Raw genomic sequence first — 105686 nt, forward strand, 5'->3', positions numbered from 1 at the left:
TGCCAAGGAGGACATTCGACCCGGGCATTTCATTCAATTACGTAGGCTAGAACTTGTCTCCCAGCTCGCCGGAGCTTCTTTCGGAGCCGCTTTAGGAGGTTTTCCGTGTGCCGGCCGGACTGCCAGCTCGGGGAAAGTTGAGACATAAAACTAAATGTTTACTGGCAATGTTTAGCATATTAGCTGTGTCTTTATTTTAAAGTTCATTAGAGAACAGTGCCCCTCTCCAGGACACAAAGTACATCCAGAATGGTACGTTCTCCGAGGTCTTGTCAGATGTTTATTAGGTTTTAAATTAACTCGAATTGTTTTCAGGCGGATCGGATTACATATAATAAGCCCAGGTGCACGTTGCGGAAACACTTGCGATAATTTTTATTAAATTTAACTTAAAACGGAATGTAATCCCCACTGTTCTTGGCCATTTGCCACGCCCCATTCCCGACCTGTGAAATTTCATGAGCCTAATTAAATTATATGATTTTTATCGCATCAAAGATTACCTGCCCCTGGGTCAGGCCACGTTCCGTTCCGTTTCGTTCCGTTCCGTTACGGGCCTCTCCTCTCAAATTACACATTCTCGATGGCAGAACCCGACCCGGATTCCTATTTTGATGCCCACAGGCTTTCGGGGCGGCCACCCTCAAATAGTTTTTCCAGCCTTTAAACATTTTTGTTACAGATTTTTGCGGTCAGCTCCCATATTTACCGCAAAAATCACACACACGAGCCATTTGCAGAATGTTTCCCCACCTCAACATCCAGCACCAAGCCGCCATTCGTCGGGAGACATCCATTAAAAAAAAGGCTAAGCCATAAGCCTGGTTAAGCCTTCGGGCAAGGTAAAGTAAAGCTAATAAAGTGTTAATTAAGCGTTCTAAAATACACCATGCCCCCGCGCGAAAAGGCTTTTCTTTCGCCCTTCCACTCCTCTAGGTTTCCTCGTTTCCTCGTTTCAGAACTTTTTCTTTGCCACAAGGTAAGCCGATGATAGGCGATGGCATAGGCATATCTAAATATTTGCTGCATACCTTGTGGCTGACGCATAAGCCGCCCAACCTCTAACCCCCAACCCCGACCCCAAGCCTAACCCCGTAATACCCATAACACACTCTAGCCTATGTGTGTGTGCGGGTGTGCGAGAACTGAGTGAGGCAAAGACAAAGTTTGGTATCGGGGGCCACTCGGTGTTTGCCCGAAACTTTTCTAACCTCCCCATGCCATGTACTGCTGGTTAGTTGTCCACCCGCCTCCTGCCTCGTCCTGTCCTGGTTGTTCTTTGGGGCGTGCACACACAAACAACGTGGAGAACTGCCCCCTGGCTGTAATTAATGGTAGGTAAACTATTTGATTTCCTTGTTCCCCCTTTTTTTTACCATGCTCTGTGGATGTGGATGTGGATGTGGACGTGGACGTGGATGGAGCAGAGCTAGAGTTTCCGTCTCCTTCCGTTGTGGCCGTTCGTCTGCGGTCGACCCTGCGTAATTTTTTGACTAATGGCATGTTAGATGAGGAAATGTGTTAATGAACACATTTGCATACTTTAGGGCGTTACCGAAGGACAAAATTGAAAAATGACCACGGGACAGGTGGACAAAGACACGAGCAAATGTGCGTATAGTATAAGCCATATGAATGGATGCTATGGATACTCCACGAGCACTGGATAATCATTCCCAATGGAACGGTTTTTGGGCCACAAAATACGAGTATTTACTTCGTTGGACTCTGATTTTCGATTCCCTTTTTGTCCATGGCAACAACTGGAGCATTAAATTGCCAATTGGCCGCTTAAAATGTTTAACCCACATGGATCAGCACGTACCAACGGCAAACTGCATTGATTTGAGCCGTCCAGAGGGGAATGGAATCCATGGCCCCAGAACGTGGAAATCCGCCATGCAAGGGGCTCTAAAAGATTTCTACTGGCTGGTATGTGGCAATTATAATTCGAAATTGTCTAGTAAAAGGTATGGATGGATGGGGCTTTCCCTGAATTTTCAATAGAGTCCCATAGACGTGATATGATCCTTATCTGCCGCACACTCTGCGAGCCGTACACCAGGTCGTCTCATCTCGTATCAGAGCTGAGGCATCTCGCACAGAGGGGCTGAGCCGACGTTCAAGTACGCCGCAAAACTCATTCGAGTTTAATTAACAGTAATTTGTTTGTGCTGCACTAAGTAATCCTTGTGGGGCAACCGGGCTATCTGGCCGGAGCGATCATTAGAGACCCCGCCACACAACCGACACACGCACATGGATGGCGAGGAGACAGACAGAGCCAGAGCCAGTGGCAGAGCCAGGCCCTGGTGCCAGTAGTTGGGTTTTTTCATGACGAACTTAACGATGATATTTATATGTCCATAAAAAGGCGCTATAATAACGTTTAAAGCGAAGCATTGCGAGGCAGGCGAATTTCCCGAAAGGAAAGCACTCGCTGGAGTGCGCCATTAAAAGCGAGGCAAACCGCCGCCACCGCTGCCACCGCCACCGCTACCGCCGCCGACATCGTCATCGTCGTCGTCGTTGTCGTGGGTAAACAAGTGGCCAGGAAACTATGGGTATTGCCACGAGGAGGAACTGCCGACGACGCCAGTTAGACACTCGAGCACATGCACGCCCCTCGACAGGACATTGACTTTTTAGGCGGTTGCAACACATGCAGTACATGGGGCACATGGCAAAACTTTAGAGCTGCGTTTGAGTAATGAGTGAAGAGAGGTGGAAGAGTCGTGCCATGAAGACTTTACCTTTACGTGGCGAAAGCGGCAGTTTGACTGCAAACAAAACTTTTTGACGGCTCTTCTACCATTTTTGTGTATGCCTCGGAGGGAGCCCACACTCGTAATTTCTATAATTTAAAGGCGTCCCGCAGAAGTTCAAGGACATCTCTCTGCTCTGTGTTAGCCAGAGTCCTCCTCTGTCTGTGCGCATGGATGCTTGTATGTATGTATGCTGGTACACTTTTGTGCTCGTCGAGCATTAAATTATTTAATTCAATAGCCCAGCAGCGCACACGCACATGGAAACAGATTCAAAGAGCAGGCCAAAGCCAGAGCCAGAGCCATAGCTAGAGCCATAGTCAAAACCAGAGCCTGCTCACAAAGTCTGGTCTCAAGACCATATGAGGTGGGTGCGGCTGCAGTTCAGAGCGAAGGACGAGAAGGGGCATGAATGAATGGTGCGTCACGCCCTGAGTGTTGTTTGCTTTGCGGTGGGTACATGCACATATGTACATTCATCCAAGTACGGAGTATAACTCATCATCTGGCATGTTTGCCTGTTTGCACGGCACCTGGGGTGGGGGGGAAGGAGACAAAGACAAACTTGAGGTATAATAAGCATGAAATTAAAATGATAAACAAACGCCATGGGAATGGCAATGGCAATGGAAATGGCTTTAAATAATATAAGGCAGATTTATCGCCAAAGCTCTCGTCGCTGCCGACTGTTTCTATGACAGCAATCGGATGATAATATCCAGGCATGGATGCTGGTTACTTTTAAGCCCAACTACGAGAGACGTTCCACTTAATAAGTCCACGAGGAGTTCATTGTTGAAAGCGTGGCCATGTCTGTAGTTCTGCTCTGGACAGAGCGTTGCTTACATTTCTGCCAAGTGTCCAGGTGGCCCCCGTCCTCGTCCTTGTCGCGACTGCGTACGTGACCCGAAGGCAGGTAAACGACTATGACTCCACTCCGGTGGTCCCAGTCCCAGTCTCAGTCCCGGTCCCGGTCCCGGTCCTTCCTCTTCGTCGACCGTCCCACGCCACATGTTAATTGAGTCAAAGTTTCGAGCTTCAAGTTGATTCCGAACGTGTTGATAGCTTAAAGTTTATGGCCCCGACTCCGACTTGTCCTCGACGGTTAGCTTGTTAGTTTTCGGGTTACGTATACGTGATTGCCCGGCATCATTAATTGGACAGCCGGAGCCGTGGTCCTGTAGTCCGATAGTCCCGTAGTCCACGAGTCGGAGCACACTCACGTCGTAAGCGAAACCCCCAAGGTGTTTACAAATAAACCTCTACGAAACTGAAAATACAGTCTCATTAATACAGTCATAAAAGTGTACGACTTTTGCTTATTACGAGCTCCATAAATATTAGCGCAAGACATGTAATTACGGCGGATACGGCGGGGGCAGCATAAAAATTATAATAAACATTGTATAGCATTACATAATTGACAGTTTCGAGTGGGGAGCCCACAGGTGGGTTATCCTCAGAAAAACACACCCCCCAACCACCCCACCACCCGCATACACACAACACTTTGTGCGGCCCCAAGTTCTGTTTATTTTCATGCACGTCCCTCGTCCTGCTCGTCCTGCTCGTCCTGCTCGTCCTGCTCGTCCCGTTCCGTCCCATTACGCGATAACTTGAGGGTGGGGCTTGGTGTCCTGGCACCTTGCCATATCGGCGTCATCATCCTTAACGCCTTCGTCGTCATCGCTTTTAATGTCTGTTGATTTCTTTTTACTGATTTTTAATACCAAACGAACCCCAGCTACTGTGGGCGGAATGTGATGGTGAATGTTGCGGAACGCTAATGAGGGCAGAGTCCTATACCACTGCGAGTATGTGGGTGAACAATGGTCTCAGCCCCGATGGAGCTGCATAGAATGGCGTGGGTATCAATATTGGTATTCCTCGAACTGATTTGCAGCTGCTTTATAAATGGGTCGCAGTGTGGCCGTTTCACACAATCCACAGACAGGTGGTTGCTTGGTCAAGAGGGAATAATATAATGTTTCTGATAGCATTAGATTAAAATAAACATGATTTGACAAGCAGAGTTCGTCCTTATAAGTAGATGATCAAAATGTGCCTGCAAGAGCTCTCGACGAAATTCAAATGCACTTGTTCCACTGTTCTCTATCCTTCCTTCCCAGACCAGACCCCAGACCCTTGTCGTTTCTTTTATGAATGCCGAGGGGTTGCGCATATGCCATCGTGCCATGTGTACATATGTATCTCCCTATAAATCCCTATAGGGACACGAGCATGTATCGTACAAATGTGTATTTTTAGTGCTATCTTGGCAAGTTACAAGTGCGCTATAATTTGCTCAGCTCAACTCAACTCAACTGTTGATGTAGTGCGGTATTGAGCCTTTACGAGTATTATTATTTGCTTTTATTGCGCGGAGAGTTTAATTAATGTTTATGGGTAATTCGGTAACTGGACGGGATTGGGATTGGGATTGGAGTGTCACAGAGATGGAAATAAATGCTTCCAATGTTCTCGCATTATAGTCACATTAGGAGCTTGGGCTTGCCAACTATCAGTATTCTCTGAACAGTGCAAATATTTAAAAGTTTTCCATGTTTTTCACGCTGTCATCGCGGTTGCGACAAGGGGGAAAACATTGTTGGAGGAGCAGCCAACACTCCATGGTCGCCAGAAATTAATTATGACAAACAGCAAGAATTTCGTGCTGCTGTGCTCTTCTCCGAGACGGGGACGTACGGGAACCCCGGGCGCGGCGATTGCGGATTGGGGATAGGGGATAGCGGATTGGAGAACGGAGGTCGTCGAGTCCACAAACCAAACATTTCGCGTGTAATTAGCAAAGTTTTCCGCTCAAAACTTTTGTCCGAATTTTCGCCTGCAGGAATATTTTGCGCATAACAATCCACAAAAAATAAAAGAATGAGCTCCTGATGAGCAAGGCAATCCAAGGCAACCGTGGTGTCAACGCATTCCCTCGTCCATTCCATCTAGTTTTTGTTCGTGAAAATATTGTGTTGTGCACCGACCACAGCCCAGTATTTCCTTCCAGGCGCGGCGCCCGAAAGAGTTTTCCGTTTCGTTCCGTTCCGTTCCGCCACGGTTCATGGTCCACAGTCCACAGTCCAGGGTCTACGGTCCCTGGCCATGGCGGTTGTGTTTTGTTCTACAGTCACTTTGTCATTTACAGGCGACAGGGGACAGCTCCTCAAAATGCATTCTTTAGAAACGGGGCACTGAGCGGATGATGGCATTTTTTTTATAAATTGTTTAAATATTCTCTTGCAGTCGCGTCATAAAAAGGTCTGCTTAAATGAATATAATTAATAAACAGTACATAAGAGCTGTATGCACACATATACACATACAAATACAAAGATATGTAATTAAAAGGACTAGAAGATACTATTTGCGCTTTAATCAACTTGTTTTGAAAACAATAGCCACTGTTCAAGGACCTTCGGAAGGACATTTTGGCATTTCTTTAAGTCCAAGATGTCCAAGAAACAAAACAGCAGGTGGTTGCCCCTATTTTTGTTGTTTGTGATTTCAGCAGTGAAGCCCAGAAGGGCGTCAACTGCAGGAGCAGCCGTCACTTGTTGTTGTGTTGTTTGCTCATTTGGCACAGCAGTTAAATTGTGTTTACACACACCCAAGGTCAATATAATAGCACCAACAATCTGAAAACATGATTTAAAATATTTACAAGCCAGTATGTTTTGTTATGCATATAATTTAAGCAAATCTTAAGCAATCTGGAGGCTTGGTGTTCACTGATAAGGTCTTTATGTTCAGACATGTTGAGTAATCATATTCCGAATTCTGACGATAGCTGTTGCGGGGGCCAGTGAGCAGACACAAGATTAAAATGGAATAAAAAGTCTATAAAAACAAATTTTCGTATACTCTTGTCCCGATATTTAAATTCCTAAAAATATTAAAAATCAACTAATTTAACCAATTGACATATAATTTCATTAACTTCGATCTGAAAACTTATTAAAATAATTTGTATTGTCTTGTTTTCCTTAATTAAGGAAAGATGATTCTTGATAAAAGTTTTTACTCAAATAGCCCAGAATATTTGCTCAATATCAGTTACAGTTATATTTTTTAACCCTTGCAGAGGTTAAATTACAGAGCATTTAATTATTGAATTCAATTAAATTTTAAAGGGACATACACAGCATTTATCAGAAATTCACATCAATATATTGCCTCAACTTTCGCTGAGATCTGAGCTTGAATTAATCGCCGCGAAAACCAGGAACCATTCGAACTTAGCACCAACTATGGGGCTTATCAAGAGCTACTGTATATGGGAAAAATTATTTTGCAAGTCCCTCATTTTTTGACCTTTTCACCACTAGCAATGAGTGCGACTCTTGGAAATGTTCTATTTTCGTCTATCGAGACCGAACGCCAACAACGACGGCGGACACGTCCGTCAATCTAATTTTTCTCTGCAAACGCCACAGTTGTGTACTGTGCTGATTCTGAAAAATTTCAAGTGCAAGCCCCACGAGTCCCTGCATTACTAACAGATTGCATAACTCTGCGAGTGTGCAGGGAATCGACTGGTTAATACCGCAGATATTGTGTACTGATCAGCAGAGCAGCAGAGATCTGATTCCTTCCTGCCATTTATGCCGCTCGGCGGATGATAGCATTTATTATAGTGGAGTTTATTTAAAGAGAAGTTAGCTCTGTGTAATAGGGTGAGCACAAGGAAAGTCCCCGACCCCGTCCTACGAGCTGGGCCCAGACCGCAGCTTAGAGAACTAGCCCCGATTCCCTTTCCTGCTGAAACTGTGATGAAAATAATATTAATCTGGCCGTGCCATTGCACTATTTAATTACTATATTTTTAGATTTTGATTTTATTTCTTTGCTATTATTTTAACCACCGCTGTAATTTTAAATCCGAGTATATATGAGTGTACATATAGCGTATAGAAAAGAGGTCTGGCACACATTGCTCTGAAAACTGCTGCTACTTTTGTATGCTGTTTTTGGTAAGCTATAAATTTAAATATACGTATACATATATTTTCATGACGATCATATTTTTGTGCACCACCAAAAACTGGGAAATTTGTGCAGTTTGCGTCGCATAACTTTGTACGCCACTGCGAATCCACACTAGCCCCTACCCCGCCCCTTTAATGTACCTTCCATATTACATATTGTACATACATATGTACGTATAATCGTTTTCTGCATTCTGTGGCCTAAATATTTCCACTCTGCATATGGATATTGTTGTTATACTAACGACTTGTGGAGGAAAAGGAGACCTGAAGACATACAAGTCGAAAGAACGACACTATGGTGTGGCAAATTAATGGATAAATACATATATATAGATAACTGTATGCCAATTTATTAGATCAGATTTAGAGAAGTGTTACAGAGTCGTTGAAAATATAATCCTGCTCGTATATGTGGAAATAATTAACATGAAAATGATTATAGTAGAACTCCGAAATTCACAAAACTCAAAGTCATGTCAACCCAATTATGTAGCTTCCTACTCGTGTATTCATAAATCTAAATATTCCTGCTAAACGATAATCAATTTGTCTGCTCAAAGTCGGTTGAGCATAAATTTCATTCTCCATTCTCCGCCCTCCGACCACCGCCCACCGCCCTCCCTTTGCTCTAGTGCTCTGCTGCTCTCCTGCTGCTGCTGCCACCAAAGTCCCTGCAAATTATGCCTTGGCATAAACAAACAGAGCTTCTTCTCTTCCCTTGGAGCACATCTTATGTGTGGAAGGTGCACAGAACTGGTAGCATTTTGTGGCGAGTGTACAAAGCAATTGCCATAATTGACACAGTGCCGGGGTAGCCGAAAGAAAAGGGCAATAGGTGGCAGGACTTTGGGCGGGTAGCGTGGGGCGTTGGTTGGTTTAGTTGCACTTTGGCTGAAATGCGGCAAACTTAAACTGTTACTGAAAAGGCATTTAGCATTTTGCGGTCATATTCGTTGCAATGCACCACAAGAGCTGCAGCCGGCACTGCAAAAACCGTTCTAGGACAGGGCCAACATGGGGCAGTAGCAGTAGCTGGAGCAGGAGGAGAAGCAGGCGGTGGAGCAGGAGCCGCAATAAACAATATAGTAGTGTGGCGGTGTGAAAGTGTAGCCCCTGGCAGATCGAGCCAGCCAAAAAGTCAGAAGCAGAGTCAGAGCCAGAGCCAGAACCAGAACCAGAGTCATACAATCTCACATGGTGGAAGATTAGCAGCGTATAAATAATGGCTGGACGCTAGGGAGGGAACTGGAACTGGAACTGGATGGGGCTCGAATGGGGATAGGGATAGGGATACGGGAACGGGAATGCGTGCAGCAAGCGAGTGTGGTAAATATTTGCGGCTGTGGGAGCTATAAATATTTTTCTACCCAGCTACAAGGGTATATTGTACTCTTGCGAATGTAAGCAGGAGAGTAATGCCCTTTCTTCCCCTCACTGCCCAATAAAGTGCCAGTATCAATAGCCGAGTGTCTCGGGTGTGCGCATACTTTTGTGAGCAGGGAATTGGATTATTTTTGGAGTGGCGGGTATCTTGTAGTCGGAATAAAGACTACTTCCGTCTTCTATTTTATCCGTGTAACCCATTGAAATGGGGAGTTCAGGCAGAGCAGAGGGAATCCTAAAATAGGGAATAGCTCGGGCACGGGCTTGGGCTCGGGCTTGGGTTGGGTTGGCTCAAAGGTCAAAAGATCGAATTTAAAACTGCTTGAGGCACGAACAAGTAAACTGTGGCACAGAGAATTTGTTGAATTGATTTGCATTGCTGATTGGTGCTCCGATGCGTCGTCAGGTGTCTATGAGGCACAGTGGTAAATGACATTCATTAGATGCCATTCATTCATCAATGCTGTGTTCTCTTTGCCACAACATTTTTGTCGTCCTAGAAATTGTCTAGAATCTGCAACACCTGCTGTCGACAGTCGACAGCCGACAGTCGACAGCCGACAGTCGACAGCCTACAGCCGCCCCCGGGGGCAACCCACACAAGCAAAGAGAGCAAAAGGTTGAACTGTAGCGTAGCTTTTCCTTGTTGATGTTGCGGGGCTGAGGGCTCCTCTGAAAAATGGTAATTTGTATACATACTCGTATATTTGTTTATATATTTGCATAAAATTGTTACAAATCGCCACGAAATGCGGCCAAGCCGAGGGTCGGTCCCGGCATCGTTTGAAAAGTGTGCCGTGAACGTGTCTTGGTTTTGTGAAAGGCGTTGATTTCCACAGAGAGAGAGTGGGAGAGGGAGCAGAGAGTGGAAAATATGAAGAATTGCCGAGGAATGTAGGTGGAAATTCCCAGCAATCTCGTATCTTACTTGCACAATGGGCTGCTACATGGAGATACGAGTTCCCTTATGCAATGCCATGAAGGTCAACAATCAATTGCAGGACTTTGCCTCCGAGTTCGAGTATGCAACAGAGAGAAGTAGAAGAAGACCGAGGCCGAGGCCGAGGCCAAGCCCGAGACCGAGGCCCACAAACAAAGGAGGCAGCATAACTGGCAACTGATGACAGGATAGCTGCAGCTACGAACGAGGAGGCTCTGGCGGAGGCGGTGGCGGCCAGGAGGAGCTGAAGTGCTGCCAAGTCCAGGGTCAGGACTCAGGACTCAGGACACAGAGCCACGACTCAGGGACTCAGGACTCGGGCCGTGTGTCTTTTCACTGCCTTGCACTGCACTTGACTGAAATGAATTGCCGAGTGAGAAGTGCTCCTGCCCATCTCCCCATCCCCCACTTCCTCCTATTGCTACTGCTCTTCCACCATTTTGCAGGGTATGGCCTGTTAACGATTACGTGATGAATTTGCATTGCAATAACAGGCTCCCCCGCCTCTACCTCCACCTCCACCTCCACCTCAACCTTTCCATTTCCTTCTCCGGCCTTTCTCTCGGTCTCGGGCTCAGGCTCGGACTCGGGCCCCATGTAGAAACAATATGCCAGGCCTGAGCCCGGCACCCTGCTCCTGACTTCTGCCAATCGGGGAATGAAACTTGGAAGCCGTCAACGTCAGTGTTCCTCCATCCGTCCATCCGTCCATCGTTCCTGGCTGCGTTCAAAGTAATTTGACGCCAATTTTATGGCCAAGTCTAGGCAGGAAGCAGGACGCGCAGGACGCAGGACGCAGAACCTTCCTGGCGTTCCTCTTTCCTCTTCTTTTACTATTTGGCGTTTTATTTATTTATGCCATTTGCACTCCCAGGCACTGGAATGAGGCTCTTGGCGGTGTGAAAAATGATTTTATAATACGAAGAACGAGTAGGAGTGCGAGTACGAGTACCAGTACGGCTACGAGTACGTATCAAACCAGAAGAGTGCTCTGGACTGGACGGAGCAGCACGAGCAGGAGCAGAAGCAGGAGCAGGAGCAGCCGCAGGACCCATAAACGGGCTTGTTTGCAATCAAACTGCCAGCAATTACAACTGAGCAAATTGCATATAAAAAATGGTAAGGAGTACACAGCTCGAGGAATAGTACTAGAAGGAACTTGTTGTGCGTGGAATATCGTAGAGGCATGTGGGCCCGTAAAACCGTCTAATTGGATGGCAGAAAGGTGTTAAAGCGCAAATTGAATGATGTTTAACTAGTACCCAGTGGCAGTGGCAGTGGCAGTGTGGCCTCTGCAACATGCAATCACAATAAAGATGTTGGCTGGCATCAAATGAAATATGGCTGCTAGATATGGCTTTTCAATTTAGTTGTTAGTTACCCATCATCCACATCCAATCTACACTACGACCTCACAACTTCCCGCCGTCTCACACACACACACCACCACTCACCACACACACACATACATGATGTATGACAATATTCTATGTGGGATTCATTCGGTAATGCCGATGCCGTGCGCACTGCGTGCGAAAGCAAATAAATCACAGTTAATGCAATTAAAACTAAGCGTTTGTCAATGGAAAAGCATCTCATCCCAGCCCCATGCCCCACCCCGGCCCAATCCCATAACCCCACTCTATAAACCACTTTACGGACTGAAGAGCACTTGAATTATTTACGGCAACTTCAGAGAGAGAGAGAGAGAGAGAGAGTGCCAGGCCATGGTTCGTTCTGGGGATAGGACCACGTCGAATGGCTGCACCTGCTGTCGACTGTTTTGCATTTCCATTTCCAGTCGTTGTCGCATTAGCAATTGTTGTTCCATCGGGTGTCCCAGAGCCAGTGCCAGTGCCAGACCCACGCCCTGGCCCAGTCGCAGTCGCCCTGTGCCCTGTGCCCTGTCCCCTCTCTCAGCTTTGGATGATGCTCTACGACTAGTTGTTCTAGTTGCTGCGCATTTGGTAATCTAAAACGTTGGCTACTAAATCACAAAAAGTGTCAATTGCACTTCAGCTACCATGCACAGCGATTCAAAGACTCACAGACTGCGGCTGGGGCTGGGGCTTTGCCTGGAGGTGGGGCCAATCGACAGCCAGCACTGATTCCCCTTTCTTGTAGCCCATATTCCAGGGCGGGACTCCGGGGTATCCCTGTCCCGCGGCTTCCCCTCTCTCTGGGCTGTTTCTCATTTGCAGCAAATTGATGTCAATAAGCGATAATTGAATTAGCGCTGCAGCTGTCCAGTGTACACTGTGCTACATTGCATTGGCGCTGTTTTTTTGCTTGTTGTATTTGTCACAATCAGCCAAGTCCCCACCGCACTGCACCGCGCCCCACACTCGTATTTCTATATCTTTCAGGTGCGGTAGTTTATCGCCATTTATCCTTTTTTTGCACTGCTCGTAAATGGATTTTGCAATTGTCAATGTTGTGTTTTCCCTTTCCCCTTCTTCTTCTCTTTTCCTTCCTAGTTTTTCTTCGAATCGCTTTGTTCTGTTAATTGTTTGGCCGCCTCTGGATTGTTATTTGCTTCGTTTAACGCCCAGATGGTTCGGCTCCTGGCCCCCTCGTTGGCTCCGTTGACATGATTAGCATTAATTGAACACTGATTTCTTTTAGCAGTTCGACAAGATGTCACTTGCTCCACACTGAATGCACAGTTCTGGAAAAACTTGTCCCTCCGCCCCCCCCCAGCGTCCACTGTCGTGAACAGATTTCGAGTTTAATTTGTGATCAGATTTGTGTTTACTAACTAATTGGGATCACTTAGGGATTTAAGGGCCTCACAATGAGCATCAAATATATGCCAAAAGCGTAGTTTAAAATTGTGCATTTTATTGTTTTATTTCATTGTTCATTGTTCAAAAATTGATTGAAGTTGTTCCACATCCGCATCCACATCTGAGTATGCCTGAACTTTTTCCAACGTATCAATATCAAATCAATTCACCTGCTATGCGATTACCTATTCGATTCCATCATCCCTACTGCACTCTTGTGTGTGGACATTTTATCAGTTTCAGAAGCATAAAGGTCGGGTCGTGTTGGGTTCGGGGTCGGTGTTGGGGTCAGTGTTGGGGTTGGGCCTGGGCTCGGGCCTCCTCCCTTGAATGGCTAAACAAACTGTCTAACAGTCCGAGAGGCAGAGACAGTCATTGAGTGGATCGGGCAGTCCACAGTCCGCAGTCCACAGTCCGCAGTCCACAGTCCTGCCACTGTTTGTATCCGTTCGCATGTGTATGGAAGGGAGTGCTCGAGTATCGTGATGGCTGCCTGCCGCCGCATCCATCCATTTATCCATCCATCCATCGACTGCCAAGTCAGCGGCTATCCGTGCACCTGAGCGGCGAACGAATCCTTTAGCCCGCCGTTCCGTACGTACTCCTTAGCCTTTGAGCGGATGCGCAAACAAATCTGACGTGCCACCAGCAAGCATCGTGGGGCATGGCGTGGAGTCATGGAGTCATGGAGTTACGTGGAAGGCAACAAAAGGCGGAACAACATCGGGGGCCCTGAGAATGCAATACATTCGTGCGGTTTTCCAAACTGACAGATTTTTATATATTCGCCTGTCTTTCGGGGGCGATGGATGCCATTTGTTTTTGCGTAGCTGCAACTGCTGCAACTGCTGCTGTCGAAATTTTGGCTGAACGAACGAACCCGTCTCCGAAGGAGAAGAGATAGAACTACAGCTCTGATTGAGCAATATGAAATGCGAGGGGGCATTGGGGACCTGCAGTTGAAGCGATACATCGGCCATGAATGTTGCATTGTAATTGGCATTGAACATGCACCCGTACAGTGGCAGACACAAGAAGAAGGAGGAGGATGGAGGATGGAGGCTGGAGGATCGAAGGGTCCTTTGAAGTAGACGCTTATCCTTCCGAGCTGCTTTCCATCTGGCATTTTTGTGTCGACTTTGCATTGTTTACGTCTGCCGCTAAAAAATACAAGTCATACATTCTCCGAGCTTTCTTTCGGGGCGCTTTTCCTGGACTGCCGGGCACTTTTTCTTAGATAAATGAACTTCAGTCGACCGGCAAATGGGAACATTCCACTGTCCGTGCATCGAAATCCCGTTCGCCTCCATGCGGCGGCAGTGCTGGGCCCCCATTGGAAATGCATCAAATGTCAAGTGCAGCAATCAAACGAAAAGGAAAAGGAAAAGAGAATAAAGACAGCGTCCAAGGAGGTATTGTAAGAGTTCGAGTACCAGTACTGCTGCCTGCCTGCCTGCCTGCCTCCCTGCGAATGGCTGTAATTATAATTTGAGTGATGCTCAAAGAGTGGGAGGGAGAGAGAGAGGAAATCATTAAAATCCTGATTGGCAAATAAGTCATAAGTCGGAAGGATGGGGAGCTTCCCCTTCCCATTCCCCTTTCCCCCAACCAAACCCCGACCTCGGCCGATTCTCGACCTTTCGAGAGTTTTACATGTCAGCCTGGCTCACTGACAGTCGGCGAAGCGGGCAAGGGAGCGGGTGTGGGCGTGGGAGTGGGTGCCTTCACATGTCACTGACAAATGTCTGTTATGTAAGAGATATGTGCGGCTGATTTATCAGAGCGCACAGAATTCCTGAGGTGTGGGATCCGTTCCCACACCGCACCACCACCCCATCCTCCTGCTGATTCCTTCATGTGAAATATGAGCCCCGACTCCGAAATTGAATTTTAAAATTATCTGCACTCCTCATCCCATATCCCATCCTGCGTGGCACCTTTCCTTCTTACAAGTTCAAAACTTTTTCGTACATATTTTTCTTTGTTTCGGGTTTGCTTTTTTGCCCCCGTTACTCTTAATCAGATGCAAATGAGCGATCCGGAAACGTAGTGCGAAATCGAGTAGGCGAAGGCCAAACTTTGAAGCACTCTTCGTGCTGATGAAAATGATTGAAAAAATTGAATTTCAGTAATCTGCAACTTGAAAGGCATGGAAGATGATGGGAATATGATGAGAACTCATTTCGGATAAATTCCATAGCTCTCATCAGTTGGCCCTGAATAATACATTCTGATTACACATGTGACACCTGAAGGAAATTCAATCAAACTTCCAGACAATCCCCCTATCATTATCCGTTGCCATTGCCATTTCGAATTCCGCAGATTACATTTTCGCACCTTTAAAAGGCCACTGAGATGGAGAATTCCTGCCCAAAAGTAGCTGAGAGAGTGGTGGGGGAGGGGGTGGGGGGTAGAGAGTGTCTCGAGAGATCCACTCGGCAAGTCAATTAGTTTGACAGATTAATGCAAATAAACCTTTCAGGCATCGCCGAAACAAATGAGCCGAAAAGCAAATTCTCCTCTCTGTCCAATTTGGGAACCAGCTGACGATGCTGCGTCGTGTGTGGGCGCTAATTGGGCTAATTAAATGATGGGGGGAAGCGTAGCAGTGCCAGGGCCAGGGCCAGTGCCAGGGCCGCTGCCAGTGGCCTTTTTAAATCGGTTCAAACCGTACATACATATGTACTATATATTCAGATATTCAGCAGGTTCTTGTCCATATCCATCCACCCAAGGACCCAAGCGCTTTACTCATTTCGGAGAACTTAAGAAATTTCATCATCGAAATTGCCAGTTGCACGAAATATTCCGGAAGATGACAAAGTGAAAGTGTACTCGGGTCCGTATAAGGAGAAAAGGAACAATAAAAGCAGTGCAGACCCCGGAACCGAGTGGGGCACACAGACTCGACTCTGAAAATGCCATCATGCTGGCAATGAAATATCTCAAAAATGCCAAAGGAGAAAGGGCACCCAGCCATGTAAAAGCTCTCTCTAGTGCTCCAGTGCTCCAGTGCGTCTACACCCCAGGTCCTTAGCTTCGGCTCCGGCTCCGGCTACGGCTCCGGCTACGGCTCCGGCTACGGCTCCGGCTACGGCTCCGGCTACGGCTACGGCTACTGCTACGGCTCTCGGCCAGATGACGCTCTTTGCATTGTCTCCTTGCCTGCAGAGATGAAAAATGTATATAGATATTAATGCCAGGCGACTTGCTGCATTTCGAACAAATTATAGAGCGGCGGCAGGCTGGCTGCCTATAAGAAATTACCCTAAGGGTAGTGTCATTTGTTGAGGGCGTGGCAGGGATTTATTGGAGCTTCTTCGCCGAAAAGCTAACGACTTCTTGCACTGCCAGCAGCTGAAGCTGAAGCTGCAGCATGCCGCTCCCTGGATAAAGTATGCTTTAAAATGTGTAAATCTGTGTGGTAATATAATCAGGATTCATTGATTAACTTTTCCTATTATCGAATACTCGCATATACGTGAAATCTAATTAGTGCTAACCACAGGAAGAACATCCATAGAATCTTTGCGATTCGCGCACTCACATTTCCTGTTCCGGTCCTGCCTCCCACCACTCTCACTTTCCGCTCTCGTGTTCGTGTCGGTGTCCGTCTCCACGTGTGTGTGTGGATCCTTACCTCTGTCATATCATGTACACATCACATCAATTTGCAAAAATAAATGAAATGGCAGCAGTGAGGAGGAACAGAAGCCACTTAAGCAAGGACTCTGCCACGTCCACGGTTCTAAATGGGCCCCGGAGATGGCGACGGCGACTGGAAGGGGGGGAACCGGAGTGGCAGTGTGCCAGAGTGTGGGGCGAGTGGAGTGTGTTTGCTGGTTTAAGCAGAACTCCTGCCGGAGAGGGAGTGCTACGTGCGCGTTGGATGCGTTTTTGTTTTCGGGCTGTCACTTGCACGACTGTGTGTGCCTGCCACCACGCCCCCTTCTGCCCTACTCCTTCGCGCAAATCAATCTGTGGGCCAACAAATCAGTAAAGGGCCTGGGCAGAGATGCTGCTACGGTTGATTTTTAAAGAGGCAAATGTTTGCCGCTTAATGATGTTTGTTGCCTGTCGCCAAAGTCCCGCGGAGCCCCCGAACGCGTGTAAATTGGAATACGTGTGTTTGCCGTGCCGTGCCGCCCGCCCCCGCCCCCGCCCGTTTGGTGGCTGGCTCCCCGTCGATGAGGCCGTGATGCCGGCATGTAAATTTAAATGTATGTAAATCGCATTCTCCTCGCGCCCCACAGACGAAAGGCTTTACATCCCGCCGAATGACATTTGCATACAAGAACCCTACATATGTCACTCCACCCCAGCCCAGCCCAGCCCAGCCCAGCCCAGCCCAGCCCAGCCCAGCCCGGCCCAGCCTTTCCCTTTCTCTAGACATGGATGCAAGAGGACTCGTACATTGATGTATGTATGTATGTTTGTATGTCATTTGGTATGTAAGACTTAATCCTTTTTGCACGCATTAAGGGCTTGCCAAAAATTTGTTCTTGTTTCAAACAGTAAAATCCCCCGTTTCTCTCCATTTTTCCGTTTGCATTATACAAATTTTATGCGGTTCGCTAGCTTCCTTTTGGGTCCCTAAAATGTGTATTATACATTTGTGGAGATGTTTGGAGAGCCAAAAGATGGAAGCACTTCCGCGTAAAGCTTTTCCTGGTTTTCATTAACAGTCGTTTCGATGCAGGGATCTCCACAATATCCCTCATCTCCAGCCTTCAGTATCTGTGCAAAGAATCCTTTTGGATCGTTTGTGGCTATGTCTTACGGATCAGCTAGGGTATCTGAGGCTTCGGTCTTCTCTATCCTTGATTTATTGTTTTCTTTCTTGTTTTATTTTATTTTGGAGGCGTGGTCCCCGGCCGGCTTCCCTGCGGTTGCTCTCTTCGTCAGACCGAAGCGCCGCTTGACAGTCAGACATCAAAATCAGCTTAGGGAATTTCGCTTAATAGAAATTTACAATATTGTTCTGCTCTCCCACCACTTCTCCGGTCTCCCCACGCTCCCCCCGCTCCTGCTGTCTCCCCTTGGCCAACGTATCTGCTGACGCTTTTGTTGGTCTGAATTTAATTACGGCCTCTGATCCGTCGGCGGCTTAAAGCGTGTAATTAGTGCGACATATAATTGAAAAGGACTCAAATGATACGGTTTGCCCGGATGTTCGGACGGTAGGACGGACTGTCGGACGGTCGTTTGGTCGGATTGTAGGACGGTCGGCTGGCTGGCTGGCTGGCTGGCTGGCTGGCTGGCTGGCTGGCTGTCCAGCCCCCCAGATGTTCGTGTCCAGACCACTGTCAAATATGCCAGTTTTTCCTAGGAAATGACAATCCGAAATGGCCCTGCTTTATACGGGAAAATGTCACCAATAAAAGTTAAATTTTAATGGGTTTCAAACGTATACAAAAAAAAAACAACTTTAATTAGATGAAATTTGTGTATAAATAAACAGATTGAATGGGGGTTAATGTTACAAGTATTTTGCTTAAATTCGATCCTTTAATGGCGACAGGAATCGCTCTCAAAGAACTTCGGAAACATTAGAACAACATTTTGGGACGTACTTCACCTGAACACCACCTTCTGCCTTCTGCCTTTTGCCTTGTCATTGTCTTGCATTTTCCAGAGCCGCGAGGCAATTTGGAATCCTCTTTGGTCGAAACTTTCCTTTCTGCTTGTCAACGGAAGAGGTTGAACAAAAACGGGAAACGCAAGGCAAGGCAAGGAAAGGCAAAGAAAGGAAGGAAAAAAGAAAGGAACTGAACGGAACGGAAAGAAAAAGGAAGGGAAAATGAAACTTCTGAAGCCTGGCGGTACGGTACGTTTTGCACATCAAACAGCGACAGGGACTTGGATGACATGTTGTCAGCCATTTGGGGTACCAATTTGCGAGTGGCCCGAGGCCACGAGGCCGAGACTCCAGTCCCCGCTCCCCGCTCCCCGCTGCCGCACCGTCACTCGGGGCCGGCCAGTGCCCAGCAAGCAGGCGGGACGGATACTTGTAGGATGTGGCATGATGGCGGGTGGTGCACCATTGCGCACAGAATGGCAACTTAATGCGACGGTGCTGCTTTTTGTGGCTCTGATTTCTTTCGTATGCCACAAATCAAAGTTTACAACATTTGCTTCGGTTGTTGGCTGCTGGCTGCTGGCTGATGGCTGTTGCCCATAATTCTCATTGTCTATCTCGTTCTCTCGGTTACCTTTTTGTTTGCCTAAAGTTTATAAAAAAATCTTTCACTACATTAAACTTTGTTCCAGCGATCAAGCAGCAGCAGCAACAATAACAAAGCAATAACAGGCAACAGCTTTTGATTAACTTTCGTGCTTGCCGCGGAAGCTTTCGCTCATTTCCGGTTCCTCCATCCGCCATACCCATCCCCCATCCCCCAGCCCCCAACTCCCAGCAAATATCCCTCGAGTTATGATGCTTAATTATATCAGGACTCGTTGTTGTTCCTGCCCCTCCTGCCCCTTGCTGCTCCTTTTGCTGCTGCTCTCGGGGCGCACGTGCGTTTTAAGTTGCCAGGCGGCGCTCTGATTTATGTTTGGAGAAAACCCCCAACAGGCACGCCCATACATTTCTCCTCCCCGCCCCGCCCTGCCCAGCCCTGCCCGAATCTGCCGGATCTCTGTACCGTGGGATCGGCATGCTCGTATAATGAGCTTCTAGTCCTGCTTCTAGGATTAGCCTCTCCTGCCTGGGTTTTTTTTTATGCTTTCCCAAACACAAAACTAGCCCGCGGACTGACTTAGAACATGTTTTTATAGGGCAGGATGCTTGGGTTCTCTATTGCAGGGATATTGCCTTTGATGGCCGTGGGCTAAACACGGCACAGGATTGAATACCCACGGTGGGCGAGGGAACTTCAAAGCTCGTCTTGTTGCCAAAGCAACGTGTGGCAAAGTGATCGGAAATGCGGAAAAAACTCCACTCCTGATATGATTCCAATAAAGTATTAGTCCTGGAAATAGTTACACATGTGGCATCCCTCGCTCGGATTTTCTTCAATTTAAATTCGATGGCTCCGGGGCATGGCCAACCGTGCATTCTGTATTGTACGCGCTCGTGTTTCTCTCTTTCCTCCTGGTCAATCAACCCCACTCTAAGCCCCCGTAAAGAGGTGGTCCGGTCTGAATGGGGACTCCAGCGTGGCTACTGGCGGTTGACATGATGACGTGTGTAATGAGCAAACAAGCACTGGGAAAAAGTGCACAAATAAATAATAGAACAAATGGCAACAAGACGAAAACAACGCTGACAATTCCTGGCCCAGCATATCCTGCAGCGCAGGGAGGCGAGAGAGACACAGGAGAGAGAAGAGAGAACGGGGGGGAATGTACAATAAAGAACATCAAAAAAATCACTAATGAATCCGGCTAAGGATTCCCAATGCACGTTGCAGTTGCACGCGCAGTTCAAATGAATGAATGAATGAATGGCGAATTGTTTCCAGTTTCCCCCAGTTGTTTTTGTTGTTGCTGCTGTTGTTGCTGTTGCACGAGTATGTGGCTCCTCCGGCAGCAAGGATAGCCGGAAAAAATACTACGCTTTTAATCCCTAATGTCAGTTCACGTTCAATGGAGTCGGAGTCAGAGTCAGAGTCACAGCCAGAGCTGGAGCTCTTCCTGTACTGTCCTGCCGTGTCCTGCCCTGTCCTCTACGCTGCTCCACCCCAGTGCCGCTCTGGCATTGTGGTCCATTTCTTTACAACTCTTTCGCCCCGGCTCTGTTCATATTATTTCTATTTTTTCCATTCCCATTCCCAGTTCTGTTCTGTTCTGTTCGGGTTCTGGTACCGGGGGTTCCGTTCCGTTCCGTTGTTTCCCAGCTCTGCGGATGCACTTCGTCCTGTTTCGTTCTGCAGCCGGAAAAATAACTTCGCAGCAGCAGAAATTTCCCTGTCGGCGTTGTCGGGAGTTGTTTATTTAATTAAAAATGAAAACAATGTATTCCTCTCACCCCATTTCCCATTCGCCCATTCGCCCATCTCTAGCCCCTACCTCCCTCCCGTTCTGGTCGCCCCTTCCGTTGCCGAACAAGAACATTTATTGTTGTTGCTCTTATTGTTTTTAATAATATTTCTATCATATTCGTTTAATATTTAAATATTTCTCCCACTCCTTCTGTCGCTGCTTAAATTTTTTCAAAATTAGTTTCTACTCCCCCTCCCATCCCCCCAACATTATGCAAATTTTTGCGCATTTTGTGCGGTTGGTAAATAATTTTATGATGCCGCTTGGCTAAGAGTGTGCCCCGCCACGCGTTCAAACTAGTGCTTGCTGGGCCTCTGATTTGGGCCTGGGGGTTGCCTCATTTAAATGTTAAAAGGATTCAAGTTTACCCGGAGTGAAAGGGGCTCGGAAGCGGGCACTTCCTCATGGCATTCGGAAGTTGTCATTCGCCCCTTTGTGACTTAATTTTTGAATGAATAATGCCGCACTTGGGAGTCCCGACTAATTGCGAGCCAACGATGGGAGGATGCATGCCCCGGTCAAAGAAACAACCCATTGGATTAGCTGTACCTTAACCCTTTGATGGATTTCGATAGGGCTTAACAATAATCTGTCTGTACGGTCATAGCCTGGCCAAATCGGAAGAATGCTGTTCCTATGATTCTACTTTATAAAAGCCGCCTTTTGATAAGAGGATTAACCCTATTTCTCCTTCACTTATCTCCCAACTCTTTTTGATTAGCCTCAGTTCAAGCAGGTACCAAATTTTTTGGTCGGTCTCTGTATGAACTATGATTTTTCCCATTTTTACCATTTTTACCATTTTTACCATTTCTACCATTGCTCTACAACGTCCTTGTGTGTTGCAGCACTCAACAAACTGAAATCAAATATGACCAAGCCTTTGGCTCTAAACTTGTTAAGACTTACCCGTACACATGTACATATGTACATATACAAGTGCAAATAGAGGAGAACGAAAGAGGGCTTAAGAGTGGAAAGAGGGAAATGGGTTGTAGAGGGAAATAGAGCTTTTTGGAGAATTTTCTCCGTACACTTCATTATCCGGTTCTGTGGAAACAAAACGCATCTGGCAGCTTGAAAATGAAATGCTTTCAAATGAAACGAAAATCATATTAGAAACGCAGGCCGTAGTATACCGGAGTATAAACGCAGATGAAGACGAACGCTCCAAGGGAAAATGGAGCAGCAGCGGGTGGAAAACTCTATGAAGAGCTCATGGAAAATGTAAATAAAATTCCATGGCGAAACATTTTGCAATTACAGGGCACAACTCTCGTCTCGTCTCGTCTCGTCTCGGCCCTGAATCCACTCTCTACCAATCCCTTTCTCCTCGACCTCGACTCCAGTCCACGGCGAGTGCTGGTCATTAAATATTAAGCGAGCGGTAAAGGAAGAGGTTGCTCCCGTTGCTCCTGTTGGGCCCCAGAGCCAGGGGAGGGGCCTGGGGAGCGGCCTGGGGGTTTGTTTGCTCAGGCGAGAGCGAAAGTTCTTCGGCGAAGAATGGCTGGTCTCCGTCTCAGGGCCAGACGGTCGGGAACTGCCGTAATTCCCATTCCGATTCCCGTTCCCATTCCCATTCTGCGTCTCTCGATTTGTGAAAATGTCGCGACATTTGTGCTTCACTCTTCGCTTTCGTTTCCTTCCGCTTTTCCTTCGCTTCCATCCGTGTCTGGCGGCCGGCCGCCCTTTGGCACATCGTTGCAGCAAATTACAGAAATTAAAGCTAACGAAGCGCGAACATTGCCAACAACCCGACAAGATGTACTCCTACTACTCGTACTATATATAGAGCTATATAGAGACCAGAGCCGGAGCAAATCGGGGACAAGGTGTTGGGCCCACTGTGTGATGCGTGGGTAAAGCGTTCTCGCTCCTTTTTTCCCTTGCCTTTTCCTTGATTTTCCCATTGCTTTTCACGCCGTTTTCCGTTCCGTTTCGCTCCTTGCAATTTCTTGTCGCGTGCCGAAAGGATTAAAAGTAAAATTCCCATTTTGCGGCAATTGAATTAGTGCTAAAGGACCTGTGATTCGGGGTGAGCATGGAAATCGGAGGGAAATGCTTGGATGCCCTGATTTCCACCAGTACGAGTATTACAGGCAGGTATTACTCGCACGAGCCACGACATCCAATACCATTCCCGGGGGATAAACTAAAATAAATGCAAACCAAGTAAAACATAAATAATACAACAAGCAGTCGCGCACTCAATTACCAGTGAGGGTCCGTCCGTCCGTCCGTCCGTCCGTGTGGATGGGGGATGGCATCGGCATCGGATATGGTCCACAGGTAGAAAGTCAATTCCACCTGCCCACCTGCCACTCCACTCCTGTCCACCGTGGAGCGGAGGCGTGTGCTGCGTCAGCGGTGGCAGCAACCCCGTGCCTCATTAATACACCGTCGATATGTTGTGTGTGTGGCGGCGGGGCGGCAGAACGTGCGTAGGGGAAGGGGTGGGACGCACCTCAGGAAGGACGCACAGGTGTCAGACGTTCCCGCCACCCTGTAACACAAGACGCTATCGGTCCTTTGTTTTGCTCTGCTCATTCTTCGATTCTCTCCCCACCATTTGGTTCGCTCTCTCTCTCTGTCTCTCTGTCTCTGGCCTGTCAGTGCCGCTGTCTTGGCTCTTTTTGGAGACTTCTCGGGCTGGCTGTAGAGTATGGGGCAGCCTTTGAGGCAGTGCCTTGGTTTGTGCCTCGTTTGCTTTGGCCACTCGCCAGTTTTGGTTTTAGCAGATTCTCTTGCGTGTGCACATCCCCTCCCCGCTCCTGCCCATCCCGAGCGAATTTCTCGATTTGTGTCTTGTCGTCTTTTTGTTGAGCGCCAAAAATAAACACAACGTAAATCGTCCGAAATTGCTTGGGCTACAGCTCGGACGTTTCCAAATCGTTTGGCATATGGTGAGAAATCAGAAAATCAGCCCGATATATATATGCATCCATCTCCAGCAGCCGTCTTCTGCGGTGGCTCATTCTGTTTGTGTGACCCAGAAGATTTCGCCTCATTTCATGTAAACTTCCAAGGTCAAGATTGTGCATGTTTATATCCCCCCCCCTGTGTGGTGGTTGTTTTTATACCCAAATGAGTCAACAATCTATTAGCCAAAACTCTGTTTGATAATAATCATTAATGGATCTTTGTATCTTTGCATTCCACCAAAAGAACCATTCGATCCGTAATGTCTACTAATTAAATTGCGAGCACCTCTGGCATTTAGAGCAAAGCAACAGAGTCCCGAGATGCGGCAGCCGCAGATGCCAAAGTCAAATTTGTTGAAGCAGCTGAAAGCCGCTGAAAAGTCTCCAAGAGATGGCTAACATGTGGCCGACGGTATCGCTGTTGGCCTGGCCCAAAACACTTGACCGACCCGCCACCAGCTGTGGAAAGGAAACGACGTCGACGACGACGACGCCAGCTTCAGCTTCAGCGCCGACGACTACGACAACGTCAACGTTTCGCGCGGGAGCCACTTTAGGGGTTGTTCTCTCCGCTTCGCGTAGCAGTGTTGTCTCTGCCACTTGCCACATGCCACTGCCACTGCCGCCAAGGCAGAGGCAGTGGCACAGGCAGTGGCAGCTCTGCTGGCGCAGCAGCTGACGCCGCCGTTGACGTTGGCGTTGGCGTTGCTGCTGCTACCGTTTTGGCTCTTTGGCTTCTGGCCACCTTCGAGTGTATTTCAGTTTCATTTTGAACGCCGTGCGCTGAGAACGTGGACGTACTGCCGGTCTCGCTCTGTGTCTCTCGGTCTCTTGCCCCTCGGCTCGCCTCGAGTCGTAGCCAAACGCGTGTGAACCAAAAGAAATAATAATACTTTTTTTTGTTTGTTGAATGGTGGCATTAAACGGAACCCAACCAAAGAGCAACGTGAAAGTAAGGAATACGAAACAAAAGGCGATTAAAAAATATAATTTAAATTAGGAACAAAAAAATACAAAATAGAGAGTGACAAAATAAATTATAAAAAATATATAGAAAACAAAAGGTTCAGATTATATATTTAGATATATGTATTTCTGATTAAAAATATAATTTCCAAGGGAAGAAACTATAGTTCTCCACCAAAGACTTTCTCTGACGACAGATGTGCACGAAATTAGCACCAGAATTTGGCCTTGAAAACTGTTTTGGCTTCCGGTCAAGAATAAAAAACGGCGATCCCTCGAATAAGCTCGTAACTTTTACAAGAAAATAATTTTGTTCTCTTTTGATTTATAATCATAATTTCTTGTATGTGGTGGCATGCGGCAGCAACAAGTAAATCATCGATGAAAATACACCTATATTTAAATCTGAAAATGTTGTCATAGGAATAACATTGAGAAATACTCGTATATGAATATTCTTTTCTTTTTTTGTTGTTCGAAAATGAGCGAATGTTTGAAATATGTGTGCTAAAAGCGAAACCGAAAATCTCTCTATACATCCTCTACGAGTATACGATGTATATATGGATACGGATTCGTGGCGTATGCGACGATCTGTGCGATGTGCCGGCTAAACAGAAGTCGCGGGTCTGCTCAGAAATTATATCATAGCCGAATCCACTTTTAAAAATAGCGCGCAATGATTTTTTCTAATTTTTTCGTATAATTCAAGAAAAAATATGTGTCATGCCTGGTAAAAAAAAACATACAAACATATGCACTATATATATATATTTGTATATTCAAACGCAAATCGGGGTTACATGTGTGTATGGCCGCAGATACAGATAATCCCGAACCGAAAAGATCCGTAAGGGAAGGCATATCATGCACCGACTTTTGCTTTCCAGATAGATTTCCTTTAATCAAAAATAAACACATAAATAAATTGTGTAAAACATTGGTCAATATGGATATTATGGTTCCGAAATGCCACACTACCAGCCACCTGCCACCTGCCACCAGCCACCTCCTCGCTGCGGTAGAAAAACGACAAAAAAAAAAACAGAGGCCGGAATCAAACGGAATAACTTTTTCGTTATTGTTCCATCCAAAAACGCCATCCCTGGAGGCCTGCCTGCCTGCTGTTCCTCCCTTCTTTCGGCCAGGAAAGACAACGAAAAAACAATTTGAGGGACGGGAACAGGTTGTGCACATTTTAATTCACGGTTCGATGACCACAACGGAAATTTCTTTAATGACCACATGCGACGACGCGGACAATGACGGTCTCGAATGCTCCCAATGCTCCCAATGGAGGCCGGAGACAACTGCACGTGGGTGCAGATTTTGGTGGCAGGAGGGTAACCCGATGCGTTGCACCACCACCGGCCTAAATGAATTGAACCGGAGGTCCGTGCGGACTGTCCCCGTCGGCCCCCCGACTGTCTGCATCTTCCTCTCACCACCACAGTGTTGCAGGTGTTTCATGCAGAGCATTCTGCGTTTGGAGCTTATTCCAATTATTCGCAATGTTATTCAGAAAGTAAACACTTTTCATGGCATATTATGGCGAGAATTGTTGTATCTAATTATATCGAAATTCAATTCACATCATGATTAGGAATATCGCAATATTTAACAAAGAACAACAGGCTCCTCGTATATCGAAACCCAATTTGCCAATTACCATTCGAAAACATTAACACAAATAATCGCTGGCCGATCGACGTAGATTCAATTAACGGCGAGGTCCGTTAAAAATGAATTGTTAAATCTGTATTTTTGTATTTTTGTGACATTTTAAGCCTTTGGCAGTCAAACAGAAAGAGCAAAAACAAAACTGGGAAAAAAAAGAACCCAATAAATAGAAAATGGAATAATAAATAATGTAATTTATGCAGCATAAAATATTATAAATCCCAAATTATAAATCATACGCAATATATGCAATTGGAACTGCAATCAGAATCAGCGATTCCAGTTTTTTTTTATTTTATTTATTTATGCAAATGAGAATTGTTCCATGTCTCATTGTGTAAGTAAATTAAATTGGAAAACGAAGCCCCAAGCCCCCCTCTAGTGCTAGCATTCACCGAATAACGCCTAGGACTACTTAAAAGTACGAACCTCTGTATTATCAACAGACTAGAGAAAGTATCATGGGAAAGACGCTTCATTTGTTACAATTACAGGGGGGGATACAGGGGTTTCGGGGGATTCCGAGCTACTCGAAAACTCAACTCGACTCCCGCTTCCTGCTGCCTGGAGTTTACTTTCGATGGAGAAGATGGAGAAGGAATTTCTGCCAGTCAGAGACTCTGAGTAAATTGTAGCATACTTTCAGGTGTGCCAGCCACGTCGTTTAGTTTATTTCATTTGTGCAATCAATCAAGCGGATGAGAAGGCCAAAGAGCAAGTCCTGCTCCCTCCTCACCTACGGCCGTGATGTTTAAAGTGAAAGGATGACTGGATGGCTCCATCGCCCATCGCCCATGTCCATCCCCCCCAGCGTCAAAATGAAAATGTCTGCAAAGAGAATATCTGTATGTTTTCCCATTTGATCTCTCTCTTTCTCGTTTTGGGCGGGGGCTCAGGCTCCCACGCGTTCAGCATAGTTTCGTTCTAATTTTCTACGCAACCCAAAGTTGTTTTTTCTTCTCCTCTGCTGGAATCACAAATCAACAGCAAAGAACAACAAAAGCTCAAAGGTTTTTTGCCTCGAACCCATACCCACCCGCCCACCTCCTCCGCTTCGCCACCTGTCGTGACCAAGCCAAAACAGAATACAATTGCCACAACGAAAACGAAAGAGTCGCAAGTGCTACGCTACGCCTTTCGGCGCAAATTTCCCAAGGTCTGGGCAAGAGAGAGAGAGAGGGAGAGGTAGAGAGAGAGAGAGGGAGAATTACCATTAAAAGCGCGCAACTCAATTTTTCGGATCTTCCGCCCAGATCTTCCCCCACACTCGATTTTGACCTCTGTTTCCCCTTTGATTCTTGGGAATCTTCTTCTGGTTCCCAAAGTTGTAATTGAGTTTCTCGTTTCTCCCCCTTTGATTTCTTTTCGAGCTGTGTAAATGGAAAATGAAATATTTTCACTACCGAAATGCATCGTTTCAGTCGTTTCAATTCGCAGAGGATTCTGCTGTAACCTTTGGTAATTCCAATTGGAGTATTTATGTGCCCGTACCAGTAACGAGGACATAACATGTTCATATGTATGTCTGTAGGTACGGGAATGTGATGGCGATAAACAAGCAAATAAAAAAGCAATTAATGCGCTTGTCGCAATCAAAGTGTAGCCGTTTGTAGCCGGCCACAAGTGTATATCTGAATCCCATAGATGAAGCCCATAGATGCGACCGGCAATAGGCAGCGGACAGTCCGCAGTCGGCAGTCGGCAGTCGGCAGTCGGCAGTGGGCTAAACAAAAACAAAATAATATATCAAGCGAACATCAAACATTTACCCAGCGGACAAAATCGTAATAACATTGGAGTAAACCGAATAAAAATATTAATGGGATCTCCATCCGTATCCGCATTCCCATTCGCGGCCCCCAATGGGTGACACAACCACACACCCGCACACCCGTGGACACATTCGTAGGCCTTCCGACCACATAAATATTTGCGGGACGCATTACGGTTAAAGCCATGGACATGTTTACCCGCTGTCCGGTGTCGTCTGTCCCCTGTCCCTTGTCCCCTGTCCACTGTCCGTTGTCCGTCGTCCCCACGGTCCTTTCGATATGTTTGTTTCGGTTTCTATTTTGCATGTCATAAATTGCTGCACAAACAAAGGCAACGGAGAAGGCCACCGAAAGGCCACCACCAAGCACCACCGCAACAGCAACAGAAACAGCAATAGCAACAAAGAAAACCGCATTAAACGATATTTTTCATTTGGGGTTTTCCCCAAGATAAGGGGGCGCTGTCTCCGTGCCCGATTCCATCCATCTCCGGGACCCATATGAGCCATGTGTCATAGACTTCATAATGATGATGTTGACGGAGGGGGAAATAGTTTTTCCTTTAGCTGCTTTTCTTTTCCTTTCCCGCTGCACATCCCACATGGCCACATGCCCACATCCCCACTTCCCCTCTCCTCCACTTCTCCACTTCCCACATACATTCTACATCCTACTCTCTGGCTATTTATTATTTGCCCAATGTCTGGTCTGGAAATTTGTAGTCTGCATCTAGGCGTTGTGCAGCTTGTTTGCCAACTAAACAGTCAGTAGCGGGAGATCGAGGATTGCGAACGGGTGGTGGGGAGGTGGGGCGGTGGGGAGGGTACAAGGAGGACGGACTGGGACTGGGACTGGGACTGGGTCTCGCTAACCGCCTAGCCATGCATCATATTTTCGTTTTGGCATTGTCTGCAGTCTCTTTTCTGGTTGCATATCATTTTGCAAGTGCATTGTTTTCCGAGGGTTTTTTTCCGAGGACAATGAGTGGCGTTGCCCTTGTTTTCGAAACATGGTTTATTATGGCCACATGGCAGATGGTAAATCAAGTTAGACCCGGAAATTGCAATGAGCAGGCGAACCTATACACTTAATCATCATCATCGTCAGACGATATGCCAGTATCAGTGTCTTTTCCAATAGCATCAAATACTATATATTCTCCGAGGTTCCATTTGCAACAGTCCTGCTGTGAGAAAAGGATATGTTTTGCCTCTGAAAACCCTTTGCTGAACGAAACTCGATCGAAATCTGAGTTCTATATATCATATGGGAGGGTCCTTTGGCCGTCTCTCTTGGTGTGTGTTGCCGCTCAAAAGTTGTGATGAATTAGCCAAAAACATGCATTCCGCTGGGGTACCGTTTCGCGTCAGACGACGGGTACACGTTTAATTTATTATTCTACTTTCTAATCAACATTTATGTGTGTGTGTGTGAGCCCAGAGAAGGTCGAGCACACACACACATAAGGCGTTAGTGTAAGCGTAAGTGTTACCCTGTGTGTCCTTATCTGGTGTTACCTTTTTTTCGCTGTTTTTTTCGCCTCTAGCCGCACGCAAGAGTTGGGTTAAGCACACATTCGAGAATTGCGGCACAATAAAAATACTTTGCAAATTAATTAGTGAAATTGTTTTGGGGCCACGTCGAACTTTGTTCGCTGCAACTTTTGTCGACCGCGCTGCTAATTATCAAGAACTCCCTACGCCCCTCCGAGCACCACTCCGCCCCACTCCGGCACGCCCCTTCAATTGCCTATCCACCGAACAAACGAACACACACCGAAGCCGAAAAGAAGCGGAGCGACTCCCGTGCCCCAATGGGGGGAAATTACATTAAAATCCTAAATAATGAAATTGCCAACGCAATAAAATGATTTTATGATTATGGCCCCAGAGTGTGTGACTTACTCCGGCTCCTGGCACCCGGCACCCGTCCCCGTGACATGACTCCGTCCGTCGGCAAACTCGTCGATAAAATTCGAAAGCCAAGAAAATGCGTGCGGCATATTTTAGGGCGGCACTTGCCCCCGTTGCCCCCGCAACCCCCGCAACCCACACAGCCCACGCAGGCCTTTGCATGCGTCTGTCTCCATGTCTGTGTACGCGAGCTGTAAATTAATAATATCAACTTTGGCAGCAAATGTCAAAAGGAGCAGGAACATGCCTCCTTCCCGCAGCACTGTGACATGTGTGGCACTTTCCGCCCATCCATCCTCCTCCCCCATCCATCCTCCGGAATCCAATGGAATGTGCGTGACTCTTGATGACTCCTTAGTGTTTACGGCCTGCCGAATCAAACTTCAATGAATGACATTTGTGTACATGGAGAAGCTTTCTCAGACATGTTCGAGCCCTTGCGAGGAGCGGGGAGGAGGGTCCAGCAGTGTAATGCATAAAACATCTCCAAGTCTAAGGCGAAATCAATTCACACACAGAACGCTTTTCATGGATCCCGTATTCAGAAGTCATAATTTCATATATATTTTGAGCCCAATTGTTAGCCAGTCTGTGGCGAGTTCCTCCTCCAAAAAGAGTGAACCCCAAAGCCATGTTTTCGTTTTCAAATGTTCTACAAAGGGTCGCGAAACAGGGCTTAAAACCCTTGTCAAGAGCGCTTTCCGTGGATTGTTTTATGGGGACAAATTGGAAATTAACCACCACCCATCAGCTACCACCCACCACCGACCACCACAGATGCCGTGCGGAAACGGGAAATGTCGTACATTTATTACTTTTTAAATTTCTTATTAGCAGATTTTTCTGTGGAATGGGCCCTGGGCCTGGGTCTGGGCCTGACAATCAGCATACAATATTTGAATAAATTGAGTTCTGTCATCAATGTCCAGCCAAAACCACAACCACAACACATTTTCCCGCATCTCACACACACACACACGGACACAGAAGAGCTTCCTTCCCGCAAGACAAGCCAGCAATCAGCAGCTCTTATCAGAGAAGAAAACACACAAAAAATATAGCGGGGTGGGGTGGGGTGGTGCGGGTTGGGTTGGGGGATGCAAAATGAAAAGAATAATCATATAAAAACTCAACAACATGCAACCACTATGGGTATAAAGTCGGCAGACCGAGTAGATTGACTGGAAGCGAGCGCTTGCCTGTCGGGCAGCGGCAGCAGGCAGCCCCCAATCCCCAAAAAGCCACTCCAGGGATCGTCCTTGCCCCTTTGGCCAACAGCCACCAGCCAGTAGCAGTGGCACCAACAGTAGCCGTGGCAGCGGCAGCACGGTGGGTTGGGGGGTTGGGGAGGTAAAAAAAAAGTGTTGTGTAAAGTGTTGCACATCAGGCCACAATGGCGCTAAGCCAATAAATTAAATCAAACAAGCGCGATAACCATTTCACTTTTGCCATGTCTGTCCTCTCTCTCTCCCTCTCTCTCTCTCTCTGTCTCTCTCTCTCTCTCTCTGTGGCTCTGGTCTCTGGCCTGGTCTCTCGTCTCTCGTTGAGACCACTAGACACTCACTCGACCAGACCCAACTTTGTTGTGGGATTCGCATACGCAGTTCAGTTCAGTTCCAAAAACGAGCGAAAAAGACCTGAAAAACCGACAAGAACTGAAAAGTTCCAATAGCGTAAACAATATAAAAACTGAAATGCATGAGCTTCTCGGTGCAAAATAAAACAAAAATAGCCATAAATGCATTTAAATAAAAGAGAAAATAAAATACGAACCGAATGGAAGAAAATAAGACAAGATACTCGTACAGCGAGTAAAAACCAAAAAAAAAAGCTGAGTGAAAATTGTTTAAAAGCTTCTGTGACATATTCAGCGAATACATTTTTCCGCATATTCCATTTCCCATTTGCTTCCTGGTTTATTTTTTTGTTTTACTATTATTTTTATTTTTATTTTTTCAGTTAGTCGGTGGGGGGTCCACGCACCGATAAAAAAAGATGATTATTTATTTTTTCCATCACGAGTGTGGAGCGTAACGACGCGTCGCCATTCTGCTGTGGCATCTATGGAAAATTATTAAAAGTTGTTGATTGCTGTTTTGATAATAAGTTTCTGGGGTTTGGGCAGGGGCTGGGGCTGGGGATGGGGATGGGGCTCTTGTGGCTCCTGCTGCTCCAAGGATGATGCTGATGATGTTGTCAGGACATTGCTCCATTAAAGTTCAAACGATTATATCTATATGTTGTTGGCATATAGCACAGACACTCGTACTCGTACCCGTACTGGTACTCGTATGCTGCATGCTTCAGGGAAAAGTTTTTGGCAGGAGGAGTCTTTGAACAAAAACGAAACAAAAGCTCACTGAGGTCACGCTAAAAGCTCAACAAATTTGTAGCCACTCTTCTCGTGACGTTAGAACAAAAAAGAGCAAAAAAAAAAAAGAAAAACATGAAACTACTTAGCGTCGTTGATGAATTGTGACATTTTTATGGGTTTGTCTTTGCACGGCAGCACAGAGAAGAGAAGTGGAAGCGTCCACTCTTGGCTTAGCCTTAACCACCCACCACCCACCACACCACCACCCACCACACCACCACCCACCACACCACCGCACTTCAGTGAAAAGTGTGGCCAGTCATGATATATACTTTTCACTCGCCTCTCACTCCCCCCTCCCGTTTCTCCACCCCCTCTTTAATTGTGAAAGGTCCAACCGCTTTCGACCCTTGAACGCTGAAAGCGACCCGCATATGATGCCACCTGGAAATTATTTAATGCGCCTCTCACGTGTCGACAAGTCGTTGAGAGCCTCCTCCGTACGCATAACCCGGTGAATATTTATCGTTGCAGGTTCAAGTTGTGTATTCGCGATTCATTAACTAAAAGCTGAAAGCTGGCAAAAATTGCTAAACACTGCAGAAGGCCCGGGAAGAGGATTTCCTTTTTCTTCTCGTTTGATTTCCCAAGCCATTGGATTCCACTTTAATGAGTCGTTTACGGGAGAAAGCTGTCGGAGAGAAAGACTTCCCACACAAATATCTTAACTGCCTTTAATTGGCTGTATGAACCGACGAAATTCCCTTTGAAGTAATAACCCGGAATCGCATTCAAGTGCTGGGAATACCGTGGAGAAACGTACCTACGAGTACATTAGTCAAATGCGAACCAAATCTTTTACAACATTCGAATCGATGTAGAGAGGATGCGACTTTCTGGCCAAAGGAAAAACTCGGCAAAAATAAACAGAAAAGCCCATTAAACGATATCTCATCAAGAAAATCGCATTAAATATGTTTCTGCCTAATTTCCCACGATTGTGGGTGCCTGAGGGGGAGGTGTAGGTGGAAGTGGAACCGTTTGTTCCTTCCATCATTTCGTTATATGCATACAAAGGCGATAGCCCCCACAGTAGTCGTATATCTCGTGTACATATGAGCGGAAAAAAAAAACGCATTGGCAGAGCCAAGAAACGAAAAGAAACAGGGATAATTTTTTATGTTGTTTCCGTCGTGGTTTTTTGTCTCTCTCACAGTTGAATGGCCACAAGGCCCATACGAATCGGCCAAAAGACACAGAGATCCCAAAGAACGGCAGAGAAAGGTAGCAAAAACGAGAAATGTCGTAGATGAGATGAGAGATGAGAATAAATGAAGCAACACACATGTGTGTGTGTGTGCGAGAACAGAGAGAGATAAATTACGTGGCAAAAATTAGACAATCGGAAAAGCGGAAGAGCGGAAAAGAAGCTACGAAATATACTCAAAGAATGGGAATCCAAACTTTATTTTCCCCATAAAAAGCAAAGTCCTCTGTGCCTCAGGCATTTGCTAATATATATATGTATATATATGTACATATGTATATATTGTGCTACCTGATGGCACTTGATTTGGCCATCATTTGGGCCGATTCCGGAGCCGAGTCTCACTTTGGCCATATTTTAATTTCGCACGCGCCGGCTGCTTAAGCTGATTAATGGCCTCCGAGCAGAAAAAGCTGCTGTCAATCAAGAATGTCCGCACGGAAACAGATCCTTGAGGTGGCCCCCGAAGGAGCTGCTTATGGCGGCACACGGGATGCCGTGGCAGGGCCATGGACAGATAGTTAGTAAGCTAGACATCGCTGATGGCCCCTCCGCGCAGCCCGCTCTGACAGCCATTTAAACTGAATGGCTTTAAGATGATTATTGAGTTGATTTTCAATAAGAAGGCTCCCTCTTCCTGTCATTTCTGTCAGGCTTGTAGCGCGACCCGGTGAGCAGCTCTCAGTGGGGGTCCATCTTTCATATTCCCGATCCGATACACTTCGATATACAGGTGTTCATATATATATTTTTATTCTGGTGATATACTTTATGGGCTTGGAGATTGATCCATAAAGTATCGTGCATGATGTAGAAAACAAGATCTCATAAGAGCACACACACTCGTACGTTTTATCAAAGAGTAGACGGTGTGGACTCTATGTGGGCGGGTAGACAGAGTGTGTGGAGAGTGCGGCATGCGGCATGCGGCATAGTGGGTGGGTGTGTGGCGTTGCGCTGCTTTTGACGTTGACGTTGACGTTGGCTCGCCAGATATTGGTCAAGTATTATAGACATACATACATACGTACATATGCCAATATCTAGTATGGTATATGGGGAAATATAAATTTGTCTATGCGATGGCATACATAAATATTTTCATGCGGTTTTCAGTGGGGGCCCCCCAGTCACGTTTTCATTGGAAAACAGTATTTTGGCTCAGTATTTGTTAATACTATTCGATGTTTGTTGGTCCCGCCAGCCGCCGCCGCCACACCCGCCGCACCCGCCGCCTCTTCATATACTATACATATACTTGGGGATTTATTTATTTTTCCCGCTTCGTTCGCTTTGGCAGAGAGCAAAAGGCAAGCAAACAGTGGGCATATGGCGGCGGGATGGCCTTCGGGGCTGCCTCAACGCCGTGCCTCATGCACCCACAAATTGGAATCAATATCGGAGCGGCCTCGAAAATACACAAATCGTCGTCGCCATCGCCATTGCCGCTGCCGTTGCCCGTTGCCCGTTGCCGTTTCCCTCCAATCTGCCCAACATCTTCGGCAATAGTCAAGAGTCGGGAGTTTGCTGGACAAACACAAACACAAACACAAACACAAACACCAACGCAAACACGAGAAGCGAAAGAAATTACAAAATATTGTGGAGCATACTTTTAGGAAATTGCGCCGGAAAGAACTAATACAATGTTTGGCCTGATTTTGACCAGTTTTCTCCCTCGCATCGCATCGCATCAATATTGTTGTTATTTGTGTCCGAGCCAAAATCAAATAAACCAAATTGATTGAAAATCTTTGAAAGTTGTTGGCGTCTAACTTTTCAATACCCAAGAGGAACATTAATTGGCTTTTGCATTGGCTTTTTATTTTCAAAAATTGATATTCAATCATCCGACAGAATAACCAAATATACATATTAGCCCTTGTCCTGGTTCTGGTTCTGGTTATGGTTCCGCGAAACTGACAAATTTAATCAGTAATGGAGACATGAGCTGGCTTCAAAAGCGAATTGGTTTCAATTACAATACAAGTCCTTGAGGATGTGTGTGTGTGCAATGCGATGCGATGAGATGTTAAGTAACTCGAACATCACATAAGTAGATATTTTTAATGAAAACTCGAAACATTCGTGCATTTAAGACAGATTTAAGCTAACTTTAAAACGCAACAAAAAGTCGATTCCACAAGTCACATTTATTTCCATTTCCATTTCAATTTCCATAGAAACCTTAGATGATTTTGCTCTTGTTTTATATTAATCTGAAATATTATTCTTCCTCTGGTTTCTTTGCAGACCAAAGTGCTAAATGTTCAATGATTGAAATACGACACCTACAAAATAATAAATCAGAAGGAAAAAAAAGATAGAATACAAGTGAAAAATCAATGTGAAACAAAGTAAATGATATTGTAAAGGCAAACGCAGAGAGAAATCAACTAAATGCCAAAGCGAGGCGAGGCAGCGGCTGAAAATTGAAATACAAAACTGACATCGAAACAAAATAAAAACAAAGCAAAAACAAAAAAAAAACCAGAAATCGTGAAACGAAAGAAGCGACTCGACCGACACCCACACCACTCCCCACCCACCCACCACCGCCACCACCACCACCCAAACAAATATTGAATGCGCGTGAGTGAGGACAAATCCGAAAGCAGGTGTTTAATACTCTCGGCTAACAACACAACACAACACTGGCGGCACTGTCTATAACACTGGAAACATGTTGCTGAGACGCTCGCCACACAGCGGCATCCCCAAGAAGTCGCCGGGGGGTCGGACGCCATCGCCATCGTCATCGCCATCGCCATCGCCCTCGCGGCCATCTTCACACCCAACGATGCCACTGCAACTGCAACTGCTGCTGCTACTATGCCTGGCATTTGTGGGCCATGTCAGTGCACAATTTGGTAAGATCTGTTACTGAAGCGGCGGCACAATCTGCACAATAAATATAAATTAAGCGGGGAGTACACATGTATTTTAAAAGGCCCCCAGTCCCCCCACCATTCGGGGCCCAGCTTCTTCCTAATGCATTAATTATGCGTTTTACATAGTTTGCTTTCCAATAGAATTTTACATGATTATGGAGTTTTGTGCAGAGTTTCGGCATTCAGCAATATGCGACACACGGAGTTTTAATTATGCTGCCACATGCAGCAGCAACAGCAGCACCAACAGCAGCAGCTCTTCCACGCGGGTGTGGCAAATATTACAAATGTTTTTGGCTGCCTTCTGTGCAGTCCATGAAATCGTAACGAGCTGCATTGTAACATTTGGCCAACAACAAGATCATGCATATTAAACGAGCAGCAAACTTAAAGAGTAAAAAGTCGATTCATGTTGGGGGGGCTGTGGGGGGCGCTGGCTTATTATTTAATTAATTATACACTCGTCGCGCCTTTCCTTCGTTACTTTCTATTATTAATTTAGCAGACTAGTGGAAAACGGAAAATGGTAAATGGAAAATGGTAAATGGAAACAGTGGCAAGGGCCATAAAAAAGAGCGCTCTCTTGAGTGTTTGTGGATCTTTTTCTGCTGCCTCTTTTCATTAGCATTTGTTTGGCATCGGCTTCTGTCTGGGTCCTGTGCCACCAGCCAACCGTCGGCCGCGTCGGTCGCGTCGGTACACTTTTCAGCACTGCATCTGCCCCCCGCGCATCCATCCCAACCATCCGCCGAAGCCCTTTTCGCCATTGTTCTTTTTCCCATTTTTCCAAAGTGCAACTACATATTTTTTTAGCTTTTCCCGTTGTTGCGTTTTGTCGCGGCTAAGGCCTCGTCGCTTGTGCCAAAGGAGCAGATTTTTTAACGAGCAAGAACATGGAACGAGTCCCCTCTAAGTGAATTCAATTTTCGGCTAGAGAGATATTCAATTATTAAATTCAACAGTTTCGCTGCTCAGTCTTTTATGACGTTCGTCTCACATTTTACCGAATCTCATTAGACATTTCCATAATCACAAAATGGAACTAAAAACCACTCCAAACAGTTACTGGCAGAACATTACCAATGCTCAAGGGCGCTCAGGGCGTTATTATTGTAACCGAAATGGTGTGATAGGCAAAGCGGAATAAACCAATTAAAAGAAAGTGACGACGAAATTGGGAAACACGCGAGATGACCATAAAACAACTGATCTGCAGGCAGGTACTCTTCCGAGTGCCCAGTACACTCGTATTGTGAGAAAGTGAGAAGGTATCTGGTGTGCTGGAGGAAGCTGAATGATTGCCACATGATGATGATCTCCTACACTTAATTAAATATTGTAACTTCTGTTCGGCGGGATTCCGAGAGGTTTGCTTACATTTGCTGCTTGGCTTTTTGCTGTTCTTTCCGCTGCCCTTCTGTGCCTTCTGGCTTTTGCTGGCAGTGCATGGGAAATGCATTTACGGAATGCTTTCCGCAGCACGAAAGCACGCGAGTGAGACAACATTTTCCCAGCTTTGTTTCGAGGCTGACCTGAGACTCGACTCGACTCGACACGACTCGGTGCATGAGAAAGAGAAATGTCGGCGGAGCTGGAGCTGGAGCTAGAGCCGGAGCTGCAATTGCGGATGGCTCTTCTCCCACGCCATTTGCATATGTTTTATGATCTCCAGTTTTCATTATAGTACATCTTTTATAGTACAAAGACTCTCCCGAAGAAGAGCGGGCCGCCGGGAAAAGCATTAAATATTCTAAGCTCTTGTACTGTTGCTGGCCCAACGCCCCAAGGCCCCAAGGCTCGCAGCTCGCAGCCCGAGGCTCGAGGCTCGAGGGGTGCGAATTCTTCACACGTTTAGCGTAAAAACAAACTTTATGTGCAAACTTGGCGCCATTTTCGTTTTTTTTTTTTTTTTTTAATGAAATTTTCTGTCGCTTCGCCCACTTTGTGGATATATATCTGCATATATATTTACTCGTATATCTTTTATACTTTTATGACTTTCATTAGAGTTTTTCATTTCGCCTAGTTTATGGTCCGCACGGGCTATTTAACTTTAAGATATATGTATCTCGAATACGAATACAAAAACAACAACATATGGCTTGGGTCAGACACATGTTGTACGGTGTACGGTGTACGGTGTACGTTGCACGTGTGTCTGTGTCGTGTTATGCCTAATGTTTATTTTCCATACAATCCGAATTGGCCAATACCTCAAATGAAAATGAAAATGAAAACGAAAAGAGGAGCCGAAAAACTCTGTTCAATTGCCGCACAAAATGAATTAGTCTATAAATAATAGCTAGAGAAAACATTTGCGCTTCATCAGATGCAGCAGCAGCAGACCCCCCTCACCCCCCCTCCCACCGGACGAGACGGATGTTGCATGTGCAACATTTACAGGATGCCATGGCAAAAACATTTTACGTATTTTTACTCTTCTATTTGCAGAGGCAGAGTCCGAGTGTTATATCATTTTTCTATTTTTATTACTTTGAAACGCATTTCATTTTAGCATTTCATTGGCTGTTCCGCCTCCGTCTATGCCAGATTGTATAGAAGGTGGCATGGCATATAATTGAACTCTCGAAAAAGGGATAAACGGATTGATATTCGGTTTCTATCAGTATCTGCATCTGTTTCTGTGCCGTGTAACGTGAGCCCGTCTCTATTGGAAAACCTCTCATGCCCCTCATGAGGCAGTAATCCATTTAAATTTAAACCCATTTTAAAAGTCAAAAGCACAACTGCATGATGCTCGTGTGGGGCTTTTCCCGTCCGTCCATTCATCTCCCCCCCCTGCATTACGGGGGACGGGGACGGGCACAAGTAATCGTACGCAGCGGAAAATTTTATTTTATGATAACACAACGGCAGGAACATTAAAATACAATGCAGCATGCCACACACCACAACAGGCACACAACGCAACACAGCACCACGACAGGCACAAAGCATTCAAATGTGTGGCACAAACTGGGCTTGTCATTTGTAAAAGCGAACAGAGCAGAAGCCGAAATCGGGAGACGTCTCCACAACGCAACGGTTGGCACGTGCCTCCAAGAGAATGGCGAAGGGCGAAGGGCGAGGGGCGAAGGGAGTACCATAATACACCCACCCACATTCACTCACTCGTACGCGTACGCGTACGCGTAGAGTATCCTTCTCCTCCTGACTGCTCCCCCCCTCCCGAAAATCGTATCCCTTAGACAGACTGTGTGGCTTTGCCTCGTTTTGCTCGCTTTTCTTTTCTTTCTCCCCATCGCCGTATCTTGATTTGTGGCAATTGAATGTCATGTGCAACAGCAACGGCACCAACAACAACTGACAGCACAAACATTATCAGCAACACATGGAAGACCCACGCACACAACCCCATCCCAATCCCCAATCCCCAAACCCCAACGCCCATCCCCATCCTCAGAGAAAGGGAGATTGTACTCCTACGCTTTGCTATATTGTATGTGTCGCGTCCTATTGCGTGTGTCCCATCTCGCATCTCTCCTGGTAAACAAATTTTCGATACGGTTTCGATTGTTCGCATCGCGCGTCCTTCCTGCCTGAGATACGGATTTCATGTATTTCACGGAATTCAATGGGAAGCAGGTGTCTTGAATTAGTCAGTGTAGCCTTAGCCGGGCGGGGAGGGGGGTCTACCATTCACCATTCAACGTGCAACATTCAACTGCTCTTTCTGTCAATGATGTTAATTTGTATGGCTCTACAATGGAGGATAAGATGTTTTATGATGATGTTTCTGGGAACTCCTTTGATGGCAATCAACAATTTTAAGTCCTAATTCCATTCCTATTCCATTCCTATTCTATTCATTTATATTATACCTACTCATGGATATGGTACGATATTATCTCCAGACCATGAAAAGGTTTCCCTGGCCTCGGTTCCAGCTCTCGTTGGGCGGCGTGCACTGCCCGTGCTAATTGCACGAAATCGAAAGCCAAAATCAGGAATACCATTATTGATTTATATTCACCAAAATTCTCATCAAATCTGTGTGGTCTTGCAGCACGCGGTAGGCAAATACCAAAAGGCAAATCAATTAATGCGATAATTTAATTGTTGTCAAATGCGATTCCTGTTGCCCATTGCGTTGGCCTTCCGCTTCGATCTGCAGCCACTGCTGTTTGTTGCTGCACACTGCATGTTGCATGTGGCAGCCAATCAGGCAATGCCAATTAACGCCAAAAACAAAATTATGCCGGACCGTTCCAGGACAGGGCCATGATAAGTGCCCCACTACGGACAGGTACTGGTACTATTTGAGGATATTTGTTATTAGCAGCACTCTGTGTCCATTAGGAAGTCGCCAGTCAGTCTTCTACTCTAATCAAGTCAGTTGTCATTCGGGAGGCTGTCTAGCAATAAAATACCACTCCTCCACACAGTCTCTCTCTCCCTCTCTCTCTCTCTCGACTGTCTCCTACTGCCACTCTAGCAATTGAATATGCAAATTGCTAGTAGCTCCTCCTCCCATCCGCTTCCAATCAGCACACACCCCCCTCAGCCATCGCCCATCTCCCATCGCCCATCACCCATCGGGGATGTCCCCTCCGCCGTTTGTGACCACAGAGGCAGAAAAATTCATAAAATTGTTATAAATAGTACATGTACTTGCTCTCCGTCTCTTCTCTCGTTTTCCTAAAGGACTCTTCCATGTGTGTCTCTGGCTGGCAGTTTTTGTTACCATTTTAAATGAAAGCATTTCCCTTTAGCACAGTTCGGTCTTTGATTAGTTCCAATGTGTACGAAAGGGGTTTCTAATTGGTGTTCGAGTGACTGTCGCCAATTAGGGGTCCATTTTCCACATCTGAGGCGTCCCCAAAGTACCAACTATAGCTCCTCTCCGGTGATTATGGGGAGCATATTATATTGTTCTCCAGCTGTTTTATTGGCTTGATTTCATGGAGGCCATCTAGCAGCCAACTGGGCCACAAATTCCAAGCCGAAATTCTTTGAAAACCGCATGAGGTTTCCTGTTCAAAATATTTACATAAATAGAACTCAGAATAAATCAAAACATATCCATTCTATGGACTAGACAAAGACTTTTTTGAGCTTCTCTCTCGACAATGCATAAAATGTCGTTTAGTTTGTACAATTTGACAGTTAACCATTAATTTAGAAAGGAGCAGGGACATCTACAAGCGCATAGAGATGGGAATACAGGAGCCAGGAGCAAGGAGCCAGGAGCTAATGCAACTGCAGAATGCTTTGGCTCCTTATGGATGGCCCTGAAAGTGTCAGGGCAAATTAAATGGTTTGTTTTCCCCATCTTTGCATTCTGCCAGCCACGTAAAAAGTAGCTCATTGTGATCCTTCTCTTGTGATTTCCCACTCTGTGGGGAAATGGCATTTTCCCGTGACTCATGCACCTGTTCGTGATTCCTTGGCTCGTAAGATTTCCAACCCCTCCACCCCCCCTGTAAGTTATATGAGTGCATTTTTCAACCAAAGTGAAGTGCAAATATTGGCTAATGTTCCGCTTTGGTGTAGCGCTCGTGCATAATCCAACTCCTCCGCCCTCTGGACCTGCCCCCGCCTCCTGTGCCACTGACATTGATTAAAGGCACTGCCGCTGAAGGCGTTTACGAAGTTTAAAGTTGACATCCCCTAGATTTGTTACCCCTCTCTCTCTCTCTCTCTCTCTCTGGGTGGATGGACAAAATTTAAATGAAAATGGGGAATTCTTTTGCTTAGTTTCATGTTTTTACCATAGAAAAATTGCAGTGACGAGGCCCGGATTGGGTTGCGGCTTAAAGCTTACCAAGCAGATTTTCATAAATCAGTTTCTGGCTGATCCTCGTACCCCCTGTAACCCGATATCGAGCCGACTAGTGCACCTTACCATGTCAAGGCTTCAGGGGGGGGCGGGCCGCTGTGTTTACTCTTCTTGGGGATTTGTACGTTCTGCTCGTCGTACTCTAGTCGCGGCAGTAGACTCCGCTCCTAGCCGCTTGCGACATGCCACAAAATCAATGAGCATAAAATATTTGCAAACAACTACCGACTGGCGACTCTCGACTGTCGACAACCTCCGACTGGCGACCACTCAACCAACTGTCAGCACAAGTTGAACAGTTGGCAAATTTTGAAAGTGAAACTTAATACCTCGGGGACCTGCGCTCGCAAACTCGCACTTCTGGCTTCTGTGTGCTGCATGCAACATTGGCTTGCAACAACTGCTGGACGGACAACTTCTTCTGCAGCACATATGTGGGCACTCGTTTGGCTTCTTCCTTTTTCTGATTTCCCATTTGCTTTACTTTTTTTCTTATTTTTTTTGTCATTATTACTCACATATTTGCTGTTGGTTTTTACTTTGAGAATTGCTTCCTGGGCTGGGCAACGATTTACTTGAATTACTTCTAAATATATCCGATTTCCGGAAATATGGAGATAATTATAACTCGATTTTTGTTGGTTTTTTGTTGGTTTTTTGCATGGAGAAAGCATGAGAAAGTCCATCAATCATTTATCCATCATCCCACCGGATCCGGTAGTAAATAAGTAATTTCAACCTTGTGGGAATTATAGGATACTCCAGAAAGTACAAGAAAATCCTTAAATCTGGAATTCAAACAAAACAACACCTTCCTGGACGACTCTCCCAGCACTCGCAGGACTTCCACTGCCACTTCTAGTTCCTTTTGCCCCCCGCCCCCCGACACACCAAGGCCATGGTGTAGTGTGTGCTTAAGAACTTAAAAACTCTTGAAACCCTAACTTTGGTTTAGTTTTGTGTGGCACCAAGATCTTTGTTGGATGTTGACTTGCGGCTGCATTAAAGTTTCTCCTGAGGTGTCGGCCAGCATCCCAATGGGGCATCCACTGGGGGCACAAGCGGGCGCAGGAGCAGAAGCAGGTGGATAATTCTGACAAATCGGACAAGAAGGCAGCAAGGACAAAGATTGAGAAGCTTTCATTTTGTAATTTGTCGCATGTCAACAGGGGGCGCGGCATATTATATTTGCATTAATGCGACACACTCGGAAAAGCAAAGGGAAAAAAGGAACCAAACCGAACCGAACAGAAAAGAAAAGAAGGCCAGGACAGGCCAGGACAGGACAGGACAGGACAGTGTTTTCCCTCTTAGCAAACAAAACTTTTCGTTGTGTCAAACTTAAAGCTGTCCAAGCATTTGGAAAGAGAGACTTTTGCCTTTGAGAAAAGTCGCCAAATCTCCCAGAACTTTCTCTGTCTCTCTCTCTCTCTCTCTCTATCTCTCTCTCGCTCTGTGTCGTATGTAAATAATAGGAAACGAGGCGGCAAAATAAAACAGCAAAAAGTTCAAACATATTTAAATTAGGCCTGAGCGCATTTTGATGATGATGGAAAGTTTTCTCTCTCTCTGGCAAAAGTTTTTGCTGACAGCAATTTTGTTGCTACTTTTTGTTGCTTTTTGTTGCTTGTTAGTTGTGTGTTGTGTTGTTGTAGGAATAACATGCTCCCATCATTATAACGTGAACTGCTTTATTATTAGAACTTTTTCTTGTACTTCGGTAACATTTTGTTTGCTGTTTTTCTGTGCGTTTGTTACCTGCAGAAAGAAAGGGAAACACATTCAGAGAACTGTAGTGCCTCTTGGAGTTATCAGGATATCCACGTTCAGGTGTCAAAGCCTCGACAGTGCGTAAGGGATTATTACTCTTTGGGAACGGAGCTGAATTTTACGGAATAAACAAATGGATTTCGAAAAGCTTTGAACCATTGCTTCAATCAGTTACAGCAGAGATGCAATCCGCTTTTTGTTTCATCTTCAAAGTCCCGTTCCCATGACCACAAGCGGAGGGGCAGAGGAGTACACGAGTACAGGAGTACAGGAGTACAGAAGTACATGAGCACTGGACGGATACAGAATGCCTCCTGCTAACATTCAAGGCTCTGGCAAACGAAAAAGAATTTTTGTGTTCCGAGCATTGTGTAAGCGGCTTTTGGTTATCGACTGACGTTTTCAGACCAGGCAAAGGCTACACATATCATCGTAGCAATACCTTCTCGTTGTCCTTTTACAAACAATTTGACGTGCGACAGTTGATGGTTGGCGAAACCACAAATATCCGTAAAATGTAGTCAAGGTGGACGTGGACCCTTCATCGATTTCTGTTAAAGAAAATTTCGTTGACGTAATACATTTTTTAGTTCGGGAAAAAGCTTCACCACGATACTCTCTACGACAGATAAGGTCGTACGGTCCTATACGGTACGGTCTTCCAATTTGGTCCAATACTTCCCCTGAACTTCATCTGGTGGGTAAAAAACGTAATACCCTCTCTGCAAGGGTATACTACGTGGTGGCGAAGGGAAGAGCGGACGGTACACTCTCTCACATACGATATGCGATATCCTTTCTCTGCCAATGTCCTCCTGAATAAAAAAAACTTTTGTTCAATGTGGAAAAGTGGAGTGGGGGAAAGCGTTGTGCTGGCTTTTAAAAACACCAAAGCACCGCAGCACTTAATTCGCTTCCTTATCAAAACAGAGACAGACTACCCCCCACCCCAAAACCCCCCTGCTCTTCTGCTCTCGTGTGTCTAAAGAATACTCCTTACATCTCCATCGCCGTCTCTGTTCCCTGTTCCCTGTGCAGTGTTCTCTCTTTACCTACTTGAACAATACCTCTTCTTTTGTGCGGTCCACAACAAAAAGTTTTTTAATAAAAATATTAAATTTGCATATGTTGCTCTCGCAGTCAAAACAAGACCCCCGGACCACGAAGAGTACGAGGAGTACGAGGAGTGCGATGAGTGCGAGTACGGGTAAAACCGGATCGGGGCTGTCCACAGCCAGACCAGGGCATACCTCTTGGGGTCTACCTTTTGACTCTGCTCTGCCTGTGGTGAATGGTGAATGGTGGATGGAGTTTGCGTCGGAAGTGGTAACCAGTCAATAGGAAGAGGAGTCCGCTTTTATCGCTGGTCGTTTCGTTGTGCCGTTGGACCAAAGTTTTCACTTCCTCTGTCCTGCCTTTAATATGGTTTCGTCTCTGCGTGTTTCCAGAGCCTTAAGCTCCATTGAAAAGATGAAAATTAATCTGCAGACAGACACTCGGGCCGCTTGGAAAATTGAGTTCAAGTGAGCGAAAGCCAAGATAGGTTTTTCGATTGCAAATCTGTTTAGGGAGCACTCTCTGTGCACACTTTACTTGCGGCGGCATTTTATTTATGCCCAATTAACGTTCGCTTTTATAGAAGATGAGAAAATTAAGACGCCTTCCACTCCGCACTCCAGGCCAGGGGCGGGGGCGGGGGCAGGAGTACGAGTACTCCTATGCATTTATCCTTTCAAATGATTTCCACCCAAACTATTTCCAACTTTTCGCCACTAGCTGGAAAACCTTCCCTACCTCCCTGCCTCCTCTCTTCCGCTTCTGTTGCACATTGGAGTTGAAGTTTTCCTCCCTTCATTGTTGCTTTCGTTTCGACTTTCGTCTTTCGCTTCGTTTCGTTTCGTTTTTCCATGTCAATGTTTTTCGGACGTAATTACACTTTGACTTTGAGCATTTACTGCGGACTTTGGAGTGTCGTTACATGCTGTTTTTCGAGGCAGTAGGTGGCGATCCGTGTCCTCGACAGGAGGCGTTGTTTGAGCTGCTTTTCAACGTCCAAGTTGATTGATTAAGTTTTAAGCTGCGTTTTTATTAATCGGCATTTTTGCGCTTTTTGTACGCTTGAAAATTCGATTTTAATTGTCGAAAGTTTCCGACATTTCTCACGCAGTTCTAGTGGATTTCAAACAAGATTATCATTCAGGTAAAGAATTCAGGAGTACCCCGCGAGCGTAGTGTTGTTTTTTATTATGCAGCAACAGCTATGCGTAACACCCCTCCGAAAGAGCTCTTAAGAGGTGCGCTCATGCGGCACCAAGCGGCAGACTGCCCCGATAACAGGGGTCAAGACTGCGGGGTAATGAAACAAATGTCGTTCTCTTCTGTCAGCGTTACGCTCCAAGGGTCCCAGAGGCACCCCAGACCTGACACAACAACAAAAGGGAGACCAGACCCTATTCCCCTGCAGTTTGCTTGCGGAATTCAAAAAAAGATACAAAAAAGTACAGTCTCTTGCAGTTGGTCGCAGATACATACATACTACATAAATATTATTATCCGAATTTGGAGAGACCTATCTTCTATGCTCTTATAGAAGACCAAAAGAACTATGGAATGAGCCTTGTGCGCATTCCTTCGCCTACTCCCATCCCCAGACATTTTACATTCAATTAATAACTCTTTATGGTCTCCACTGATGTTTTCCCTTTCGATTAATTATGCCCCAAGGAACAGAGCTATCAAACAGCATTCGCGAATGAAAAATGAAACGACATGGCACTCGAATTAATCAAAAAATAGTTCCACTAATGAAACGTAGAGTCTCTCCGCGTAGCCTTAAAGACACACACTCTTCCGGCCCTCTTTAATCTCTGCCAGTCTTAACAGCATTCTAGTCTAATCCTTAATATATTGTCGCTTTCTGGTACTTTTAAATTATGCAAAAGCAAGAGCAACGCCACATGCACACGAGCTCCGTGCAGAGGAGGACCAACCAACCAACACATGGCACAGGCAGTGGCAGTGGCAGTGGCACTGGCAGTGGCAGTGGCACTGGCAGTGGCATTTGGCTGATTCCACTGGCTGGGCCGGGCCGGGCTGGGCTGGCTGTCTGCCTAACGCCAACCGCCTAAAAGCATACAAATATCTTATTACCGGCACTTAAAAGAAGCACTAAATTTTAATGTGACAAACCCCGGAAAATATGAGAATCTTTTCCCTTGCCCACAGCCACGGTGGAAGCCTCCTCCGGCCCTCCACAGTGTGTGTGTGTGTGTGTGCCTTTATAGAAACCATAATTTAATTTCATTACGGGCAGCTGTTGCTAAGCATGGGTTCAATATAGGAGGCGGGGGCTTCCACTCGAGACATAGTAAATAGCAAAAAGGGGAAACCCACACAATTAGGGGTCAACAGAGCGACGTTGACGTTGACGGTGACGGTGACGTCGCCACAGTGGGCACTCGAGTGAGCGGGCAAGTGGCAAGTTTATTACAAAAGAGGCGCTGAATCACAGACTTGAATTATGAAAATGTCATTTTAAATCTGGATAAAGTCCCAAGAAACTCTTAGTGGCAGGAACGGGGGCGGAACATGACCCTCAAATGTCCTTAAGCTGTCAGAAATGAGTGTCAACGGAAGAGGACATGGGCCGGGGGTAAGCGACGAATCCAGCGAAAAATAAAAACAAGTGAAACATAAACGCAAATTTTTATTTTGTTATTTTCTCATCTCCGTGCTCGTCGCACAATGAAATGCCCCATCCCGGTCCAGCCCAGCCCAGCCCAGCCCGTCTCGTCCCGTTCTGTCCCGCCGGATTGCCCCGGATAGCAATGAGGTGTACGCGTCGGCATGAGGCACGGCCGCCGCCTCTAAGTGGCAGTTTCGGCTGCTGGCCACGCGCTGTAGCAGCAGACGCCATATTGAAATTATGCCGAGAGTCCCGGCCTCTCTGCCACCCATTTGTACAGACGAAATGGCTTGCCACCTGCTTGGGGAAAGTACTGCGCCTTCCCCCCCCATCTGCCGCGCACTCCCAAAGTGTGCGCTTCATTTAAATTGATTCTGTTTATATAATTTTGTATGCGTTGACTTATTTGACGAAAATTCGAGGTTAATTTTTGTTCAACTTCATTTGTTTCATAATTGCCGATGTCTCACCGACAACAACGACAGCAACGACAGCACCGACAGTGTCTGCACTAATTAAGATGTACAGAATATACAGAGTTCATGAAATATATATATGTATATATAGTAAAATATATTCTGCCATAGGCGGCCCACTCTTTTCATACTCGCTTTTCTCTGTTATTTATTTTCTAATTATTTATACTAGGAACTCTCCCACTTGTATGCTTTTGCGGGAGTATTTTATATATCGATTAATTGATTGATGAACATGCTATGCTATGCTATGAATAGCAGATACATATGCACGTGTATGTGTGGGGGAATGTGGTGTGGGGCCTACAAGGCCTACATGGATACATTATCGCTTGGCAATGGCAAAAAAAAATGTAAGAAACTCGGTGATAATTCCCTGAGTTAGGAGATTAAATCATGTTTTTTGGGCATGGCCAAGCCGCAATATCACCTCGCAAAGGCTGGCAAAGCAGGAAAAGATAGACAAACCACTAAGCGACACACAAAGTCAGTGTCAATGCTCACAAAAGTATAGCACGTACAGACGAGTATGTACGATACACCATGCCACACCACACACCATCCATGGCGTGAGTGAGAACGGAGTATGGCAGTCTGGAGTCCGGATTGTAAGGAGAGGAGCGAAGAGACGATAATAATCCCATACTGCCAAAAGCAGACAAAGAAAATGGAATACCCGAAACATGTGAAAAAGATGTGTAGAAATATACACACACACACACTCGTCCATACATATACATACATGCATCGTATATGGAATATACTCGTAGCGTAGGGAAAAAGCACAAAGTTTTTTGTACGGAAACGGAAATAGAATTATAAAAGCCAAGCTAAAGGCGTTTCCAGACTACAAAAAGTTATGGCCATGTAACAAGTGGGGATGGACACATAAGACAAGCAGATAAGAAAACTGATTGCCAATGGCTTAAAGCGGGCTGGGAGGGTGCTGTTCTGCAATAGAGAAAGGAGTCGCATGGAGTGGTCCGGAGTGGAACTTTTGGCCAACTTTCCCTTGGCAAGGGTAAAATTTATGAACAGTCAGCCACAAATATGCGACTGCTGAGCAGGAAACGGAGGAGACAGATGTTCGACAGAGGGGCTGATTCAAAAATAAAGTGCGATTTATGGTCATACAAATCAAAGTTTTGATGCTTGAGTTGATTGCTAACAACTTCTTGTGTGTCGTGTCGCATTCTGGGTGTGGCTTTTGTAGGCGTCTGTTCGAATAATGCGGCTCTACCCTTGCCCTTTCGATTGCGATTGCGATTCGTTCGTGTTAACAATAGGTTGATGTGCGATTAGTACTATGTATTTTTACCTTAAAAATACGCTTTTAAATTGTTTAACCAACAGAAGCGGCTAGCCGCCTAATATAATATATCGGAGTGCAATCTATCGGGAGGGGGGCACAGAGAGAAGGTTATAAAAATAGGAAGACTGACCCGACAGACAGACAGACATACGTGAAAGTGATTGTCGGCTATGGGTGGATGTGCCGTAAGTTTAGAAAATGCTCTCGCCAAAAGCAGCCCACAAGATGGACAGGATGGCTATTTTGATTTTATAGGACGAAGGATGGATGGAACGTGTGGAATAAATGATATTTTGTAATCAGGACACACACACACAAATACACACGTACTAGTGGAGCACACACACACACACGAGAAGCAACTTAAATGGAGCGTAAATTTCAAATTATGTTATAGGCTTTTAAGCTGATAAGAAAATTGTATTTTTATGCTTTTAGGGTCGGGCGAAAGGCCAAAGAAAAAGTAGCAAAGTAGATTGGCGGAGAGCGGAGTTGGAGGTGGGAGATGGAGGTGAACGAAGAAGAACTATTCAAATATTCTTGAAATTTATGAGGGATTTATAGGAATATACTTAGTATGCAAGGAATTTCGAGAAGCTTAAATGGAATGGCCCGAATGAAGCCGATTTAATGGTCTTGGCCATTAAAACAATCCTAAGGCCATCTTTTCTGTAATGGACTATGCTTAAACCTTGCTTATACTATCCTTGCAGATCGGACTATCAGTGAACAGGAGAGCAAGTCTGTGGTCCTTCCCTGTCCCGTGAATGAGGAAAAGTGCGGCAAGCTGCATTCATTGAATTGGTTCAAAGGCGACGATCGCATTGCTGCCATGCTGCTCGGCGATAGCAATGTGACGAGTGTGAATAAAGAATTTGAGGACAGGTAAGAGAATTGCCAAGCAAAGAGTACCATTCATATCTAACGATAACTAATCCTGGATCCCTTGCAGAGTAACTGTTGAACAAAATCCATACAGACTAGTTATTAAGGACCTGAAAATAGGTGATGAGGATATTTATCTATGTGATACAACATTTTTTATACCAGAAGAAACGTGTGATAACTTCAACGGATATCGAGTGGAATTGAGAGTCTTAGGTAAGTCCCCACCCACTCGCCCATTCGCCCGTTCACCCGTTCATCCGTTCATCCGTTCAGTCGTTCAACGATCTCCAACGATGATCGTCGCTGCTTTGCATGTTACCAACGCTTGTATTTTCATATCCGTTTCACACAACGTACTTTTAATTGCTTTTTTTGCGTTGGTGTATCTTGCTTTCGTTTTTAATCTAATCTTAAGTCTAAAACTAAACCTTAAAACTGTACAAAACGCATGGGAATTCTAAGCCAAGTTAAGAAAAGAGAAAGAGTCGTGTTGTACAGAGTGCATGTGCGCGATGCGATCGATTTGGAATAGTTTTAATGCTTACTGTGCTTGTCCCCTCATTGCGAGATACTCCTTAAAATGTATCTAATTGTTTGCCTGATTTTACACGCATTTTTAAAGTTAATACGAATATCTCAACCCATAGACTGTGTACTGTATTGTTCTATCGTGCGAAATTTGATGATAACCCATTTCGAATTGCAACCCCAACGACTTTACCCTTAACCGCTCTCTTCTCTCTCTTTCTTTACTTTTTCCACAAACATTTGAACGTGTCAAAACTCATGAAAATATTTTCTCTTAACTGATTGTTCTTTTCGAAAAAATGTCCCACAAAATAAATGAAAAACGCTCGTCAACATCGACATGGAAATTCCCCTCTAATACGTACATACAAACACCATCCTTTAATACACACACACACACACACACGCACATACAAATACATATACATATATCCATATACATATACATACATATACATGCATCGTTATCTAATACTCAAACAACAACAAAAATTCGCAAAAATTCCATGACTATAAAAAATTTTGAAATTCAACCAAATAAAAACCATGACACGCCTCCTGGTTCACATCACGCCCCATCGGCACCGAAACGGCCACAAAAAACCAAAAAAAAAAACAAAAAAAAAACTACTTCCCTCTCACCCACCAAAAACAAAATTGTTTTTTCCTCTTCAATATTGTGTGCAATGTTTACCTGCAAAACTGAAAACCGAAAACCGAAAACTGAAAACCGAACACCGAAAACTAAAACCCGATATGTGGAACTCAACTTAAAAACAATTTAAATTTAAACTCCATCCGAAATACAATGTTTGCAAACTAAACTCAATATTTAAAACATCCAACGCATTGCTCTAAAACATTTAAAAAATACAAAACAAACAAAAACCAACCTACAAAACGTTTGGCTATGATTGCAAAATATCTACGTGCTAACAACGTAGAAAACATTGGTAAATTAAACTCATAAATTATCATTAATACCTTTATCGATGGTTTCTCTTTAGTTATAACCTTAAGCAAGAACAAGAACCTCAATGAGCATATTGAAGAGCGAATAACCTAGTTTTATTAGCTTGAGAATTATGGTTTTTACATATGTTTTCTGGAATTTTGTGGATCATTATTTATGGGCCATAGGCCATAGGCCTGGTCTTTTTTTCTTTTTCTCTTTAGTTTGTTGTTGTTTAAATAAAGTCACTTTGCTAGAGTCTTGCTCTAGGCTTTTCCTTGGTTTATTCTATTTAATTTTCATATTTCATTTAATTTTCATATTTCATTTAATTTCATAATTACAAAACTTGATGAGTTTTGGGGGATATTGTTATTTTTTTTTGGATGCAAACCAAAGACCAAAATAATATGATTTATTAAAACACGAATTCAACATTTTTACCTTTCAAATAATTGAACAACACTCACACCCAAAACCGAAACACCTACGCACAAAATACACACACAACCGAAACCGAAAACCAACCGAAAACACATCTTTATGTCGGATTTTGAACACTGACCGATGACCCTGCAGTGCCACCCACTGAGGTTGTGATTTTGGATGCAAAGGGCGATCGCATCGAGAACGGCAGCGTGGTGGGTCCCATGCAGGAGCGGCAGGCCCTGAAGGCCACTTGCACCGTGAAGAACACCCGGCCCCAGCCAGATGTCGGCTGGTTCCGTGGCACCAAGCGCCTGGCAACATGTGAGTACAACAAAATCCCCATTCCCCCTTAACCACTCCCAATCCTGCGATAAACCCCAACACAAGCACAAGAACGACACAGCTCCTTGAAAAAAGGTAGAAAGGGGAGAACAGTTTTTGGCTCCCAGATCATAGTCGTAAAAGCAACCGAAGCGCGTTTATTGATTTCCAGGACGGGGACCAGAGCTAAGTAGCCAATTTGATGCATAAGCCTTCGAACCAACTAAAGTCTCGGGTCCGTGGATCCGTGGATCTGTGGGTGGGTTTACGATGCGCCACAAAGTTTATGCAGTGACTGACATCGACAACGACTGAGGACTGAGGACTGAGGACTGACGAGTGGCTATAAAGAGCGGCCCTGGCCGGGATTTGAGTGCTGCTGCCGCTCCTCTCCGCCCTGATTCGTATCAGTTTGCATATGGAATAGGAATAGCCATAGCCAACCGCGTTCAGCTCATAAAAATGCTACGTCCTTTTATTGTGGAGCATAAACGTAAAGTTAGAGGCACTTTTGTAAAATTTTTAAGTACGGCAGTAGAACGAGAGATTTAAATAAATCTACCGGACCAGCCCCCCTCAAAATTAAACCAGGTTGAAGTAGGGTTATTTATATATACTTTTAAGCACCAGACTAAGCTTCTCCTAAAACCACTGAACGAAAATCTCCTCGAATCTCTCGAATATTTATCATTATTATCCAAAAACGGGCATTGAATGTAGCGAAATACTCTAAGGACATGTCGGGATTTTCATAACATTATTTTCATTGTTTCTATGGATGAAGAATGCTTTCTTAATGATTCATTTTGGCCCCTTCCACAGACTCTCCCACTCATGATTTGAACGATGGCCTCTACACTTCGACCCTGGAGTTGGATTGGCAATTATCCCGCGAGGATCTGGCTCAGGACATAGAATGTCGCGTGGAATCCGCGGCCATAAAGTCCACGATTGTTACCAAATTTAGCGTGGACTTGCAAGGTAATGCCAAATCGAAGCTCCAGTTTAATGGACAATGGTTTGAGGCAAAAGCCGACCTAAACGTTGTCGAGCCTTCTTCAGGAATTCATTAAAAAGTAGTCCAATTTGTTGATAGAAAGGACTTTTGCTTCCCAAAAACCGTATCTACAAAAATGCAAATTGCCATTATTATCGTTTCGTTTCGTTTCGTTTGGTATATAAAAGAGCCAAGCCGGAAAATGTAGAATACTCGCACCGGAAGTACGGACAAAAGCCAATTACAATGGCAGACATTTTAAGCAATTTACCAAAGTAACTTTGAATATTACTCTTCTCTTACTCCATCCACAGTGCGGCCGACGAGCATACTCATCAAGGGAGTGGAACATCATACGGTGCAGGGCAGCAAAGTAGTGCTGCAATGTGACGTAAGTATTCGAGAGACAAGTGCGGCAAATAAAAGGGGATTTCATCAAGAGTTATTAGGAGTTATTTTTGATCTGCATGTGCATCCGTATCTATGGCTATACTAGAACTTTTTTGCAGTGTAGAAAAAAAGTCGAGAGTGCCAGCTGTCATTTCGGAGTGCTTCCCTCGTTCAGCGTGTTGGCATAGCTTAGGCATTCACGTAATTGATAACAATTAACTGCCAATTATTCTGCGATTTTTCATATGCTCCCACTCCTGGCTCACTGCTCACTGGCCTTAACTGGAACGCCACCCCCACCTCCGCAAAGGCATGGCAGGGCAGAGCATGGCAGGGCAGAGCATGGCAGGGCAGGGCAGGGCAACAGCTATTCCGGTATTCTGTTCTGGTGTATGCCTTTTACCTTCGACAAGGCATTGTCACAGGCCTCGTAAGGACTTCCGCCATTTTACATGATTTCGTCCTCCGTTGGAGTATAAGTATTTTTCGTTGCATTTTATCGAAAGAACGCTCGAGCGGCAGGAGTCGAGCAATTTTGTAGCGACAGGAGGAGGGAGTGGGGTGTAGGGTGTACGGTGTAGTAGGACCTACAGAAGGCTTGTCGGCGCTGTAAAATTATACAAAATTGTTTATTGATTGCGTATTATGTTTTAATGGAATTTTGTGCAATCGCTTTTGCCTCTATCGGGATAGAGATAGAAAGGTAGAGAAATGTGTAGTTAAACGGAGGCATGGGTAAATGCACTTGTTGTTTAATGGAAATATAATAACACACACAGGAGTAGAGGGCGGGTAAATGGGCAAATGTCGACAAGTTGTGAACAGTTTTCAATTCTCCAATAGATTCACGGTGCTCGCCCGGCTGTTAACCTCACGTGGTACAACACAACCTCGACTATCAGCGCAGAGGAGAATGATTTAACTGAGATTCGGACCAAGGCGGTAAGTGAATGCCACTCAATCTTTGATCAATCGATGAATGTATCCCCTTAATGTTTGCAGTTCGAGAAGGAGGATGGCACCTATCACACACAATCAGAGCTCGTGTTCAATGCCTCACGCTTCGAGAACGATCGTGTCTTCAAATGCGAGGCCGAAAACATTGTCCTGCAAATCAACAGAGAAAAGCCAATCGCATCGTCTCTAACACTGGAAGTGTTGTGTAAGTAGCAGACGGGGATCAACCACTTTTCGGTTCGTTTAACCATTTTCCCACAGATCCTCCCGTCGTCAAGGTCAGTCCGCCTGAAATGGTCACCAATACCAGTGAAATAGTCCTCCTGAACTGTGAATATTTCGCCAATCCTGCATCTTTAACCCAAGTTGTATGGTAAGTAGCGAACACATATCTTATTACCCTTTAGATCCCCCCCACCCGGCCCCCAGAGAGTATCTTTCGAAATTGTGAGTGCAAAGAAATTCGAAATTACTTTCAAGTCCTTCAGCAAATACTTACTTTTGAGGCAGATGAAATTAAGCTAACAAGCAGACGAGACGTCGCCTCGGATGCTGTTTCTGTCTTGACTGTTTAAAGCCGTGTGTGTCCTGTGTCCTGAGCCCCGAGGCAGGACCTGACGCGCCATACATGTGTCTGACCTAGGTGTAAGGCATTCAAAGGGTTGGCTGGCAATCTCTGACTCTGACAGGATGGGAGAACGCCTGCATCCAGGACTCAATTTAACTACAATTTCCACAGTAAACAAAAATCTAATTAAAAACAAATACAAAAGCAAATTGACAGCACACCGTGGAGCAAGAACGAACGATTCAGGGGAGTCGGAGTCGGAGCGGGGCGGACGGACGGACAGACACCGCCAGGGTTAAGGTGCGTGCGGTGCGAAACCGCATTCTGTTTAGACAAGTGCGCGCACGGCACAGCGTGCCACTCTTTCTCTTTCGATTTCCCCCCCATCATCGCCGCTGTCCGTGCCCCAGCGAGGATGCAGCTGAAAATCAAAATGGAAAATGCGTAATGTGAATTTAGATCGAATCTGCCGAGGTTGATGATGAAAGTGGGACTTTTGTGGTTGCAATTGGACGAGACTGTACGCGCATACCTGTACATTTTTTGAATACGCTTTAAATCGAAGAAGATGTTGGATTGATAGCCAAAACACCGCCGTCCTCCTCACACACTAAATCCCATAATCATCAAAATCAAAATCGCTCGCATCGCATCGTGGCCGCGCATCCCCCGTCCAGCTCCACGGGGGGATAAGTAAGCCTTGTGACCAGGACACGGGGTCTAACGAGCTCCGCGAATTTCGTCGGCGAAATGCCAGACATATTTTCGCGAATGCAGCGCATCGCTTCACATTGGCACGCAAATTGCAATTTTCGGTGACATTCGAGATGCGAGATTGGGGCTTTTCGTCTATAGATTGGATTCCTGGATACGCCCCTGTTTGACACACGACGAATGTACGGATGATTATATGCGCTCTGCATATTGAATTTGTCAAATCTGAAACACAAAAGATACGCGGTCGTTCGTTCTACGGCATCGTACGCTAGTGGGTCGCTCGACCTCTGCCTTCCACTTTGCGCGGAATATCTAGAGCACAAAACTGTCAGAAAAACACACGCTTCTAATTAGTGAGTGCGTTGCGGGACCGGCTGGAGGGTGAGCCGCGCGTTTATGATGTATGAGGATGGTACTGCAGCCATCAGACTTAAACACACTCGTCGTCGTCGTCGTCGTCACCGTTGTCGTCTGTGGCAAGTGGCTCCATTCTCCCATGTACCACATGTAATTTTGCAACTGAGAAATTACACAGTAAATGAATAGAGTGACTGACGCACACAGGAACAGCCACATCCACACCCACACCCACACCCATCCCCCCGAGATGTGGGCACAAGGCATATATTTCATTTAGGCCCTGCCGTGCCCTCCCCTGCCCACCGTTTGTGTGTGCATTTGAGGGATTTCCATGTTTGTTTTTCATGTGAGCGGAAAGTGAAAAGAGTTACCTCCCTTTCCCGAGAGGAAAACTTAATTTAAATAGTGATTTTTCATCCGGAATTCGCATCCGTCATAGAATTTAACAGGACTTAAATGCGCTTCCACAAAGCAAACGATTTCCGAAGGTCCTTACACTAGAATTCCTTACTTTTCTGCCTTCCAGGTACCGCAACGGCGACATTGTCAATGTGAACGATACGGATCACTACCAAGGCGGTAATTCGGAAAATGTGGCTCTGGTAATCAAGTCCACCGATAAGGAGGACGTTGGCAACTATTCGTGTCAGCTATCGAACTCGATTGGCAAAGGCATATCGGAGCAGCAGATAGATCTTGATGTCCAGTGTAAGAGATGCCTGAGTCTACGCCGAGAGTATCTTTTGCTTGAGCAAGCGTTTACGTTTATTTGAATAGATGTTCCCGTTGTGGAGGTTCTAATGATACCCGAGGGACCTGTGAAGGAAAGCGACGAGTCGAATGTCACCCTCTTTTGCAATATTTTAGAGGCAAATCCTTCAGTTCTCACGAAAGTGCGATGGTACGCCAATGCCACGCTGCTCAAGGAGCTGCCCGACTGCGAGGAAACTAGGGTAAGTACTGGAGGACATCATTTATCTTTATTACTGGTAGTACTTTATTACGTGTATTTTATATTTTAAAGGAGGATCTGTGCCATATCGATCCCAGTAAACTGTTGTTGGAAAGCATCGGACGGGGATTTTTCTACAATTACTCCTGCGAGGGCTTCAATGCTGCTGGCTGGGGTCCACGCAGCGAAGAGAAAGAGCTGATGGTGTGTTCGAACAATCTCTTCCTCTTTTCTCCCGTATTTTATGCCCCCACTCTCTCCCTCCCTCTCTTAGGTACACTACGAGCCAGGACCTGCTACCCTTACGCACTTTCCACCCATTGCTGTGAAAAAGAAGAGCGTCATCTTCTCGTGCTCTGTGGACGATCCGGGATACCCGGAATCGAATAGGTTTGTAGCACCACAAACACAACCACAACCACAACCAAAATCACAACAAAAAGCCAACAAGAATCACAACAAAATCACGACACATAATCCAACACCACTAATCGCCTACCACACCGTCCAAGCACTGCAGCCGCACGAGGCTGACATGGCCTTCGAGGCGCTGCTGCTGCAAAGGCAGCAAGAGCAGCAGCAAGAGCAGCAGCAGCAGCAGCAGCAGCAGCAGCAGCAGTTGCAGTTGCAGCTGCATCCACCATCATCATCAAGAACATTAACAAGCAGCCTCGCATCGGCATCCGCATCCGCATCCGCATCTGCATCCGCATCCCGACCCGCAGTCCATGAAATTAAAGAAACTCACGCTCTAATTGATTTACATCTGAATCATTCCCTTTGTACACTACTCACGCTCACCACCTACACGCCACAATCGCAAATCTTGACCCTATACACGGGTGAACAACATCCGACATACTCGTCCTCGTCCACGTCCTCGTCCTCGTACGCCTCATCATCCTCGACCTCGTCCTATGCACTCTACCGCAAAATGGGCAAATTTACGTTTGTCGCTCAAATGGTTCTGCAACCCAACAGATATCGTTGGCTGCGCGGCGGTCGCGGTCCGCTGCAGGACATTGTCACCAAGGACTGGACGGTGGAACCTGTTGGCCTCGACAGTCGGACCAACTATTCCTGCTATGCGTACAACGAGGGCGGCAAGGGCGTAATGGCCACAGTCAATTTGGAGGTACACGCACCGCCATTTTTCATCAAGAACCTGCCACAGTATACGGGCGTGCTGCACTCCACCCGCAATGCCAATCTAACCTGTCGCATCGAGTGCGTTCCGCGCTGCGAGATATCCTGGCAGAAGGACGGCACACCCATCGAGAAGAACGATACCCGCTACTTTGTCAAGGAGAAGTACATGGACGCCTCGCCGGCAACCGGCGACTTTGAGAGCATGCTATCGGTTTTGGTAAGTCCTCCGTCCCAACGTCTAAACATGTATCTGATTGGAAGCGAACATTCCAATAAGTTTCGAGTTTCGGCACTTAATGCGAAGTCACAAATTAATGATCCATAAATGGGAGCCAACGTTTTCGATTCACAATCAATCACAATTTGTTCTCGAATTGTGCGCGTACTCGTGCGAGTGTATCCGCTTACCAAATCAAATTGTATCTTGCGAAAGTTGATACCTCTGCTGGCGCCTCTGACATGCTGTGTTCTGTGTTCCTCTAATCGTTTGCAGCACTTTAACATGTCGAATTGGGCAAATTCGAAATTCGATATCTTGGCGGATAGTGCCAACTACACGTGCGTCTCGACGGCCAATTCTGTGGGACCTGGCATCAGGAGTGGCACCTATTTGGGCATTGAATGTGAGTACAAGCAGGGCACGAACGCCGGGAGGGGTCTATACTACACGGTCCGTATCTCTATTAACCGACAGATGCACCCATCAACACAACCGTCGCGAATGCCACCGTCTATGTGCAGGAAGACACCATTCCGGGACGCGTCATCTGCAAATCATTTGGTAATCCAGGTTGGTATTTCGGCCCAGGATCTCCTTTTCGTTATTTTCATAAACGTAATCTATTTAGAACCTTCCTATGAGTGGCGGTTCAAGGACAAGACGATAACGAGGGGCAGTGCTCTGATCATCAATACTCCCATGCAACGCAACGACAACGGCACCTACACCTGCGTGGCCTTCAACAAACACGGCAAGAGCACGGCTGAAACCGTCATCGAAGTGCAGTGTAAGTAAAAGCCCACCCATTAAACAATTACAGATCTTTAATCATAATTTTCTTCATTTTTTTTCTTTAATTTTTCCCTTAGTTAAGCCGCGCTGCGAAATCGAGAGACGGGAGATCGACGATCAGGACACTCTGATTTGCACAGCATTCGGTAACCCCGTGGAGGTATGTTGACGAACTTTTCCCATAATATCATGTACACATAGTACTATTTGCGGTTCTGGTAACTGTCAAAGTTTACCTCCAAGTGGCGGGGCAAACATTTTAAAATTCGCATTTAACCGTGCGCCGCATAAATCAGAGCCGCATTTCTGCTCGGAATTATTTTCGATTGGCTTTCTTCTGCAACTCTGAAATTGCATTTTCTTCGCCGCGGCGCGCCGTGTTACTGGAGTTCCGGCGGTGGGTGAGTGGGTGGCCCCCCCACCCCCACCCATTGGTGGCAATTTAAGAAGTACGAGAATAAGCGAAGGAGAAGCAGGAGCAGCAGAAATTTATAGCCAAGAACCGCAGAGAGACGCGGGGCTAGGGGAGGCCTACGAAAAGTACGTGGATGTATGTCGGAGGTGAGGAGTCAGTCGGTCGAAATTATTTGATTGGAAATTATTCAACGGGCGACAAGATGAAAATTCAATAACCCAACGAGCCATCGATTAAATGGGGAAAGCCAGCAGCGTTCATGTTTAAGCAGATTAGATTAAAACCATATATAACTAAGTTGGAGGATAGGTTTTGCAGTGAAAATGTTTTCCATTTCCATTTTTCATATATTTTTCAGGCTGATTTTTCATGGTCAATTAAGGCGGAGAACGAAACTGTTGAATATTTGGGCAGCGGCGACGAGAAGTCGTTTGCGGACAAGAGCTTTTATGTCCTGCAGGAGGACTATGCCATTGCCAGGACCTACAGATGCGTTGCCAATAACACGGTTGGATCGGGTGCATTCTGTGAAATCGAAGTTGCTGGTAAGTAATATTCCATGCCATGTCGCAAAAGGATCCCATATCCTTACACTTCATTTACTGATATATTCTTGCACCCTTCGAACAATGAAAAAAGTGGCAAGCTTTTGGCCCATTAAATGGCTAAATCCATATTTGTGTCCTTTTGCGCTTATATTTTTTTAATTGGTTTATAATCAAAGGCAAACAAATAGTTGTGATTAGCCCCAGCTTATGTCTCCCCTGGAAAAAAAAAACACTAATTCATTCCATTCCATTCTTTCGGCCCAAATATCTTCAAAATTTCTACAGCAAAAGTTGCATATTATTTGTTTTTATTTGACAGCTGGTTCAGCGCTTTTTATTTGGTGGCAAGGTAAATGCCGAAGCATAGATACCCCCATTTATGTGCCTTAATAATTTCCTTGCTATGCTTGTGAGCTAATCGACAAGTACTTTGACCCCAGTGTGTGATGAAATTTTACTAAAATCTGTCTTTGCCTATGCCGTTCTTCTTTTGCCGTATTTTTCCAACCCAAAATTGTAATCTCCCCCTCATGCTAAACACTAACTGAATGCTTTCTGTCGAAATAGTGCGCCCAAAGAGTAAGTAAATCCGCATTGAAAACCATTTAATTTTGATTTGTAAGAGCGCCATTAATCCAGCCAGTAATCTGTCGCATCGCCAGCTACGAGCACGAGTGTGTATTTGACAATACGTCGTGCTGGGGGCTTTGTGGGGGCGCCTCGAATATGAGAGCGAGCAGTCATGGCGATACGGCAACAGACTTATTCATTTGTTCGGTTGATAATCATCTGAGTTATGGCGATATAGAAAACAATGAAAGACAACTAAAGCACATGTTGTTATAGCACATGTGAAGAGAGCTGGGCAGGGGCTCTCAAAGGAAAAGCCGTGTGACAAGATGATAAATGTAAGAGGCGGAAAGCAGACGGACTTGTCCTGTCTGTGCAGGAAGAGGATGCGGCTGGCTGGCGGCTCAGCTGGGGCTGAGGACCGAGGACTGAGGACTGCATTCAAGCAGTCAGACTTGGAATCCAGAATGTCACTCTTGAGAAATTTGCATGTGTTTATAATTTACTTTTCCCCCCGAACCCATCACAAACCCATACCAAACCCATCCCGTCCCATTCCTTTCCCCCGCCCCCACCATTCGCTCCAAGTTAAGCTGTCCTTTAGAGCTTTCCTTTCCACTACCACTGATTGCAATCGTAAATATATAATATGCTCTTCACTATTCCTCAAAAACAGAACAATTGGCCTGGTGGCAGCGCTGGGAGAAGACGACGCTCATCATACTGGTTGCAGCCATTCTGGGACTGCTGCTGGCCGTCATTATCATTTGCTGTATAATCATATGCGTCTGCCGTCGTCGCCGGCGCCAGGATAAATGTGAGTACGAGTGCTCTTTGGCTAACCGAAGGGCAACAAAATCTGTACATAAATTCGCTAAGAAGAAGTTATGCTTTAATGGAACCCTCTTCGAAAATCGCATAGTTTTAGGCAACCAAAAATATCGAAACGAACAACATTAGAAACAGAAAAAAACTTCCAGAATGTATACGTTAAGGCCAAATCGAAAAACATTGAACCTATTCCCGAAAAATACAATCATTTTGGTTTATTTGTGATTGTTATGTTAATCCGCTTCTAGTTTTATGTTCCTTTTGTTAACGTTTTTTATCCAATATTCCATTGTGGCCAAACCAAAGCATGAGCCGAGCCGAGCCTTTTGCCTGTATTGCCTCTTGCATGAGCTTTCTTACCTTCAAAATACGCTTGGTTATCATCTCTCAGTATATCGCAGTTCCTTGAAACAAACCAAAACACTTGAGAGACTACATATTTTTATGAATTGGCCACAGATTGCATGAGAACCACCAGAACCACCAGACATTTGAATATTTTGCGAGAATTTAAGTGTTTAAGCGCTTTGGCGCTTAAAGCTAATTTCGTTAAAACTCATCAGAAAATAGTAAACAATAACAGTTTGTTGAAAGAGAATATTTAATTACGATGACCATTTTGTTTTGTTTTTTTCTCTCTTTTATTTGCAATCATAAAAATTGTCTCCCATCCGAACACATTCGTGCGGTTCGGTTCGGTTCGGTTGTACCTTTTTAATTCTTCAACAACTGCAAACACGAACCGCAAATACTCGATACCGTGCACTCGATAAAACACAAAACATGCTAAAAATCAACATTATTTGAACTTAACAACAACAACCGATACAATCCATCTACAACTAATTAACAACCATATGAACAAACAAACAAACAAACAAAACGGCGGCCGCCTGCCCTGCCACACTGCCACACTGCCTGCCACATACGTATATATATATATGTACAATATTATCGCTTGATGTCTCTCGATGAATATCCATCCATTCGTGCCTATGTACTGCTTTGCCTCGCCGACTGTTCTCGGTACAACTTTACACGCTGCTTTAATCGCTAACAATATGCATGAAATGCGTACACACACTCGACCATCCCACATATGTACACATATCTACATACATATCTACAACATGTACATATAAAGATCACACGGAAGTATCCATAAGCGCCAGCCAAAGGTAAGTGAATAATCTTCAAAAGTATTCATACGATTTGTGTAGTTTTTTCGAAAGTATCTAATAGTTTGGAATTTCCTTTGACGTAGCCAAAAATACAACAGATTTTGAGCATTTTATTTTCCAAAAGAGGGACTTACTTCAAATTCAAGTTTCCACAGACTATTATTAATAATTGTTTATGTCCTACAGTCTCTATTATAATGAGAAGTCTTGTCTGTCTGTCTGTTTCGGTGTCATAAGACCTATGGATCATATCCTTTTCCTTAACTCTACAAGCTTAAAGAGTGGGACTCTCTTATGGGTTTTTTTTTTTCATGAACATTTCCTAAGATATTGAATCACTATCGGCTAAATAATAAAGGATGTATAACCATCTCCTATCATATATGTTTTTGAATAGGTCTCTTTAAGTATTAGTTCCGGGTATAACTTGGTCGGATTATCGACTAAAGCTTTCTATAGATTTTTGTTTTTTTTTTGATAATTTTATTAAGTATCTGCATGCTTTGATTGTTGTATTTTGCCATTTCCATATTTTTACAAACTGTGTTTCCTTTTATGTTTCGTTCCAAAACTATAATACGCTTGCTTCCGGTACTCGTAATCGTACTCGCACAATTTTATTATACATTTACTTGTACTTGTACTGCCACCGATATCTCACGCCAAACGACACTCTTTACGCGGACACATTGCCATCCATTCGCTTGCTTTGTTCTTATCCGAATCCACTAACACACTGCACCTGCCTGCATACGTCCTCAACGCACATCGCGACGAACGATCGTCATCAGTGTGCTGTCGTATCAGCCAGTAATGCCGAAAGTGGGCGCGGCCCTGCCCATTCTGGATACGTCGGCTAGTCTGTTGCCGGCCACCTTGTCGGCGGCGAATCGGCAGCACCAGCAGGAGCACCAGCAGCAGCGGCAGCGGCAGCAGGTCCAGCAGCAAATACTGGCAGTGGCCGAAACCGAAACCGAGACCGAGACCGAGAATAACAATGAGATCTTATCCACGCCCCCTCCTGTCACGCGCTTCAATGGCAATGCACCCAAATCACCACCCCGCTGGCCACTCCGTCCGGGTGTAATGCTCCACGTGAGCAGCGATACCAAGGAGAATCTGGCCGTGAATCGGATGACACTGAAGCCCCATTCGAATACGAGTGCCAGTGCCACTGCCAGTGGCAATGTGAATGTGGCCAACGCCAGTCAGTTGTCGGCCCAATTGAGTGCCGTGTTGAACGAGAGCCAGACTAACTCCAACAGCACAATGCTAACTGAGGTGACGGTGGTTACGGAAGCCGGAACGGGTCCGGGAATATGTCCGGGAGCGGAAGCGGGGAGCAACACTTTGGGGGCAGTGACGAGATTGAAGGCTGAAGAACATTTACCACCAACAGATGAGGCAGAGACTGCCCCGGAGGGAGTCGCCTGCCTGGAGAGCCTTACAGAGGCACCAGCCCCAGCGGCAGCATCGTCCTCGTCGTCGTCCTGTGCCAATGCCAGCAAGATGGAGCGCATTCTGTCGTTTGTTTTTAAGAGGACCAAGAAGAAGTCATCGGATGATGGCACCCGGGACAGCCAGCGTAGCCATGTGGGGCTGTTGCAGACATTCTGGCGGGGACGTGGTGGCCACAACGATAGCACCACCTCCTCCCCGTTCGGAGCCCAGCATAGGCTCAAGGGGATACGTTGCAGTGGCAGTGGTAGAGTATTTCCGATTTACTTTTCATTTTGATTATGATTTATTTTGATTTATTGCTAATTTTACATTTCATATTACGTTGCCTCGCCTCAATGCCTAACGTCCATAAACACGCACATAATCACACACACACACACAAACACCTATAGTCACCTATAAAAAGACGCCCGCAAAATCAGCCACTAATGAAACAACCACAAAAGCAGCCGCCCCAACGGCCGGAGAGACCGCGCCAGTGAAAAGTCCCAGCAGTGCCCCATCACGTGCCTCTGTGACATTTCAAGCGCCTTCATTAGACAAGGAAACCGATCCGGGGAAAACAATAGCAACAACAGCAACAGACGTAGCCGGGAAGGCACTCGCAATTCCCTCGCAGGGAGCCCATTCTTCATCCCAACCCGTCGGTGGCGTGCCGGCGACCTCATCGCTCCTTCAGCAGCAGCAGCAGTCACCATACGGTCGCAGTGGTCGGACGCCGCCGCCACGGCCACCGCCACCCACATTGCCACTGAGGCCACCAGGCCTTGGCCTCCCACAGAAGGCACTGTTGAAAGGCACCAGCAGTCCGTTCAGCGGCATTCCAATCAGAGTCAGTTCCAGCTCCCTGCCTCTGGCCAAGCGAAGCATACTGGTCTCCTCCAGCTCCCCCAGCAAGGTCGAACACGTCCAAAGTAAGAATATACATGTCGCAAGTCACTTTTACCACTCATAAGGACATATATCTCATCTCATCCTCAACCTCAAACTCATCTCATGCCCATCACTCATGGTTCTGCTGGCCCTTTGTCCATGAGCCATTTACATTTTATTACACGTTTCTTGTATATTTTCCTTTCGGTTTTTAATTTAATTTCGAGTAGCTCCTTTATTTTGAGTTCATGTTTCTGCAATATTGCTAACAAATATTCCAACATGACTGTGTTTTGTGTGTAAGCTTATTGATACAAGGTGACTTGCTCGAAGCGGAACGGACCGCATCTGTGAATAGACTTTCAGAGAAGGAAGCTGCCCTTTATGCTTTCATTGAGTATTATTTCATTTATTTACCATCATGGCTCCAACATACAACATACTCGTATTTCATTGCAATGTCTATAAATTCCTCTATTCTAATTTTATTTAAAATCTTTTGCGTAAGTAATTTACTATAATGAATCGAACGCCGAGATGCTCATATAACACCACACGACGACAAGTAAGAAACCGATGAAAGGACAGCACTAGCAATCAAAAGCTGTTGTATATTTAAATGTCTCTTTGTTTCGTTTTCGTTTTCGTTTTGCTATGCACTCGTTGTTGCATGCCTCGTTATTGTCCAAAATTTAAGCATGTTTCAGCATTCAATTCAACAGATAACATTCAAAATAAATCAAGAACAACTGATATCATTTCCATAGGGACACTCTAGGTCTTTTAGATTAGTTTAAAATTACAACAACCAAAAAACCCAACAAAATAAAAACAATAAAATTAATTTTAGTGAAACGGTTTTAGCCTATAGATTATCGTTTAGTTATTTCGATTTAAACCAATTTATTTCTCTTTCCATTTCTTTCTAATAATTTGATTTATTTTTTATCTCATTTGCTTCCAATCGAAAAATGAATGAATTCGTCGGAACACAAAAAATACCAACCAAAAAAAAAAACTCCCCGATCGTTACGAAAAAAAACAAAAAAACACTAATCGCAAAATCAACCGATCCGTACCGTGTGTGCCCCGATATATAGTACACGACAAGTCGTCTTCACTGGGGGAACCATTGACGGAACCTGGCGAGTATGAGAATCTACCGTTTCATGGTCTGCAAACGGCACCTAACAAGGTACGGATATAACGAATATTTCAGCTACCTAACTATCCCCCTAGAATTGTTACTGCTCTCACTGGAAACCACTCACAAACCACTCACACACCACAACACACAACACAACACACACTACACACACGATACACCTGTCACTCGAGAAGCGCACTCAAACACTTTTAATCTCGCTAAAACCCTTTTGTAAACCATTTACCATTTACCATATACATGATATACAATACTATAACTAAATATGCCCAAGCTTTCTCTATATACATATATTGCCTTTTTTGTCGATCGATGTAAATCTCTCTTATGATTTGATTTGATTTCCCGTTTTAAGTGTCTTTGCCAATGCATTGATTTCATTTGAAAGCCGGGAAATGTGTAATTCTTTGCTATAAAACTATCCAAAAATCCATATTGTTTCTGGCCCACGTATATATAGAGCTTTCTATAGCATACTAGACTCGTAGAACACTTGACATTGACATTTCTCATATGTTTCACAGGTCATCTGTTAGTATTTTTTTTGTTTACCATTCCTTGCCATGCCTTAAACCGAAAACTTTCAAGACATTCGACAAGAAAATAAAATCCCATACCTTATTTTTTTGAGTGCCGCCAAGTGTATCTCGCCTTTGGTTTTTCAATTATTTGCTAGATACTTCATTTAATATATATACTATTTTTATTATATATTAGATAGGTTACGTTTATAAGTTATTTGGGTGCAATAAGTGTATATTTAAGACTGAGTATGATAGCTGTATTTCCTTCTTCTAATTTAGAACACAACCCACCCCTTGAACCTTCAATGTTGTTCGCTAGTAACACACCAACAAAAGAACCCCCCACCCTTCCCACCAAAAGATTCGCCTAAACACGACCAAAAATTGCTTAGCTTGCCTAGCTTTTCCATACGTCTAATATATGTATAACAAACAGCAACAAAAACCATACAAACTAACCGTAAAACTAATCCAATGTCTCTTTTCAACCGCTCCACATGCTCTGCCTAACGCCTAATACGCCGCATGCTTCCCACACATCATACATTGGGTGCGCGAATGCCACAGTTCTCTACTACCCCCACAAATTTTAATAACAACACAAATGTGGTGCGCGTCGCTCCACGACCCAAGAGACTAAATGGAAGTATCAGTCAGCCGTCGAACAGCCAGCAACAGCAGCTGCAGCAGCAGCATCATCACCAGACTCTGCAGCATCCTCATCCACACCAGCAGCAACATTACTGCGACCTGCAGCAGCAGCAGCAACAGCAGCAGCAGCAGCACTACAACCACCAGAAACCTGGACCACAATACAGTACCATGCACCACCTGCCAGCCCCACATAATCAGGACTCGGGCACACATCAAGTGCAATATAATTTGAGCAACTGCTTCCCCAAGAGCTACACCGAGTACTACCAGCAGCATCAGCAGCACCAACAGATCCAGAAGCAACAATTACCACCGGCCATGGCCACGACCCAGCAGCAGCAGCAGAAGTTCAACACCAACTCCTCGTCGAATGTGCAGCTCCTGAATGCCATCGAGCACGACTACCAGCCCACCTATGCCGTGGTGGAGCGCGTTCCGGCACCGCCGCCGCCACCCGTGCCCAGCACGGCGCTGCTCAACACTAACCCCTTCCTGGCGGCCAGCAACTTCCGGAAGTACGATGCAACGGGGGAGGAGCTGCACGGCAGCGTCAGCGGCAGCATGCAGCGGGGCAAGAAGACCAAAGGAGTCGTGGAAATGGACAAGAAGTTTTACTCTCTGAAGTTCCCGGGCGGCGGCGGCACCAAGGTCAAGAAGCCAGCTGCGTACAATGGGAATATTAGTACTCCACTGGGCTCGACCACGTCCCCCACCTCCGCCACCGACTCATCCTCTGCGTCGAAGTGCAAGCGACATCATTCCTTTGCTGGCAATAGCCATAGCGATATTGACTCCGGTGGCAAGCCCATGCGGCTCTATGATCCGCCCGTCTACGAGAACGTAGCCGAGAAATGCCACGTCGACGCGGCCATGGACATGGGCGGCGGCAGCAGCAACCTTCACACCAATCCAAATCTGGCCACTGTGCAGCTGCACACGCACTCTGGTGGAGGCGGAGGGGGATCTGCTGTCGTCCAGCAGAAGAAAAAACATCACCATCGCCATCACCAGCAAAAAAATGATCCAGGAGGTGGAGGAAGTGGCGCCGAGTTCCAGCTGATGGAGCCCGAACGCCTCAGCATCTACCGCAGCGACTCGGGTATATCGAACAGCTCCTACGAGTCGCAGCTGCCATCCGGCTTGTCGCAGCAGCAGCACCGCCCGTCGAAGGCCCACAAATCAGGAGCAGGGGCCGGGGCCGGGGCAGGGACACTGGCAAATGCCAGCGCATCTGGTGCGCTGTGTCGGAAAACGGTCTACATAAATATGGAGGGACAGTGTGCCGGCTTGATTCATGCGGACTCGCCGACACATGTGCACTCGTCCTACGAGTCCGCCTCGTCCACCAGCCACGTTGGCGGCGGTGGCGGGGGCGGGTCGGCCCTCGCCGTGGATCCAACATCGCTCTCGTCCTGCACATCGCTGTACAGCAGCGGCACCAGCGGCACAGCTGCCTCCCTCCGCTTTAGCCGTCACCAGCACCAGCACAATCAAGCCATGGCGAATGAAATCACGACTCCCGAAGACTTTGAGCAGTACCAGCTGGGCCACCATCCGACGCACTCGGCCTCCACGCTCTCGGTGGCCAGCAGTCTCAATGCTTCCGGAAGGGGAAAATGCAAAGCAGGCCCACCACCCCAGTACAGTCCTCACGAGGTGCGTATTTGTCCATCGGTCTGCAGACCCCCAAAGGATGCTCTTTAGTTTAATTATCCAAGCATCAACATTTCACTTTTGCTTACGTTTATCAGAGAATTTCGATTAGAATGGAACTCCTTTTTGAGGAGTTTATCTGTCCGTTTACCACAGATTTTGTTTTTATCCTTTCTATATTTAAAGAATATGTTTAGTTCTTTTTATTGCAATTTTATTTATTGAAAAATGTCATCCCTTAATCGGATACTTCAATGTCGAAGCGACATGTCTAGAAGATTACCTTCCAACTTTCAAGACTACAATTCAGCTAGAATTGGGGAAAATCCAACGATATTTCAGTCCAAATAATACATTCCACCCCAGACGTCTTTCGATAGTGGAGTGATCTTGATTCTGTACCTGATTTTGATTATTTTTGTTGTTTAATTTACTTTCATGTTTGGTTTTTGTTTGCTTTTGTATCTGTTGGATACACACCGAAACAACAACGACAAACAAACCACACTGCCGCACTCACAACACGCCACACCACACCACCACGCCACTAATGTTGCCTCGACTCCATGACTAACAAAAGACCAACAAAACGCTGGCTACTAATCCATTTCTAGCCAATAAACGGAACAACGGCGGCGTCGGTGGCGGCTGCCTCGGGAACAAGAAACTACGACGGCAAACCATCAGCGACCCCTACGCACATATCAAACGGCGGCAGTACGATGGTTATGCAAACGCAGCAGCCGACTATGATGTCGACACCAATATTACCCGCAGCCACAATTCAGAAGCCCCTAATGCCCACGGTGATAGCTGCCCCACCAAATCTGCGTCAGTTGAATCAGCAGCAACAGCAACGTCAGCAGCACGCCAGCAGCAAATTGGCAACAGCAACACGGGCTTTAGCCACATCAAGATCGGGAATGGCGCCAGTGCCAGTGTCAGTGCCAGTGTCAGTGCCAGTGCAAGTGCCAGTGGAGAACATCAAGCACAATTGCTAATGCCCAATGAATTGCTGCTGCAGGCATCCCGATTAGGTTCTTTCGCCACCGTCGACAATTTGAGATATATACCGCCGCTGACTCCGGTCAATGGTCCACTGCGACGGCCCCTGGCGGATGGCGGGGCCTATGACTGTCTGGTGGTGCGACGTCCAATACGCCTGCCCCTGCGTAAGCACCACACCTTCCATTTTCAGAGCAACCAGACGGCCAATGGGCGGCTGCAACAGCTGCGCCAGCAACTGCAGCACCAGCAGCGGGAGAGGGAACATTTAGAGCAGGATGTGGGCTCTCTGGTGTATCGTCCATTGGCTCTAAATGAGCGGCATGCCTTCAAGCCAATTTCACCAACTCCTGCCATGGCAGCTGCTGGGCCAGAGGAGGCAGAAGAATCAGAGGCACAGGAACAGCAGCAGCAGCAGCCACAGCAGCAGCCCCCTGGTACAACTGGACAACTAAATCCCGCCGCCTCATTAGAGGCATTAGAGCTTCTAACTAAAACGCATCCAGACTTTATGTTCCCGCGGTCAAGCTACCCACAGAACGAGCCCACCACGGAGGAGGGAATAGAATTATCTGCACGGCCATCATCAGCACAAGGGACGGCGGAGGTGGAGGCAGAGGTGGAGGAAGACGAGGATCTGGGCTACAGCTTCTGCGAAGAGGAGTACATGGTGGACAACGATAACGATAACGATGATGCCAGCAGCCTGCAAACAACCACAGCACCGACTAACACCCCAGTCCGTAGCTCAAACCAAGAATCGGCGATTGCCAATGCAACTGCAGGTGCACTAAAGTATTTTATGACCCAAAGCTATCGTGAAGTTCACATTTAGAAGGCAAAAATATTGAAATTCACCAAAGAAAACAGGCCTACGCGACGCATACAAGGTATTAACTATTATATGAAAGAAGGACAAGTGGAAGTGGACGGAGAAGCGGGAGTAAAATTCACTTAGATTGTAAGATCAACATAATTACTGCAACATTTATAAGCTTAGCAAACCGAAAAAAGTGAAATATAGTAGGGATTAAGTTCGATAGAAGAAATAATAGTAATATCGGCGTAACATTAAAGGAATATGTCCGAATTTTTTTTGTTTCGACTTAATTTGAAAATCATCCGTGGATCGTATAAATATAACAGCATAGAAAACAAATAGGATTAACAAAAGGGTGGAATCTTCCTACTCGCACTAATTGTATATACATATAGATATTGACATTCGACATAAATATCATTAACATTAAGGTTTATTATTCTCAATAGCAAAAACAAAAGCAAAACCAATGCAAACCCAAATGCAAATCCAAATGCAAATGCAAATGCAAATACAAATAAAATTACAAAACCCAATGCACTTAGCCCCGTCTAACAAAATAACCGAATCGAATCACACAACCAAATATGCATTTATTTAGTTGGCGCTAACTATCGACATAAAATACATACATGTATATCAATCGTTTTTTTGTCTAGCCTAAGCAAAACGTGGATTAGATAAGTTAATTAAGTACTCTAGTACTCTAGGAAAATCAGACTGTGTGTGTTAAGTTTGATAGTCATGTGTATAAGGTTTTTTTTTTTAAATAATAAATGCGGCCGATAGATACATAGATGTATGTCCGCTAGTGTGTGGGCCTACTCCGCATGGGGAAGTAGCATACAAAAAGATAGGGGTATACGTTTTTCTATTTAGTTTGTCTAAGAATCGAAAACACCATTGATACAAAACCAAAAGAAAGCCACCCCGGATTAAGGTATTTTTTTAGTTTTAGTCAGTACTTAATATTATGGCAATAATTTGAAACCAAAGCAAACTTGAAAAGTCTCTTGGGCGGCATGCTATATCGATTTTTGGAAAGCTATTCTCCACTTCCTTTACAGTATACGAAAAAGCCATCACAATGTCTCCTAAATTAAACGAATTGTAATTTTTTATAGCATGTGTCTGACTTTGAGGATCCTTACAAAAGCAGCAATACCTATATATACTAAATTATTATTTGTTTAAATTTCAAATCAAAAAAAAAATCCAAAAACTATAAAAAAAAAACTGAGCTAAATGTTATATGTCACAATAGAAAAAGGTAAATTCTTTGTTTCGTTCAATAATCTTTGTTATAATAATTATCATAAATCAAAAAAAAAAAAATAATTTATTTCAACTGTCGCACCCGCTGTCTTCGTATATGGTTTTCTGCTTTTGAAATTCTGAAACATCTGATCCGATCCTCCCAGAACTGTGTATCTCTACTGACACATAACCTCTCTAATTCTCTGTCCCCCCGCAGCTACCATTTGTTTACTGAAAGCTTAAAGATTAATCCCAGCAATAAAATAGAAAAATATAAAAATAGAAAAAACGAAAGTCCGCAGGCGTTATAGATTATTCAAATGCATGAGAGAAGCCGCACCTAACAATGAGCCGCGCATGACCCAGAGCCCAGCTTTGACAGCCACGAGTATTAGAAAATGTCTAAAGAAGTAATGTGTCTGCTTACCAACAACAAACAGCCACTGAATGCCGCCAGGTTTGATGATGAATTCATCTATGCTGATCTCGAGAGTCAACACTATGGGCCCATCAACTACAAGGCGGCCTCCCTGTACGCCCAGGTCAAGAAGAACAAGAAGACGGGAGCTCTGGAGGAGCTTAAGTAGAAGCCGGAGAGACGCACGACCCTCTTCTGCTTAGCAGTGCATTTTTCTATACTTTGTAGCGGGTTTCGTTCTTACTTTATAAATCGGTTTTTTTTTTTCATTATCTTTTCTGATAAAATGAGCTTTTCAAATGGGGAAAAAGGTACTAAGGAAATGGTTTAAATAAAACAAAACAAAACGAATAACGAATTTCTTAAACTAGTAAAGCGAATAACAGTCATGTCATTGCTATAAAATAATATACGATAGGAGCTACTATCGCATTGGTCTAGCAGGAAAATTAGAAAACATTTTCACAGTCAAATTTACATATGTATGTATATGTATGTACGAGTATCATCAGATAATGTAATGTAATAGTAAACAATAGTAATAAATATACTACCATATATACGAGTACGCATAACGAATCAGATAAATGTATTCTGAAGGACGTGTGGACGTTGCAATAAAATTGTCATTTTTTAACGGAAATTTCAATACTTTTGTTGCATACGGCACACGGATACGACAGCAATCGACGACCCATTTTGAAAATACAAATCATACAAAATTAAAGCTCATACATATTTAAAATCGAACAAAACAAAAAAAAAACCAAAAAGAAAATATTCAACATTCAAATAATATTGAAAGTGTATAATTTTGTGAAAATATCGAAAACCTATACCATATTCGAGTGTGTTTTCGAACCGAACAATGAGCGAAATCATAGAAGGGAAGGGGGCTCATTTTTGTTATGCAATTTATTGTAATTAATTAAATATATAATTTATTATTCATTCTATGAACATAAACAGACAAACAAGAACATATTTCTATTGTGCAAGTAAATGCAGCATTTACTTTGAGATGCGAAAACAGGCAAAGAAAAGATGGATTTACGCATCAAGAGAGCAACCAAAAAAAGTGTAATTAAATTGAAGTAAACAACTTAGACTCGAGTATATATAAAAACCATAAACATTAATTAAATTATGAGAAAAAGTAAAGTAAATAAATAAATTGTAAAACGTATCGAAAATAGTGTTTTCTTTTCTCTGATTAAACAGGGAAACCAGGAGCCTCTCATCTATCGAGGGACCCAAATTGGCTGTAGATTAAAATTCAACTAAAATTTGCACCCAGCACCCTCAGCAGATCCCTTCGGTCCACGAGCGTGTTTCATTTCCGCGCCTAGTAACTGGATTGGGGCTGCTTCCTGCAGAGCTGCACCTTCGTTGCAGCGACCTCATTTCCGTTGCTGCCACATACGAGTGCACACAGCAGCCGAATGCAACACCTTTGCTTTCCCTGTGCCCGTGCTCGTGCTCGTGCTCGGGTCGCTATTCAATTTTGACAGCGACCAAGTAATGGCTCAGATCTGCCAATGCCAATAGATTATTGCCAATGAATTAGAATGATAGATGGGTAAGTAAAATACACACACACATACACGAGTATGTCAAGGGTGTTCAGTTTAATGATCTGGGTCTATGGCCAAAGACGGGAGGAGTATCTATGAATGCAGACCCGCTGGATCGGCGAAAAGGAATATGCTACTCCTTTTTGAGCGGTCTTTTTCTGTGTGCCACTGGAAAATTGTGTGCTTTGACGAAAGTTTATGTTAATGACGGAACTTTTCGTCAATTCCAAGATACATACACATAGTCGCACACACAGACGAGTACTCGTACTCGTATATGTGTATAATAACGTTGCTTTAATAAGTTGGCAAAAGTTGGTTCTGCGGGCTTTTGGCTTTCGCCTTTGACTAAGTATAACGCAAAGTTAAAAGGAATATAAAATTTAATTCAAGCAACGACAGCCCCATGTGTTGCCGTTAAGTGCCACCATCTCGGACTGCCATTCGCCCCCCCCCCCCCCCCCCCCCCCTCATCATCATCGTCATATGGGAAACTGTTTTGCAGTTCTACCTCCCCTCCCCCCCACAGTCACACACACACTCAAACATTCTGGAGGAAAAGTTTTGCGCAAGTCATGCGACAACTTTTCTGAATTGAAAACCTCCTCTCCGCAAATAGTTGCCATAGTTGCCGACGCTTTCCATCTGAAGCAACAAAGCAAGGAGCCCCATCCAAAAGTCAAGTGTTTAATGAAGATTTTTCCAGTAGAGCGGCTTTTAATGTGCATTGACGGGCAAATGTTTGTTAATTAAAAAAGCAAGAATGTCACTTATGTTTGATGTCTGAAACCGGCGAAGAGACAATAGCTATGCCGATTTGATGGGGCGCCAATTAACATTGTCATCTACTTGTGGCACAGTCCGGCCAAATGGCGAATAACCGATCGACAGAAACCCCCTCGAGAGACTTTAATTCATTATAAATATTGTAAGGGAACCTTCCCGAGTTGAAAGACCTCTTGCTCTCCCAATTTCGAACGTTTACTCGGGTAACCGCAACAATATCTTGCTCAACACTTGAGCAATATTACTTTTCCGTTTCATTTCAGGCTTTTCTGTTACATTATACAAGCTGTCAGCGGCATTCGTAAGCAATTTTCCCTTATTCTTCATGGCATTCGCCATTCCAATCACGTACAAACATTCCGCCCCAAAGAGAAAAAGAGGCCAAAAGGCCACAGCATGGATATACATACGGTTCCGTTTTTGAAGGTTCAGTTCAAGGTTCACAGCAAAAAATTAATTTTAAAGCCAGTCAATTAGGTTTTTTTTCGGCCAAAATGGCATTGGCATTGGGAATGGAGGCAATCAAAAGAACCTAATATCTTGGACATAATTTACATGCCAGAGAATAGAGAGAGAAACGGTTGGCAGTGCGGTGCCAATCAGGCACAAGTTTCACGGTCCGAAATTTGTCATCTTGTCAGCTGTCAGATGGGGAAAAGTCGAAAAGTCCAAAAGTCCTACCGAAAACAATGTATTTCGTTAGCTTTGATTTGTTTTCGTGGCTTGGCCGACGCTGCATAATTGATTAATTGTTTGTGATCTGGGGCATTCACGTCCTTCGTGTCCTTCGTATCCTTCATGTCACGCATAGCATCCCCAGTAAATAAATTATAGGTACGGCCCACAATATGCCCACTGAATAATTCATAAAAGTCAAAGATGCGCTTGGGCATTAAACAGAAACAACAGAAACGCAATAGTGGGGAGAGTTCATTGTTTTATAAAGATTAAAATATTTAAAAGGGCGGGATGCCAACTTAGAGCTCAACCGCAGACAGGCTAAGTCTGACTCAAATTTATTGACAATGAAAATAATGTCAAGCCCGAGAGCATGTACCGCACCGTGTGCACCATATGACGATTGCGTCCTGGGGCCTGTTCCTGGGGCCGAAGCCGTTCTTTTGCTCAGAGACCACTTAACTTGTCAGCGAGAGCTTTGCTTTGCATATGGGCTTGGCTTTCTTGATTTCCCAGATTTCGACAAAATAAAAAGCAATGTAATAAAAATTGTATAAACTTTTCTGCGTGCCTTCGCAGCTCTCCCTCTCCTCTCTCATCTCTCTTGCTCTTGCTCTGAAAGTGCAAAATACCGCTTTATCTATGAAGGATTTTCCAAAGGAAGAAAACACGAACATAACACAAAAAGTTTCCCTACTGCCTGCTGATAAAAGGTTTACTGAGGGATGGCTTGATGGCAGCATTAAATCCCCTTGAGTCGGCTGCAGATTTTGGGCGTCTTTTCTTGTTTTATGTCGTTGCATTATTTCAAGTTTCAAGCCACAAAGTATTTAAACCATAAAATAGCCACTAAGATCTTTTATCTGTATTTTCTCCGCTGCTGCCTGTCAAGTTCTTAGGCATTCGACAAAGAATTTACGAGTATTATGTGTTTCGTTTCAGAAACTTTGCTCTTTATAACTTTTTTCCGCCAATTAAACAATAACAACTTAGAGAAATTTCTGCACCGAACATACAAATATTTCAATGCACTTAAATAGTGTATAATTCCCTTTAAAACGTCAACGAAAAAAGCATTAAATGGAAATGGCAATGGCGGTGGAGGTCACGCTAGAGATGGTGAGATCTACATATGGCCAGTACATAATAGCAGCCGGGTTGATAGATACGAGATTCCACTGATATTTTATTTATTACCTACTCCAATATGGATGATGCGAATCGCAGCAGTTGCAGCTCGAGTTCTGTGATGAAAATTCAACGTCCCATAGAAGGAAATATGGCCAGAAAGGGCCTCGGGCCGATGCCATCATCGTTTTAAAAGTCAAACAGAAATTTCTAATGTTTCGCTCAATTGGGAAAGAGCAAACAGGTAAAGTCCCTCATCATGTGCCACGTTTTAAGTGCACACTTTTAATTACAGAGCGCAAAAAAAAAAAAGAGAGCAAACAAAAAATTTGGTGGCCCCGTATGGAAAAATATTTATTCAAGGCAAATTTCTGGATGCTGCCTCATAAATTATTTGCTGCATTTCATTCTGCTGAGAATTAAACAGGAAATTATTCGTTCAACGGGTTGATGCTTTTCTCGTTTGAAAGCTTTCAGCGAATTTCCTCTATTATGTTGACTCTGGGAAATGAAGTGGAAAGCGTTTGCTGTCTACTTTCATGCATTTCATTTATTTAGTATATCTTATGAGTGCATTTCCCCTCCGCCATTTCTCCACTCCTGCATTCGACTGCTCCACTCTGCTGTCAGTGTTTATTTTGCTATTTTTGCACGATTTATTTTCCAAACAATATGCAAAACCTTGTCTCAAGACAAAGCCGCAATATGGTTCAATGTTTTCCGAAGAAAATTAAGACTGCGTATGGGCTTGTTAGACAAAAGCAACAACTTTCAATTACAATTACCATCGACCGGCTTTCACTCCAATCTGCCGTCCACTGGAACACCCTGAAAGATCTGAATATCGAGAGAGACATTTGAAAAAAAATTAACGAAATTACTGCGTGGGGGATTGCAGCTTGGGGACATGCTTGTTCGAGCATTAGTGCAGACCGGAAACAGTATAAAAACTTTAATTGGAGTCCCCTTTCGGTCCTCCCCCAGCAGATATTTGGGCAGCCTTTGTTTACTGAATGTCGGCGCAAATTGTATCGTTTTTTCTACGACGCCTGTTACGTGGCAAAAACAGCAAAGGGATACTGGGATACTGGGGATATGCTGGGGCAATGCTGGGGCAGTGCTGGGGGAACGGGCAGACAGTTGCACATTCAATCAACACAATGCTGGCATCTCTTTTGGCTTGTATGTTGGTTTTGGCAGTCGGACCAAACCAAAAAAAAACAAGGACCTCTCCGATGGCTCTCTGGGTTTCAGTACTTGTTCTCGTCCATCTGTCGGCAACACACGGGCCACTGTGGAACATGTGTCTCTCGACAGACGCTCCTCGCCTGCTTTTATAATTCCTTTGTACAATATTTGTTTGGCAATGAATTTAATTGATGGTCACGGCAGACGGAACACTAAAGGCTAGACCCAGACACAGGGCCTAGGGGCACAAAAAACGGGAAACGGGATTTCACGAGCATTGAACATGGATTGGATTGGTATTGGTGGCACTGAGGTGTTGACCCCATCATTTGTGGTTATCGATTGCCAAAGAGACGCCGATGAACAGAGTCGAGTTTGATGGAATGCAGATGCTTCACAAAAAGCATAATATTCATGGACACACCAAACGGAAAAGTGTGCTTCAGTTTTTGTCGTTATTCTATTCAAGTTTACAAAATCAATTCCCATTTTCTATGGAGTGATGGCCAGTAAACCAATCGACTGGAGGCTTCTTTGTTTGTAAGCCTATTAAATGGGAATTCTGACTGTTCTCCTTGAAGCTTAAAGGAAAGGGCTCTTTTGAAAGGTAATACTTTGAAGCAGCTACATATAAGCTTCTGACTATTCAGCGGTAAAGGTAGGATAATAAAAGTATCGTTTTGTAAATATTATTACCCTTTAATGATTTCGATTATTTTAATATCCAATGTTAAGCATTTAGCTGTATGTAAAGAATATGTAAATGAATAGACAAGTCTCTCCGGCGCCCGGCCCCGACTCCCGGCTCCCGGCCCCCGGCCCCCGGCTCCGGCAGTATTTAATTCCCTCTGAATGCGCTGCTGCGGTTATGGAGTGCCAGTAAAACGGAAATTAATAAGCAAATAAATCACACTGCTGCCGCTTTTGTTTCCCTCAAAGCTTTTCGGTCGCTTCTTCCATGCGGAAGGAAGCGCTGAAAGTGTTGCACTTGATTTACGGCTTAATTTGCCCCATCTCCGCGCATCTCCAAAACTTGGAGAAATAGAATGTAAATGTATGTTTGTAATTTGTACACTGCAGTTCGATGGGAGCTTGAGATTTAAATCGTGTAAGAAAATTCCATTTAAATCCATTACATCGTGGGTTCATCGAGTAATACATCCTGCCAAGGCATTCTATTAAATTCCATGCAATTTTATTTAATTTCAGTCCACGCTTCCGCCACTTCCCCCACCTCTTTTGTCCTTGCGCCGGGCGGAAAAAAACAATTAAAAACAGATATATTCTTATTTAAAATAATTCATTCACTGCGAAACCCGTAATCTGCATTTACAATCTTTTCATCATTTGGGGGAAAATCTGCCATCTACCGCTGCGATTTCTGTTGTGGTCGGACACCGATTCCCCCCGAGTCCGTAAACGAGAAAACCGAAATCACTTTCAAATTTATTATTTTATCCCTGGCTTTTTTTGTATGCAATTTGTAAAAAGGAACTAACTTGTTAATCAGCGCTACCGCAAAGAGTCTGAGAACAAAAGTCGTGTCGTCTACGAGTCGTAAATTCGATCCGTTGCCATAAACCGTAATGGCCGAAACTGTTCCTGGACTTGATTCATTTTCCTTAACGCCTAAGCGGCTTTTGAGGAACTACTGCCTCGTGGCATTTGCCTGCAGATAAGGCCACGGACTCTCCGCTAAGTAGCTTACAATTATTTATTTATGTTGGCTAGGTTCCCGGTTTCCTTCAGCGACCCCTAAGCCTTTTCGACAGTTGTTTTGTGGCTTAAAGGCCACAAAATAAATGCGGAAGCACTGGCGGCCTCTTGCTGTTGCAAAAGTTGGACAGCTCGCATAACTTGATGCTGATGCTTGATGCTGTTATATCACACCTACGTCTATCCTTAAATTGCGACCTCAGTGAATATTTTCCCCTCTCTCTTGCCATTCTTGCCACTCGTGTGCCCCACCACTTTTAACTGCAAATGACAAGCTAAGCAGGAGCATGAGCTTCGCTCCGCTCCGCCTCGCTTGGCCTCGGTCTGGATCCGGCAAACTGGCAATTGCAATTATATGGCCAACTGTGTTTGGCGTTACAATCACCGCAGGGCCACTCGAAGCACCAGTCACTGCGGTTGTCCGTACTGGAAGCAGTCCCGGGTTATTCGGTTTGCTCTGCGGCCAGTGGGGGCGGGCCCCATCTTCACTTCACTCCACTCCCCTTGTGCTCATCTTTTTTCTGAATGACATGCATGAAGTGTTTATTGCATTTCCCATGCGCACTGCAGCTCTCAGCGTATGTCTACGACCTAGCCAACTTTTTTTGAGCAGTAATAAAATTATAAGCCCGATCATCGAGTACTCGTTCTGCCGCTCATTCAATTAAGCCACCAGAACAAACTCTAGTTTCAAGGCATATCGCCCCTCAGCCCCCTCCCCACCCCCATCTGATCGATTCTGGAATCAATTGGAGCAAATTTTCAGTCTAAAGTGCGCAAGGAGAGGGAATGATTTCTGCTGATTTGGTAGAGAACCTTTCCGCTACAATGCCAGCAAGTGAAGCATATGAATAAAACATGTACATGGAAGCCCGAGTATGGATGTATGCGCCACTTTGGAACTGCTCGAAACTGGCGACACACTCAGTCATCCGGATGTGACGTTGAAGCGTGCCACGGCACTCCTTTTAAAATTCGACATCTTGCTAAGCCCTCAGCAACTTTTATGCATCTTCCAAATTGATATTAAATGCAAAATTATAAATGCAAACTACAACGAGTCCTTAAAAAGAATATGGTAATTGAATACAAAACTGAACTGGTAAGTAAAACAAGTGTTTCGAGCAGCCTATTCTAGTCTTAGTTCCCTTCCTTCGGAAGTGGAGGTCAACCCTTGAAGAAAAGCCATGGAACCAGTAATCAAGGGGACTCCTGCTTTTGTGAGGCTACTCTCCAAGTATTCTGCCATTATAAAGATTCAAACTTCTAATTCGAATACTTCTTTCTGTTGCATTTTGTTCGAATGCTGCCAAATTGGGCACATGGAAGTTTTTTCCATTCATTCTCTTTGAAGGGCTAACCGAATGGATTTCAAACTTTACAAGTTATTGCACAATTAACCTTTTATTTGACATGCACAGCGTCATCCGTTTTAAGCTTGCAACAGTAGTCCGTCCGTCCGTCCGTCTCTTGTCAACTTCCGCTTCAGCACCAAAGCAGTGTAACCTTCGATTGGATCGACCGCTGGAAACCTCTCCTCACACTATCCGGCACAAAATGTAGAACACAAAAATACAAGCAACAAACCCTATTTGATTGGCCATCGGAAATTGCACAAACATACAAATGCACAAATATATATATATGTACATACTACAACCTCCCTATCATTAATATTTAGTTTTTTTTCTACATCTGTATTATTAAATGATTGCGTAAGTCCCTTATTCAATATCCAAATCAGCAATATTATATAGTCATCGGACTTTAATTAAATTTTATCGAGAAATATATGGCTATACCTTAAGACTCCTTTCTTCTATGGCAGATACTATTCCCTCCCTTTGAAAACTTAAAGGCGACCAAGGCACTCGCATCTTAAAGTTCCTGAAAAATAATATTTGTTCTTGGCATATATAAATTTCCTATAAAAATATATTGTGTAAAAATCATAAATAAATACATGCTACACACGCACGCACTACCGCCCTCTATGTAGACAACATTGCAGCTTCCCCTACTGAGCGCCAGGTGGCAAAAACAATGTTGCCACCCACGCGGAGGATATAATTTTTATAAATTCATGGCATGTTTGGGAAAGAGGTGAGTCTGAACTTGAATGCGTTGCAAATTCCACATTCCGGGCGTTTTAAAATACATATTACATCATTTAAATTATAAAAGAAAACATCTGTAAAAGAGAGCCATAGTTAAGAATCGTTTTCATATCAGTCCGATTAGTCCGTCCAGCGAATACCATTTCTGGTGAATTTTGGGTCAACTGAAAGTTTTAAACTTGCGAAAATACTACGAATGTCTTATTGGAAAATATTTTTATAAAATCGCATTACAATATTTTAAGAACATGCTTAAAACACTGCCACATTTGGAGATCGCATAGAGGGGCTTCCATTTAAGTTCCAGTACCCAGCGGATATGAGATGTCCTGTATCCACCGGATACCATTTATGGCTAATTGTGAGTCGATTCGCAGTTTAGTTTAGCAAAATACCACACATTCGCCTACTGAGCGCCAGGTGGCAAAACAATGTAGCCACCCACGCGAAGGATATAATATTTCTATATTCATGGCAAGCTAAGGAAAAAGGTGAACCTGCACTTGAATGCGCAACAATACCCTGTTCTGGGCATTTTAAATAGCATATTCATCATTATAATTTAAAAAATCGTATAAAAATCGTTGATAAAAACATCTGTAAAAGAGAGCCATCTTTATCGATTTCAAATCAGTTCGTGTAGGCAGCGTATACGATTGAAAGTTTTCTTTATCAAAGTAATACACATGCATCTATTTCTACAAGTTCTACTATTAAAATCCCTAAGATTATAAACAAAAAATATTATAATAATCGCACAAAAATATTAAAATACATGTAGTGTTTCGGAAAATCGTTTAATAAAATCGAATTAAAATTGTTTAAAAACATGCAGTGTCTCATTTAAGAATCTTTTGAAAAAAAAGTTTAAAAACATGCAGTGTCTCATTTGAGAATCTTTCGAAAAAATCGAATTAAAATTGTTTTAAAACATGCAGTGTCTCATTTAAGAATCTTTTGAAAAAAAAGTTTAAAAAAATGCAGTGTCTCATTTGAGAATCTTTCGGTAAAATCGTTCAAAAACATGCAGTGTCTCATTTGAGAATCTTTCGGTAAAATTTTGTAAAAACATGCAGTGTCTCATTTGAGAATCTTTTGATAAAAGCGAATTAAAATTGTTTAAAAACATGCAGTGTCTCATTTGAGAATATTTCGGTAAAATTGTTTAAAAACATGCAGGTCCTCATTTGAGAATCTTTCGGTAAAATCGTTTATAAACATGCAGTGTCTCACTTGATAATCTTTTGAAAAAAAAGTTTAAAAACATGCAGTTTCTCATTTGAGAATCTTTTGATAAAAGCGAATTAAAATTGTTTAAAAACATGCAGTGTCTCATTTAAGAATCTTTTGAAGAAAAAGTTTAAAAAAATGCAGTGTCTCATTTGAGAATCTTTCGGTAAAATCGTTCAAAAACATGCAGTGTCTCATTTGAGAATCTTTCGGTAAAATTTTGTAAAAACATGCAGTGTCTCATTTGAGAATCTTTTGATAAAAGCGAATTAAAATTGTTTAAAAACATGCAGTGTCTCATTTGAGAATATTTCGGTAAAATTGTTTAAAAACATGCAGGTCCTCATTTGAGAATCTTTCGGTAAAATCGTTTAAAAACATGCAGTGTCTCACTTGATAATCTTTTGAAAAAAAAGTTTAAAAACATGCAGTTTCTCATTTGAGAATCTTTTGATAAAAGCGAATTAAAATTGTTTAAAAACATGCATAAAACAGTGCTAAATATAGGAATCGGATAGAGGGGCCTCCATTTCAATTCCAGTATCCAGCGGATACGATGTCTCCAGGCTCCAGTGGATATGATAAGCCTGTATCCAGCGGATACTATTTGTGGTTAACTGTGGGTCGATTGGCTGTTTAATTTAGAAAAATACTACATATGCAACTACTACTTTCAACTCTACCATTAAGATCATTAAAATTACAAATAATATTATAATTTAAAATAATAATAAAAATAAATAACTTAAAATAATCATTTACAAACGCTTAATCAGCGCTCTGAAAGCGTAGCAGCCTTTTCTAAAGAAATTAGCTCCGATGTAACTCAATCAATCATACGAGCCAACTACTCCAAAGCTCTTTCCTGAATAAAAAAAAATACAGACAAGTGTTTCTGGCGTTGAGAGCCAGCCGTACATGGGTAGAAAGTGGGTGTCCACAGATGGAACCATATGTGGCAGTAGTAGTACACCCAAAACCAAGCTCTAGCCTGTCACACGTACACCTGCTGGAAAGCTCCAACGCGCTTTCTTGCCCCTGTCGCCCTCAGCCTTAAAATTGTGAAAATTTTCCAATTTTCCTATATACATATGTGCCATAGTGTGCCAAAGCCCGAATATTCATGAATAAGTCACCCGCATTAAAAAGTAAATCTTAATAGATCCGCCCATAATGTTTTATAATTGCGTAGAACAGGCCTATCCGATCCAGCCTATTAAGATTAATTATTAGCCTTTTTCCTGAAAAACAAAACATTCACTGCTCAAATCCAATAAATTCAAAGGGAAGGAAAGGAGAAAATTTAAGTAAAGAAAATATAAGCACAGAAAATAGGAAACCGAAAAAAACAATAGTGCGCAAAGTGAACCAAAACAGAAAGACTCACCTGTTCCCATAGTTCAAAAGTTAAGCGTTGAATTTTACTTGTTTTTTCTATCGTTGCGTTCAGGCGCGCTCACACCGTTTGTCTTTCGATTAAATTGAACGCCTTGAATGCTTGATCGGACGGGAAGCTGCAAGCATTGATAACACTGCAGCAGCGGCGAGGCAAAGCTCCGCCATTCGCACTTTTACTCATTTTCCCATATAGCCTGTCACTGCTTGTCCGCAGTACTTCTTGCTACCTTGTACTGCTTGCTTTTGATCTCACTTTAACACTTTCACTCACATTTTGGCCATTTAGCCTTGTGCTGCCTCCCGCTCATTATATTGCTCTTGCGGGTAATTTTTGTTTCACTCTCACCTTCATTCACTTTTTGCCCATTTAGCCTGCTTGCACTGCTTATCGCCTCTTATTCCTTGCTGCCTTCATCTGCTTTCTCGCTTCCATTTGATGGCACTTTAACACTTTTTGGCTATTTAGCCTTTTATTGCCTTCGACTTTTGTGGTACATTTTATTCACTCGCACTTTTATAAGCTTTTTGAAGCGTTTTGCCTTGCACTTTTCACTTGACTTGCATTTAAGACGCGCGCAAACCTCTGCACGCACGATTCAATTGACCGCTCTTATGACTGCTTTGATTGAGGGAGGCGGGGGAACTGCAAGATGTGATAAAACTGCAGCAGCGTGGGCGACTCAAAGCTCTGCTTGTAGTATCTCTCCCTATCTCAGTGATAAGAACGAGAGCGAAAGTCAGTGGCCGAGTAAGAGCGTAGCGTATATGTATGCATGTGTAGGGTAGATCACGTCGCGAGATCTATGATTAGAGCTGCAGCAGCTTAGGTGGCTCAAAGAGGGTGGTGAGAGGGGAATAGCAGAGCAGCGTTGGCGACTCAAAGCTCTGCTTGTAGTATCTCTCCCTATCTCACTGATAAGAACGAGAGCGAAAGTTGGTGGCAGAGTAAGAGCGTAGTGTATATATATGTATGTTAGTGTATGGTAGATCACGTCGCGAGATCTATGATAAGAGCTGCAGCAGCTTGGTTGGGTCAAAGTGGGTGGTGAGAGAGGAGAGGTGAGAGGGGAGCAGCAGAGCAGCGTGGGCGGCTCAAAGCTCGTCTTCCTCTCCCACAAAGAACGAGAGCGAAAGTTTGTGACCGAATCACATCGTAGTGTAGGTAGGTCAAGGCCTCTCCCTCTCTTTATCTTTCGCTGTTAGCTCGCTGCTTAATTAACATGCCGCTGTAACTAAACGAGAGAATTTGTTCTATCTCTGTTAGCTGTTAGCTCGCTGCTTAATTAACATGCCGCTGTAACTAAACGAGAGAATTTGTTCTATCTCTGTTAGCTGTTAGCTCTCTGCTTAATTAACATGCCTCTGTAACTGGCCGCAAAGCTAACATTCCATGACGTCACTCATTTTTTCATGAGTACTGGTACAAATTACAATAACAGTATGGCTACTATAAAGCTAGCAAAACTGACTGCTATGAAACGGCATAGCGTCATATCTCCGATGACATATGTATCTCCGCCCAGTATGAAACTACCCACGGTGCCTGCTATGTACATATGGACATATGTATGTACATTCAACCATTCAAAGCAATCATTCAAAGAGTATCAATCACCAAACGCAGGCTAAATACCGAGGACTCATCCTATATCAAGGGTACTTTAGTACGCTTAGCTGATCGGGAGAAGACTCGCCGTTTGAACTTGGTATACTACTCGCAATCGAGTCTTGCCAGAGCAAGTCTCATCCATTCGTGCGAAGCAAGACCATTTTTCGCGATCCCAATGTTCAATCAGCATGCGAAACTGGGGACAAATCGTGGCAAGATTACAAAAAAGTGTACACCCTATAGAATATTATAATTATTATTTGGTCATCGTTCGTCTTAGTACCTCCCAATAGGTATATCATTCCAGTCTGCTAATAAATAATTCATGATTGAAAAGATTGACAGTTATATCACTATTAAATATTTATTTAATGTAGCAAGAGTCAAAGTTCTACAATAAAATCAGTTTCAATATATCTACCTTTTTAAAAACCTTAGACATTAGCAATATTGTTCATGTAAATAGTTGAGGCTGTGATTATAAATAAAATTAGGCTAACAATAAATAATATAAATAAATTATTAAAAAAAAATTGTATTCGCTATTCTAAGTATCATTAATGCAAACATAGGAAGGGTTCATGTGCAAGATCCTTTACTTTTGATAGTTATACCTGTAACAAAATAAAATAGTTTCAATAATGCACAAAAGCTAATTTCAAGACCTTCGAGGTATTCACTTACTTATATTAAGGCAGGACGAATAGCACTCTAATTGAGTTTCTCCCGTATACATGTATCCGTCGGATCCACAAACTATCTCGTCGTTTTCATCATAAACATTTGCGCATATATTTTCACAGTAGCTTTCTGTGGCCTTTGAATCGTCCTGAGAATTCGCAACACCTGCAGCTTGGATTTGCGATTGTTCGCTTTGTTGCTGTTGCTGAAAAGTATAAAATAAAACATAATAAGAAAACACAGCTCGAACGAGTTATGGGCTAGTCCAATCCTGTCTTGGACGTTCTTCCTACCTGTTTCGAATTTTCGGTGTCGGCGCTGTCTTCTACATCGTCACTGTATTCCTTGATTGGCTTGGAGACCTCGGCGATTGGAGCCGGAGCTTGGACCAGGTTGGTTTGGTGCGGCGTCGAATAGACTGTTTCGTAGGTGTACTTGTGCCCTTGCGGAGATTGGGTGTAGCTTATATGTCCTCGAATAGCATCTTGCTCGGTAAATTCAAACCGAAGGGGTTCTTGGGTAAAGCCTTTGTGGCTCTTTTGGAGATTTTGGTTCCTTGGCGTTGAGGGTGGGGCTGGTGTCGTGGTTTGGGCTGCCATTGGAGTTAGAACCACATGCTTGACAGCCTTGTTTCCATCAGACTTGACCACAAACACATCCTGACCGGCTTGGTAGCTGCCGCGAACAACAGCAACATTTGGGGGAGCGGGATCTTGGTTATAAAACAGATCCGACACTTGGATGGGCTCGTTGTAGCTGGATGAGAGACTATTGTCCGTGGCAAGATGTTGATTTTGACCGCCCCCATTTACTGGATAATGACTCTGCGGCTGTAGCTGCTGCTGCTGTTGCTGCTGCTGTTGCTGCTGCTGCTGTTGCTGCTGCTGCTGTTGCTGCTGCTGCTGCTGCTGTTGCTGCTGTTGCAGCTGCTGCTGCTGTTGCTGCTGCTGCAGTTGCTGCTGCTGCTGCAGCTGCGGTAGTGGATATTGATGGGGATGCTGGATGGAGATGCCGTCGTGCTCAGCGTCCAATTTCTTATAGTCAGGATCTCGTTTGGGCAGGAAGTACTCATTGGTGCCCATGAAATGCAGGTAATCCTGGGCCTCTTTAGAATCTATTTTCGGTGCAACTGGTTGGCGGAAATTGCCTTGGTTTTGGAGAATGCCTTGTTTCGGAAAATTTTCCGACTCTTCGTACACCGAGTAGCTGCTGTGCTCCTGCGGAAATTGCGCTTTTTTCATGACAGCTTGCTTCGATTGCACCGGACCGTGGTTTTCGGGTGGGGCATAGGGTTTCGGATAGTGCAAGTACTGGGCGGACTGTACGGGAATCTCATGCTGCTTGAACGGCGTGTATGCTGGGCCTGGGTTCTTTTGTAATACATTCACATTTCCATTGAACCGGTGGGAGGCCTTAAAGTTCTGTATGTACTGCTCGGAGGGATATTGGAGAATACCTTCCGGTCGAACGAATTGGTTCTTGCCCACATCGAGCACAGCATCCTTGAAGTGTGCAAATCGCACGGGCTTGCTGTTATCATAATGATATCCCCTGTGCTGTGGGTTGTTCTCAATGAACGGAAAGTTCCCATTCTGCTCCAAGCCCATTAAGTGCGGTCCTCCTGGTGGTAGGGGAGATCTCAAGGTATATTTGGCTGGATATTTGTTTTGTGGAGGAGCAGGGCCGTCCGAGCGTGCATTCACGCGATGCAGTGGAAATACATTGGGTCCTGGAGGCCTGCTGCGAGTGTGGGCAAAATGCTTGGGTTCGCCCAAGAACTCGAACAGCCGTGCGTTGCGCAGAAGATCAGCGTCACTCGTAAACTCTTTGCCGCTGTTGTTGCACTGCACTCGCGAGAACACGCAAGCACTCACAATAAGTATCGTTAGAAGATTTTTCAGTATATTTATTACGCCTTGCGACATTTTAGGGGCTTTCGGGGAAATTACTCAAAAAAAAAACAGAGCTGGTTCGTTGCTACGCGACTTGATTCCACGACGGTCTATTGATATTTGACATTTCTCAGTTCCGCAGCTGCTTCGAGATCTTTTCCGAAAGTAAAAAGTGGAATTTCTTTCAAATTTTACTCGTATACACACACGCACACACACACAGACAGAAACAGAAACAGACAGGAAACTTTCGGACAAGCATCTTTAGCTCTATCCAAACAAGTTGATCTCACTTTCTTTGTTATCTTAGCACCGCCGTCTAAGCCGAATGCGCGATGCGATGCAGCTTTTGCCTAAACTTAGGTCTCAATACTTAGTTAACCGTTCGTTATTTAAAGAACCGCTAGTCGATCACAATATCACAAAATAAAAAAAAGTCAATAAATCCAATCTTGCGATCCAATCATCTCACTTTCTTCTTCAGCTTTGATGGTGTCGCGGTCGTCGCTGGCTGTGGCTCGGACTCGGAGGCAACTAAGTTTACAAGTGGAACATTTCTGAACCAGTCCATGTGTGGCTCCAAACCTGTTTGCCATCGTTACCACTGGGGCAATGTGGCTTGTTCGTCGGCAGCTTGCACACTGAGACAAAAATGCTTCCATTTGAAAGTGTGGCACAGTGGAGTCGATGCAAAATCAATTAGGAAATGCAACCGCTGGAGCCGAAGCTCTTAATACCCTCGTCTGCGAAAATTGAGTACTGAAATGTATGGATGGGGCCTCTTTGGCTATCATAATGCCATACTTATAAAGATACCCATCTACCCAACCAGCAAGACTCTAGCTTGGACTTGGTTCTAGCAACGAAAAGCGTATAGTAGTAATAGGTTATTGTACATATGTATATTTGTTGAACGTAATGCTTATGTGCTATGAGACCCGAGCATCAGTAATATGTATATGAATATGCGGTAAATATTATTCATTGTTTGGTAATTGTTCGTCTTGTTGGAGAAAGTAACATACAGACCTGCATTCATACACATATCAAAGGTTATTCATTTGTATTAAAGCGAACGAGTACAGGTTTTAGCTAATCAGCGAATATTTGTACTCACTTCGGAGTCGAAAAGTTGTTCATTTCCTTTATTATAATTTCAATAATTTATGCATTCTTGAAGCGTAAGATAATGAAAATGAAAATGAACTATAATTATAGATTATAATGGTACAACTTTCGCTTTGGTTTGGCAATTTGGCATTGGTTTCTTTTAGGAGAACAAGATATAAAGAAATGCTGGTTTCTATCATTGTCATGCAAAACATCTTAGAAACTGTAAATCGTGAATGTGTTCATTGATAAAAAGCCAGTTAGTTTCGGTCTTTGAAATATTATAGTTATCTTCATCTTAAAAGCCAACGAAAGGTTTATCTCGATCGTAAGCACACGATGTTGGTCTTTCTCTACGCTACTAACGAGAGTTTTGTAACTAGGAAGTTTCCGTTTTCATTCTGTCTGTAATAATAGTTATTATATTTATGCTTTAGAATTCTTTTTAGGTTTTTATATACATTGGTATTTGTCTTAAAAATTCCTAATCCCTAATTCCTTATCCTATGAATAAGAAATGATTAAGGAGTGCGCGTGCATTGGGTTTATAAAGTGCAGTCAGAGTATTATCGAAAAATCAATTACCCTATAATTAAATAAATTATGTATTCTAAAAAATCGTTTATGTCCTAATATATTTGCTTATTAATAGAAAAAAATGACATAGGAGGGAGATCCTATGTGCAAACGATAACTGAGAAGATTCCCAGTATTTGGCGCATAATCCATATAGAAATCATGTGAAGGTTGTTTTCACAGTTCGTTAGATCTAAGAGACTAAATTGGAAGGTTACTCTGAATTTTCCATTGTAATCTTAAAGTCTTACATGTTTAAATGCAAGTTTCCTTTGAATCTTCGCCATCCGTTCGGGCACTTGCACTATTTTCCAGTACAATCACAATATCTGTTCTGCTTATTAAGGTGGAGTCTGCATTCTAAAAATATAAATTATTAGTAAATGCACAAACAGTTAGTAGGATCATTAAAATACAAGATTCTGCAGGCAAAAAAAGAAAGTCTACATTCGATCAATCCTTTGGCAGGGGATATATCATAAAGTGTTTCAATTTACTGCTACAGATACCACCATGTATGGTTATAGTTATGAATTATTATAAATCGTAAAGTGATCAACAAACCCAAAAAAGAGATAAAAGAAAGCAAACAGATAAAAAAGAAAGACAATGTTCAAAGAAAAAAAAGATAACGTATTAGGCACGTTATCAAACTTAAGATTTTTGTTTGTATATTTACCTTTGGTAGAGGAAGGCTATATGTTTTCTTGATTAGCACTCTGTTTGAAGACATAGATGCTGTTTCGTTAGCGTTATCATAATGGCTAGATCGAACGTGAACCTAAAAAATAAGTTAATTTTATAAATATATGTAAAAGGCATTGGGGTAATCTTTATAATTAGTTGTCATCAGCTCTAATCCAATCTAAGCCAATATTAGGCATTGATAATCAATTTTGATCAGTCGAAATCGCAAGAATCAGCACTCTATGAGATCTTCCTGCCAAAGGAACGAATGGTCGAAAAAGGGATGGGACTGGAAGGCCTAAAGCGGCTCAGTTTAAGAGTGTGCAAAATATTTAAACTCTTAGTACTCAATCTCAATAGACTTTATCTAGTGTTTTAGTTGACGATCAGCCACCTATCTCCCCTTTCTACGTATGGCTCAGAAATATCGTCTAAAGACTGGTACTTACAGATTGGACACGGTCGTAGCCTCTTTTGTTGCTTGTTGCTGTTGTGGGCTCTCGAAAGCTCGAGCAATCCCGTGCGAATCCACTGTTGTAGTAGGCTCCCACAGGCTTGCCACAGAGTAATTCCTTGAAAGCGACCCGATAGCGACGTGACATCACACTGTATACGATTGGATTGATGGTGCTAAGAACAAGTGCCGTCATTATAGTGACTAATTGATGAACTCTTAATTATTTGTGACCTATTTACCATGACACGTAGTATGCGAATCCAGCGATAGAAAAAAGCCATTCGTTTATATCTTGAAAGTTTTCGATATTCTTGGCGTACAAGTACCAAAGTCTTTGAATGTGAAACGGAAACCAGCACACAAAAAATGTGACGACAACAGCGGCTATTTGAATCGAAATTGTCAATATTGGTATGTGACATATAACATTTTTAAGAATTATTAACATCTCACCCAACATTCGTATGACTGTCTTTTTTTTCTTTTGCGAGTTCCTTGCCTCTTGATTAATGGTCCCATGGCGAACACCTGGAACCAAAGGTTTCGTGTCACATTTACAGCAGTATCCATATTTGGTATAGTACTCACCCAATTTAAGTGTGGCTCTTGAGCGAATCTTGGCTCCCATGCGCCCGTATAGCAAAATTATAATGATCATGGGAATCACAAAGAACACACAAAACGATAGCTCGAATATGGGTATGATATTCGGAACCTCAGGAGACATTGAACAGAAAGCAGACTCCGCTATGGGTGCATTATCTGTAAATTGAGAGCAATTATCTGACCTGATCTTCAGATGCAGAATTTGCACATACCTAGTGGATAAATGAGATACTGAATGTCAGTTAGTAAACCAAACGGTATGGCACTTAGAAAACTTATAATCCACAGCGCAGTTATGATCCGCATGGCACGCTTGAAGCCAACCATTGCATACAGGTACAACGGATAGCAGATGGCCAAAAAGCGCTCCATGGAAAAGGCAACGATCGTAAACACCGACACATAGGTGCATCTGAAATGTGTAATATGTATGGGCCTGTGGTTATGACTGTGCTCATTAGAACTGTGCTACAAAATTTTGCCAGCCGGATAATTAGTCTTTTCAGACCAAGAATTTCAACGGCAAAAAATGCATTGTTTAAGTGTACTTTACTTACGCCTCAGATATGAATGCTCGTATCTTGCAGAAGGTCAATCCAAACAGAAACGGATACTGGTGCCAGTACAGAAATACTTCAGCGGGTAGTCCTGAATGTATTGATGTAAGTCGAAATGATTGGTGATTATGAAAGGAGAAATAGCATATGTTACGGGAATCAACTAACCGAAGAGTAAGTAGAGCAGATCAGAAACGGCGAGACTGAAGAGGTAGTAATTAGTCGCCGTGTGCATTGTGGAATGCCGTATTATCACTATGCACACAAGAAGATTTCCTATGACACCAGTTATAAAAACAGCACCGAATATAATGGTAATCTGAAATTTTGTATTAAAGGAAAAGTAACCCATTTTAGTTAGTTTGCATTTCAAGATAAACTTAAGTGTCACTAGAAAAGTCATCAATCGAATGGAGGTAGGACGGACTTACCAAAATCGCCTTGTAGAGGGGTAGCGTCTGTGGACCCAGAACAAACTCCACGTATTCAGAGGGTGAGCAGTTAGCGGTGAAGCAGCCGTACTCCTCTGCTTCTAGGGCATGTTCTGGAGCCATGTTAAAGCTGGTCGCGAGTATCTGATTTATATTGTCAATACTCTTATTGAACACCATACTGCTGTTGGCCTCCGGAAATGGAAACGGATATTCCGTTGCCCAATCCATTTTGCTAGGAATTAAATCACGGCTTTCTCGGTTTTCACTCTGTCCTAACCGTATTCAAGAGCGGATGCTGTTGAAATGAGTTTAATAGGGTAAAAGCACATATGGCGAATTTTTTAGAGAGAGATCCGATCCGCCTATTCGTTATCGTAATGAAACTGCCACTGTATCTTTTAGGTGCCTTCAGATTACTGTGCGCCGTCAAGCGATAGAAAGATAAGAAGGCATGGTTTTGGCTAATCTGTAGATACATTTTACGTATGTATGTGCGTGTATGCCTGTTCTACTATATAGATGTTATAAATGTAGATGTGTTTATTCTAAATTAAAAAGATATGAAGTCGCGTTCATGCCGCAGAATGAGTAATATTTTATATTTACGTCAAAAACAATAAAATTTAAGTAAATAATTTAGAAGACAATGGGCATTTAAGTAAAAACAATAGATTTAAAAAGAGGAAATGATCACACAGCGTTTCGTAGTTATAATTAATCCATACTCAAGCTTTAAAAACTCTGTCAAACCTCTATCGTTCGATTTATTCATATTTTCTCCGAGACACCAATAGTTCCTATGACAACTAAATGTTTTAGTGCGCCAGATGATGTTCGGTGTTTTTTTGGGGGGGAGTATGCTTTGCTTTTCGCACTGTTGATTATACCTTCTGCCACTCGGATTTTAGCTGGAATTACCGTAAGAAGATTAGCAAGAGAGTTCCTAGATGGCCATACATTTGCACATGATTATGCATACGAAGAAGAACCGCACACCGGCAACCCTTACTTAGGTAACAGGCAACAGCGCACAAGTTGAGTAATTATGAACACATGGCTAATGCACCCTAATGAAACCATAAATATTTTCACGCTTCGCTCCTTCTGTGCGGTTTGGCTGAGACTAGCTTTCAACGTGAGCATATGTATGTCCTGGATCTGTCGCTTCATGACTCACATGTGTCCTTACCGATACTTTTGCCCGAGAGAAACTTTAAAATAGATCTTAGGGCTCGGTGGTTTGGTTATTTGACTTCCCCCAAAATAATTTGCACCTCTATCCTTGTATGAGGAGCCAATATTATTCTGAACTGAATCTGATAACTAGAGTAGAGACTAATTAGTCGTCAGACAGCTATATAATAAGGATCCCACATCAAGCAAATCTTAAAAAAATTAGCATATTAACTTCAAAAAATATCAAAAAATATTCCAAACAGGTTTCGAAACTATGGGCTAGAAACGTCAAGTACTACCTGGTCTAGATTGCTGTTGCGAATTATTTATATTCTTCATTTTATACACACACATTTCCATACTTTGGTTTATCATAGTTATTTCTTTACATATTTAAAATCGCATTTAGAAAACCACAATATTAAGGCCTTGCACTGTCACAACCTCGTAATTAGTCCAACAGATATACATATATGTACATGGTATTCTTCATTTAAACAGTTTGCTCACATGATGCACAGCCCACAAGAGGTGCAACATAACTGCTGGCATATCAGGAGGACTAAAAGAACTTGACCAACAAGACAACTAAAACGGCACGAATTTTAGAGATAAATAAGTGCGCAGGCGTTAAAATCCGACTCTTTCTGTTACGAGCTTGTGGATTTCAGATTTATTTGAGAACTAAATTCATAAATAATTGCAGCTCTGGAACAATGAACTCCTTCCTAATACTCCAACTTTGTGGATGCACGCTTGCTTCGTCGGCAAAAGAGAGAATTAGGAATACCTAGGAAAGAATTGGCTCTTTGCTAAAGCAACAACTACGCACATCTGTGTGTCACATCACATCGTTCCGATGATTCAAAGAGACTGTAAAGTTCTTAATGAACGCGGCATTGAAAAGCCAATTAGAGCTGAAGTTTCTAACTCTCTTTTAATTTTGTTAGTTATAATTCTACATAACTTGATATAAATCGGACAGATATGTATGTACAAATGTGCATGTGTCACGTTTCTGTCGTCCTATTGGCAGGTGACGGTGGTGGCTGGTGGTTGCAAGGAGGAATTGCACGATAATACCCGGCTATTCAAAGGAAACAAGATTAAAGCATTTGAGAAACGTCTCATTGTGGTATGATTTATCTTCAATGTGCATGGGCGTTCAAATTCCCAAGGATTCTGATTCATTAATGGGTTCAGGTTGACGAAAATATCAAAAACTGTTGTGGAAAAGAGCTAACACTGTTTATATCTGCGAATGAAAAGCTGTTGATCCAAGTGAAGGAAGCGACCTAAAGTCACGAAATAAAGTTCAGAACAAGTCATGGATTGACGTGGTTTTATTGAAAAAATGGCGACATCATATTAATGAAATGCTATCTATTTCATCAAATTGGTTACACTCATCTGAAATCAAATCGCTTTGATGAACACTGCTTTCCAGCTAGAAAGGGCTTGAAAGGTAAGGCTTCTTCCATTACTTATATTGTAATGATAGCCATATGTAAGAGCTGTAATAACTTGATATGGAATTGTCTGTGCACTCCTCTCATTATTAAGTCCAATGCAGCCCTCCACAAGGTTGAACGGACCAAGGAAGCACTGATAAGGGCTCAAAAAATGATGGACGATCTTGATTCTCCTCAGATTTCTCGTTTTGTGTAAGTTTGTGTAGCCTGCAACAAGAAAGAATTTAATATAAGGAAACAACGCGGAAACGTACTACTGCCTTTCACATCTTTTTTCGCAAGCAGTCAATTGAATACATTACCTACATTAAAAACAGCTCCCTAACTCGAACGACTGTAACTTGAATTTTATACATTTTGAACTAAAACGGATGGCAACAGCGTTTAGAGAGCAAATCACGTCCAGTTCTGCTTCCGTAACTCGAACTTCCAAAAGTCGAATTTCTCCATGGTCCGAATAAAAATATTGACACCTGCATCTTGTACGTCGAATTTTTAGAGGGAAACTCAAATTATGTGCTATTATATGCTTCAATAACATTTATGAAAATTTAAACTTGCTGTGGTTAAGAGTAAATAAAAGAACTTCAAGTGCTATTGGACATGACCGTGCTACTACTACATCACAGTTTCTTAAGGATGAAGGCATTATTTTAAGCATTGTAACCCCGAATTAGGGGATCCGATTTAAAGCGAAGCGGAGAGTGATGAAAGTTTGGTTGAGGAAACTATGCGTCAGCCCTCCAAGAACGATGTAGAAAAACGATATAAAGCTTTAAACCAACTGGAATCTCTTTTTGTTGAAAATACCAAACCAAAAAATGCCGAAACGATCGGGAATGTTGTGAGGCGCGGCAAAGGCCGCTGCTCTACTTTTATACCCGGTACTCAGTCATAAGTGTGAGCTTATGATTTATGTAACCTATGTGCCGGAAATAGTATCGGATCCGATGACTGCCTCATGCTCTATCATTCTCTCTGTCTCTCTCTGTCTTTTGGTTTCACTGCTCGTAAATCGAACGAATTGATTTGTTAGTTAATGTGACGAGGATGTCTCTCCGAGATTTTTCTTAATTTTGTTAGCACTTGTCGTGAGAGATAGAAAAAACATAAAGGGAATGAGAGAAACCACGACCGCTAGTTTTGTTCTAATGTTAATTCTTGCAATTTGTTTGTTCTCTTTCCACCTAATGTGGATATATCTGTTACCATTTCTCCGGTAGTGTTTTGTATTCCGCTACATCTGTCTCTCTCTTTCATTTCTCTCACGAACACCTTCCGCAAAGGGCACACACTGCACGAAAAAGAGTGTAAGAGGAAGAGAGAGAGAGAGAGAGAGAATGAGTAAACGCGTGGAAGGGTTTCGTAACTTTGGCAAATTGATTTGATCCTTCTCGCTATACGAAATATCCTGATTTTCAATGATTTTGGCAGCCACAGATCTTTGACCTTTTCGTAGAGGGGGCGTTAAAAAATGTAGAAATAAATAATGTATGATATCACAGAAATCTGCACACCAAATGTGGTGGCTGCTATCGCTGTTATAGTCTCTGCGAAGTAGGCGTCGAACAAGACGGACGGACGGACAGACAGATATGGCTGTATCGACTCGGATATTGATTCTGATCAAGAATATTTGTACTTTCTAGGGTCGGAAACGCTTCCTTCTGAGTGTTACACACACACATCCAATCTACCACAAAAGTAATATATGTCTAAAATCTTCGAGTTAACGAGTGCGCTCTCCTGCCGATGGCAGAAACCTTCTCAAAATATTGTTATTTACTAGCTGACCTGTTCAATAATAATCTGCCAATAACATCATCAATATTAATTTCGAAGAGCAATTCAGTGTGAGTCCGTTCTTAGCCAACATATGGAAGCAGGCTCGATGGTTTTGCCCACTGTAGAACATGCCAAATCAAAGCCTAAATCTAAATCTTTGATTTTTATCATTCTGCAATCCAACATCTGACGCCAGTTGTTACACTTGATTTCGGAGACAATATGCATCTTTGATTTGAAGAATTTCCATAATTCATTTTGTCATTCAATATTCTTGGCGATCCACGAGATTGGCGAGTGCGCGCTCGGGGTCTACACGATTGAGATCCTCACCGCCCATATTTGCACTTGTGTAAAAGGTTTGAATCTGGATCCCTGCCAATGGCCGATGAGCAAAGCGTGCGATAGTTCTGGTGAGACAACACATACCGTCTGACTCATGTTTGAGTTTGAGCGCATGACAATGGTCTTTGTCCATAGCACCAATCAGCACTTTTGGATGAGCGGAATATTCAATACCTAGGTCATACTCGAATGCGAGACGAAGCAGATATACATAAATGCTTTACGTACTTGTTGGCCATTTGCAATTGTCGTTGTTGGTTTCGTAACGCAATTCGCAATTGTGACATCGGGATGCCAAGCTTTTACAGTCACAAAACACGTAACAATACACACACAAATAGATCAAAGCAAACTCGATTATGTTTTTATTTTTTATGGGACATTGTTCATAGAAAAATACTGAAATCACGATTATAAAATGGTGGGTGGTGGTAGGAAGGTCAGAAATAGCTAACAACTTATTCGCATACCCACTAAATATACAAACCAAATTTCATACATCACCAAATACATCAGAAAGCAAAAAAAAATATCCCAGGAAAGGTCATGGGACCCTTGAAATTTACGTTTAATTCAAACCTTCAAATTTTCAAATTGATTTCCATCATTATGTTATAAGTACTCATTCCACACACAACAAAATAACAAAAAATACACAATACACAATACAAATAAATTTTTAAAAAATATAAAACCAAAAAAATGACGTCAATTGTTCCGAGTCCTATACCGGCGGCAGGAATTGCAGATGCCATACCAATATGGATGAAAATTGATTGGAGTCCTGAAATAGAGCATGACATCTACAAGGACTGGGGCTCGTACTACTCTCGCCGCCGAAGGGAGAACATGGCCATGTACTATTACAACAAAGCACTCTTCATGCAACCAGAGGATTACGGGACTCTTTACCACCGGAGCCAAACTAAACGGAAGAATGCCCAAACTGAAGGCGCTCTAAAGGACTGTGCAGCAGCAAAAAGTATGTTCATGCTCTGAGAATTTTTTTCCCGCATATGATACATATATAGTTTACTGATTTACAGGAATTTTGGAGCGACTCAATATACAAAACGCTCCAGTTAATTTGGAAATTTGTGATGCTCTCTATGAACTAAATCAGTTTGAAAATGCCAAGGCGGAATTACACGATAACACCCGGCTATTCAAAGGAAACAAGATTAAAGCATTTGAGCAACGTCTCATTGTGGTATGATTTATCTTCAATGTTCATATGCGCTCAAATTCCCAAGGATTCCGTTTCATTAATGGTTTTAGGTTGACGAAAATATAAAAGACTGTTGTGGAGTGGAGCTAACACACTTTATATCTGCGAATGAAAACTTGTTGATCCAAGTAAAGGAAAGCGACCTGAAGTTTCAAAATCAAGTGCAGAACAAGCCACTGTGGAAATTATTAAAGGAACAAAACAAATGCGATGTGTTAAGTATCCTTGAAATCAAAGTATGTATAACACTTGTACATTCTTTTTAGTTCGCCTAACATGATTCCCTCTTAATTCCTAAAAGGACGAATTACTTTCCCCACTGGAAATCGCAAGACGAAGTCGGGCATTTAATGTGTTAAATCAAATTTACATGGACAAGTCATGGATTGACATGGTTTTTTTGAAAAAATTGCTGAGGTAACTTCATATAAAAACTAAACAATTGATCATATGATGATATCCACTTTCTTCAGGAACCCGACTTTGCTTCTTGAACAGTGCCAAAACTCGAAATATTTTTTGGGAGCTCTAAATAAAAAGAAATACGAGGAACTAAAATTTTTTTTGGTATGTACGATGTGTGCTTCAACAATCGCAATTGGAATTATTAAAAAAATGTACATAAATATTTCAGAAAATGCTTCATGCACGTGCTCCCATGTACTACCTTCGATACAACAAATTCACGAACCAGAATCTGATGGACAAATTTCGGGAGGACTATCTTTTCCGTATGCAGTACCAAACAGGTCGTAATATGCGTTCGGTGTTAAGGAGTATTCGATATCTCCGTGCCGTCGGTAACGTAGCGGTGAGTTTTTATTTTTTCCTAATTTTTGGGAGTCATTAAGGAATGTCATTATTGCTGTGTTCAGAAACTCTCAAAGTACGTGGAGGAGGTTATGGGAGACTACGTTGTGTTAAAAACTAATCGGATTATGCCTTGGAAATTTGAATTTATGAACGAAGTGTACAACACATTGGCGCTAGCATTTGCTGAACAGTGTATAGTCCCTCCCGACAGAAATCTGTATGCCGACAAGAATGGTCTTCTAAAATTACTTCGCCTTCCCACCGAAAAGTCGTGGGATGTTCAAAATTTCGTGTTTGGAGACCGCTCCACTCATCAGGAGTCAAATTTGTCAGATCTGTCTATGTCAAAATCGAGGTAAGAGTTTCTACCCAACAATACATCCACGCTACTACTGCAGAAACTCGTAATTCTCAGACAATTGATATCTCGATTGGAAAAACGAATGCTGTTTGCCAAATACTCGGTCGAGAAATGCTATCTATTTCATCAAATTGGTTACACTCATCTGAAATCAAATCGCTTTGACGAATGCTGCTTTGCAGCTAGAAAGGGATTGAAAGGTAAGGCTATTACTATCTATTACTTATATTGTAATTATAGCCATCTGTGACTTAAAAACTCATTATTTTCCAGAAACTAAGAACTGTAATAACTTGCTATGGAAGTTTCTGTGCACTCTTCTCATTATTAAGTCCAATGCAGCCCTCCACAAGGTTGAACGGACCAAGGAAGCACTGATAAGGGCTCAAAAAATGATGGACGATCTTGATTCTCCTCAGATTTCTCGTTTTGTGGAAGTTTGTATAATCTGCAACGAATTGATAATAGATATAAAGAAGAAAAGGGGAAGTTTTGGAAGCCGGCGTGCAACCCCTGCTACTAGTCGCAGTAACATGTCGATATTACCTGCAAAAAGTTCAATCCACCTGCGACACATATGAATTTACTTACTTTATATAATATATATCTAAAATTTGATTTCCGACCGCTGACATATTAAAATCCGAAGTGCAAATTAAACAAAAGCGAAGTTTCTGCTAGCCTCGGGTCCAGATTTTTTGGATGCTCTTTCAGATCAATCGCTCCAGCTGTTTTTTGAAGCCAATCGTTCCTATGGGAGGACTAGGACTAGAACATGCCCTTCCAAAAATAAAAATGAAATAGTGTCAATTTTTCTTGAACTCTTAATGATGGTTTAATTTATTTTTCGATATTTTTAGTTAAGTTAGGATGAGGTTTTCTCCACGAGTTTCGCCATCATTTTTTCCTCCTTCGCCTTACGCTTAGCTTCCTTTTGCTTTTTCTTGTCCTCCTTCTCCTTTTGCTCCAGCATTTCCTTAAATCGTTCATCACGAGTATCCACCTTGAATCCAAAATGCCTGCGAACCTCCTCCACCAACCGCTCCTTTCGCGCTATCGCAGCAGCAGCTTCTGCCTCGCGTTTTGCAACCTTTGCATTCAAATCAGATTTCCACTGCTGTAGCTTATCCAGTTTCTTGGCTATGTCTTCATCGCGGGCATTAGTCTTTTGGATTTTCTCTGCTTTCTCAAGGCGGCTCTTTTCCAGTACTTTAAAGAAAGTGTCCAGTTGCATAACTTCTTGCTCTGCACTTGAATCAAAGCAAATCTTTGGATTTACGTTACTCTTGGCACCGTACAGGCCATAGACTTTTCTCTGATATTTCTCGGTCAAGTGTATCCAAGACTGCGCATCCTGATAAGGTGGTACACCCATTACAATATTTTTATGCTGTTCTTGTAAGCCAGATTTATTGAGTCTCCGTGCGTGCACAGAGCTATCTTCCACATTTTCATTTATGATCGCCGCCGGCAGCTCCGCAGTCGCAGTGCTTGTAGATTGCAAACGTAAAGGAAATGCAGAAAGTTTCTGCACAACGTTTATTTTACGTAAATTCATATTGCGGTTTCTGTTTTTACAAATTTTTATTTATTTTTATTTGTTGAGCGTGTTGACAAGTGTGACCGCGGACTTATCGATAAGATATACGGTCTAAGAAAATATACCGAAATATACCTCACAGTTTGAAAATATACTGACATATTCCTCGACTTTAACATAATTTTACCCGATTGATGAGTCACTTTCCTACAAGACTGGGTAAATTTAATTTCTCATCTCTATTATATTGTTTATAAAATAAGGTTTAATTACATGAATTAATTAACTACATTTTTATGTAATTGTCAAAAGCGACACCCGTGTTTTTCATATAGGCCCCATGGAAGCGCCAGTGTAAAAAACATCCGTTATCCACTTTTTGCCATTTTTGAAAAAATTGAAATTTTGATGGCAAACGATCAGGAGTATGATCCTGATCACGAATAGTTCGATGTGGCATGGGAAATGGCCCATGATTTCTACATGTAACAATGTAAAAATTCTGCAAAATTTTTGAAAATACTTTGAAAAGTAGAATTATGCAAGGCGTGTCAGCTGGACATGTCAAATCTGTAAAGAAAATCAGTGAGATCGCGGGTCTATCGATGTAATATACGGTCTGAATGACCCTCATAAATATACCGAAATATACCGTCCCATTTTCAAAACACACAGTAAATATACCGATGAGAAAACCAACTTAGCCCCCCCTTTATTTAAACAGATGAACAACTGGAGTTAAACCGCGCAAAATAAGTTCACAATGGAAATGGAAAACAATATTCAAAGTCCACAGAGGCGTAAAGAATTAAAGGGAAGAATGAAATTCGTTCATATGACAAATTTCGTGTAAGTGATCAGCAGAAATGAACTGACATACGCGTATTCCACACACACAGTTGGTCTTAGCAGAATATTTTTTCATTTGGCAGGCCCTACAAGGATGCTTATTATCCCAACAAATATCGGAGTGTATTGACTGGACCCAATGGCAACGAAAAGTCGGCAAGCAAAAGTCGCAGCAGTAATGATAGAACTGGGTGGCGAATAACAATTGTTCGACCGCACCGCTAGCATTGCAGACTACATACAAAGCTGCGAGACTAAGGCTTTAATTGTTGTTAAGATCGTCGCGTAATTTCTTCCGATTGATCATTGTCTTTTTATGTCCAGAAGTGAAGCAGACAAAGAAAAACTTCCAGACCAATGTGGCCTCTTGCAATTTGCAGGGCGGCAATGAGTTCCAGGACCAGGTTTACTCGGTAGAAAGAGATGCGTTCCAAGCAGAACATTGCCATTCTGATCGCGAAAAGGAAAAGATAAACTTTCAGAAGAAACAACACCGCTTGGAACAGTAAGCACACACGTTATTGGTTAAATAAATACAAATTTTAATACTTTAGGCTATCCAAACTTAGATTAAAGAGGTACTTGGCTCAATTTCAAGAACGCGGGGAAAAAAAACGAAATCGGAACATATTGAAAGTATAGAAAATATGGCTTGAGGATCAAAGGAGCGCTGAAAAGGCTGATAAATATAAAGAACAATTTGCTGACAGAAAAATCAAACAGCTTTACGTTGACCTCGCGTTGCATTTAATAACATTCCATATTTATTCCACTCCACACATTCATTGAACTGCACAACGAAGCAGAAGCCTTGAAGAACTAATTCTTGCATCGTCGCACAATGGGAAGACAATCGAAGCCTATTTCTGCCTTATACGAAGATGCAAACATAAATTGAATGAACAAATAAATATGTACGATCAACATTAAGTGTGGAGAATTCATGGAAACTATGGACAACGTGGGAGAGATAAGCCTGTCCCACTCAAAAAGGTATAGCATTCATTTTGATATACATATAAATACAAAAATATGAATGTATTATATTCAGTTCGTGCCTGTTAAATTTTCGTAAGACTAACAAATATTTTGGGCTTTTAGTTCGACTTCGGCACATATAAAATATGGCAAGTACAGTCAATCTGGTGAAGATCGAACAGACTCCATAGAAGTAAAGCAGGTCATATTTTTGCAAATGAAATCAAAAAAGGAAATTTTTAAAACATAATATTTGTAGATTCGTCGATTAAATAAATCAAGGCATGGGCTTTACAAACTAACGTCTATGTTTCATCTACTCCTAAAGGGAGCTACAAAGCCTGGGTCGGATCAATACTTTTTTGTTATCACGAAGGTACAAGTGTTTAAACTTTATTACAAAACTTCAGTACTCAGGATGTACATTTTTTTGAATTTTCGTCGTCGTTGAGCTGGATAGCACCAACATTTGTTTGGCACTTCTTTCAGTATGGAATATATTGATAGGGGTTTCCACTCCATTGCCCTCTCTACTGAACTTACCCTTTCTTTGTTTACCTTGACAAGCAATCTCTTCCTACCTTGACATCAAAATTAAGAAAGCCGATAATAGTAGCCAAAGAAATTTAGCTATTCTATTTTATTTCCATATTTTCAGCTGCTGTGCGATATAGAATATAATGAAAAACTGTGCGTCGCGGACAGGGTCGGGAACCATGAATTTTCCTGGCGAATTGATTAATAATTCAGTTTTAACATTTTTTAGTCAGCCAAAGAAATATGATTTTAAATGACCATTAGCTGTATGAACTGTGTATATGACCGGCTGAAATCCAAGCATAGAAAAATCCCCGATCTGTAAGGTTGGTCAGTTAATGCTGATAGTACTAGACGCGGGCCCGGCCATGTTAGCGTCTGTTTATCTTAGTGAAATAAAGCCAGATTTTAAGGTACAATTGGTTAAGTGAATTTGTATCATCTCCAAAAACCAGAAGAGTTTTTCTTACAAAGAATTCCCACGTCTAACTATATTGGTATTAATAAGTATACTGATTTGACGCTCCACTACGTGGCCTATGAAAGTCTGAAAGATAAAATGAAATGCAATGATGCACAACATTTTGCGTACTTGGGCTTTACATTGGCTTCATTTGAAGATTGTAGTAATGCAACAATATCTTATTACAACTTGAATTTTCTTGTATCTCTGCCTATGAATACTTGATACGATCATGCTTTATATACTATAATAATTTAAAAAAAAAAAACATGATGTAATTGAGGATTTCTCAGCGGTAACTATAAAAGATGATGTAAATTTCATTCAGTTTGTCAGTTAAGCTGCAGACGCGAGGGTCAACTATAAGACGTGTAAAACTCAATTGGAATATTTGTGTGCACCCATTATAGTTGGGATTTTTTAGATCAGCAGTTATTGCTATACAGCCGTATTAATAAATCTTCTACTGGCCTACTAAGTCCCAACATAA

The 105686-nt window shown here is 43.6% G+C and overlaps 5 protein-coding genes across 16 annotated transcripts; 2 read left to right on the forward strand and 3 right to left on the reverse strand.

The window, feature by feature from the left end:
- Positions 1-24539: 24539 nt before the first annotated feature.
- Positions 24540-73736, forward strand: LOC108152559 (hemicentin-1). 9 transcript variants are annotated; one of them, XM_017281983.2, is made up of 29 exons: positions 24540-24736; positions 35950-36566; positions 50344-50515; positions 50583-50731; positions 51991-51999; positions 52578-52748; positions 53571-53729; positions 54060-54136; positions 54979-55077; positions 55138-55297; positions 55354-55465; positions 57264-57445; positions 57515-57690; positions 57762-57893; positions 57964-58079; positions 58671-59055; positions 59332-59461; positions 59533-59628; positions 59687-59845; positions 59928-60010; positions 60624-60810; positions 61381-61392; positions 62060-62200; positions 63359-63392; positions 64187-65100; positions 65249-65770; positions 66830-66924; positions 67986-69728; positions 70306-72312. In XM_017281983.2, exons 2-29 carry the CDS (start codon positions 36380-36382, stop codon positions 71563-71565), a joined length of 7662 nt encoding a protein of 2553 aa, XP_017137472.1. In that variant the 5' UTR covers positions 24540-24736; positions 35950-36379; the 3' UTR covers positions 71566-72312. The 9 variants fall into 9 exon arrangements, 8 of the variants coding, with proteins under 8 accessions (XP_017137472.1, XP_017137480.1, XP_017137473.1 ...); XM_017281991.2 differs by lacking the exons at positions 51991-51999; positions 61381-61392 and adding an exon at positions 73248-73736 and having other exon boundaries at positions 70306-71499; XM_017281984.2 differs by lacking the exon at positions 61381-61392.
- A 13263-nt stretch (positions 73737-86999) lies between these two features.
- Positions 87000-89764, reverse strand: LOC108153712 (putative mediator of RNA polymerase II transcription subunit 26). Its single transcript, XM_033386984.1, has 3 exons — positions 87624-89764; positions 87334-87535; positions 87000-87263 (listed from the first exon to the last, which is right to left on the reverse strand). The coding sequence occupies exons 1-3, from the start codon at positions 89253-89255 to the stop codon at positions 87229-87231; spliced, it is 1869 nt and encodes a 622-aa protein (XP_033242875.1). The 5' UTR covers positions 89256-89764; the 3' UTR covers positions 87000-87228.
- A 334-nt stretch (positions 89765-90098) lies between these two features.
- On the reverse strand, positions 90099-94233 carry LOC108153397 (neuropeptides capa receptor). Of its 4 annotated transcripts, none has more exons than XM_017283384.2 (11): positions 93647-94176; positions 93384-93534; positions 93216-93306; positions 92871-93070; positions 92641-92814; positions 92506-92580; positions 92292-92436; positions 92045-92225; positions 91588-91689; positions 91160-91268; positions 90100-91101 (listed from the first exon to the last, which is right to left on the reverse strand). In XM_017283384.2, exons 1-10 carry the CDS (start codon positions 93875-93877, stop codon positions 91164-91166), a joined length of 1455 nt encoding a protein of 484 aa, XP_017138873.1. In that variant the 5' UTR covers positions 93878-94176; the 3' UTR covers positions 90100-91101; positions 91160-91163. The 4 variants fall into 4 exon arrangements, with proteins under 4 accessions (XP_017138876.1, XP_017138873.1, XP_017138872.1 ...); XM_017283383.2 differs by having other exon boundaries at positions 90101-91109; positions 93647-94174; XM_017283387.2 differs by lacking the exon at positions 91588-91689 and having other exon boundaries at positions 90099-91109; positions 93647-94233.
- Positions 94234-99036: 4803 nt separating this feature from the next.
- LOC108153359 lies at positions 99037-101509 on the forward strand. Its single transcript, XM_017283325.2, has 9 exons — positions 99037-99409; positions 99474-99637; positions 99706-99891; positions 99957-100072; positions 100129-100222; positions 100290-100466; positions 100531-100823; positions 100884-101029; positions 101103-101509. The coding sequence occupies exons 1-9, from the start codon at positions 99130-99132 to the stop codon at positions 101408-101410; spliced, it is 1764 nt and encodes a 587-aa protein (XP_017138814.1). The 5' UTR covers positions 99037-99129; the 3' UTR covers positions 101411-101509.
- Positions 101510-101635: 126 nt separating this feature from the next.
- LOC108153360 (growth arrest and DNA damage-inducible proteins-interacting protein 1) lies at positions 101636-102457 on the reverse strand. Its single transcript, XM_017283326.2, has one exon. It carries the CDS (start codon positions 102385-102387, stop codon positions 101695-101697), a length of 693 nt encoding a protein of 230 aa, XP_017138815.1. The 5' UTR covers positions 102388-102457; the 3' UTR covers positions 101636-101694.
- Between the last annotated feature and the right edge of the window lie 3229 nt (positions 102458-105686).

The sequence above is a fragment of the Drosophila miranda genome, chromosome XR, assembly GCF_003369915.1.
Source record: "Drosophila miranda strain MSH22 chromosome XR, D.miranda_PacBio2.1, whole genome shotgun sequence".
Classification (NCBI taxonomy): domain Eukaryota; kingdom Metazoa; phylum Arthropoda; class Insecta; order Diptera; family Drosophilidae; genus Drosophila; species Drosophila miranda.

Excerpts from the sequence above, each read along its gene's own strand:
- LOC108152559 (XM_017281991.2), top strand. The coding sequence starts at position 36,380 with ATGTTGCTGAGACGCTCGCCACACAGCGGCATCCCCAAGAAGTCGCCG. Across the intron at positions 50,516-50,582 it reads AATAAAGAATTTGAGGACAG|AGTAACTGTTGAACAAAATC; the intron begins GTAAGAGAATTG and ends GATCCCTTGCAG. Across the intron at positions 58,080-58,670 it reads GGATACCCGGAATCGAATAG|ATATCGTTGGCTGCGCGGCG; the intron begins GTTTGTAGCACC and ends GCAACCCAACAG.
- LOC108153359 (XM_017283325.2), top strand. The coding sequence starts at position 99,130 with ATGACGTCAATTGTTCCGAGTCCTATACCGGCGGCAGGAATTGCAGAT. Across the intron at positions 99,638-99,705 it reads TTGAGCAACGTCTCATTGTG|GTTGACGAAAATATAAAAGA; the intron begins GTATGATTTATC and ends TAATGGTTTTAG. Across the intron at positions 100,223-100,289 it reads AGGAACTAAAATTTTTTTTG|AAAATGCTTCATGCACGTGC; the intron begins GTATGTACGATG and ends TAAATATTTCAG.
- LOC108153360 (XM_017283326.2), bottom strand. The coding sequence starts at position 102,387 with ATGAATTTACGTAAAATAAACGTTGTGCAGAAACTTTCTGCATTTCCT.
- LOC108153397 (XM_017283384.2), bottom strand. The coding sequence starts at position 93,877 with ATGGATTGGGCAACGGAATATCCGTTTCCATTTCCGGAGGCCAACAGC. Across the intron at positions 93,535-93,646 it reads CCCTCTACAAGGCGATTTTG|ATTACCATTATATTCGGTGC; the intron begins GTAAGTCCGTCC and ends ACAAAATTTCAG. Across the intron at positions 92,226-92,291 it reads TTCGCATACTACGTGTCATG|CACCATCAATCCAATCGTAT; the intron begins GTAAATAGGTCA and ends ACTTGTTCTTAG.
- LOC108153712 (XM_033386984.1), bottom strand. The coding sequence starts at position 89,255 with ATGTCGCAAGGCGTAATAAATATACTGAAAAATCTTCTAACGATACTT. Across the intron at positions 87,536-87,623 it reads ACACCGAAAATTCGAAACAG|CAACAGCAACAAAGCGAACA; the intron begins GTAGGAAGAACG and ends TATACTTTTCAG. Across the intron at positions 87,264-87,333 it reads TTCGTCCTGCCTTAATATAA|GTATAACTATCAAAAGTAAA; the intron begins GTAAGTGAATAC and ends ATTTTGTTACAG.